Raw genomic sequence first — 141,482 nt, 5'->3', positions numbered from 1 at the left:
GAATGTGGGAGCAGGGATGGAGGTAACAACGAGGTCCTTTCCTATTTATAAGTGAGAGAGTTTTGGTACCTATTCCGTAATGGATGCCAGTGTTACTGCTACAATTAATGGCGTCCTTGGCGTTTTGAATTTTGAAGTACTTTTTCCAAATATCATGATTGTTTCAACACCCTTAGAAGTCGTGCATATTTAAGGTAATGTTTCCTAAGGATAAAAAAAGAGAAGGTGACCCTTGGGCTTCTACACTCAAAACTAGGTAGGATTCTACAAGTAGTACTCTATTCAGTTGAAGGTTTTTGAACCCGAGTGGGAGATTATTCTCGACTAGGAAGAATATTGTCTGGTCAATGACTATTACCGATTAAGTGAGTTCTTGTGCGGTCAGATCCCCGACTATCTATAATCCAGGTGCTCTCTTGTGAGAAGAGTTGGGGGCTAGCTGATGATTTAATAATTAATAATTAAGGATTAGAAATAAGATATATCATAAAGATTGATTTTCACTGTACACGTGTCCTTAATCTGATACCATAGCTTTCATAACCATCATGAGGTAAATAAGGCATGTGTCGATATTCCAGGTAATTCATTAGGTTTTACACAAAAACCATCACCAAGTTAAGAACATACCCTCTATATATTTGAAAGTAATACAATTCAGGAATGTTACACTTAGAAATTCTGAGTACAGTACATCTCCTTGATAAGACTATATAAGGAGGAGAGGGGGTAGTACGTCTAGAAGAAAAAGAGGAAGGACGAAAAAAGAAACCGAACAAGCAATACAAAGCAAGTCTAATCGGATAGGAGCAGACATAATTCATTGAGATCCACAACAAGTTCATTAACTGATTAGATTCATCCAATAATAGTTTCAGGATTTAGAACACAAAAGAACTCACCGAGATCCTTAGTGTTGGGAAACGCCTCAGCTCTGAGATATTTAGACGATATATTGTGGCATTACTATAGTGATCCTAGTGTGTTAGTTACCATTTCTCATGTAAAGGAATAGAAAGCCTAAAATACCCTCCTACGTATATGATTGTAACATAATATCTTAGAGGCAGGCTGGTAATTTCTCATGCCTCTTCTCTTTATAAAATAAGCCCTCAAGGGGTAGGCAGGGGGATCTCTCTCTGGACCGAAACTACAAACTCTCTTCTTCCTCTCCCTTTGGTTCTCAATTCATCCCTAAGCTTGAGTCTCCTCGTTGGAAGAGGCGCTCGCCGCATTCTGTCTAGGGCACGTTTTCATGCCCCCAATAGATGGCATCATCCGTGGGGACCTGAGCAAGAAGTCATGAGAAAGGAGATGAGGATAGAGAGAGTAGCAGGAGTAAAAGTTCCCATCCAAGCTGGTTACCAACCACTGTGCGGCATGATGTGCAGGCCAGCTAACTATCACATCCGAACCACAACCCACACTAGTGGAATCGCCGGTGCGAAACTTGATGCCCGCAACCACTACTATTGGCACACGGCGCGTCGGCTCATTGTCTGCCATGGGCTCCATGACGCCAATGACCCCTGTGTCACTACCATGCTCCCTGGGCAGAGCGGCTTCCATCGTCACCACCAAGGGGAGTCAGGCGCCATTGCATGATGTTGACAGCACCAGTCGTCATCCAGCAGATTGCACACGCGCGTTCTTGGACACCCCCGCAGGTACGCATGGACCCATAAGTCTTCCACAAACCCGATGTCACTGGTGTCTCCAGGGACCCTTCCTCATGCTCACGAGGGCCACAGAGGGCTCCGCACCGAGAGTGTGGCATCTTTTTCTTACTTGGTAAGTCCGCACATAGTTTGTTCATACGTAACTCAGTAGCTGAGTACTATGTCATGTGATAGCAGTAACTTTTTTACTATAGATAGTGCTTCACATTCATTGCTAATAGTGCCGCTCTGCGGCTAGCTAATAGCATGCCATGTGCCTGCAATGCTCGCATTCATTGCTAAACTGCGACGTGTGCAGACTTTACTGCTTTCTGTTGTAGGAGTCGTGTGCGGCTAGGACTGTAGTGAACGCCATGTTATTGTGTCTAGAGAGGCAACATGTGGTAGCGATTAAAATATCTCACATTGGCAGCCTGGTAGCCACTCCTGCTAAAAAGATGGTACACTTAAGTCATTCTAAGGCATGCGAGCTTGGGACATGGTCAAAAGTACTGCCACATTTATTAGGTGTTGTCCAATCATCTCTATCTCCTATCAGCTAGCTGACCTCTAGTTGTACCAAAAGCATGCTAGTTGACCTCTAGTTGTACCAAAAACAAGCTAGCTATCCTCTAACTTGTACCAAAAGCAGCACGATCATAGCCTCCGAACGGGGCTTCAAAGGGCCTCTGAACAACACCGTGCTTCTGCAGGCCATCGCATCGAGGATGTCTCGGTGGCCACAACCTCTGAACGGGCTTCGAACAGGGCTCCAAAGGGCCTTTGAACAGTTTCGTGCCTCCGAAGGCCGTCGCGTCGAGGCTATCTCCGTGGGCCACATCCTTCGAATGGGGTTCCAAAGGGCCTCTGAACGGGCTCCAAATGGCATTCGAACAGGCTCCAAAACACCTTCAAATGGGCTCTGAACTGATCTACGAACATGGCTTTGAAGGGCCTCCGAAGGGCGCCTCCAAATAGGGCTACAGAGGCCACCAGAAGCCCCCTCTATCCATCTTCGGGCCCCCTCCGCTGAGAATCCTGGTCCGTCGCGAAGACTCCCTCAGCCTCGCATCCATCTTTGAGCTGGCTCCGCTGTGAGGCCTACTCCGATGCAAAGCCCTACAATGACTGATCCAGGTACTTCAACCCGTTACTATTAAATGGCACAAAAATTTACGTGGGTGGTGAGAATCAAACCCGCCCCCACCCGACTACTAGTGCTATCTCGCTATGGCTAGCCACGAGAGATGCTATCTGATTGTGCTTGGGAATGACAGTGCCAGCGTAAGTACGCATCCGAGCACTTCGCCTGGTAGCCACATATGGCACTCGCATCCCACGTGACCCATAACATCAGAAACCACTTCTCCACTTGAGCCATGCATGCATGCATCAAATTTTTTATTTCAAAAATTCTTTATTCTTTAGCACACAATCATGTGTGCTCATAGAATAAAAACTCCACACCATAGTCGTGACGCAATTCTCCGCACCATGTGCTCATAGAATAATGTTACGTAATGAAGCGCTAGGCATACACGTGCACCAGGTGCTTGTTCCCTTCCAAGCCAATGGCTTCGCACACAGTCCTTGCATGTCCAGCATGCACTAGGAACTTAGGTCCATGCAGCCATGGGTCTGATTGCTTCCTGCACTCTCGCATTAAGCAATCTTGCTTTTCACCAGTTACTTGCGATTAAATAGAGGTAGTGGGATTACGTGGCTCCGTGCCTTGGCAAAAGCCCACGACGATGGCATAAAGAAGTCCATCACAGTAGCACTAGCTCCACACCTCCTAGGCTATAGGTCTCGGTCGCGCGATGCACTAACTAGATGGCCCCATGCCTCGGCAAAAGCCCATGATGATGGCATAAATAATCCTATCACAGTGGCACTAGCTTCGCACCTCGTAGGCTATAGGCCTCGGTCACGCGACACACTAACTAGACGGTCCTGTTCCCTTGCAAAAGCCCACGATGATGGCATAAATAAGCCCACCACAGTGGCATTAGTTCTGCACCTCATATGCTATAGGCCTCGGTCACGCGACACACTATCTCAACGAACCTAGGCCTCGGTGCGAAAGATATAAGCCCACCACAGTGGCACTTGCTCTGCACCTCAAAGGTCGTACGGCTCCGTTGCATAGAGTGCAAATTCCTTTGCACCATGAAGGCTATAGGCTTTGATCAGGTTGAGTCACAGCTCCAAGGACCGTAGGCCTCGGACCAAGAATCTCATAGTAAAATCACTAGGGTGATGTGTCATCGCTCCAGTCGCACCTAATGGTCCCTACAGTCATGCCCCCCGCCCACTCGCAACCTTAAGACGCGAGGGGGTTGGGGGGAAAATGCTCCGCGCAATACAAACGATGCATAAGATGCGAGACAAGGAGTCAAAATGCTTGGTCGATCCCGCACAAGTAGTAGGATTTCGATAAACTCCATCAAAACACATTATTTTCAAAGCAATTACAAGACCAGTACAAGAACCAAGATCCAGATAAACTTAGAAAGGATCTGGGGGTATGCTGAATCCGAAGCCTCGTCGTGCCTCCCGCTAAGGGGATCGCGGATTGCGTCCCTCAACCTCGTCATCAACTCCTCCTCCAGCCTCCGATGCTGGGCTCTGGACGGCCCTGCCTCTGTCGATCCTCGCCGTGGCTAAACGCTAAGGGGTACCAGACTGCCTCCCTCGGCATCGCCATCGCCATCTACTTTGCCTCTAGGCCCCGCCATGGGGCTCCAAACAGCCCTGCCTCTGTTGAGCCTCGCCTTTGGCCCTCGCCGCAGCGCTCTAGATGACCCTTCCTCCGTCGAGCACCACCACGGCTACATGATGAGGGGATCACGGATTGCCTCCCTCGGCCTTGCCATTTACTCCATCTCTGACCTTCGCCGTTGCGCTCTGGACGGCGTCTCCCTCGTCGAGCTCTGTCATGACTACATGGTGAGAGGGTCGCAGACTGCCTCCCTTGGCCTCGTTGTTGACTCCATCTCCGGCCATCACCGCGGTGCTCCGGATAGCGTCGCCCACGTCGAGCTCCGCCGCAGCTACATGGTGAGGGGATTACGGACTGCACCCCTCAGCCTTGCCATCGACTCCTCCTCTAGTCTATGTCGCTGAGCTCCGGATGGCCCTGCCTCTGTCGAGACTTGCCGTGGATAACCATCAAGGGGTAGCGGTCCGTGTCGCTCGGCCTCGCCGTTGACTTCATCTCCGGCCATCGCCGCGGCACTTCGGACGGCCTCGCCCCCATCAAGCACCATCACGGCAACATGCTGAAGGGTAGCAGACTGTCTCCCTTGCTCTCATCATTGACTTCGCCTCCGGCCATCACCACGACGCTCTGGATGGCCTTGCCCCCATCGAGCACCGATGCGGATACATGCTGAGGGGATCGCAAATTGCCTCCCTTGGCCTCGCTATTGGCCTCGCCTTTGGACCTAGCCGTAGCGCTCCGGATGGCCCTGCCTCTATCGAGCACTATCGTGGCTACATGCTGAGGGGGCCACGCACTGTCACCCTCGGTCACTCCATCGACTTCAACTCTAGCCATCGTCGTGGCACTTCGGATGGCCCTGCCTCCATTGAGCACTGCCCCGGCTACCCGTTGAGGGGGTCGCAGACATACTCCCTCACCCCACCATCTACTTCACCTCTTGTCATCACTGCGGCACTTCAGATAGCGATGCCTCCGTCGAGCACCACCCCTGCTACCCGTTGAGGGGGTCGTAGACTGCCTCCCTTGGCCTCACCGTCGACCTCACCTCCGGCCCTCTCCGCAACGCTCCGGATGGCCCTGCCTCCGTGGAGCACCACCGTGGCTACATATTGAGAGGGTCGCAGACTGCCTCCCTCACCCTCGCTATCAGCCTCGCCTCCGGCCCTTGCCGCAGTGCTTCGAACGACCATGTCTCTGTCGAGCACTGTCATGGCTACATGCTGAGGCACTAGCAGACTACCTCCCTCGGTCACGCCGTCGATTTCACCTGTGGCCATCGCTTCAGCACTCCGGATAGCCCTACCTCTGTCTAGCACTGCCCTGGCTACCTACTGAGGGGGTCACAGACTGCCTCCCTCGGTCTCACCGTCGATTTCACCTCTGTCATCCTTGCGACGCTCTGGACAGCCCTTCCACCATCGAGCATCACCCCAGCTACCTACTGAGGGGGTCGTATACTACCTCCCTCGGCCTCACCGTCAACCTCGACTCAGGCCCTCGCCGTGGCGCTCCAGACAGCCCTGCCTCTATGGATCACTACTATGACTACATGCTGAGGGGGTCACGGACTACCTCCCTCGGCCTCATTGTTGAATCCATCTCTGACCATTGCTGCGTCGCTTCGGATGGCCTCGCCCCCATTGACCTCTATCGTGGCTACATGGTGAGGGGTCACGGACTGCCTCCCTTGGCCTCGCCTCGAATTTGCCTCCGACCCTTGCTGTGGCACTCTAGACGGCCCTGCCTCCATCGAGGACTATCGCGGCTACATGCTGGAAGGGGTCACATACTGCCTCCCTCGGTCACACCATCGACTTCACCTCCAGCCACAACTGCGGCACTCTAGACGGCCCTGCCTCCGCCGAGGACCGTCCTGGCTACCCGCAGAGGGGGGTCACGGACTGCCTCCCTCAACTCCGCCGTCAACTTCGCCTCCGGCTCTTGCCACGGGACTCTGGACCACATAGTCTTCGTCGAGCCTCGCTACCCCTCAACTCTGTTGTCAGCTTCGGTAATCGCCGCAGGGCTCCGGACGGCCCCACCTCCATCGAGCCTCACTACCCATCAACTCCGTCGTCGACTCCGCCTCCGGTAATCGATGCGGGGCTCCGGACGGCCCCACCTTCGTCGAGCCTCGCTACGGCAACCCGTTGAGGGGGTCACGAACAGCCTCCCTCAGTCACATCGTTGACCTCGCCTCTGTCAACCATTGTGGGGTTCCGGACCACGCTATCTCCACCAAGCCTCGTCGCTGCAACTAGTGGCCAACGCTGAGATGTTCTACAAGGGAAGTTGTTCAAGATATCCTTACTTTGAGGCAGGGCTAGAGTAGGTTCCCTATAAATCCGCATGCCCCTACGGACCTCGGAGCCAGCGAATGAGGGGGTGTTGTTGGGGAAACGCTCCAGCCTTGAGATATTTAGATGATGTATTGTGGCATTACTATAGTGATCCTAGTGTCTCAGTTACCACATCTCATGTAAAAGGGTGAAAGATCTAAAATACCCTCCTACGCACATGATTGTAACATAATATCTTAAAGATATGCTGCTAATTTCTTCGGCTCCTTCTCTCTACAAAATAAGCCCTCAAAGGGCAGGCAGGGGGATCTCTCTCTGGACCGAAACCACAAACTCTCTTCTTCCTCTCCTTTTGGTTCTCAATCCATCCCTAACATTGAGCCTACTCGTTGGAAGAGGCTTTCGCCGCATTCTGTCTGGGGCACATTTTCGTGCCCCAACACTTAGGTCTAGATCTAGACACACATCTATTGTAAAAGTCTTTTTTTAAGATTAGCTAAGGCAGAACATGGTGTAGGACTATTATCCTAAGTGAGGATTAAATATGTATAAAATTTTGTATCTTGCTCTTCGATACACATAATTAATGACCAAATATTCATAATTAAATAAGTATTTGCAAAATAAACTTTATCTATCTAGGACACAATGATATAGTAAAATACAATCCAATAGCAAAATATAGTTGAGAATGGCTCATCTCAATTGTCGACACAATACAAGCTTTGTTCCAGATCCAATTACGATAAGGATATCCTATCATTCTTTTTGAACGTAACATCCCGAATTCCCGCAATAACTAGCCAGCATAAAGATAATAATACTAGTAACTAAAGCAACAAGTTACAGAGCAAACATTGACACAATTCCACGATCAGGAGAGCAACACAAGTCTAGGTAAATGGATACATAGATTATGGATAGATTGTCGATCAGATCACATGTCGCAGGATCATGCATAGAAATCAACCATGCACGTCCATGAAGTTGTCCCCGACCACGGACTGATGCGACTCGATGGTCGGCGGCTTGGGAAGCCCGCGGCGCTCAGGGGCGGCCGTGCGGGACTGCGAGACATCGAAGGACCTGTCGGTGGAGCTCAGGGCGCTGCTCGCTGGCGAGGTGGGCATGGGCTCGTCGGGCTCGGGCACGACGTAGGTGCCCAGCATGGAGGGCAGGATCTGGAAGGCAGCGCCGTAGGTTGCACCGGCGGCAGGATCTGTCTGGTAGAAAAACTGTGAGAACTGTGCGGGTCCGCGCAGGTAGGGGTACACCGGAAGTTGAGGAGCGTGTGCGCTATGGAAGTGGGGCGCCTGAGGCTGTGGCACAGCAGCTGCCGGCGCAGGTGCCCAGTGGAAGGTGGCCGCCGGCGCCATCGGCTGCTGGAAACCGAGCGGCGCAGGCTCGAGAGCGCGCCTCACCTGCGCGATGTGCGTGAACACCGCGGTGGCCATGACGTCGTCCTCCTCCTCCCCCTTCGCCCGCAGCGCCGAGGGCTCGGGGAAGTTGGGCTTGGCCTTGGTCCCCTGCACTTCTCTCGCGACGGCGTCGTACGCGTGCGCTGCCTCCTCGGCGGTCGGGTACGACCCGAGCCATACCCGCCTGCTGTTCTCCGCGGGGATCCGGATCTCCGCCACGAACTTACCGTTGCGCTGCCTCACGCCGCGGTACTTACGTACCGGCCGCAGGGCCTCCGCCGCCGCCTCCCGCTCGGCCCTCGCCGCCACCGCCGCCTGCCTCGCCAAGTCCACAACGCCCCTTTCCATCCTAGAAATCCTCGCCGCCTACACAGGTGTGCTGCCTCTCGGTGTCTGCGCCCTGCCTGCCTGTCGTGCCGCTGCGAAGGCTTCGCGTGCGATTTAAAGGCAGCGTTCGCGTGTCCCGAAGCCAGCCAGCACAGCCAACCGCGCTGCCCGCCCGCGCCTCGGCTGCGTCGTCGCCCCACGCCACTCCACCGTCGCTCGCCGCTTTTGCTCCGTGCGTTACTGGGAGCGTTCGCTGTGGACTGTGGTGGTTGCGGTGCGTAGGGAGTTGACGAGGGGTGCAGTGAAGCGGTGCATGCATGCGCAGGGCGTCGTCTGTGTCGAGCGTGCCGCGCGCGGTGGGCTGCTGCACGGCCTTGGCCACATCCGCGTAAGTTGAAGCTACCGATGATGTCCTCTCTCAAAAAGGAAAAAAAAAAGCTACGTGATGATGCTATGACGTGGTAGAGATAGAGGGCTGCGTCGGTTCTCGACCGGTGGGAAGAAGGGAATGCGATTGTCTGGTGCATGCCCTCAACAACCACCCCCAAGGTGAATTCTCCTGAAAAAAAGAAGTAAACAATGCTGAATAACATGTGTGCACAAAACATGGTAAAGGTTGATGAAAGGTTAATAAAGGGAATGTGCATCAGGTGAGAGATGTTTGCGAGTGCTAGGGTTAGGAGAAGAGAAGAATGCAAGTACAAGATTTTAGTACATACTGCAACTGACGTACGATGACCATCCAGGTCGAGTAATGAGTATGACATCACTGATTTATGTTCGTATACGGCCTCAACTCCCTATATATATCCCCTACCGGCTCCAAATAGTTCTATCGACGCCTCATGCCTCATCTATCTGTTGCCTCATTCGGCGCAACCCTAGCCTAAAATCGACCAAACCTCTCTTGCCCTCCACCATTATCCGGGCTAATCCATCGCCTTGTTGATCTTGCGTCAAAATTCTATTCATCGTCTCTGTTGGTTTGAAATAGCTGGCAATATCATCTCTTGGTGTGGATCTCGAATACCTCTAATTCAGTGAAACCGCTTAATAGTAACAGCAAGGAGGTTGACGAAGAGGTTATATACCTGGTGATCAACATTGACAAGCATCAGACCATCTTTACATCTAGTAAGAGTGCTTTTCCATCCCTTTTTCGGATTTACTTATATCAGAGAGGAGGAATTTCTAAAGCTAGATTTTGATTATTGATTGATTGTTGTTTCTATCCACCAAATAAAATCTTGTAATCATGCCCCAGCTTTTTCCTATATAGATATGGATTTGCTTGCTTTTCTCTCGTTTGCTAGAACGGCACACAAACCCTGTTTGGATTGGACAAAAAATGTTGAAAAGGTTGTGCCTTCTAGGACAAAGGAACTACCTTTTCCGTTCCTCAGGAAAGGGCCGGGTTCACCATCTCCATTTTTCACAGAAAAGCAAACATCTAAAGGAAATAATCCCTGGCTCCGTCTCTCTCCCTCTCCAATACAGATTTCTCACATTTCTTCCCCTCCTGCCAAAGAAATAAAAACTAGTAACAGCCGCCTAATAAATGTCTGCTAGAATAATGAACACAAGACAGCTAGTAACTTGAAGTACAAGAGAATTAATAAATAATGGTGTGGAAGATTGCCTTTCTATTGAGGGTATGCCCATGATTTCAGTTTTCATATAGCAAGGAAGGGAAGGGGATCGACGATTACACAACAACTCAAATTTTCTTTTGGCTCCATAGTAATTTGCAAAGATTATAATTTTCTTATGATCCAAACAATTCATGCTTTCTATTGGGCTGTCTATGGGCCACTCAGGCATTTTAGGCCCATCTAGCAACCAATTTTTGGAACCTTAGGTGTTCTGATTGAGTAGCCCAGATCTTCTCCACCAACATAATACACTAAGACTATCTCCAAGGATTTTCCTTCGGGGTCCAGATTCTCTTCATGACGGAATTTTCATTCCCTTCAGCGCTCTAACAGTTTCCCTTCACGGTTCCTGTCACGAAGAGATTTCCAAGGTCATTCCCTTCAGGACGGGATTCTCTCTCCTTTCTCTTCACGATTCCTCTCGAAAGGAAACTGTTGGATATGAGAGAAAATAAAGGGAATGAGAACGGGAAAGAGAATCAGAAAAGGAATGAAATGAAGGAAATATGGTTGGAGATGGTCTAACGTTGTTTCCCTACTTCTGATCCGCCACCCCTCCAATGCCGGCAAGCCCAAGGCCCTGCCCCCGCCCCCACCCTTGTTGGCTCCTTTTTAAACTCTGGATTTCATTCTTTGGTGATTGTAAGGTGATATGTCGTTTTGTGTCTTATGAAATCCCTTTCTATGGAAATAGGAACCTATTGCGCTGCTCTACATCTGTAATAACTTATTCAGAGTCCAAGGGCATCAGGCCAGCATGCCAAAAAATAAGAGTAAAGCTGCTGCTCACTGCCAAAAAAATGAGTGAAGTTGTGTTAGTCACTACCAAAAAAGGGTTAAAGCATAGCCGGTGGAGTAAGTAACCTACATTCACACACTACACATTGTGGAATGAGCAGTAAATATATCTATTAAGTATACATATATCTTCTAAGCTTATTAGTGTGTTTTGCTGTAAAATGATCCCATACTACTAGAATTCATGGCTCCTGTGCCTCACATGATAAGGGATCGGACCATGTGGATTTTGCACAAGAAAAAGAAATTGCATTCCATCATGTCAGTTTGATAGAATTTTAATACGGGCAGTAAGCTAGAAAATATGCTATATGTCTTTTTGAAATGTCTAGTGTGAGAACGGAAAATTGCTCATTTCAACGGCTATGCTTTAAACTTTGTTACACAATACTCTAATGCTTTGCCACTGAGCAACAACTTTACTCTTATCTTTTTTATGTTGGCCTAATGTCCTTGGACACATAATGCATTCGCGGGGGAGTGGAAAGCTATAGTTGTTTATTCATACAAATTGATCCCTCATAAGATCTAATGTTAAAACAGGCCTTTAGAACCATCCAAAATTAAATTACATATGCCGAAATAGAATTTGAACCACCACATTGTCTTATTCTTTGTTTAAAAAGGTGCCCCAGGATATATAACCATGGGAAAAAGGGTCACAAATAGAGAGAGTCATCACATCACAATAATTTGGAAATAGTAATTCCGATATTAAATAGTATACAACACTATATCTGCCAACCAATTCTACTTCTTCAGTTATTTAAAAACTAGCCATTATAGGACCACCTTGTAATTACACCATAGTTTAGGAACCCAAAATTAGAACTCGTTCCTTTTCTAACTAGTTATAGCTTCAACCTTGACCTTTCTTTGCTCACTTGGTTGCTCTCTTTTTTCATTCATTTTTACATGGGGCATTTTCTCTCATTTAAATGCATAGATCATTTTGTGGGGTTATGTGGGGAGATGGTGTGGGCTAGGCAATACTCTAGACATGAACCAAATGTGTCATGCAGTCAAACACATTGGCCCACCTGTCTGCCCGCCACATGGCTGGTGGTGACTTAGCCAATGCATCCATCACTCCATTTGTTGAATGCATTGCAAACCTAATAGGCATTGGTGCACTGCATAGCTAGGTCACTCATTCACTCAACCAGCGATGTGTTGGCTAGGGCCTTCCATGTATGATGCGCTGGTGTTGCAACTGCTTACGAGCGTTAAATCGGGACGTGTTGTGCTCAGCTGCGCTATGACTCAGTGACTTGCCCATGGAAAAGTTTGTGGGTTTTAATGAATGGTTGTGAACTTTTATGTGATTATCTTGTGAGATCTTGTGATCCATGAATTAGGACTCCTTAAAAAGATGTGTCCATGTGTGCAAGCCTCCACTAGTTTGTAAGTTACAATCCTCCTAAATAGAAAGTTTGTGATGATGAACATCCGGTACACGAAATATAACACCATCAACATGAAAATGTGAAATGTTCCCTACCCACCCACTTCTATGAACTTCCATATGGATTGTCCTAATGGAGCACATGTGTAGAGTTATCCACAATACACAACAAAGTTGTTTATTGCTCATTCGTAGAAGAATGATTGCATGCACCCATGCCTCGACTAATTTGTATTCTCATTGGAAAGCGGATTTGAACATGCTATCAGATGATAATCCTGATAGTACCAGTGTCTATTGAACATATGTTGGAGTTAGGAGTGGATGAGGTTGCTAGATGAGCAATATGCAACTTCCTTGTGGGTTGCAAATAAGTCTACACATTTGCGCTCCATTTGTCCCCTGTTGGGCCCATTTGGAAGTTTGTAGACGTGGGTAGGGATTAGGTAACGTGTTATGTTTCATACTTTCATGTTGATGGTAGTCTATTAGGTGAATTGGGTGTTTAATTGTTTAATCATCACAAACTCTCGGTTTAGGAATCTTTACAAGTTAAAGCTAGGGTGCTTGCATGCATGAATCTATCTTAAAGGAGATATAATTGCACTTACTCATTGTTTAGGGATTTCACAAACCAACCACCAAAAAGTTCATGACCCTTCTTTATCCCAAGTTCCCTATAAACTCCATGTTCCATAATATCAAATGGAAAGGCCCTAGACAACATGTTATTGGTTGAGCGAGTGCACCATGCACCAACGTCCACATGTTGGCTAAGTCACCATCCATGTGGCAACTTCTTAATGATGGGTGGAATAATGTGACCGCATGTTGGCTAGACGTGTTTGGTTCATGCTGAGAGTTAGGCATGTCCCACACTCTCTCCCCATGGAACCCCACAAAAGGATTACTTGTCTCTAAATGAGAAAAAATGATCCATGCAAAACCAGTCAAGTAAAGTGAGTGAGAAAAAATAGAATACATAAGTAAGGAACAAGAGATCAAAGTTGGAGCTACAGTTGGGCAGAGAAGAAAACAATTTAGTTTTGGGTGCCTGGACTATGGTGTAATTGCAAGTTGGTCCTGCAAAGTCTAGTCTCCAAATAATCGAAGAACTATAATAGGTTGGTAGGCAAGTACGGTGTGTATGCTATTTAATGCTAGAATTTCCTATTTCCAAATTATTGCGGTGTGGTGACTCTTCCATCCTTGACCATTTGTACCAGGCTGAATACATGGAGAGACAATTCAATGGAATTCCTTTTTTGTTTTTCTTTAGATTAGTGAATCTTTTTTGAAAGGTTAAAAGGGGTGGAGTAAACCTGTTCTTATTTTCTTCGAAACTAGTGCCCTCTTCCTCTGCGTGTAGAAAAGGAAGAAATAAATCAATCAAATTACGAGAAGCTTCATAAAGCGCTTCTTTAGGGGTTAAACTTCCATTCGTCCATATTTCTAGAAAAAGTATCTCGTGTTTTTCATTTCCATTCCCACAAGAAAAAATACTATAATTCACATTTCGAACAGGCATGGATATAGCATCTATAGGATAACTTCCATCTTGAGAGTTCTTTCTGAGTTCCGTATGATATTCGCGATCTCTCTTGATCTGTAACTCAATACAGAAATCAATGGGCTCTCTCAAGTTAGCTATAGGTTGTGTCGTATCAACGATTTCTACGGAACGAGAAACTAACAATCCTGTTATAGAGAAAAAAGTAGCTATCATTCCTTTTTCTGACGAATCACGTAATCCCTTAAGTTCACGAACTAATAGGGTTATCAAATGAATCGTAATCACAATTGAAATGGTTGAGAAAGAGATATGAGTTAGTATATGTTCTAAAGTTGCGAATAGCATAAGGAGAAGGTCCCATTACAAAATTGGAAATTTCGAATTGAATCCATTTTCTAATCTATTGTATTCTTTTTCGGCCTCTCCATGTAGTCTTAGAGAGCTCACCCAACTTTCCAAAAAAAGAAATCAATTAGTTCCACACCATTTCTAAAAATAGAAATCATCCCATTTTCCCACTTGTGGCACTATATAATTCCATCCCACATGTTAAAACAAACACCAAGCAGCAAAAGTGTATCACCAAGTAGGAAAGTTACACAGTTTGGTAGCAAAGTTACATTGCCAAGCAGCAAAATTACATTCTGATGTGCATACTCACATACAAAGTTATACATAGTGTTTCCGAACGTGTTACATGCAATTGAAAGCAGTAAAAAAAAGTTACTTGTAGTTGCTTAGAAGTTGTATCTACACATCAACTAGTCACATAGTCATGTCCTATTGACTAAATAGAGAGGTCTCTCCATTTAGATTTTCCATTTGTATCATGGTTATATATTATTCCAATACCCTAGGTATCTTTTCTAAACAAGGATACGATAATGTCATCATTCAAACTCTATTCCAGCCTATGTAGTTTAATTTTGGATGGCTCTAGAGGTTTGTTGTAATATTAGGTCTTATGATGGTCTTTTTATATAAAAAAAAATAGATGACTATTGCATTCCATTTATGCCAATGCATTCCGACTTTGAGGCCATTAGGCCAACATAAAAGGACGAGAGTAAAGTTGTTGCTTGTTGACTAAATAAAAGGATAGAGTTGTTACTTACTGTGTAACGAAGTTTACAGCATAATTATAGAAATAATAATTTCATATTTGCACACTAGACACTTTGGAAAGGATATAAATACCCAAGATTATGGGAAATTGCAGATAGCCCAATAAGTCACTTCGAGTTTAAAATACCTAATTACTACCCACAAATCTAATCTTGGTGCAAAATCCCTCCTCAGGGTTCTTACTTGATGCCTTGTCAACATGTTTGTTATAATGTGAACTTGAATGTTCCATGTAGGCTGATAGCATGTAGAGGAGGGTGATAGAGGGTTTAACTACGTATTAGAGCCCACCAAACTTTTTGTTTGATCTAATTTAAGGAGAAAATTATTATGATGCAATTGATTAAGTGGGCTTTATGCATAGTTAAACCCATCATCGCCCTCTCCTCACGCTAGCAGCACATGTAAAGCACTTGAGAGCACATCACCGCAAATATACTAGGCATCAATTAAGAAATGTGAGATAGGATTTCACAACGGGGTTAGACTTGTAGGGTGATAAATGCATACATTTTACTTATAGGGGGTATGTGCACTTGAAGTGACATGTAGGGTGGTATTTGCAATTTTCTCAAAGCTATATTGTTTCTTATACTCTCTTTTTAGAGAACGTATTAGGATTTGAAAAGGTCAAACTTCATAAGTTTCGATAAAGATTAGTTAAATGATGTACACATTTAATAAACAAAGTTGTACCAATAGATTTGTGTTACACGTACTTTTATTATGATATCGATTTTGTAACAATTAATAATATATTGTAAGAGATATTAATTGTTAAAATATATTTTAATAGACTTTATCAAATCACTCTATCAAAAGAAACAAAGGAAGTATTTAAAAAATTGTAAGATCATATCTGAGTCAACCTTTTGGGTAAGACAAATAAAATGTTTGCATTCACCAAAAAAATGAGGCCCAAACCACGGCAACTGGCGTCGCGCAAGCGGGTATTTTGCTAACCGACCGGTGGCATGTGGGTGCCCACCGCAAATGAGGGCTTTCCATGCATAGAAGTGGGTGGGGATGAGAGCAACATTGGAGGGGAGGGGACCCAGGCTCTAGAAAAAAATTCTATGTAGCGGTGTTGCAGATGCCCCCTCCTGTAGCATTGCCTAGATGGTCATCACCTATTCCCAACATGGATCTCGAAGCGGTGTACGAGATTCACTCAATGCTAATTATACATGTCAAGTAATGAGCATGCAGGGTAATTATCTATTTGGACTAAATCCACCGCTTTGAGATCCACGTTAGGAACATGTGACGACTATCCAGATGATGTTGCAGGAGGAAGCGTTTGCAGCACCGCTACATAGAATTTTTTTTCCCCAGGCTATGGCACACGTCGTGTGTTCTACTCATGAAGGCATAGACATCAGTTAGTAAATTACGATGCCCTTCTTTGTTGATCTGCATATTTGTTGTTGGAGACATGCTTACTCTTTTTTTCATGAAAGTAGGATCATCCCCTACTGGTTATATATTAATATTAAGAACAAAAAGGTACAAAGAGAACAAAAACCAAAAAAAGACCTATACATGTTATTCTAATATGTAAGCCATTAAGACATTAAATCAGCTCTGGAGACCTTTGCCCTATGGATAACCATGGCAAATTCCTTTTTGAAGAGAGTCCAAACTGCTTCAGTTGAAAGATCTAAATTGTTGAAGATCCAATCATTTCTAATGCACATGATAATGACAATTTCCATTGCAAAAGGAACCCCAAACTTTTTCCTGAAACACCGGAGGGATTGAATGACTTGATGATTACTGCCAATCTGAAGTCCCAACCGAACCGAACAATTCTTTGCGAAGTTACAAAGAACGAAGAGATGCAATCTACTTTCTTCAATTTGAAGAATACAGAGATCTCATGTGTAAGAGGGTAGCTGCAAATTTTTCCTATGAAGGATTTCTCTTGTGTTCAATCTATCCTTGAAAAGAAGGCAAAGAAAGACCTTATGCTTTATCTGACAATAGCTTCTCCAGTTCCATTTGTAGATGGGATGCACTTGACAGTGACTGTAGTGAAAATAGGCCTATTAGGCTATGATTGTAATGTTGATGATTAATGACAATATAGTCATTGGAACTAATATGTTTGTTAAGAATATATGTTAGTAGGTCCCATGGATGTCCTCACCGGATAGTCCGGTAATCTGCATAGGATAACACCGGAGCATTTCTTGCAGAGAAGATTGCAAGTGCAGAAGACTGAAGATCAACCCACCGAAAGGTTTGGTGCTTGGTTTATGCACACCGGAGTATAGAACTGGAGCATTTCTTGTAGAGGCGCCTGCAAGTGCTAAAGAATGAAGATCAAATCACCGCATAGTCCAGTGATCACAGGTATTGTTGCACCAGAGCATTTTCAAAAGAAGAGAAGGTTTAACTTACCGGATGATCCAATGTGAATAGAATGAACACCGGATGATCCAATGTGAATAGAATGAACACCGGATGAATGCAACAGAACATTTTACACAGAGAGGTTGCAAAGGCTCAGATGGCTAAAGATAACTCACCAGAAGGTTCGGTGATGGATTTAAAAGCACATTGGAGTGTCCAGTATTCACAGAGACTTTGAGTGGAAGTCCAACGGCTAGTTTCTGATGTTGTACTAACCGGACTATATGGTGTTAGTACTAATGTTCTCACCGGATTATCTGGTATTAACAGCTTTTCTGAGCCATTAGGAAAAAGATAGTTGATAGGTTTAAGGCTATAAATACCCCTCCACTTAGTTATTTGAAGGTGTGGCATGCTGTTAGAGTCTAGAAGAAGCTCATACACACTTGAGAAGATATTCAAGCCACCAAAGTGCTTAAAGTGATTATCCAAGGCAACTAAGCACAAGATTAGAGAGTGTTTAGTACTTATAGGCCTAGAGTGAGTTATAGCTAGGTGTTGCAGCTTGAAGAAGGGACCAATGAGTGGTCCTAGCTTGTATTGAGTGACATGTCGGCGCCTTGGAGTCTTGGTGACTCGCCAGCATCTTGGGCCTTGGTGGCTCAAGCTTGTTGACCCTCTGACTTAGTATGGAGTAGTGACAAGACACGTGTACAGGGACGCGGAGACCTTTGTCTTGGTGGCTCAAGCTCCGAAGTGATCATGACGGCAAGTGATTGGAAGAGAGGCTAATGGTGAGACCTTGCCTTTGTGGCTTGGTGGCTCATCGTGTTTGAGACCTTGTCTTGGTGACTTGGTAGCCCAAGAGCAGTGACCAGAAGAGTCATGCCGACTGAAAGCATATTCTTTGTGGAGCTCCAACGTGGACTATGGGTGGCTCGTGTGCCACCGATACCATGAGATAAAAATTTCTTGTGTCGAGTTTGTCTCTCTACCTTATTTACATTTCCATATTTACATACTTGCAATTCACCTTGCTAGAATATGTTGCAATCCTCTTAAACGGTAGAGTAGACACACTAGATAAACTTAGAGCATATTTAGATAGAAATTGAGATATGTTTATCTTGTGAAGTTTTGGGGGCCAATTTGGTTTAGGTTTTGAAGTGTCCTAATTCACCCCCCCCCACTCTTAGGACGGCACCGCTCCTCACAGTGACCAATCAAAACTTTATATACCTTGCTAGCTGAAAACATAGAGTTTCCCCAAATATATGTCCATATGTCATCATTTAAACCAACAGAAGAATCATCAATGTGCTGTTGAAAAACCTGAAATTGCTCAAAAGCCTCAGTAGAAAGAGGCAAATTAAAAGCATGATAAAGATTATCCATGTGAGAAGCATCTTGAAGAGTTAGTCTTTTATTTTATTTTTGTATAAAAGAGTACAATTTAGGGAAGGAATGTTGAAGAATGGAACCTGTCTAAAGATCATCCCATAGGAGGATGGTGCTGCCATTCCCCACATGAGCAGTTGCTATTTCTTTATAAATGTCAACCAACTTAACTGTAAATTTCCACCAAAAGGAGCCTTTTTTGACATCTGCAAGCAGAGTACCCGAAGGATAATAGTTTTTCCAAATCAAGTGAATCCAAGACAGGTCCTTCTTGTTGTAGAACTTGAAAAGATTCTTAAGGAGAAGAGCTTCGTTATGAGTTCTTAGATTGATTACCCCAAGCCCACCTTCCTGCTTAGGTTTACAAACTATTTTCCAAGCAGCTAGAGGTGGCTTCTTTGCATTTATATAAGATCCTCTCCATAGGCAATGTCTTCGGTATTTATCAATTTGTTTGATGACAGAAGCTGGAATTTTGAGAGTGCACATGAAAAAAGTTGGGAGGGAGGAAATGACATAATTTACCATTCCCGTCTACCTGCCATGGAAAGAAAAACATATGTTCTAACAAGCTTCCTCTCTACCCTTCTAATTAAAGGCAAATACTGCTCAAACTTTGGTTTAGAGAGGCCTAAAGGTAGTCTCAGGTAAGTGAAAGGGGGAGAGCCTTTCTAACAGTTAAAAGTTTTTTTTAAAGAAGTTCCATCTTTTCATCTGAAACATTGATGAGCGCCATAACATACTTGTTGTAATTGACTCTAAGACCAGTTGAAACAGCAAAAGTATTGAGTAAAGCTTTGAGGACAAAGAGTTGTCTTAGGCAAGCTGGTAGAACAAGTAAGGTGTCATCAGCATATTACACCACAGGAAAATCTTGATTAACACCATCTTGGATAGGGAGGTGAAGGAGCCTCAAGTCTTTGGCTTTGTTAATGATACTTTGAAGGAGGTCAGCAACTAGTCAAAAAAGTAAGGGTGAAAGGGGATCTTCTTGCCTGACCGCCCCCCCTCTACGGTGAAAGTATTTTTCAGGTACAAGATATCCAAAATAACTTGGTGTTCAATCATATCAAAAGATTTTTCAAAGTCAAGCTTCAGAAGAACAATCACTTTTCTGCATTTGAGACAGAGGTGCGGATATTCAAAGGACCAAGCAAGACGGTCTTGAACTAACCTTATTTTGATAAAACCATACTAATTTTGATGAACAAGTTTAAGGATTACCTGCTAAATTTGTTAGCCAAGATTTTTGTTATCATCTTGATTGTGGAGTTTAGCAAAGAAATGAACCTAAAGTCACCAGCATGAGTGGGGCTGTCTTTTTTAGGAACAAGAGTGATATAAGATCCATTAATATTCTGGGTATTGATGATGCCATTATAGAAAGAGTTGCAAAGAGAATAGAAATCTGGAACAATAAAATACCAGCATTTTTTCAAAAAATCCCCATTGAAGCCATTTGGGCCAAGAGATTTATTAGAGGTGAGATTAGCCACAATATCGTCAATTTCCTCCTTTGTGAAGGTTTGCTCAATCCAATCTAAATTAGCATTTGGGGTAATAAGGCTAGCCAGAACAAAGTGCATATGTTTGTATTCAGAAGTCCCCAATCTTTCTTGGTAGACCTCCCAAAGAAACTTTGTTTTTTCTTCATAGGAAGTGCAGCTTACACCTATTGCATCCATCAAATAGGAAATGGGATTTCTTCTGTACTAAATGGTAGCATTGGCATGAAAAAATTTAGTTCACTCATCTCTAAATTTAACCCACTTTATAGTCCCTCTCTAGTTCCAATAATTGTTTTGCTGAGTCAGAAGGTGAATGAAGTGTTGCTGCAAAATCTCCCTGAAATTCCATTCATAAATAATGAAATCTTTGAATTCCTCAAAAATGTCCAGCAGAAGGATAACATTTTAGTGTTTGATATTGTGCTAGCCAAACCGGAAAGATTTTTTGCCAATGCCATAACACCCTTCTCGGGTTTTTAAACTTTGCCACAATGACATTGGCATTATCAGTTAGATGAGTGGGAATTGACCGGCCATGGTAAACAATTTGCATGAATTCATCATGCTCTATCCAATAATTCCCAAACCTAAAGATCATAGCTTTAAGAATGTCAGTATTAATGCTAACCAAGCAAGGCAAATGATCAAAAGCTTCTCTTGACAGATGAGTGACCATCGTACCTGGATACCTGGAGGTTCAAGAATTGGAAGTGAAAAAATAGTCCAACCTTACAAGAAGAAGGGCTTATTGATTATTGGACCAAGTGAAAGATTGACCTTTCAAAGGAAGCTCAACAAGTCTAAGGTGATTGATGGCATTGTTAAAGTTGATCATATCACCCACATTACCTCCTGGCCTATTCCTATCAGCCGGTGATCGAGAAAAGTTGAAATCCCCGAGTATCAGCCAATCTTCATCCTCTAATATTTCAACATTTCTAAACCAGTCAAGGAAGAGCACCTTTCCTTTAGTCATACAGGGACCTTAAATGTTTGTGAGAGTCCAATGAGACCCAGAGTGAACCAAGGTAAAATCCATCGGGAGAGAAAAATTATTGTTGAAAGACAAATGACCTAGGAAGTGAGAATTTTTCCAAATTGTGATCAGACCACCAAAAGCACCATTAGATGGCCGATATTCAAAGCAATCAAACACATTCGGGTAAAAGTTTCTAATATAGGCAAGATCAAAATTATGTCTTTTAGTTTCCTGAAGACAGATGTCATCACAACTGGTCTCACATATTTTGCTCATGACTGCATTCCACTTTCCCTCCGAATTGATACCCCTAACGTTCCAACAAAGGACTTTCTAGTCTCTTATGCTATTTCTGGGATTATGATTCATTATGAGACAGGTTGGGGAGATTGATCTACCCTCTTGGATAACAAGGGGTTAAAAAATATTGTGAGGAAGTGCTAAAATTAAAACCACCATCAGCATAGGTATTACTTGAAAAGGGAGATTGGGAAGAGGACGATTGATTATAATTGGTAGAGATCAACACATATATAACAGAAGCTTTATCCACCATCCAATAAGAATTACAAAAGATCCAAAAGTTCCCATCCATAAGATGTCAAAAAGAAAGCAAACTAAAACTATAGCTTCACTTCTTAGAATTTTAGCTCTGGACCTTTTCATCATTCTTCTTAGTCTTATGCTTGTCATCTTCCTGTTTCTTTTTAGAAATTGTAGCCTTCATGGCTCCTCTTGGAGGAGAAGACTTTGAAGCTCCTGATGAGGAGGGTCTACCTACTTCCACCGGTTTAGCTGTCAGCTTTTTCTTGAGGAGGTTGGCATATATAAGATTTTAAGGGGGCAACTTCGCAGAAGGTCTCACCCAGGCTTCTGATGACTCTTGGTGAGAGGTTTGGCGGCTTGACAAAGTAGGCCAAGCAGTTCTTGTCATGACATGCCTCCCTTTTGAAACCTTCATTTTGGGTTTTGATTCTATTGCTTCGCCTGACTTTTGTTTCAACAAGAGGAGTGCAGTGACTAGTAGAATTTCGCTTTCATTTTGAGTGCCCTAAACTGCATGATCTTCATTGAAGTCCTTGCTTGAAAGAGGAGGGCTAACAGGGTCATCAGACTTACCTTTACTGACCTGTTCACAACAAGATAATTCCTCAATATGGAGATAAGAATTTGAGATCATTAGTTGGACAGAATTATTAGGATTAGAGAACTGATTGAATGAATGCCAAGCATATGAGGAAAGGAGATTTCTTGCCTATTCAAAGTACATTAGTGAGGATAGGACAACAACGAGGAAAGAGGCCTAGCCCAAAGGAATACTTACAGATGGGGATGTTGACCCCATGGGGGGAAATAGGCTGCCTCAGGAGGAATTATTTCCAAGACACATCATTGGAGTCTAAGCAGAGCTGACACTGTTATGAAAAGTTTCAAAAACTAGATCTGTTGTTAGTCCTCCCTCATGCTGCATTACTCCCACATGGAGGTTAAGGTTTACTTTGTCCTTTAATTGATGCTGGTTCTACTGTTCAAGCACTTCAGGAATGTGTTCAACCACTATGAGCTCATTGAGTTAAATATCCTCTGGGAGAAAGGCAATTGGGTCTTGCTGGACTTGTGGAGCTTGGTTTTGAACCTCAAGAGCTAGACCAATATATGAATTAAGGTCTGGGATATCCAAGAAATTGTTCACTAATTCACCTGAAGAGACTGAAGCAGCTGATGCTAAGGATAGGGAGAGGCTCAGCCCACCTTCTTCATCGTTCCCCCCTTGAACAGCCTGCATATCTTGCACAATAGGGGCAAGAAAATCTCCTTGGTTTTCTACAGGTAAGTCCTGCATGTTTATGTCGTGGTGGTTGTTATGGCCACCTTCAGGTTGGAAAGCAATCTACGCAAGGTGCTCAGGGGCTAAATTCAGGTCCCACTGAAGGCCTATCTAAGGCACAAGATCTTGATCATTGTGAGCAGGCCCTTGCCAACCATGAGCTTGGTGTTGGTGATCATAATCATTATCTGGAGGTACATCTTCATCCTGACACAGAGCACCAAGAAGATTCTGCTGGATGATCTCGCACTACACAGTTTAGGAATAGCTTTGAAAGCCATCCCCTTCTGTGATAATAATGAATTTAGGAACATCCTGCGGCTTAGTGACTCTAACTTTGATTATGACACGGTCTAGGCATGTGTCCACGCGTTCCCAAACAAGAAGCCTCCCAAATGACTTGATCGCTCCCACAATGTGTTATGTTGCCCAGTAGTCAAGAGGTCGAAAATCCAATGAGCATCAACCAACATTCTCTGTTGAAGTTAATAGCCCTATTATTTGGACCTCAGTGTGACGAACAAAATTGAAGCTAAGTCCCCTAATGACATGTGGACTATGATGCACCAGGGCATCCCTCTCCAGAACGCTAGCTTACTCTTGCCGCCGCAGTTGGTGAACTCCAGCTTGCTGATGTCTTCGATGTGATAAAACCAGCTCCCGGTTTGAGACAATGCATGTTTTTTATCTTTGCTTTCTCTAGCTGTTGTACATGCATTAGTGCAATTAAGTACTTTTCTTGTGCAGAGAGCATCACTAAAAACTTCAATCACAGGTTACTCTACAACTCATATACAACAGTAGTTTATGTGGATTAGCAATATTGAAGATCTAAATAATGCATACCCTTAAAGTAACTATCATTCTATTACTCGCATGGCTTATTGCACTATTTTTTTTAGGCTGGGAAATTTTCCTTTTTATCATTGGGTTTGAACCTTGTTTCCCTTTTTGCCACTAAGATATGAGCCCAAATCCTACTTACTCCCCAGTGGCATGAAGGAAATGAGTTCTAGAACTAGTTAGAACCTCACTTCTTTAAAATGTTAGTCTTCTAAATTCATTGCTTCCTTGCAGAAATTGTTAGAATTATTGGGATGGGTCCATGTAATAATTTCTAATAAATCTTAAAGGTCTATACTGTGAAGAGGTGACCCATATTAAGGCTCATCCACTATTAGTATCATATTGCTAATGAAGGTAGAGGTGGGGCGATTTCTCCCTATATATATGCAAGGACATTCACCTCATTAGGTACACGTACAACATAGACTGCTAATTGAGAGTAGCTTAAAAATTGGGAACTATCTCATTACGTGAGTCTATATAAGAATTAGGGTTTTACCTCTTTCTCTCTCGATTGTGCTACCGTTGTAGTCTATTCCATCCCGATATCGACGTGCACCGACAAATGGAGAGCAGGTCTCCAAAACCCTTGCTCTTGAGATCTTGCACCGAGAGAGGGCGAATAAGGTTTTTAGAAAGCGCTCCACGCGACTGCTCAAGTTCTTCACCACGATTCATCTTCCTAGTCACTTGGGCGCTGCCCATTGTCATCGTTAACAAATTCGACGCGTCATCAGCAGAATCGATCATACCGTCAACACAGTACAACCAGCATCTTCAGCAACCTCCAACCTCCACAACGCAGGACCAGTACGTAAAAATCATGTTACTCATACTTTATTTTCTGCTATTTTTAATTTTGAGTATAGTAGATCTAGTCATATGTTGTGCTTTTGTACACATATCTAGATTATGCCCTGATAATATGATCATATTAGTTTATTAGTTTATGCTTATGAATTATTTATGGATTAATTAAACCTAAATGTATCTTATTTTCCAATAATCCAAAAACCTTATTGTAGGCACTTAGGTTTATCAGTGGCTGGTTTTGTCGATGTACTGAGGTCAGACAAGTTTTCTGGTGTGCACTTTAAGAGATGGCAAGTCAATATCACTCTATGGCTGATGGCTATGAATATCTACCTGGAGGGTTATAGTGATTCAAATTGAATATCTGATGCTGATGAGATTTACATCGTAAGTGGATATGTATTCACTCTAGGTGGTGTTGCTGTGTCATTGAAGTCTTACAAACATACCATCTTGACGAGGTCAACTATGGAAGCAGAACTCGCTGCATTAGACATAGCCACTGTTGAGACAAAATGATTGCGTGAGTTGTTGATGGACTTACCTGTGGTTGAGAAACTGGTACCAGCTATCCTTATGAACTATGATAATCAGACGGTTATTATCAAAGTAAACAGTTCTAAGGATAATGCTATGAACTATGATAATCAGACGGTTATTATCAAAGTAAACAGTTCTAAGGATAATGACAAGTCCTCAAGCCACGTAAAGAGACGATTGAAGTCTGTCAGAAAATTGAGAAACTCCAGAGTGATAACCTTGGATTATATCCAAACAGCTAAGAACCTGGCAGATCCCTTTACAAAGGGACTATCACGGAGTGTGATAGATAATGCATCGAAAGAGATTGGTATGAGACTCATGTGAGTTATACTATAGTGGTAACCCAACCTATGTGATCGAAGAACCCGTGAATTATGATCTAGGAAGAACAAGTTATTGGTCTAACTGGAGGAGAGTACCTTTGTTGTTTGACTTACTCGAGTGAAAATGCAATACTTGCAGAGATCTATAAAGCAGGTTGACTATTGTCTTAATGTGTTATGTTGGCTTTAAGTAGCAAAGATGTTGACCTACAGTGCATTCTTGAAAGAACACATATATGAGTCTGATTGTTGGTCACAGTCTATAAGATTTAGGCGATCTCTAGTAAACTCATGAAGAGACCATGGAGTATGACTTATATGCTCCACCCACGGGGTAGACTACTGGTAGCCAATATCAGTTTTGACTTTAAGTGAAACTTGTTTGCACAAAACTTGTAATTTAATATATAGTCCATTGTTCAAGTTGTGAATGAGTGTAGCTTGATATTCTAGGTGGATATTCAACTTAACAGTCTCCATTGAAACACTGGTATATCAAACAACAGAGGAAACTGGTAATTCTCTATGGGACTTTAAGATCTGATGAGGAATTGTTAGAATTATTAGGACCGACCCATGTAATAATTCCTAATAAATCTCAAAGGCCTATATTATGGAGATGTGACCTATGTTGAGGCTTATCCTCTATTAGTATTATGTTGCTAATAGAGGTAGAGGTGAGGGTTTTCTCTCCATATATGTAAGAGCCCCATCTCATTAGGTACATGTACAAAATAAACTGATAATTGAGAATAGTCCTAAAATTAGGAACTCTCTCATTACATGAGTCTATATAAGAATTAGGATTTTGCCTATTTCTCTCTCGATTGTGCTGCCGTTGTAGTCTATTCTATCTCGGCGTTAGCGTGCATCGGCGAATGGAAGAGCAGGTCTCTAAAACTCTCGCTCTTGAGATCTTGCATCAGGAAAGGGCGAATAAGTTTTTTGAAAGCGTTTCGCGCGACTGCTCAAGTTCTTCACCACGACTCGTCTTACTAGTTGCTTAGAAGTTGCCCACTATCATCGTCAATAAATTCGGGGTATCATCAGCAGGATGGATTGTACCGTCAACACAATGCAACCAGCATCTTCAGCAACCTCCACGACGCAAGACCAGTACGTAAAAACCATGTTACTTGTATTTTATTTTCTATGATTCTTAATTTTAAGTATAGTAGATCTAGTCATATATTGTGCTTTTATATATATATCTAGATTATGCTTTGGTAGTATAATCATATTAGTTTATCAGTTTCTACTTATGAATTATTTATAAATTAAATTAAACTTAAATATGTCTTATTTTCTAAGGAAAAAAAGGCTGTAGAATCTTCTTGATTGTTATATCAATCTATCTTTCCTCATATTTATAATGCAGATAATTCATAGGGACAACATTGCTGTATGTGACCATACCATGCACTGTCACACCAGACCGGATTTGAAATAATTTGCATATTGTTCCTAAAATTTAGAGCCCAGCCCTGCCCGATACACAGTAGCTTCGTGTCGCTCAGGCCCACAGTTTCTTTTCCCTTTTTTCCTTTGTCTGAGCTGTTCCGGTTCATAGTGAACCAAGCGAGAAAAATCCTATTACTCCATCAGTGATGTTCTCATCAGAATTCGGAAAGAGCAGAGGAGGAAGTAGTATCTGAATTTGGCGCTACAGCCGCCACAATTGCCAGGAAGATCCAGGTGTCCAGTTGTCTTTCTGAACTCTGAACTGCCGACCAGAACTTTTGCTGGACAGCTTCATGAACGAAGAATCGTCAGTGTTTTCTTCCCTGATTTCTTGCGGCTGCCGCTGAGCTGGAAGCGGTCACTGTTGCCATCAAGCTTGATGGGACCTGAGATTTTTTTTTAAGCCACTTGAGATATTTGACGGTCTGATATTATGGAGAGGCTTTTGCTTGCCATCTGATGTACCGACGACTTATTAACATGAGGGGATTGCTTACTGATAATCGCCTTCCTCTATAAGGGTATTCCTTTTCATAAATTCTGATGACATCAAAGAAATTGATTTTCTATATTCTTTTTTTTTGCGAGGAATTTTTCTATATTCAGAAAAACCGAAAAAATAGAAGTGCCCCCAGTCCATTTCTTTTCTCCAGTTAGAAACAGCAGCTGGACCCCTTTCAGGTTTACCTATTCGTTTCCTCCTTTTTGTGCCACCAAGAGCTGCCTACAATTCTGGCTCAAACTGAGCCAGATGTCCACATGTGGCTCTCCCTCTTTGCCCCCAGAGAGAGCTATGCGTGGTATCTGGCAGCCCAAAGGGACAGGGAAAGGGTTTTGAATAGTGCTCTGAATTGGCCTCATATTTTTCTTCCCCCAATAGTGCTCCAGCTAACTAGTTTAACCAAGCTGATTCGATTAATAGTATCGCAATTAGTGATGGAGTCCCAGTCCCTTGCCCTTGACAACAGTTCTGGCCACTCTTCCCTTGAAAGAAAAGGGCCGTTCTGACAGTTTCTTGATGCAGTTCCAGTGGGGAAAATGAAGTGGCGTCAACTTCTGATACCGATAGAAAAAAGGTCGTCTAATAAGCAAGGAAAACATTACCGATAATGTCACCGGTAAACACAATTTATCTGAAATATTAGATATAAATGATAAAATACAAATAAATTTAAATAGAATTCAAATAAAATTTAAATAAAATATCGATAAATATGATCTTTTTCTTACAGGGCCACGGTACACCCGATAAATCGAGTTTATCATCGATAATGTTTTCGGTGCTGATAAGTACACTACCAATAAACTATATCGGGCCATGTACGTGTCTGATAAGAGAAGCAAAGAGGGATAAAAAACACCTGATCTGACCTGACCTGACCTGGCTCCCATGTTTTCATCAGTCAATGGAACTGGAATGGAACAACACGACACGACACGACACAGAAGCAAAACGGAAGCAAAGAACATGCTTTTCCCTTTTCTTTACTTGGGGACCATGTGTGACTGAGCACCGGTTCCTTGCCCCTTCCTGAACCGTCGGCTTCGGAGCTCGGACTTGAGAACCTGAGGCGTCAGGGCACCGACCGATTGGATTGGTCAACACCTAAAGAATCGGGCACGCCGCTGCCTGGATCGATCGGCCGCGAGCCCGCGACGCGTCGCGCCGGGTCCAGAACCTTGTACTGCGACCGGTTTCTGATGAGTGCCGGGATAAACCGAGTAGGATCTGCGCCGTCAGTTGTGTGAATCGAAGAAACGGGAGCGGGTTTCCGAGCGCGAGGGGAGCCTGGCTGGATGGCACGATGGCTCATCGTGATTTTTGCTGGTGGTCACGGGGGCTGCCCGTGTTCGCCGCCGCACCGTCAGCCGGGGTGGTTTTGTTCTCCTTGTTGCGAATGATTGGTTCATGTGACTAGAAGCTATCGCCGCTTGAGCTATTTCCTCCCAAAAAAAAAAAAAGAATTGCATACGTAGGTTGCAGAGGAGATCGCGCCATGAATCAAATGGTCTACCAGTTTCTCCTTTTCTTTTTTTTTTCTCTGAACGAGTAACATTGACCCCTGTCCACCCATTCAAAATATTCTTCATGCGTCTTTTTTTGCAAAAAAAATCAGCGATAGTTGTGAGCTGTCATGGCCGTCTTCAACCTCCCACCCCGCTCATCATGTGCCCATCCTGCCTTGCTCACCGCACTCCTGCTCCCGGCTGTCTCTGCCGATATTCCCGCCATTGGATCCATGCCTGTCACTCTCACCACGCTAACCTGATCGATTCACGCACCCACCCCACTAGCCATCCATCGCTGCCCTGCCCCCTCCGCCTAGCTAACCTACCTTCCTAGGACTTCCTCTAAAATTGACGACAAAGAATCTTTCCCTCCGAATTAAACCCTCACTAAGAATCTCGCTGGCGCCCGTATTCACAGGCACTTGAAATCTCATTTGAGATTCAAACGTCTAAAATGTAAGAAGTGTATCAAAGTATTCTTGATGTTCCTGAAAACAAGAGGAGGTCCATAATTGCACCAAGTTATCATACTCCCCCTGCCGAGTCCTGATCCGAGTATAACCTATCATTTCGCTCCTTGGTGTGCCCGCATGGCCAAAAGCTCTTCGAATGGTCGAAACACAACTCGGCCAGGCCCACGCCGAATGGTTCAAGAACACGTCACCGCAGGAGGGGGAAAATCAGCTTGGTTCCAGCAGTAGCCTGCAAAAAATCCCGCGCTGCGCTGGCGACGGCCGACGGGCGCTGTCCTTTTCCGCAGCTGGACCGGCGAACCAGACGGAGGCCCTTTTGCCACGGCAACGTCTGAGCGGCGACACGCCGGGGGAGACTGAAACGCGTGTGATAAGAGAAGCAAAGAGGGGTGCCGTCCGCCCTGTCCGGGATGCCGTCGATCCGCCCGGCCCGGCCCGGCGTGGCGCGTCACGACGAGCGAGACCCTTACGTCGCCGCGCGTCTTCAACACTTGGCTACAATAATTCCTACATAGCGTGTGCCAGCGTTAGCAATTTGGCAGATGCCCGGAGACGCATGCCGGGTCTGAAAACGGCTGCTGCCTCTGCCCCAGGTTATCTTGACAATAGGGGCCGAAGCTCCGTTAGCTCACCGAGTGCACTGGTGCAGTAGAAAAAAATAAAATATCAAATATTAGCCATTCAAGTTCACATCATGTGCACCATCTGGATCTAAATATTTTGCAACATCTATATCTAAATATGTTAAATTGTGCACTCAGATTTGAAAGCAACCAAAACGGCTGCTACCTCTTGTGCCGGTCTATGCATGTGCAAGATCACAAGATAATATATAATATGAAAAAAACGTATAACTTATTAAGATTATTTATTTTCGTTGAGATTCTTACTTAGATGAGAAAATTATAAGATAGATAATAAAATTAATAAATAGATGAGTATTAAATGATAGAATACACAACCGAAATATGTTATACATGCAAAATTGCATTTTCCGACAGCACACAAACCCAGGGCCAAACGCACGCAACCCCATTCCCAGCCGGCCCACCTTTATATAACCCCCCCGGTCTCTCTCCCTCTCGGATTCCGCTTGGACAACGCCACCACCACCCGAGTCGCGCCACGCCACGCCACGCCGCGCGCCCCCAAGCAAGGGAGAGCACAGAGGAGGAGGACGCGCGCTCGCGCGAAGCGAAGAGTGATCGATCGGTTGGTTCATCTTATGGGGCGGCGGTCGAGCGCGTCCGCCGCAGAGCAGCTGCTGCCGGCGGCGCTGAAGCGCGGGGGCCGCGCGGCAGCGGTGCTGGAGCGGTGCGCGTCGCGGACGGACGACGAGCTGCAGTGGTTCCGCTCCTGCCTGCGGTGGGTGTGCATGGACCACTCCGGCCCGGGCCAGGCCGCGCTGTCGTGGCTGCTCTTCCTCGTCCTCGCCGTGATCGTCCCTGCCGCGGCCCACTTCCTCCTCGTCTTCCGCGACACGCGCCGGCCCTTCTCGGTGGTCGTGCAGCTCTCGCTCTCGGCCGCCTCGGCGGCCGGGTTCCTCTGCCTCTCCTCCTCCTTCCGCCGCATCGGGCTCCGCCGCCTGCTCTACCTCGACAAGCTCCGCACCAAGAGCGACCGCGTCAGGCTCAACTACACGGCCCGCCTCGCCTTCTCCTTCCGCCTCCTCGCCTCCCTCGTCGCGCCCTGCTTCGCCGCCGAGGCCGCCTACAAGGTCTGGTGGTACGCCACCTCCGCCGACAGCGTCCCCTTCTTCGCCAACGACGTCCTCAGCGACGTGCTCGCCTGCTCCCTCGAGATGGCCTCCTGGATGTACCGCACCGCCATCTACCTCCTCACCTGCGTCCTCTTCCGCCTCATCTGCCACCTCCAGAGCCTCAGGCTCGAGGACTTCGCTGGCTCGCTGCTCGTCGAGGTCGAGGAGGGGCGGACCGGGGTCGAGCGCGTGCTCAGGGAGCACCTCGACATCCGCAAGCAGCTCAAGGTCATAAGCCACCGCTTCCGCAAGTTCATCGTCGCGGCCCTGCTCATCGCCACCGCCAGCCAGTTCGCCTCCGTGCTCCTCACCACCCGCCGCGACTCCGTCGACGACCTCCTCAACACCGGAGAGCTCGCGGTGAGTTTTACGACTGCTTAATTGCTCGAATTCTTGGTCAATTCTTGATGTTCTTTGTCCAATCAAGCACAATTAGACCAGGCAAACCCTGATCAGGAGAAAACTTTACGCAGCATCTCCCTTTTCTTAATTTAGACGATACCAATGATTGCTGGTGTGTTACGTTTAATTAAGCGCAATTGGGACAATATAGAATCATTGAGCTGACTGATGGGTTGCCTACGTGAGGGGTTCTTTGAATTGGGCCTAAGCAAATCGAGACATGTGGTTTGAACGCTGAATTGGGCAGGAGGATCGGTATACCTTGGTTGATGGAGAGACTGCTGTAAAGCAGAGGAAGTTCTCAGTGATTGTGTTGAGTGAGACCTAGCTAGTTAGGTAATGATAGTGTGGTGTTAGAAACAGCAAAGCTGAGGTGTGATGTGATATACTAGGCTGGATATCTATTTGGTGCTGGATCTTAATTCTGAAAAGATGTCGTCTTGCACACCTATTCCTTCATTTCTGGAGGCGAACTGGCAAACCACTCTGCGAAGGAACAAATAAGGACAATGATAGTAGGGCCTAATTGACATCACAAGCAAAATAGGAAGGGAACTGGAACCGTGCATTCGAAGTTCGTTTAGTTTCAGATCTTGCAATGGCATATGCTCTAACAGCTACTCATGCTTTTTTTAGCGAACAAGGACGAGATTGTGCCTATTTCATTGATAGAGAAGATAATCAGCTACTCAGGCTGAGCTACCAGACTACCGATGACCATAACTTAGAAGCTCCTGTTGTAATTTGACTTCAGCTATTTTGCATTACTGTACTGTACTTTGGTGCCACCAATAGGTCGTCATTTAGACTTTAGAGAGGAATGTCAATTTATCTCAAAAGAAAGATGTGTGTTATTACATAGCTTAAAGACTACTTAGAGGCATTTTCAATATGCCATAGTCAAAGAGTGGGATTCCTGGTACTCGCATGCTTGCACATTCAACAACAATTTCAAATATGGAAGTCAGAGTGTGCTTGCTCCTGGTACTCACACGCATGCTTGCGTATTTCAACAACAATTTCAAATCCTGATTCGAAGTTCCCTTTTTTTGAAGAAAAAAGAAGAACATTTCAAAGTTCTAGCACTATCTCTTTCTTTGTCTCGAATGGAGAGATTCTGATGTATATTCACATTCTTTTCAGCTATGTTCACTCGTGCTCATGTCCGGGCTCATCATAATCCTGAGCAGCGCCGCCAAGATTACTCACCAGGCGCAGGCGCTCACCGGCCACACCACCAAGTGGCACGCCTGCTGCACCATCGAGCCCGTCCCGGACGAGGAAGCGGAGCCGGGGTCCATCCACAACTCCATGATCGAACAAGACCCCGCGAGCGACAGCGGCGCCGAGTCCAGCGAGGAAACCGGGGACGAGGACCTGCTGGAGAACACCAAGATCATGCTGCCGAACGCGCACGTCATCTCCTTCCAAAAGAGGCAGGCACTAGGTAATGAACCTGCCATTAGCTCTCCTTCACGAGCCTCCCTGAGCTACTCTTGGCATCCCCGAGACTAATCGTTGGCGGTTTTGGGTTCATTTGCAGTGACCTACCTGGAGAACAACAGAGCCGGGATCACCGTGTTCGGGTTCACGCTGGACCGGTCGTACCTGCACACCATATTCATGCTCGAGTGGACGCTGTTCCTGTGGCTGCTCGGAAAGACGATCGGCTTCTCGTGAAGGAACACGACGACGGTGGAAGAAGGTGCAACGTCCAGATGGCCGTTCTTCGAAGTTGAAACGTGTTTTGGTTGCCCGTTTTGGGGATGTGATATGTGCATTTTTGATCATGTGGAAGGGGATCGGAGGCCTTTTTCGTGTGCGGGCGGCTGGCACGGGACACGGGCGTGCTGTTGAGCGTGTATGTATGCTAGCGATGATCTGTGTGACGTGTGTAAATTGCGAGTTGATTGCCCGTCGCCCTGCCTTGTAAATGTGTTTTTGTAGAGGGCCGCGAGGAGGACGAGTTTGCAGCTGCTTTAGGGCCTATTTGTTTGGGCTAAGCTTTTCGGAAAAGCTGCTCTAGTTTTTGACCTTGGAGATACTGTTTTTCAGAAGTTGTTTATGTAAATGTTGTGATTGTTTGACAAGCCTATTTTTGAATGGTGTGGCTGATGGTTTATTGAGCTGAATGAAGTGTATATTGTTTATAATACCTTTGAATGTTTTGATGTATATTTTATCCTGTAAAATATTTTTACTGACTGATTTCATTTTTCCCACATATAATTGACATTTCAGTTCTTCGTGTATCTGTAACTACTGCATTTAGATCTTATACAAAGCTGATTAACCCTAATTATACTAAAAAATGTAAATTATCAAAGGGTTCCATCATTCAAAGAAATATACTTGTGTCCAAAATTATACTGGCTGTAAAATTGCTACATCATGCAATAATGGTCACATGACACATATTATTGTTCAGTCTCTAGCAATAGTTCATGCGTCAAATGGTAGATTTGCTAATCAGAAAGAACATGAATCAGATCTGCTACATGAATATGATCTGGACGGCATTTTTCAAGGCTCGGAAGTGGAACCCCGTCACCGCAGGGCCTTGATAGAGATAACAATAACGACGAACACCAAGAGACAGCAAAAACTGAAAAATTAGGGAGACTTCTGCAGAAGTTCTTCAAGAGAAACGAGGTGCTGCATTCCTTTCTGAAATGAGTACTCCTATCTCGTAGATATGTCCATCGGATAGATATTTCACACGTTTGCTTGCCTCTGATCCCCCAAATCCAAGGCCACAAAAAGGCCCTTAGTCTGCAGTTTGCATTGTGCGTGCAGCTTGGTATTACAGGTTTATAATCTCATGTGTTGTAAGCCAACAACACGTTGTAGAGCAAATTTTACGATGTAAAGATTCTTGGGGGGTTTTTTTTATAAATTTTTCTTCTGGCGAGTTGTGATCCTTGGGAGTCATGAAATGAATTACAGATTTGTTAGTCTCATCTTTTTTTTCTTTTAGAAATGAAGCACACAAGCACCCGACTTGTAAATTGAGTATAGTAGATGAACCAAATACCGCCATCAAATTCTTTATTTTTATCACGGGAGACTCAGTTTTGCAACAATGTCACTGTTTGTGCATGTTCCTACTGACTTTTTTTGTTCACGTCCATGACCCCACAGAAAAGCCTAGCCCAATATTATCAAACTGTAAGCTCAAATAAAATTATCGAACTGCAAAGCCCCACTATCTGGGCCTTCTGGGAAAAAACCTGTTCGGTTTTTTTATTTATATGTTTTTCTGATCTGCAAATATATATATATCACCCGTTGTATGAGCAATAAGAACCTATCGGGTGTCATATCCACGTGACATCTCGCTATTACTATTAGTCTACCTTTAAAAAACTATCTGAATGGGTAACAGGTTCTTATCACTCATTCAACATGTGACATTCGTATAGATTTGTAAACCTTCAAAACGGACACATATTTCACAAATTCCGGAATTAAGAAATATATAAATAAAAAAATTCGGCGTAAAGCCTCTTCTCCTACTCCGCACAAGCCATTTCGTACGCCACGGGCCCACGGCCCAGACCGAGAAGGCCGAAATAAAGAGGGCCTCTATTACGAGGTTACCCTCTAGTAGCCCAACTCGCGGCCCACCCTCCCCGCCATTACGCAAAATAAAAAGGGCAGAAAAAAAGGGAGCAAAAAGGAAAAGGAAAGGGCAGACGGCCAAACCCCAAATCCCGGCCCCAGCCGCCAGCCTCACGAGGCCGCCGCAGACGAGATGGCCACCGGAGACGCCGGCCACGCGCCGCCGGCCGCGGCTGCGCGGTCGATGGTGGAGTCCTTCTGCGCCGTGACCTCCGCGACCCCCGAGGAGGCCGCCTTCTTCCTCGAGAGCCACAACTGGGCCCTCGAGTCCGCCGTCCACTCCTTCTACGACTCCGCGGACGGCGATGGCGATGCCGGCGCGGCCGATCCGGCTCCCCCGCCACCGCCCCCAGCCGCTGGAGACGACGCGGAATCTGAGGACGAGGACTACGTGGGCGGCGGCGACGTGGACCGTGATGACGAGGACTACATCGGGGATGATGACGAGGACGAGGACGAGGACGCCGCCCTCGCTGCTGCGGCTGCCGCTGCGACGGCGGAGGAGAGGAGGACGCCCGCGAAGAGGCAGAAGAGGAGCCACGACGCGCGGGGTGGGAGCGGCAGCGGCAGCGGCAGGAGGGCGGGTGGTGAGAGTGGGCGCCGGAATGTGAGGACGCTCTCCGATCTCGGTGGCGGCAAGAGAGGCGCGGGGTCCGACGAGGACTCAGAGGAGGACGAGGAGTGGGCGCCGCCTCCCGAGTACTACACCGGCGGCGAGAAGAGGTGATCTCTCATCTCTAATTGTATGCCAAGGCTTTGGGATAGTTGACTCATGTCGAACTAGATCATAGAGGCACTCGTTTCTAGAGTTTTGGGTTGTCTTACTTAGTTTGTGCTTCTGCTATATTCTGTGATCTAGATTTGCATGCTGAAGTAGGTTTGAATGGGCATTGGACTGCTGGCCAGATGATTCTGTCATCAAATGTGTTTGAAATGCTGGAGCCTTTCGTGTCACTGACTACTACCAATTTTGCTGAATTTTAATTGGGATCACGCTTTGTTCCACTCATGTTGTTTTGGTGTTTAAGATTGGGTGATGCTAGAGTCAGACATAGTTCTTCTAGATCGCCTGATTTGTTGTTCGGCATTAATAGAATTAGGCATCAACCATAAATTGCCAATACATGTAACCATGTTTTGTCCTTGCATAGGTTAAGAGTTTATGTTCTTATGGTAAGGTGCTAGGGGTTATGCTTGGCACTGGACTGTAGGGTCGGGTGTTGATTGTGAAGTTTAATCATGAGAAAAGAGGTCTATAAATTGAGTATCTAGCCTGTATGCTAAAAATATGTCATGTTTTGAAGTTGTATAGCCCATGCTATGCAGCAAGCAGAAGGCATTGGTTCACCCTAGCTAACAAAATGCGAGGATCAATTTATTTGGTAAGGTTCTTAAAACATTTGGGAAATTTGATAGGAACCCAATTTAGATAGCATAATAGCGATTTCATTATTCATAGCTCTAGCCTGTAGCTCTGAAATAATTAAAATGCCGTTCTTATTATGGAATTGCTATATAGTCTTGACATTTTATGTGGATGAATAATACTTCCCCTCTTTTATATTTTGTTGCATGACCAAAAAAAATTCTTGGATATCTGATGTATTTTTTTCTGAAATCAGAATAAGTTCGTCCTAGGCTCTGTTTAGCATTTGGGTGGATTATGATAATCTTGTTTGGTGCAACTGTTTTTTTTTTGTTATTTAGTGTTTGGCTATCTGCTTTTCTTTTAATCTAGGTTGCAAATGTAGATATTAATGCGTGTCAATCTACACAGCACATTGTAAGGACCAACAGTTGTATAATACTTCCTCTATTTCGCAATGTTTGTTCATAGCCTCGGGAGTATCTGTCTCAAATTGTTTGTCAATTGCGGTAACCAAGGATGTTTTATGGTCCATTTTCCTGCTATACCCTTAAGTAAAACTCATTGAGCTGTTGTTTCTAAAGAAGCTTAAATGCACGATGTGCTTTGGGGGACTCCATGCATGCAGCAGATGGCCTGTTGAACTACCTCATGCATGGATACATGTAGCCAACCAGCGAGGCTACTCGATGCCAACCAGCTGAGTTCTCTCCTTTGGTTGTTCATCACCGACGTCACCGCTCGGCAAGCCAACGTCCTCATTTGGCAAGTTTGCCGCCTTCGTTGTCACTTTCCTCTGCCAAAATCACTTTGCCATCACAGTTCCAAATGAAGGTACAAATTGCATTAACAAGGAAATGATTTAGCATTGATTAAGCAAAATAAAGATGAAGGACTACAAGTGCTTACCTCCAGCAGCAGACTCATTCTCTGCTTCATTTGCCACGGGTGGGTCTTCATTGAGGTCAATGTTGCTTGTGATGGGAGGGTCTTGGTCGATTTCAATCTCGCTTGCCATGGGTGGGTCTTTGTTGAGGTCAATCTCAACTGTTGTCATGGGTGGGTCTTCGTTGAGATCCATCTCAGTATCTCACGATAAGGCTAGCTAGCTGGTGGCCTGCTTTTATAAACTTGATTTGGAGGAAAACAAAAAATTAAATTTGGTCAAATGTTTGGCTCTAAAAAATTGTCTTTCAAATTTTGTCTCCAAAAACAAGGGTGCATGCATGCATTTACTCCGACGCTGGAGCTTCTGAGGATATAAGTGTTGGGATTGTGCGGTGAGTTATTTGCTCTCATCCTTGCATTGATTAGAGGTAGCATGGTCATCTCAGTGCATTTTTTCACTCGATTTCAGTATTCCTTGTTATGTACGCAATGGTGGGTGTGGACAAACATTGCAAAACGGAGGGAGTATAAGTTATGTAAACTTCATTTAATTTCCTAAACAAACTATAGGATTTTTCACAAACTGCTTTTCTACAACAGCTTAAAAATAATCACACCACAGCCACAGGGAAGCAACCGCAAACTGACTCCTAGCATGATATATTCATGAAATTCTGGTAGTAAGGATAGTATGTAGTTAAGAATGATATAGTACTTTGGATGTTAAGAATGCTTGCCTTCAATTTTCTAAAAGTGCTAGGTGTTCGTGTTAGATGGGTGGCAGGGTGTCACCTGTCTCCTAATAGCTGATTATGTGGGCTAGGGCATGTCAGGGATCCCGGCTGGGGCCTAGTTCCTAGGTGTGCCTCTTAAATGGCTTGTTGAATCCATGGTCAGAGCCAGACCTCTGGAAACTTTGATGACTACTAGAAACTGATGATTGCAGGTCAAATTGGCGAACCCCAATAATTGGTAAACTTGTTGGTTACTGATTTATTTTAAGTGTTACTGGTGTGTTATCAGGTTCAAACTAGTTTGTATCTTTTGGTTGAACTTGGTTAACTATAACCTTAATTTGACTCTTTTCTTCATCATGATAGTAAGGCGAATGAACTAGAGATCACCTGAGTTTTGAGTTATGATGGTTTCTTGGTGGCTTTGTAATCATCCAATTTATGCATTTGAGTCCTGGAAATTGGCTGATTCCTGACTTATTACTGCGTCTGCAAGTAACCTTAAACTGCATGCTTACTTGGTGCATGCCTCTGCTGAACAGGAAGTTGGAATAGTAGTAGCTCTGTTGCGTAGTCGTAGTTTGTATGGGAGTAGCTTTCATCCCGTAACATGTAATGGAATTTGGCTCACCTCCATATGGGAGGGAGGGAGGGTGCTGTAGCCTAATAATACATGGAGCAGGGAGTTCTATCATCATCAGCTAGCTACTAGTATATCTGATGTTTTGTACTTTTTACCATAGGCCAGCTTGTGAATAAGTATCACTGGTAGCATCTTGACTAGACAAGTGAAATCGTAAAATGATAAGAGAGCATACTGCTATTATTAGTAGATGGTGGCAGTAACTCTGGCTAGCATGAGAAAAAAAGGCTCATACTAGAAATATAGAATTTTGACCTGTCCGATGATGTCCATAAGTCATATCTTTCAGTCTCTGTGTTCCAAGTTTGGTGATATATCAAAATTTTAAATCTACTCTAAGGCTGGGTCTCATGCGGCAGTGCTATTAACTTCCTTCCATTTTTCAGTGTTTACAAACATGGCGTGTGTTCTAGCCCAAAACTACAGGAAAATCGAGGCATGAACCATGCAGGAAATGGTGGAACAAGCAGTTAAATGCATATTATTGTCTTTTGCAAGAGTAATTTGTCTTTACATCAAGGACACGATTGAAGTTGGCATGACCTTGTCTTAGCTTGCCACTTCTGCCTTTTGTAGATGTAAGACTTCTAGTTTCATTACGTGCTGACTTTCGAGCCATGGTTCTTTTACTCCCTCCACCAGTAAATGTATATGTCATCATGAGATCCATGCATTCGAATTGTTAAAACTCCGACTATTAATATATGCAAATGTATACAAATTAGTTTCACTAATATGCTATGCAACCTTTATATACTTGTTTTCATTTATTTGCTATGTTAAACTTTTTTGTTTAACTTGTTTCATACTTCATTTCCAATGTTTAGCGGAATGGTTGTTAGAGATCAACCAAAACGTAAAAACAAGGCGGATGAGATATTCAAGCAAGCTAAGAGGAAGGGAGCTAAGCAAGGCCCATTTGAGGCTCGCCAGCGATCTTCTAGTTCAAGGAACTTTACTGGGACTGGCAGACTTCTGTCTGGTGGAACTGCACAGCCTGATGCACCACAGCCACCAGAAGACATTGTTCACAACATCTACTTCTGGAGCAATGGTTTCACAGTAAATGATGGTCCACTCAGAAGTTTTGACGATCCAGCAAATGCATCCTTTTTAGAGGTAAACAATTCTGTTTTGTGTAACCCTTGTGTATCACATCTCTTCTGGCTCTATTTTTGCTATGCTTGATTTTATGTTAGATACCACCTTTTTCATTAATTTTATGTATATCTTATGTTAACCTTTTTTTGTTTCCAGTCCAGAATGGTACCTTTTGGTGGGTGGGGGGATACATAGCCCAGCATTTGTGCTTACAATGTGTTAGCATTAATTGTAATAGATTTCTGAGCGAGGAGAATCATGAGAGCACAGGGAAAGAATATTCTGTTTTTTAACTTGGAACAAGTATTATTACTTCTCTGGTGGTTTCCATCATAATGTCTCACAGCTGTCTTATTTTTGGACGGGTCCCTAATTAATTTAATGTACGGCAAGAGATGTTTGGTAGGTAAGGTGGAAGTTCCACTAGTCAGTAGCCTCAGATTTCCCCACTAGGGAGCATATTGTTTCCGTTTGAGAAATCTGTTTCTTAATGAAGTCCTGTTTCACATTTGAATCTGATAACATAATCAGGGAAGGAAAATCACTCAACCTAATTTCAAAATGGAATTAAAACTTTGGCTTGTATTTATAAACCAGCCAAGTTCACGCAAAAGCTTTAAGCTGTCTGAGGAAAGGTTGATAGTATCCTTCAACTATTATAACATATCTTGGTAATATTTTCGTTTAGTTTTATCTTGTATACTTGTTTCCTTGCTTGGTGCCTTGGTCTTTTGTTATTCTCAGCACTTTTCATGCGCGATTGTGATTAGTTTGTTGCACTGCGTGTTTGTTTTTTTATTTCATCATATAGTTGTGCTATGTATTCTCCTGTTGAATAGAATGTAAATAATTAATCATCCTTTCTTTTTATTAGAGCATCAAGAATTCTGAATGCCCTACTGAACTTAAGCCAGCTGATGGGAAATCCAAGGTGAATGTGAATCTTGTTCGGAAGGAAGAAGAATGCCCCGTAAGTATCGCTAGCCTAAACTGTTCCACTGCTTCAATTGTTCGTCAAGTGCTTGACCTTACAACAAACAATATCCATCGCTGCCTTGATAACAGGAGCCAGTCAAGTGTGCTGCTCCATTTCAAGGGGAACGAAGAACTCTTGGGACACCTTCTGATAATACTACTAATGCTGCTGCTTCCAGTATGGTAGCTGCCCCTAGGACAATCACAGTGGATGATTCTTTGCCATCAACCTCTCTCCAAATCAGGTTTGCAGATGGCAGTCGCTTGGTTGCGCGTTTCAACACAAGCCACACAATCGATGATGTGCGGACGTTCATTGATGCAACGAGGCCAGAAGCCAGTGACTACACACTGCAGGCCGGGTTCCCCCCTAAGCCGCTCGACGATGTGAACAAGACTATCGAGGAAGCTGGCTTGGCCAACTCGGTGATCATCCAGAAAGTGTAGCCTAGCAGAACAGGTGTTGACCCTCTTCATCAAATACACTACCCATCTGAAGCTAGCACCTTCCTTACTTTTCTCTTCCCTCAATTTATTTTCTGAATTTCACTTCCAACCTTCTATGGCTTGTTCCCTAGCCACTTCAGGTATTGAGAGTGTCAAACAGTGAGATTTGGGTAATTCATCTATAGTGTATACTTACTTTGGCTTGCATGTCTCCTTCAGTCGACATCACGTTTGGTGGGTTAAAGTGTCCTTTTGTTCTTATCGAACTCCCTGGTTGGTAGAATGTCGGCATTTGGGAACAATGTTGGTTGCACCAAGATGGTCATTTATTCATGCTTGCATGTCCGGACGATCGCAATTTGCAAAAAAAACGACGTGCGTTCCGGTCCACTTTGCAAGTATATTATCATGGTGGGTTGATTTTAGCTCAAGTCTCAATCTTGTTGGTCTCTGGTCTTTTCCAATGCTACATGCCCGTCCCTGTGTTTCACAATGTTGTCTGTTGAAGTATCCAAATCATATACCACTATACCATGACTGTCTTTAGTGGCTAGTGGATACCATTGTATTTCAGTGCATGGTTGGTATCAGCTGCATCGACGGAAAGTACGAGGGCATGAACTGCGTTTCCGTTCTAGTTGCCATCCGGATTCAATGATGAGAACCTGGCATCCAGTTGCATCATAGTCGCCATCACGGTTCCGTTCCTGCTTCCTTTTCTTGCCTTCCTCTCATACTCAAGTGCAGTTGTTGCAACGTGGTTTCATGAGCATCAATGGGATTGAGACTGAGAGTGTTCACAACAAATCGATAGCCGAGCAGGTAGGTGAGCTGCCCCAGTCCAGTGCCAGGGTCCAGAAAACCCAATGATTCGGTTCCCATCACAGCGGTCAGCCAGGCATCCCACCCGGAATTCTGGATCACGGATTCACGCCTGCACCGTGGTCCACGCCCGTAAAACTCCATCAGCGCCGTGAGCAATGCTGTACGTGACGAGGGTCACGAACACCGGGCATGACACCCCGGGGCTCGCCGACAAAACAGACGCGCGAGTTCAGCTGTCAAACCGGCAGCTGGGGATGCTGGTGAATCTCCCAGGCTGGTTTGGTTTTGGCTACCGGACAGTAGGACAAATCGGAAGCTCGCTATGCTTGGCTTGTGCTGCGTTTTGTTTTGGGCGTGCCTTTGGAAGCTCACCTGCCTCTGGTAGGGAGGGTTATGGATCGATTCGCAGGTATCGGTGGATTTTTTCTAATTTACTGCAACCAATTAGCTAGTCATTTTAGTTAAATTAAATTGACTCGTTAGTTGATTAAGTTAAATTAGAGTGAATCCACTGATTTATTCTAATTTACTGTAACCAACTAACTAGTTATTTTAAGTAAATTAAATTGATTTGTTAGTTGATTAAGTCGAACTGAAGTGAATCACATATCCCACCACAAGTTTTTTTATTTTTATTCTAAGGGACCGCACGGGCCCTACCTGTCACGGGGTGCGTCCCTTCCTTAAGCAGTGAACTCGATTAGTGGCGAGATCAGAATCCCCTCGACACATGACATGTCTGGCAACTAATCCGATCCTTTGCCGAGAACAGTTATCGGTTCGCTCAGACGCCGTGGAATTGGATCTTGGGCTGGAGGGACCCTGCTTGCTTGACTAATGGTCCTCTGATGTTTCACCGAACTTTTTAGTAATAATCAATCGTGCAGACACCCGTCATCCGGAGTAACCACTTTTTAGTTGTTTAGAGCTCACGATCGTCCTCTGCATTGCATCGTCCACATTATTTTTTAAGACGTCCTCTCCAACTCTTCATTCCCTCCCGCATTTAGATCAACCCAAACCCAGAGAGAGAGAGAGAGAGAGGTTATGGGGGAGAGGAATTAATCTTTGCCGACACCACACTGCATCCCCTGCCTGAAGCAAGCATGGCATCCAGCACTTCTTTCAAGCCCGCGGGCATATTAGCTGTCCCGGACGGGTAGAGTCACAGAGGGGAGAGAGAGAGGGGGGGGGGGGGGGGGAGAGGATTGGCCAATGGCCATGGTGGTCGCCATGGTCGCGTGATGTCATAGAGTAGAGAACAAGAAACCAAGATAGCCCAGTGAAGGCCGCAGCTGGAACCTTTAAGTGATTTTTTTTTCTAGGAGAGTGAGAGAAGGGACGGAAGTCAGGGGTGGACACGTGAGAGTGGGAGAGGTCAAGAATGGCGGCACTGGCCATCGCTCTGGCCGGCGTCCTCCTCGCGCTTGCGGCGGTGGCGGAAGCCGACACCGACGCCGCCGATGGTAATGCTTTTTGGGGGCGCCGTTCCCCAGCTCCTGTTCTTGGTTTCTTGGAACTGCATTCATCAGTGTGATTTCACTACCTGAATACCTGGTGTTTGCTGCTCTTGGTTTATTGGAATGCATTCGTCAGTGTGATTTACCTGACGTTTGTTGCTCTTGGTTCCTTGGAGATGTGTGATCGATGCTGTGGTTCTTGCAGTTGCGGCCTTGGGGAATCTCTACACCTCCTGGAACAGCCCGCCGCAGCTCACCGGATGGTCGGCCGACGGCGGCGACCCCTGCGGGGCCGCGTGGAAGGGCGTCTCCTGCTCGGGCTCCGTTGTCACCTCAATGTAAAGATACTCTCATGAAGTCACAACAATTTTTGCGATGAAAACGACATGATATTTTGCCACATTGTGCTCTGATGCCACGCATGCTTATGGGAATATCGGTGTTTCGTCTTTCTTTTCCCCCCACTGCATTTCGCTTCCACGAAAATTTTAGGATTGTGGTGCCTTGCAATGGGCACAGGAAGCGGCTGATGATCCAAACTTCGGGTTATTTTCTCATGCTTGTGGAAAAGTTGTTGTTAGCATTTACATCCACTGCTGTTGTTGTTCTGCTTTTCTTTTCTTTTTTTTTTAAAAAAGGTTGTTATTGCTGCTGTCATGAGCCAAATATATTTGTAAGACCAATCACCATATTGTATTGGTTCATGGGATATTATCGATAAGATGTACTGCTTTTTCATGCTTCCTGTGGAGAGAGTTATAGATTATGTAATTCTTCTCTGGTAAAATAGTGAATGTTGTTTGGCATAACTTTGTAACTGAAATGCATAGCTTGTGAACCAAAACTACACTTAAAAAAATCTTCATATATGTCAATATGTGTTCTTTTCCTATACAAAGGTGGTTTGAGATTAGAAATTTCCTTTAGAATGTATGTGGTCCTTAATTCTGTAACTTTATCTATTTTTTTCATTTTTCTACCGTGAATTACCTCAATTGGAGATGCTCAACACTGAATTATTCCCCCCCCCCCCCACACACACACATTTTGCAGCAAGGTTTCTGGTATGGGGCTGAATGGTACTCTTGGTTACCAGTTGTCAAGTCTACAGGCATTGAAAACAATGTATGAGCTAACTCTTTAGAGTACATTTCCTCATTATTTGGTGTCATGTTCATAATTTATATCTTTCATTTTTCAACTTGCAGGGACTTAAGTAACAACAACTTGCATGATTCAATTCCTTACCAGTTGCCAGCAAACCTTAGCTATCTGTAATGTCACCCAACCTGTACATCTTGATTCCTGATAACTGGTTCGTGAAATTTGATTCAAAGTGAATACAGGAATTTGGCGAGAAATAACTTCTCTAGTAATCTGCCGTACTTTATATCCAACATGGTTTCACTTGACTACCTGTAAGTTGCTGCCCATTGCAAAGATGTAGTTCATTCTGCGGTGATTTTTTTTAGTTGACACAATCTAACTGCAAATAACCTCTGCATGCAGCAATCTCAGCCACAACTCACTATTTCAGGAAATTGGTGAACTATTTGGAAACCTCAATTCACTTTCAGAACTGTAAGGCCCACTTAACCCTTGTTTTTTTTTTTGTATGCAAGCTTGACTTGCATCTTGTGTGGCTGATATTGTTAGTCGTGCGCATACTGTTTTAGTATTGAATAATGAATATCTTCTTCAGTCACAAATAAGTGTCATTTCAGGCACAAACACAATCTTCAAAATATAGCTCTGACCACCGATTAAAATTGCAATATATTTGTAAATCTGATAAAATTATAATACTAAGAGATTTTTTTCAAGATAAAACTGTTATGAATAGCACTTGTATTCATCATAGGGGCTCTAGGCTCAAATATATACATGTACAGGTGGGAGCAAATATGCAGAAAACCCCTTATACAATGGGGAAAATACAAATACACATATACATCTAACACCCCCCCCCCCCCACAAACTCAGGGTGGATCAAGAACACTGAGTTTGGAGAGATAAAATCTGTGCTGAGCTCTCGTCTGTGCCTTCGTGAAGAAATCTGCCAACTGAAGCTCCGAAGGCACATACCGAAGAGCAATCACATCATCCTGTACCTGTGCTCGTGTATAAGAAGCATCAACACCAATATGCTTAGTAAGCTCATGCTTCACCGGATCACGAGCAATACTGATAGCACCTATACTGTCAGACAAAAGAGGAGTCGGTGTAGTAACAGAAACACCAAAATCCTCAAGCAACCACCGTAGCCAAGTAACCTCTGCTGTCACAAGAGCCATAGCTCGCAACTCAGCCTCTGCACTCGAACGAGAAACGGCTGTCTGCTTCTTAGTCTTCCAAGCAATGAGGGAACCACTAAGAAAAACACAATAGGTAGAAAGAGAACGACGATCAGAGGAATCACTAGCCCAAGTGGCATCTGAATAGGCCTGAAGGTGTAAAGAGCTGGAGCGCGGAAAGAACAGACGATGAGAGATAGTCCCACGAAGATAATGCAGAACCCGAAGAAGATGACTATAGTGGAGCTGAGTGGGAGCTGAAACAAACTGACTGAGGATATGTACAGAGTACGAAATGTCAGGACGAGTAACACCAAGATACACAAGACTCCCTACAATGTGACGATAGCGTGTGGGATCAGAAAGAGGTTCACCATCGGTGGCACGAAGATGAACATTTAGCTCCATTGGAGTCTCAATAGTACGCTGGTCAGTGAGAGAAGCACGATCAAGGAGTTCCTGAATGTACTTTTCTTGGGACAGATAGAAGCCCTCAGGCGTGGAAGAAACCTCAATTCCAAGGAAGTAACGAAGAGGACCTAGATCAGACATGAGAAACTGCTCACTGAGGCGTGCCTTCACAAAGGCAATGTACTGAGAATCATCTCCAGTAATGATCATATCATCAACATAAAGAAGGAGAAGTGTCCGACCACGAGACGAAGTGTGGACAAAAAGTGCCGGATCATGAGCACTGGCAGAAAAACCAGCAGCACTAACGACAGAAGCAAAGCGCTGAAACCAAGCACGAGGAGCTTGCTTAAGCCCATAAAGAGAGCGACGAAGGCGACAAACCATACCCTCAGGGACGGAATATCCAGGCGGAGGCTGCATATACACCTCCTCACGCAGCTCACCATTAAGGAAGGCATTCTTGACATCAAGCTGAGAGATGGACCACGCACGAACAGAGGCCACGGCAAGAAGAGTGCGAACAGTGGTCATGTGAGCCACAGGAGCAAAGGTCTCATCATAGTCACGACCATGCTCCTGCTGAAAACCACGCGCCACAAGGCGAGCCTTGTAACGCTCAAGAGAACCATCAGATCGGGTCTTAACCTTGTAAACCCACTTGCACGTGATAGGACGAACATGTGCAGGAAGGGAAACAAGATCCCACGTGCCAGTGCGCTCAAGAGCAGCAATCTCCTCTGCCATCGCATGCTGCCATTCCTGATGATGAATAGCATCGCGGTAAGAGGTCGGCTCGGAAAGAACAGTGCCAGCAACAAAACGGTCTGGAGGTCGAATCGATCGACGATCACGAAGGGCATAGTGGTGAGACTCAGAAGAAGAATCCTCTGCAGAAGATGACTTACCAGAAGAAGACACATCAGACAAAGATGCATTAGGAGAAGATGGCACATCAGAGGAAGGCATAGCAGAGGATGGATCTGCAACACATCGGTCACGTGTGTAGAACTGTGTCACAGGCGGCTTATGATCATAGATGGTACCAACTGGAGCCTGAGAAGAAGGCTCCAAAGACGACACCACAGAAGGGTCAGAAAAAGAGGGCACCAAGCGTGAGGACGGAGCAGTGACAATAGGAGTATCAGGAAAAGTCAGGAAAGAAAGTGGCTCAACTACAGATGCATGAGAAGCATCTGAAGAAGGACGATGATAGAAAGGACGAGACTCATCAAAGGTAACATCCCGAGAGATCCTAATCCGACGTCCAATAGGATCCCAACAACGATACCCCTTATGTTCAGCACTATATCCCAGAAAAACACACTCAACAGACTAAGCGGTCAGCTTGGTGCGCTCTCGAGGTGCAAGGAGCACATAGCACACACAGCCAAAAAGACGAAGGCTGGAGTAGTCAGGCGTCTTCCCACAAAGACGCTCATATGGAATCCCACCATGAAGAGCTGATGAAGGCTGGATGTTAGTCAAATAAGTGGCAGTAGAGACAGTATCAGCCCAAAAATGAGGTGGAACAGAAGAGGCAATCATAAGAGCACGAGCAGTCTCAAGAAGATGACGATGCTTGCGCTCAGCAACACCGTTCTGAGCATGAGCACCAGGACAAGAGAATTGGGTAAGAGTGCCCTGCTCCGAAAGAAATTGGTGAAGGGCTCCAGAAAGGTACTCCCCAGCAGAGTCAGCACGAAAAATCTTAATGGCAGTGTCAAACTGAGTACGAACCATGGTGGCAAATGTCTTATAGATCGATAAAGCCTCACTACGATGTGTCATGAAATAAACCCATGTGTGGCGAGAAAAATCATCTATAAAAAGTATATAGTACCGATGGCCCCCTTTCGAAACGAAGGGAGCCGGACCCCATACATCAGAATGAACAAGATCAAAAGGACACTTCGACACTGACTCACTAGAATGATAGGGAAGCTGAATCTGCTTACCTAGCCTACATCCCTGACACTGATCCAACGATACATCACCAGAGACGGATCCCAAAAGACCACGACGAACTAATGTAAACAGACGCGAACCACAAAGATGGCCCAAACGATGATGCCACTGAGCAAAGGACGATGAAGATGAAACAGCAGAAGCAGAGCCCACGAGACTGGCAGAGGCAGCGGAAGGAAGACGAAGCCAGTCAAGCTCCCAAAGGCGCTGAGAATCACGTCGACGAGGGCCAGTACCAACCAGGAGACCCGTGCTGCGATCCTGAACACAACAAGAGTCAGAGTCGAGAATGACACGACAACCATGATCAGTGAGCTGGCCAGCTGAGATAAGCTGCATGGTCAGTTTGGGAACATAAGAAACAGCAGGGACATGAAAAGAGTCAGACAAAAGAGTGCCTCGTCCTGCAACAGAAAGGGGTGATACATCTGCGGTATGAACAGTGATAGGGATAGATGGAGTACTAATGGAAGAAAGATTGGTACGATCATGAGTCATATGAAAAGATGCACCAGAATCAAGAATCCATGGAAAAGTACCTGGAGCGGAAGTGGAAAGTGGTCCCTCAGTGGAAGACTGAGAAGCAGCAGCAGCAGGAGTTGACGGTGCAGAGGCCGGAGTAACAAAACCAGCAACTCCAGGAGGTGCAGAGGTAGCAAGGCGACGAAGCAACATGAGGATCTCCTGTGTCTCAGAACCAGTAGAACCCCTCTGAGAACCTCCAGTACCAGGACTACTAGCACTACTGCCACCCTGTGAAGTACGACCACCACGACGACTCTGAGCCTTCTTCTTCCTGTAACAATAATCCTCCACATGTCCAGCCTTATCACAATACTTGCAATGAAGACCGCCACTCCCTCCAGCCCTAGAAGAGGGCGCCACTGAAGAAGGCGCCGTAGGCGGAGGAGTAGGCAAACGAACAGCCAAGGCAGAAGGAGACTGTAGCAGGCCTGCAGTACGAAGACGCGTCTCTTCATTACGAATAGCAGCAAGAGCATCCATCAGAGACACACAAGGCTGACGAGCAAGCAGCTGAGCACGAAGTGGCTCAAACTCAGCACGAAGACGGGTCAAGAAGTCATATGTGCGCCGTACCAACAAAGCATTCTTCTGACCCCTGCAGGACTCACAAGTGGCAATTGACAACTGAGGACTAAGAGAATCAAGCTGACGCCACATAGCAGACATCTGTGCATAGAACTCCTCAACTGTGGCATCACCCTGCTGTAACAGCTGCTCCTTGCGTAAAGCATCAATATACAATGACTGACCAGATGGCTCATAAAGATCACGAAGAGAAGTCCACATCTGATGTGAAAAATCAAAGTAAACAATGTCTGCAGCAAGACGCTCTTCCATACTGGCAACAAGAATAGAGGCAGCACGAGCATCCTCATCCAACCAAGTCCTGTATGCAACAAAATCTGTATCATAAGCTGACAGATTATCATCATAAGAGGCAAGCAGCCGCGCCTTATCATCCTCTGAAGCATTCTCGGGAATCACTGGCTGAATAGGGCATACAGGCTTGGGTGGACATGGCAGATCACCAGTAAGAAAATCCCAAAGACGAAGACCCTTCATGTGCCACGTCATCCGTGGCACCCAGTCACGATAATTAGTGCCATTGAAAAGCACCGGACATCGCGGAACCTGGAGACCACCTGACGAAGGAGCTGAGGACGACATCCTGAAGCAAAACACCTGTCGACGGCAAGAGCGCAAATGAAAAGCGGCGGGCGACGGCAACAATTTTTTTTTTTATACTAACTTTCCAGAGCCAAGCAGGATGAGCTGGCGAAGACTGTAGCAGCAGAGAGCTACGTACAGTCAAAACAGGAGAGGGGTAGGTCCTTTTTTTTTTTTTTTTTTTTTTTTGCTCACGGTGCTTCCCTTTTCTGGATGCTCACGGCTCTGTTGAACAGAGCAAAGCAGAGGCACGGAGAGAGGCACCGAGAGAGAGAGCGGAGTAGAGACACGGCGCGGTCCCGACGGCAGGGGAGGCGGGTCTCCGGCGCGATCCCGACGGCGGTGGAGGTGGCTTCCGGCGCCGGCAAGACCCTGGCGGCGGACCCCGAAGTCCGACGGAGCCCGACGCGGTGGGTCCTAACGGGGGCGAGGCAAGGTCGGCGGCGGGGCGAGGTCCAGCAGCGGCGAATCCGGCGGCGGCGAGACTGTGGAGTCTGGCGGCGCGAATGCGGTAGCGGCGGGACTGGGCGAGGCGAGGTCGGCAGCGGGACAGTTGAGTCCGGTGGCGGCGGTACGGACAGCAACTCGAATCCGGCGGCGGCGGGACGCCAAGATCCAGCAGCGTCGCGAATCCGGCGGCGGCGCAAATTCGGTGGCAGCAGGACGGACTTCGACGGCGACGGCTCGGCGAGCGGATCCGGCGGAACAGTAAGAGATCCCGCTGTTCAGAATGAAGAACAGACGGCGATGGTGGTGGGCACGCAAGTGCAACGTGCGGTGGAAAAAAAAACGGCCAGGGAGAGAGAGATTAAACCCTAACCCTAGTTTTTGGCTCTAATACCATGTTATGAATAGCACTTGTATTCATCATAGGGGCTCTAGGCCCAAATATATACATGTACAGGTGGGGGCAAATATGCAGAAAACTCCTTATACAATGGGGAAAATACAAATACACATATACATTTAACAAAAACTACCAATATCATTTTCATATGGGCAATCTTAAAATCATAGAGACATTCTTGGTCAAAATTAAAATAGTTAGACTGCATGGATTCTAGGGCGACAATTATTTTGACTGGAGGAAGTATCCATTTACAATATTCGGAGCTTTCAGATACTATCTGACTCTTTCCCCTGGTTTCATGACTTCATCTTATGCTATTTAAAATCCTTACAGAGATATATCTTTCAACAACCTGACGGGGAATCTTCCGATTTCTATGAGCTCTCTGTCAAAACTTTCTAGCCTGTAAGTATTCAGATCTTCCCACCTTTGAATTTCAGTTTCATGGTTCTCATAATTCTCTTCTAACCCGCTATGTAGTTATATGCAAAATAATCAACTATCAGGCACAGTTAATGTCCTCAGCAACCTAAGTCTTGCTACACTGTAAGTGACTTCCACCAATCAATATGGCTGCTATCTATCTAATAACTTATTATGTATTGTTATATACCTTTGAACAGAAATATTGCAAACAACAATTTCAGCGGCATGATACCACAAGAATTCAGCTCCATTTCGAATTTGATGTATGCACCAACATGCTTTACTTCTTTTTTTCTATGGAAACCATTTGTACATGCTGATGGATTAGTGCAATTGCAAACGTAGAGTTGGCGGAAACTCATTTGTCAATATGCCTGCCTCCCCACCACCAACTCTCATGCCACCTCTGGAGAATCCACGTGATCAGCCAAACTATCCTCAGGGGCCTATAAGTGCTCCTATTGATCTAGACGACAAGAAGCAAGGTCTGCAAACAGGTTCACTTATAGGGATAGCTGTTTGCTCAATAGCTGCTGCCTCATGTGTACTTTTCGTGCTGGTATTCTGCCTTCACAATACCCGAAAAAGAAATGATAATGGGAGCAGTGAACCAAAAGATATTATAGGTTCTCTTGCAGTAAACATAGAGAGAGGTATGCTCCTATTTATTTTTTGCATTGTAGTGTTCTGTTATCATACCAGCATTTTTGTCATTTAGTGATTCATAAATTCATCAGATAAGAATAATGAGATTACTCTCTTACCATTAGTTAATGAATAGGAAGTATAACAGAATCTACTTCTAAAACCCGGAGAATCTAGCAATTTGCTGAGGTAAAGTGGAACAGGAACTTGTGATTTTGCTTTCATCACGATTTTACTCCTTAGTGTTTCTCCATTGCAGCATCTAATCAGGAAATCCATAACAACAACCATGGGAATGCTGTTCTAGCAACTTCAGTTCTCCAACCTACTGGAAAAATGACTCCGGAGAGAGTACATGGTACAAATGTTTCTATTGCAAAAAAGACAAAGGTTCCTGTGACAGCAACTTCATATACTGTTGCTGCTCTCCAAGTTGCTACGAATAGCTTTTGTCAAGACTCTCTCCTAGGCGAGGGTTCACTTGGCCGTGTTTACAAGGCTGATTTTCCCGATGGGAAGGTAATAGCATATTTCGAAATTTGAATTAACTGAAACTTGTGAGCTGTGTCATTTGTAACAATCCTTTGTTGATACAATCATGATATGCCATGACTTGATCAGGTCTAGTTTCCATATTTGGCTGTTTGGACTTTGGATCATTTTATCTTTTCTTTTTGCGAGGATCATTTAACCATTTTCTGCGTTATTCAAATACAAAACTTGTGCGCATAGCATTGCTTACATAGCCAGCCCCTTTTTTGTACGTTATATTATTTATTTATTTTGTTTCATCATGACTCTAAAACTAAATTGTGCCTGTGATAACAGGTACTTGCTGTGAAGAAGATAGACAGCGCTGCACTTTCCTTGTATGAAGAAGATAACTTTCTCGAGGTTGCCTCAAACATCTCACGACTCAGACACCCGAACATTGTGCTGCTTACAGGCTATTGTGTTGAACATGGGCAAAGGCTTCTTGTATATGAGTACATCGGAAATGGAACACTGCATGATATATTGCACTATTGTGATGAAGCAAGCAAGAAACTTACATGGACGACCCGTGTGAAGATTGCACTAGGCACTGCTCGGGCTTTAGAGTATGTCACTCGATCAGTCTAATATTGTCATTCCATAGAAGATTATGCTATTCTGGTATTATTTATACTACCATGTAATGTCTACCTTTCTAATTCTCTAGGTACCTGCATGAGGTGTGCCTGCCTCCTCTTGTACATAGAAATTTCAAGTCATCAAATATTCTTCTTGATGAAGAGTACAGTCCACATCTGTCTGACTGTGGGCTTGCTGCCCTGTCACCAAATCCTGAGAGAGAGGTAAGTAATGTAGCGGCATATTGGTCAATGCTAATTGTTTCAGAAGCATTGTCTTTAGCCTTTTCTAGTTGCTACTTGGGCTAAGAAGGTATTATTATGTTATGCCAGGTTTCATCTGAGGTGGTTGGCTCTTTTGGATATAGTGCCCCCGAGTTTGCCATGTCAGGAACATATACTGTAAAGAGTGATGTGTACAGTTTTGGAGTAGTGATGTTAGAGCTATTGACAGGCCGTAAGCCATTAGATAGGTACAGTACTCATCATTTCTGGCCTGCTAAATTGTATTGATGTAGTTTTTAAATCAAGATGGAAATTCATTTTTTTTGTTTGGTCGCAATTTTGTATAACTGTGTTTTACAGCTCCAGAGAGAGGTCAGAACAGTCTCTTGTCAGATGGGCTACTCCGCAGCTTCACGATATTGATTTACTTGCCAAGATGGTCGATCCAGCGATGGATGGGTTGTACCCTGCAAAATCGCTCTCCCGGTTCGCTGACATAATTGCAATCTGTGTCCAGGTACATTCTTCTTGCTGCATATTGGCATCTCTCATTTGTCAAAACCTTGTTCTTGCATCCAAGTATGATATGAACATCATAGTTAGCAACCACCCACTCCACTAATCCCAGTCAGTCTTTAAATAGGTTTTGGTTGCCATATGAACTAAATTACTCCCTTCAGAGGTGGACTAAGATCATCATGTTGTGTCTGTGCCTTTTGTGGTCAATGTTTGCAGCCGGAACCGGAGTTCCGTCCACCTATGTCCGAAGTTGTCCAGCAGCTCGTGCGCCTGATGCAGAGGGCTAGCATAATAAGGCGACACTCAGATGATCTGGGATTCTCGTACAGGGTCCCCGAGCGCGAAGGAGGAGCCGGCGACATCTTCTGAGACCAAAGTTCCTTTCAGCTATACTACAAGTGATGCACAGTTTGAACGGAAGAAAAGCCTTATTACCACAGGATCCCCAGCAGTTGGATCAGGCCACCTTTGAGTGCTGAATTGTTCAGTTTCATCCTGTCTTCTTCTCCCTCTGGTGTTTTTTCAGCTGGCTCAGTTTTATCTTATCTTGAACCGTAGCGGGACTTGTGAGTTGTGAATGCCATCTACATCGTTGTTGTCATCGATTGATAAATATATAGGGAAAAGAAATGGTCTGCGGCCTTCGACTGCTGGTGCTGAGCACCTCGGTGCAGACAGCGACCTGTGCCTGCTCGTCAGCGAGGCAAGTTTCTCTGGGAAGCGAACGCCTGAACTGAAAGGCATGCCAATTCTGCGGCCGGAGGCCACGTTCAGTTGAGTGGTAACGTCAAAGGTGCGGTAGGGATTCGTCGCTGTTGATGGCTTTGGGGTCCTTTCCCTGCGGTTTCATTGGGTTTTACGTTTCCAATACTGTTTTTCCTTTGAACAGGAGTGTTTTCTGCAATTCTGCTACTGTGGCACCGGCATACTTCGTTTCCTTTTTCCAAGTCCTGGAATTGGAAACTGCTAAGCCAAGACACATAATGATACTCATCCTTCGATTATAAATACATATCATTGTAGATAAAACATGATCTTTAATTTATAGTTTTAATAATTATTTTTTATTAAAATATTTTTATAAAATGTATGAAATTTATAATATTATAAAAATATTTTTTAAGATAAATCTGCCCATATGATTTTTAAAATTTTAAACTAAATATTTTAAAGTTATTATTAATTAAAATTTTAAAAGTCTGATCGAATATTTTTCAAAACATATGTATTTATGATCAAGCAAGTAACTGAGATTAGACATGCAACTTTATGATTGATTAGACTGCCACATAATGGCATACTGTAACTGAGATGGTCTCGTCAGGCGTCCAGTCAGAAGAAAGCCAAGCTTGCACTCACACGTAAAGCCGAAAGCCTATGCACAGGGCCCAGGCTTTGACATTGCGGCTGGCTGCATGGGATTCTGGGTGGGGCGCGCACGGCACCACCGAGAGCCGCACCCAACCGCCCAAAATCCCCCATTCCCACCGTGCGTGTCGCTCAGGGTTCAAAATTTTCGTTAGGTGTTTTTTTACGCTCACGGGTGAAATCATCGAAATTCAGATGAAATTTTGGACAAAACGATCCAAACAAAATTGTCGGCTAAAATTTGACCGAAATAGGCTGCAACAATTTAGCCCGGGTTTGACAGCATATTTTGAAAAAAAAAAGATAAATAATTGTGATATATGTTACCGTCAATCAAATTAAAATTGCAAACAAAGAATACCTACAGTAATAAAGTGAAGAGGATATTGGTCAAGCCTTTGATTGGAGAAATAATTGGCAAAACGTTTCAGTGAAATTTTCAGCACAATACTCTATATTTTATTGCTGATGTAAGTAAGATAGTGGCACGGTCTCAAATCAATGGTCACATGGCAGCAACAGTGTTGGGAGAGTGATACATGTTGACACCCGCTCATTGACTTTGGCATATCAGCCAACTTCAAAGGTAAAATAGTATGACTACGTCAAGGCAGATGTTCTCTCTATGCTCTGCAGAAGTTAGATCGAAGGACATACAACGAAGGACTGAAAGTCTGAGGATGCAAGTGATGATCCCAAAATAAGCATATGGAGAAGAGAATACCGAAGGGCAAAAGCGGAGCAAAGCTCTAGAGATGAAGCCTGGACGCGAGAATAGAAGAACAAAGGGATACGAAGAAACCCAAATGACAAAGGGTATAATGAACCTCTAAGGACGAAGAGGTGTGGCACAAAGACATTCAACAAGAGAACAAATACCTACCCTAAGAAGAACCTAAAGGTTAGCAAGAATCCGACGGGAAGGTGACCAGAGGGAATCCGCTAGTAGCCCTAAAGGAGGATCTGAATGTGAATCTCTTAAGCATGTGTTGAGTCCAGTTAGGATAGAGCTCTGCAAATATATATCGATAGTAATACTTTGAAATATTTTAGGATATTTCTTCATGTTAAAAGGAACTTTTTTTTATATAAAAGATATAAATGTAATAATGATTGAGATGGTTGAAGTATAACTATAAAAACCCTTATCTGACCATGGTAATAACAAGAATGAATAATTATTCACTCGCTATTACGAGTCTACTTTACTGTGTTACGATCAGCTTCCCAACGAACAGTCTGTGGCTCAGATTTCAGCGGCAGCAAAACCATGCAAATATAGTCTTGGGCCTTGGTATAGTTACAGCAGCATTTCCTACGCAATGTATAGCACTGTGAACCTATTGATTACACATACAGAAACATACAATATTCTGGAAACGTAGCACCCAATTGGCCAATTGTACCTCGCAAAGCTAAGAACCTGTGGCCATTCAGCTAAGAACATGTGATCGAAATGGGCCAATCTTCTGGAAACGATGCAGACTGCGCACAATCAGACAGTCACGCGCAGGGCTAATTCAGCTGCTGCTAGCTTGGGGAACCCTGAGTTTCTGTCACTCAAACTGGTAATATCAAATTTTAGTCGGCGTCTTGTGCTCTTCTGAACATCCGAGAGATAAAGACGGCCCCCCTTCTCACAAGATTCCGGTCCTAAAACTACAATTGCTAGCAGAGTGTTGCAAGAAAATTACAAGAATTTGCGTTGTCGCTGTACATTCAGAAAAGAGAGACCAAGTTGCCCAAGAGGCCACGACATCGAAGGAGGAGGTGTTCTCTAGACAACTGACTCACCTCTTCTACCGCAAGACGAGGACGCTGGCGAGGTCTTCACAATCGGCGGATGCGGGGTCGGTGGGCGTGGGGTCACGGACGAGGACAGTGGCACGATGGCCCTCAGGGGCGCTGGCAATGCCGCCGCTGCTCGGGTAGTCGGGTTGGATGAGGGAGGCAGGAGGACGCAGAGCTCAGCCGCTCGGTTGAGGCAAGAGGATAAGGTGAAGGAAAAAATAATTTAGGGAGTTAGATTTAGAATAATTTGGAATAGGTTTAGGTTGCTCCATCAATTAGGACCCAGCACATTCAAACTGCACCAAATTCTTTTTTTTTTACCGAAATGGGAAAATTTCAGTCTAAATTGAAATTAGCAAAATTCATAAAATTTCATCGATTATTTTCCCTGATGTTGCTCATGGGTCACTCCTCTCTCCACAATGCTTCCCTAGTGCGTACCTTTTCCTTTCTGTTTTTTTTTATATTAAAATTCTCTGACTTCACAATAAATAAAGTCACCGTGACTTTAAAACGGGTGGGATACCCGAAATAAATTTTGCAAAATAGTTGATACAACGTCCTCATAAACAGCAACCCGTCGTAGTGATCCATTAAAACAGTAATCTTACCGCTGTGTAACCAGTATTTATCTGTAAATTACTGTAGCACATCTCACGTCTCACTATTCCTCCCCTGACTTTAGGAGTGTGAAGTAAGAGGATCCGGATCTTCCCACCCTGCCCACGCGGTCACGCCCGCAAAATCCGCTGGCCCGTGCGCGCCCACCTGATGCCTCGCGTTTGGTTCGAACCGTCCCGCACCACACGCGTCGTCGCGCACACAGGCACACGCCGACTCCGCCTCGCTGGCCGACTCCGCCTCGCCCGCTCCGGTCGCTCGTAGCGGAAAACCGCACCGCGACCGCGAGCCGAGCGCCGGTGCGGCGTCCTCCAGTAGCCAAGCCACGCGGACGCGGCCTTGGCTGGCTTCTCCTCGCGATAAAACGGATGCTCGCTGCTGAGCCGGATGGCCGCCCACTCGCTCTCCTCGCTCCCCATCACGCGCTCGCCGCTCGCACGCCGCGGTCTCCCGGACTCCCCGGCGTCCCGAGGCCTCTGCTCCTCGCGCACGCGGCCCCTCGGCCTCCGTGGCCGCTCCCGCCGCGCGCTCCTCGGAGCAGGAGGTGCGTTCTCGGCCCAGCACTGGCGCGCCCGCCCGTGCTCGTCTGGTTGCTGTGTGTTTCCTAGAGTAAGCCAAGCCAGTCCAAAGGCATCAGGTAGTGTTCTGCTGATCACACCCAACGCGATGCTGCCGCGATCGATCCGTAGTCTGGTTCTCTCTGAGAATAGTTTCTTCTTATGCTCGTCTTGTCCAAGCGCTTAAACCGTGATCTGTAATCGGAAAAATCCCATTTTTTCTCAACTCCCGTAGGACTACAAAAAGTGGAATGACTGTATGGTACGCATGGATAGACGTGGTCCGTGCCATTCCCATATTCTGGGATACCGAAATGTGGATCTAGGAGAAGAGGGAACAAAAATGGTTGGTTGGAGGAAAAAAGGTAACCATGATGGTCTTGATGGATAGTGAAAGAGACGGGATGGGGACAATTTAGCGGCTGTAGCCTTCCGTTCCTACCCATCCTCATCTAGTCACCTCTATCACACCCCTTCAATCTTGATTATGACTATTAATTTGGCCATTTGGGCATGGTACAGGCTTTGCAGCCGAAATTTTTTAGATTGTTCACACCACGTACCTTTTGCACCCGTGGTTATAATATAAATTCGTACCTTTGCACAATTGAATTCCGTGGGTTTATTTTGTAGGCGGAAGGAGAAGACAGAGAGGTGGACCTTTGCACAATTGAATTCAGTGGGTTTATTTTGTAGGCGGAGGGAGAAGACAGAGAGGTGGATTGGGCTGCAGAGCCATGTCAAGTTCCACGAATTCAACAGTGGCCACGGAGCTGGCAGTGGCTGAGAGGAGTGGGAATGTTGAGCCTCTACCTTTTGTCAATGATAAACATGGAGGTATCATTGTTGAGATGACGACTCCGATGGATCCTGAAGTGTTTTCAGCTTCCTTGAAAGCATCGTTGGCGAAATGGAGGGAGCAGGTAATCTCCTCAACCATGGGTATACCTTTGAGTTATTAGAAATTTACTATGTTAGCATATATGCTGTCATGCTGTGATGACATGTTAAAAATGCCATCAGCCTCTAAGTTGAAAATGCATGTGTGAAATAAATACCCCAACATTTAAAACATGAACTGTGCACAATCTATTGCAAAGATATATGGTGGCACCTATGTATAGTAGGATCAGTTAGTTAATATGTTTGGTACCATGCATAACTGCTATTCCAAAGATTAAGTACACTGTATATTTTCTATGAGGATGGATGAGCCATCCATTATAGCCAAGGCATGTGACATAGATATGTGGGGATTACTGGATGTGCACATTATTATCAAATTTAGTTATTCATGGGTAACTCAAGAGGGAGAGATGTGGTTACAATGCATAGCCTGCACCTACTTGTCATTGAAATTTAATTTTCTTTTAGCGCTTTACATTGGTTATCCCCATGGTTGTAATTTTGTATTTTGTATTTTGTACTGCCCTCATTGTAGGGAATAAGAGGTGTCTGGATAAAATTGCCCATCACGCTTTCCAACCTTATTCCACCAGCAGTAGAGGTAACTAAACTCACCTGTTCCATATTTATGGTAGTAGAGCTTGCTTCTTGAGCTAGCATTCTTGATTTAACTTGTATATTCCGAAGTGAAGTACTTTAGTACAATATTTGAATCACCTTAATTCAATTATTTTTGTTTTGATAGTAATTGGTACGCTCACAATTTGATAACTCTTTTTTGACATGATCTTCTATCCTTTGAAGAGAAATAGTTGGAGAGAATCATACTGTGTAATATGCTAAAACAGTATGGAGGGATTCATTTGGATTTGATCTCTGAAATGCTTTTACTTCATTTTGTATGTAGGAAGGATTCTGGTACCATCATGCAGAGGAAACTTACTTAATGCTTGCATACTGGCTTCCAAACACAACACATACGTTACCAGTAAATGCAACCCATCGTGTGGGGGTTGGAGCTTTTGTAATGAATGACAAAAGAGAGGTACCAAATGAATGTGAAAGCACTATTTGAAGGATTTAGCTTGCCATTGTTCTGTTGCCTCCTTTTCCGAATTCTAAAAACCATTGTTAAGAACTTAGCTATGGGTATGACAACATGACATTCTGTTAGGCAGTATCCTTCTTAGCAAGCTTTTAAAACGTGATTTTCGTGGCTTCACGGCAGGGCCCTAGAAAAGCTACAGAAGCTATCGCGGGAGCTATCCTTTGTCGCATTTTAGTATAAACAAATAAAAAATTAAACTTTTACATAATATAGTACATGTTTGAATTTTTTAAGACATAGTACATAAGAAGGTGCCAAATATAATATAATGTAATGTAATAATACTATAAGTCATAATATTCTTAATATAAGTGCTTAATCATAAAGAAATGAGTGTTGAAGTATTGGAAAAAGAGCAAGATATATTGTGTTGCTAGGCTTTCTTATAGCTCAAGCTTATAAAAAATGTGTTTAGGTCTTCTAGAGAAGTTGGATTTCAAAATTAGCTTGTTGTGGATACATATGTTGGATAGCGGAGCTATATCTAGCTACAAGGTATGGAAAATAGCGCAGCTATTTAGGGCTATAGCGTTTATAGCTCATATAGCGGAAGATTGGCCCAGCGCTTCGCGTTTGAGGTCCAAAACAGCTATCGTGCAGCTATAGCTAGCTATTTAGAACCTTGCTTCTTAGATATTTATCTTCTTTATCCCTCAAATTCTTACTTGCAGGTCTTGGCTGTCCAAGAAAAGAGCGGTGTACTTCGAGGCCTAGGTGTATGGAAATTTCCAACTGGAGTAGTTGAGCCAGTAAGAAATTCGGCTCTGAACATGTAGAGATGTTATTCATAGTTCTTTCTTTACCAACTTGTCTCGTTATAATTCACAAGATATTGGTACATACAGGGGGAAGATATAAACATTGGAGCCGTAAGAGAAGTAAAAGAAGAGACAGGGGTATGTATTAGTGTATACAGAAGTCCGAGTTGTGTTCAATAAACTTATCTGATAAAATACTGCTATGGTTGCTCATACACCTTTTATTTTTCCTTTCTGGATCATATCTCAGATTGATGCAGAATTTGTTGAAGTGCTGGCCTTCAGGTAACGACTGGACTTCTCCTAGTTCTTTCCTTCATTTATCTCGAAGATCCAAAGTATAATACCGACTTACTAGGTCTTATGTCACACTTAGCTTTATTATCCCATTTGCCCAATGTACCGACAACACTCCAAAAATGAGAAGTCCTGTATAACATACTATGTGCGGATATTTTTATCTTCTATGGCTGAGCTGCCTGTCTCGTAATGTTGAATATTTTGGTAAAACCTGCAATCGTTTTTGGGACCTTCTGGTGATGAAGTCCATAACTAATGTTACGAGACTTGTGAACCAAAAAAAAAAGAAAGAAAATGAAGTATGAAACATCATGTGAACAGAAAATGGGCAAATGGATATTAGTTATTGAAAGTGAGTTCTGTAATAATCTCCATCAAATTCTGTCCAATTATGAGTTTGGATTGGCCCTCACCTTTGATGGTGTTTCAAGTAGTATGGTTTTTACTCACATGGCATTGTTTTACATTTCCATTCAATATGCAGTTTTACCTGATTCTGGTTTTCCTTCCTTTTCATTCTCTTGTTGCAATATGTCTCATCTGGGTATCTCACTATTATTTTCAGGCAGAGCCACAAAGCTTTTTTTGATAAATCGGATCTGTTTTTTGTATGCCTGTTACGACCACTTTCATTTGATATTACTAAGCAAGACTCAGAAATTGAGGCGTGCCAGGTACTTGGAACCAAAATTTGAGCATCGAGTTGTTAATGTTTATTTGCAAATAAAAGCCCACCTTTTCAAATGTTTGCTTCATTTCATTGAACGGTATTTCTGGAAATGTTTTGTTGACACTTCACTTCTCAAATGCAGTGGATGCCAATAGAGGAATTTGCTGCACAACCGTTTGTCCAGAAACATGAGCTCGTGAAGTACATTCTTGAGGTCAGTTTGGCCAAGGTCGACAAAGAATATGCTGGATTCTCACCAATCCTCATAAAATCAGCATTCACGGACAGACAATCCTTCTTTTACTTGAACCGGAGGGACCTGGACAAAGCCTCAGGATCCAGTAATATGTAATACACAACAAGATTGTTGAAATCTCACTTGATATTGGAATGGGGCTGAAGCTTCATACTGGATTATGTTGTTCACCAATTGGTAGCTTGGGCACCTGATTTTGACCGTATGTTGTCTCCCACACGTCTATGATTCAAAGGATACACAGCTGTGCAAAAGTACAGAGAAATTGTTGTACTTATGAATTTGTATTGGTAGGCTTACAAATAATGCAAACATCGTTGAACTAGACCAGAGATTTTTGTTTGATCTGGCTTCTGCTGTTAATCGTTATGTGAGTCCGAGCCAGTGGGAAAGTTTCATTGATCCTGTAACAGTGTACATCGAATGCACGCTTCAAAGGGAATGTTTGAACATGGGAATTTCATGGGAATTTTTCATGGAATAATTCATTTTCCAAATGAACCGAGAAAAGAATTCGCGTTTAGAGTCCATGTATCAGTATCATTAAGTGTTGAAAAAGGTTAGATATGAAACCAGCGGGAATCTAATTGAATGGGTACGATTGATATGGATGCGTACAGATTACAGTGTTGAACCCAGAATATCTACTATATAAAATATAAGTTGTTCTCGTGCTACTTTTTCTTCTACTCTTCTTTCATCTAATAAAAACTCATAAAATACAAGTATTTTACTCGTTTTTACCATCCATCTTCATTATCTAGTCTCTCTATCTCGTTGCTAGCTATGTATATGAAATATATTTTACTAATTAAAAAATTATAAGAAAAATTAGCGGATAATCTCTTTTTTTATATCATCTAAAATCAAACTACGATATCACTCCTAACGTATTCATTCGGCGACACTTCCACAACACATCTATATCTTCGTACCTTAAGTTTGTGCTTAACATTACATCGTTCAATATTTATATTTTTGTTACAATGCACGAACACTTAGCTAGTTTATTTGAATTTGAGAATTACACAGCATTCTTACTGAATTTACACCATTTATTTGAAAATTCCTACTGAATTTACACTATTTCATTTGAAATTCCTGCGGTCCTGCCCTTTGCCCATTGTCTCATTGGCCTCGTTCTCGACTACACTGCCCATCTTGCGCGCAGTCGTCTTCCCCGGTTGCGGTGGACAGACACAAGGGTCCCGTACTTCCCGGCGAGAGGGTTGGGCCCCACCGGCTTTATAACAGGCGAAGGCCACATCGCCGGCGCGGTCGCGGACGACTCATCCGACGCGACCGAACGTCACGGGGGGAACACCGGCACCGACCTCCCCCCGCCGCGCGCACCACCTGTTCGACGCAATGCCCCGCTAGACCGCGGCACCTGACGCCATGTCCTTCCTTGCGTCCGGTCGCGGCCGCCTCCTCCGGGAGCTCTCTAGGCGCCGCCCGCCGCGTCACGGGCAAGGTACGCCAATGCCACCCCTCCCTCTCTCCCTCATCCCAACTCCACCCCGGTGTTCAAAACGCCGACGAGTGCTAACGCTGCTGTGTTCTCGTTGTTCCCGAAACCAGGAGGTCGCGCTGCGTGCTTCCGCCGGTACGTGGCGCACCACCTCTCGCTCGATGGAGTTGACGACGCGGCGGAGAAAGCCGTGGAACCTCCGCCGGCGCTGGCGCCACCGGTGTCTCTGGCGAAGAGCCTTGCTTCCCTCGCCGAGGAGTCGGCCGCGGCCGCCCAGAGGCAGAGGAAGCCCTTGTCGCGCATGGAGCGGAAGCGGTTGGCCGAGCTCCGCATCAAGAAGAGGGTCAAGGCGCAGTACCTGAACGGCAAGTTCTACGACCTCATGGGCAAGGTGGTGGCGAACGCTGACACGTTGGAGGATGCCTATGACATTGTCCGGCTTAACTCAAACGTTGATTTAGCGTCTGCAAAAGATGATGTCTGCTTTGTCACGCTGGCGGAGCAGCTCAGGAGCAGTGCGTTTGATGTTGGAGTGAATACTTTCTCGGTGGTGGCGAAGAGGCAAGGAAGAGGAGGGCGGCTTGTTCTTCCAAGGCTGAACTTGAAAGTTGTTCAGGAAGCGGTAAGGGTGGTGCTTGAGGTTGTGTACAGACCTCAATTCTCAAAGATATCACATGGTTGTCGGAGTGGGCGAGGGTATCACTCAGCTCTCAGGTTCATAGCCAATGAAATTGGGGTTCCGGATTGGTGCTTTACTGTCTCCATGCACAAAGAGGTTGATAGCAATGTAACCTCTAAGCTTATTTCACTAATAAAGGAGAAGATTGAGGACACCCAGTTGGTTGCATTCATGCAAGATATGTTTGATGCCAAGGTGATCAATTTGGTATTTGGTGAGTACCCCAAGGGCCATGGGCTTCCGCAAGAAGGAGTACTTGCACCAATCCTGATGAACTTATATCTTGACAGTTTCGACCATGAGGTGTTTAGGATTTGCTTGAAACATGAAGGCCTTGGTTCAGAGGCAACAAAAGTTTCAGAACCCCATGGGTCAAATTTGCGTCGCTGGTTTCGGAGTCAACTGAAGGGCAGGGATGAAAATATTGAAGATCAGAAAGATTGTCAGACAAAGATAAGGCTATACGCTTGTAGATATATGGATGAGATTTTTGTTGCAGTTGCTGGATCTAGAAATGCTGCAGAAGTTATAAAATCTGAAATTGTTGCTTACTTGAGAAAATCACTTTATCTGGATATCGATGATAGATTGTATCTTATGCCAGTCAGAAGGAACTCCCGGGGCTTACAGTTTGCTGGAATCGTGGTCAGAGTAGAAACAAAGGAAAATGCTAAACTGAAAGCTGTGCATAAGCTGAAGGAGAAGATTGGTTTGTTTGCTTCTCAAAAGCAAGAGATATGGGACGCTATGAATCTTAGAGTAGGAAAGAAGTGGTTGGCCTATGGTTTGAGAAGGGTAAAAGAGAGTGAGATCAAGTCACTTGGTCTTAGCACCCCTTTGCTGGATCACGTTGCACAATTTAGGAAAGAGGGAATGAAGACAGATCATTGGTTCAAAACTTTACTAAAGGTATGGATGCAGGATGTCAATGCCAAAAATGAGCTTAATGAGGATGTTCTCCTTTCAAAATACATTGCTGAACCAGCACTTCCTCAAGATCTGAGAGATGCATTCTACAACTTTCAGAAGCAAGCTAAAGATTACATCTCATCAGAAACTGCTGCTACAGAAGCATTGCTGTCCAATTTAAAGAACAAGGAATCAATTAGTGCCTGCACTGATGGCGATGTCATTAAAATTCATGCACCTCTTCGCTATATCCAGAAGTGCCTTCATCGCTATGGTCTAATCAATCTCGAAGGTTTCCCAAGACATGTTTCAGCCCTTGTCTTGCAAGATGACGACTTAATAGTAAGTTGGTTTGCAGGAATAATTAATCGTTGGATGAGATGGTTCTCTGAGGTTGATAATTTTAAAGAACTTCAGCTTATGTTGGTTGAATGTGTCAGGAAATCTTGCATCCGGACATTATCGGCGAAGTACCGAATGTATGAAAAATTGACAGAAAAGCGGTTTGAACTTGATGATCATGGCATTCCAAGGGTTGAGGATTTTGAGGCAATAATTAAACCTTTAGAATCTACTTATTCTTTGGCTTCCACTGATGAAGCTTTGATGTATGGCATTTCTTGTAGTGGTTTATTTGTGCTAACACTGTCAAGAGTTAGAGTCCCTGCCAGACAATTCAAATGCTTTGTCATTGGCTGCCAATCTGCATCACCAAGTATGTATGTGCTTCATGTGAAGGAGAAACAGCGTTTTCCTGGATGGAGAACGGGTTTCGCATCATCAATTCATGGGAGTTTGGATGGTAGACGAATTGGATTGTGCACCCAGCATGTTAAAGACCTATATCTGGGACACATCTCCCTTCAATCAGTTGATTTTGATTCCCTGGTTAGATGACTCGACTCGAAGATTGTCCCTGTGATTTTCTAATAGTTTGAATATGAAGGCTTTCTACAGACTCATATGATAGTAGGTTCAATGCTTGTAAATGCATACATGGTTACAGGTAAACATAGCATGCATTTGTGAGAGACAACTAAGTGGTATGCCTGTGGACTACTCCAAAATTGAAAGTGAGCCTACATTTTGAAGTGGCTCCTTTTCGGTGAGTGGTTCAGACTTCATAGTACATCAGTTTTAGTTGGCAGCTCTTCAATGTTATAAAAAGTGCTAGGTGGGCCATGGGGTGGCACCTAGTGCCTAATCACTGCCTTGGTAGGCTAGACGGCGATTAGGTGCTAGGCATCTAGGTAGGCTAGGCAGCTGCTGAACTTTGATCTAATCATAGTGGTTCTAAAATTTATTGCATGAAAGCACATTACCAGGAAGAATTGATGGCATTAACACAACTTTCTGTCAAAGAAAAAAGGAACGCTTCTAATGCATTTATCGGTAGTGGAACATAACTTTGCTTTGTGCACTTTTGGTGCCTTCTGGTCTTTATCATGGTACATTGCATATCAAGCTTTTGCCACTGTATTCATTATATAGGTAGCTGTCGTATTTGTAGATTCAATCATCAATATGGCTGCATTGTTCCGGTTGTCTGTGTTTAGTGCATCTTGAGACTGCATTGTTCTTGTTCTCCAGTTTTTTCCAAATGATGACGCAAGCCAATCAGTGCTTTTTAATGAATGTGCTGGTACAAGCTGTGTGTTGGAACTATATAATTATGTCATTTGGTTGAACAAAATGTGTATCAGTAAATGGTTACCATCTATTTCATGATATCACATCATTAAGAAACCAAGCAACTTATGGGCCATAAATAATGATGAAACAATTGAACCCATGCCATTCTTTTTGAAAAGTTTCTGTCTCTCGGGCATATACATATACGAGTGATAATATCTGCTGAAAATCAAGTTCATTTGACAGACTATTGCATTGCAAGCCCTGCTGGTTGACTTGGTGGTTGTATGTTGAGTTTGTTACTCATATACAATGGCAGTTGTTGCATGATAAGTTCCTAACTGGATCAGGCAGCAAACTGTGTAATGATGGATGTGCTAAAAACAGAACTCAAGGAAAAAGGGGGCTGGTCTGATCCTTCAAAAACTTTTGATGTAGAAAAGAGCACAATGCACTCAGATTCACAAGAGGCGGTTGCAAACACATGTTGCATTTTCCATCAGTGATAGACTTCGGCAAAGGTAGCTTTCTTCGATCCGAATCATTGTTTTCATCTTGCATACTTCTCTATTTAGCCTATCATCTAAACCATGAGCCAGATTTAGTTACTTTGTATAAATACATGTCACTTGTGATCTCTTCATAAAATATTACTTTGTGGGCCTGACTATGCCATTTTATCTCTGAAGTCTGTGTTTCAAGAGTTTGATAGCTTCATATGAGTATACGACAAACTGAGAGTATTTGTAGCACCATGGGTTAACATGAACAGGGGTGGTTAAAATTCCTTATGACACATTACAAAGCGAAACAGCAGTGGGTCATACTGGCTCGCCACTATAGCATTGACTTTGGTCACAAAACTAGGATTTGACATAAGTGCCTTGTCCTTAGTTATGAACAGGTCTCCTCTTACGGGGAGAGCCATGGTAATCCTTGTTAAGATATTTCAGAACTTCATCACTGGCCTCTAACATTTTCTCCTTCCAATCCTCATGAATTTTATATAAGGTGCTGCGAACGATTGAATTCCTCAGTGCATGTTTGGAGCCTGCATTTGAATCCCCGGAAGAATGTTTGGATGGCAATGTTCTGATATGTCGAGGATTTGGAATGTTCAGTGCTAGCTCTGATGTGCTTCCTTCTAGTTTTACTCTGTTCATGGATGGTCCTGCCTGCATCCTGGAGCTACTAATATCCTGAGAGATTTTGCTAGGAAATTAGTAGTGGCCTATAAACCACTAATTAAGAGAACACAGGGAAAATAAAAGATAGATAAATGGTCATTGGTCATGATGACTTTCTGGGACAGATTATCTATATTTGGAAAGGGGAGTTCCTAGAAAATATTGGTCTAGTATAGAGTAGTGTGCACGTGTGTGACCATGCTCTGGAATTTCAAAGGTTAGAGTATGTTGTAGTACCTCAAAATGTCTTTCCCACTTTTTTATTTGACAATGTTGGGTAGAGTTTTCACCTACCTAACATGTACATGTGCATGTCCATATATCGCTGGTAAGACCACTTCGATAGCAGCAAATGTAGAAGTATGAAGTTGCAGTTCTTAATTTTATGTAACTACTATATAATATAAATTTATGCCAGCTTTTGACCAAGAGAAAACATGTATATGGAAGGGGCGTGGGAAGGAGGAAGAGATCACCTTTAGGTTTGAAGGCGCACGTGAGTTAATTGAATAATTCTTAATTTCTCCTGCATTAAGAATGTAACAATATTCAAACTGGACAGAAAATGTTAATGTAGTGATTCATTAATTTCCTTAGGATTTTCTTCTTTTTCTTTGTTTAGAAATGTTTTCGTTTCGTCAAGCTTGTAACAGCTAGAAAACTTGAAAGTTACAAGTATATGTTGAATAAAATGGTGCATAAATGCTGAACTTTTTCCAAAAGAAGCATAACACTAGTATCATGATGTAGGAAAAAGACAACAAATTATTGTTGTTTCACAACTAAACACATGTATCTAACAAGAAGGAAAGCCACATTTGACAAATAGGATGGCAAACCAAAAGAGAAAGTAAAGGAAAACAAGGTGGTTATAGTTACTTAGATATACCCTATCTACTTCTAGTTGTTCTTGGGAGGGTGTTTCCGGGGTCGACCATAATCAACAGTGAAGGGTATGTGGCCATCAAAGTAAACCGTTGGAGGAGGTTTTCTACTTCTAAAATAACAGTTCACACTCACATCCTTCCGTCCTCCATACCCACATTTTCCAACAGAATGTTTTGCACCTGAGCTTGTTTTGCCTCCAGAATTCCTTGTGTCCTGCTCCATGACTGCATCTCCAAAAGCCAGCTTTCGTCCTGTCAATATATTGCTTCTGATTTCCTCATCTGTTGTGGTTTTGTCAACACTAAGTTCCTACATTTGACGTGTCGGGAGTTACTGTAGTTACGGATGAGTCCTGGATACTGAATTTTATAAACATAGATACAAGTTTTTACAGTGCTTCCAGCTCTTACCAGCTTGAACTCTACTCCTCTCTTACTGCCAGTTACCATCATCAATTCTGAAAACAGATAGTAGGTATATCAGTTTACCAAACATGCATATTTACACCAAAAAGACCATGAGCTTGAATAGAAAGCCTTGGCTCTAGTATGCAAACACAAAAGGAGAAGTGCTGATATCTACCTCTATGTGCAATGGTGACGAAGGGTCCAATGGTGGCCGAGAGGATGGCCAGCCCAAGCAAGAAGCTTATACAGTTTAACAGCTGCATAACTAACTGTCTGGCCGTGCTTTTAGGTATGTCTGTCATGTAACTAACAGAAAGGGAAGGAGAAAGCAGAACAAAGATAGGGTAGATTTATATAGTGCTGCATAGACATGGGCACTCCATTGGTCAAAGTAGAATTGCAATATCTCCTGTTCATAGAATGCTGCTATGTGATAATCTGGGGACTCACCATTTTCTTATTGGCTTGAGTATATTCATGTGCCTGGAAGTACTCAAAGTTTGTCCATCGCCATTTGCCAGGCAGTAGTTTCCAAGGATCTCATGAATTGTATAGAAGATTTTGAGTGCCTTGGGCCTTCTGCCGCGGTGCTGCCAGTGCATGCAGTGAGGAATAAGAGGCAAAGCTTAGTGGCCAACCAGAAAGGTTTCCGGTGACCAAGGCCTGAGCCTAGAGTTTCACTTCCTGTTGATCTAAAGTAATGCTCTCGGTGCCCCCTCATGTATCTTAAACCATATTGATTCATCAGACTCCTAGGTGATAACCTAAAAATAACTGGTGGTGGAGGTGAATCAGATGCCCTCAGCATGCAAGGGCACGCCTTGTGTTGGACCGCTGCTGTCAGTTGCATTGAATTGGGGAGAACTTGGGAGAGGGAACACATTGAGAACCCATTTTCAGTGGGTTGAATTTGGTCCGGTTTTTTGCAGTGTACACGATCATCAAGCATGGACTAACTTGATTTTTTTTTGAAAAGGGAGTTTTATTAACTCTCATCGTTACATCAAGCTGATACAACTGCACAAGAGTTTACCCTTTGTCTCTGCATAACAAAGATGCATACAGTTGCATGGACTAACTTGATGGTTCCTCTTTTCAGGTGTTGGTCATTGCAAATGGCTTGGAAAAGCATGAGCAGGATGCCAGCTTGAGCTTTGGTTCTGCTGCTGGAGCGCATGGGCTGGGGACACAGGTTCTAGGCCTCTCTGCCCCTGGTGTGAAGATTCATACCGTGACTGGAATGTAATGTACTCTAGTCGTACCAGCTGCGTGTCCATGTCTTGGCACTGCAGTTTGTGTGTTTCACGCATCTAAAGTGAAATGATTTGGAGCACTTCATTATTGTTCATTTTGTCTATTTACCGAGATCAAGCGAAATTGATTCTTCGAATGTGGAGATTTGCTCGTCATGTATTTGTGATAGTCATTGGGGTGATGTGTGATGAAGTCTTTTCGTAGACACAATGAAGAAACTCTAATTTTAGGCCTTTCACTAAGATACATAACTGTGGCTGATTTGAACTTTCTGTTAATAGAAGTTCGTGAATGATTCCTAGGGTGGACAGAGATTTACAGCGCAGCCTTGTGTTGGATTCGTGTGCTGCTTCTGCAGAAAGAAGAGTTGTTATATTACCATGGGGGCCATCCTAATCCTATGAGTGTTGTACGTGCATGTTGGTTGTTACTGAATTGATCAGATGCGCCCAAAGTGATGGCAGTTTGGCACGTCCAGATGTGCTATTTTCTGGGTGTAACTGAATGAAGGAAACGTGACAGTTTGATGCCTATGGGCTATGGCATTTCTTGCAGCAGCACACGACTCACCCTACATACTGTTCGATCGGTCACTCTTCTGGCAGTTGCAGTAGCTCCGGTCTGAGCCCATCAGGGGCGAAACTTAGCCGAAATGACTCTGGTACTATTTCACTATATATATTTTACAAGATATAAAAATTTATATGATTGATATAAGCAAATTACTAATAAAATTTTTGTAAACCTCGGTGCAGTAAACCACTCAAACTACATGCAGACTCACTCCTCCATGGAAATGTGAGTGACGCTACAGTACTTTGCAATGAATTACTATGGCACGGGCACTGCACACAACACAGATACTGTAGCAATAAATCTCGGTCAAAAGGATAAAGTCATGAATACAGTAGCACCGCACATGCAGAGCCGAAGGAAACGGAGAGAGCCAGAGAGGGATGGGGCCTCGGGCTCCGGGGAGAGAGAGAGATGATTGGGGAGCACGAGGGCGTGCGGTCCGATTCCTTTCCTGCCCCTTCTCGCGCGCTCCGATCCTGGCGTCGTCGACAGTTTTTCCTCCTCGCGGCAGAGGCAGCGCAAATCGAGGGTTGTACGTGTTAGGTTTCAAGTTTTTGTTGACACAGCAGTAATCGAGTAGAGTATCTTTTACGTACAACTCCGGCTCCATACTAGTCTACAATGGCAAACGATCAGTTGAAATGAAAGTCTAACTGAACGGAGTTTGTCTTTTTCGCTGAGTGGAACTAATAGAGTTCCATACCTGAGCTGAGCTCCATATCAAAAAGAAGAAGAAGAAGGCAACGCCTGAGCTAACTGCAGTCCAAGCACCGATCGGCCCAGTTCTTTTCAGCCGGTAGACCTCGACCCAAACCTGGCTGATGGGCCGATGACCATTATTGAGCTTGACCTTTTTTATTTGTTTATTTTTTAATCCGAAATTTGTAAATATATAAGTTCATTTTGAAATTTTATAACCTTATACTTATATCATCCGTTGAAAGAGCAAAATGTTTTAAAAAATTAAAAATACAGCATTCCAATGCTTTCAAAATTAAAAATACCATCAAAAACTGAAAAAATTATAGCATAGAGGATGCTATCATTTAACTTTCAAAGGGTGACAGTAATATCAAATTGCAAAATTTCAACACGTATGCATTTGCAATTTTTGGATTTAAAAGATATAAAATAAAAAATTCATTGAGCTTTAAGGGTATGTTTGATTTGAACTTAATCTTGCTACATCTACACTTAGTCACGCTATATAATTTTAGCACTGTTTGGTTGACTGTCGCAGTTGTAACAAGCCACGCTTTGTTAGTGACCTGATCCACGCATCATATGCTCAGTTTTTTTATTAACTTTATCGCCACATATGTTAGCCATACTTTTTATGTCAAACTATATTTAGCTAAGATTAATCGTGGTACCATTAAGTATGAACCAAGATACCCTTATTCTTTAAAGCCTAGCACAACCATCCCACTGCACACGCCACTTGGCGTGGCTAGCCCCTCGCTAGCATAGGACTCCGCATGTGCCGTGGCCATCCTATGACACGGGCGGCCATATGGCCCGTGTCAGTGGGACTGAGATCGTTTCACTTCACTCTATAGTAAGCTGCTGGATCTAATAAGGATGGATAGGATCGAATGCTATAGTAACTTTATATGTTGCTGCAGTAGCCGTGTGAAGTCAAAGGATTTGGATCTGTGTTGATGTCCCCCGTGATCCAACGCTCCCCTTTGCCGTCGTGCGCCCACGCCGTTTCGTCGGCTCCGCCCCCAAACTGCCCGCGCCACCGCTTGCACGCGGAGAGGACAGGCGCTTCCTGTCGAGCCGAATCCACGGCGGCTGCCGCCAAGAACGTTCCCAGATCGCGTAGCAAGTTGCTCGCGAGTCGCAAGGATGAGAGCCGCTGCGTTCAGGAGAAGCCGCTCAAGCTTGCTCGTACAAACGAAGCTGATGTTTGCTGAGACGGCTAAGTGAGCGGCCAAGATCTGTTGATGGTAGATTACAAAGCCCTACTCGGTTAATTCCAATGTAGAAGAGGAAATTCCTTTCAAGATTCAGATGCATAATCCCTGTTGGAGCCTCCAGTACTGCTGAGTTTGCTACAAGCGCATAGCAGACATCAAACAGTGAATACAGTGAACGGGTGGAGAGTGAAAAAGGTAATCTTTACATTGAAGGTGTTTCTCCATTCACGCCCAACTTCGAAGTCAAAACTCCAGTTTCATGTCCAAGTGTTTCAATGCAGCCTGTTTACCGCGGCGTCACACAGTGAAAGAAAGGGAAACCCACATTTCAAGAAAATGTAATTGGCCAGAGAGGGGAAAACAAAATTCCCAATTTAGTTCGAGAAACATCTATGAAGTTTGGGAAGGTTTGGGAACCAGAGATCATTTCCTTTCAAGAAACGATTCTGGGAAAACAACACAAACACTCAATCAGATAAATACACCTTTTCCACGTCCACACTAAACCCCCCAATTGAATGAACTATAAAAATGGAACACACATATACAGATGGCCAACAGACACCTTCTGTTATTTTCAGCTCCCAGAAGCCGCAGTGAAACAGTCAATATTGCACAATTTGACAGACCTCATCATGCCTCCAAAGCTGCCACATTGATGAATTGCATGTCAGAGGAAATAAAACGGGATATCTCCGTAAAAGAAACCAACATGGAAACGCAAAACGGAATGTATAAAAGCATATATACAAACCGGTCAATGCTTTTCCGTGACCTGTCAGGTTGATCCACACTGGCCCGTGGTTTGTCACGTTGATCTATGCTTTTCCTGCTTTTATCTCTCCTATCTATGCTGCCTCTAGGTTTCTCCCGTAGATCCGTGCTTTGCCTCTGATCAATGCTTGACCTTGGTTTGTCCCTGATATCAGTGCTTCTCTTTGAGCTCTCTGCACTCTCAGATCCTGTTTCACTAGGATCTGATGGACTTGAGCTCTCTGGAGATTCATCTTTCACTGGTGGTGATTTCTCTATGGCTGCAACAAACTTTTTTAGGTGCTTAATGTATTCCGGATAGAGTTCCAAATTACAGTGGTTTCCCCCTTTGACCCACAGAGGCTCGTACTTCAGTTTAGAGAGTTCCCACAGTGCCCTCCCATGAGAACAGTCAACAACCTCATCATCTGTACCCTGCGTGTGAGATAATTTTAGTGCCTCGAAGAGGTAAGGTAATCATTATGTAGCTAATCAACAGTCATCTTCTTCCAAAACAATGTACTCACAAATCTGTGATGAAAAATTATGAATGACCAGGAAATACTTGTGTCCCTTGTGTATGGCACTCTTAACCAGAATTTTATATGTAGGACTTTGCGATCATCTCAAAATAAGATTACAGGCAAAAGGCACCTTATGGACTGTGAAACACCATATCCGACTCAGATACGGTTCGAATACATATCCGGGTATCTGGAAAAAAACAATTCGTAGAATATCGGAAACCTCAGAGATACTTCATGGATACCTCGTGGATACGACCCGGCTCAGCAGGAGTCCTCAAGGCCCACTCAAATCCCTAATCATCTGCTCGCCTCCCTCTTAAGAGAGAGCCACTCGCTAGCCGCCTCTCGGCTCTCGCATCTCACCAGGCGCTGCCAGCACGCGGGCCCTTTCATTGTCGCCAGAAGCCGCTCCGCCCGCCCGCGCGACCGCACTTCCAGTCGGCACCGGCAGACACCCCGTGCCTCTTGCTGGAAGCTACTCCACTCGTGCGGGCGCTCCTCCATCCAGCACTGGCAGACGCCCGCCCCTTCACTCCCTCTAGCCGGCAGTCGCCCTCTAGATCCGGTGAGTAGCCCACTCTTTGCTCTCCTTCTCTGCCCTCCAGCCGGCTCTCGCAGAGTAACTTATTTATGTTTTTTTATAAAAAAAATAGTAAACGTATCTGCATATCCCTTTTTTTTGGAAAAATGGCATATCCCTATATCCGTATCGGTGCTGCATAGCTTATGGGCTCTGTAAGCTAAAAACAGTATCCTAGTACAACACTATGTACTCACTCTGTCAACAGTGTAATAAGGTATGATGGTACAGAATTCCTAATATGAAAACCACTTGACTGACACCAAATATAAGAGTTAGCATGTAACCCGTGTAGTGACTTTTAATGATATACAAACTCGCATAAACATTCTCCACTGAGGTACATACAATACTGTGCAGCGTAATACAACTTTAACAACATCAGTGCAAATCACAAATTTGCAAATTGGAACGCATTTTGAAAATAATACAGTAGAAAAAAATAATCAAATTTAAAGGCTTGATTCCTAGTTCCCTACCCACAAGACAAAAGCTCATAACAATACAAACACACATAAATGTGCGCACATGGAGTAAAACAATACTATAATGATTTGCTGTCAGCAGAATACTCACATGGATTACTAACACGGGACATTTGACCAGAGGAACTTTGTCAATGTTCTGCAGATATATTAGTAGAGATTAGATCAAGTATATGATCAAATCAACAGAAATAAAGAAAAGTAATCACCTTATATATGTCAAACCAGTATGTATGTTTAACAGGATACATCACTCTTAAACCAGATAAAATTGGGCTATGCAGAACAACTGCTCTCAAATGAGGTAAACGGGATGCTAAATCCAAAGTAGGGCCACTGCCAACTGATTGACCATATAGAATGATGTTTTCTTCAGAGGCTCCATAAGTTTCTACAAGACACCTATAAGCAGCCTCTATATCAGCATAAGTGTTCTGCTCACTTGGCTGTACAATCAAATAGAATTAAACCAATCAGTCATGTCATACGAGGAGAGCTGAACTCATAAAAAAGCATGAAGGAATGGGGAAAAGGGAAAATACTTTCCTAGAAAAAGGTGAGTTACCTTCCCAGATGATTGCCCATACCCAGAGTAATCGTATCTGTAGAACAAATGTACAAGTTACTATGCATGAAGTCAAATAGGAATTAGTATAACATAACTTCGTGACACTAAAAGTATCATGACTGGTGAGGCATCAAATGAAAAGTGCATACATCAAAGAACAAAAGAAAGGTTAAAACGGTTCCCTAAAAAAAAGAAAGGTTAAAAAAAGCTATCGATATATTGTATAATAATCAATTGCACCATTGTGTCAAGGCAACATTCCAATAGACCGACCAGTTGAAAAATTCAAACAACATATCAAATTGTAGCTATGTCCCTACCAAAAAGAAATGGTAAAATAGGATGGAGATAAAAGTGTTGATATTACTCAATAAGAAAGAAAAAAATGACTAACCAGAAAAGTTAGGTGGGTGCAAAGAACAGGCCAAATACTGCACACCACAAGATTTGTAATTGGTTATAAATGTTAGATCCACTGTACAACTCAATGATTCTAACCAACTGACAGACCATCCCAGCCCATCAACTAAACAAAGTCAGCAAATCAGAACGCCTAATTCCCTCAGCAAAAATCTGGTCCAGTCCAATGGCTCTATGGAACAGAAGCTATGAACAAAAGTTCCTTTCATCTATTCTCTCTCTCTGTTTTTTTTTTTTTGGTAGAACACTTCATCTATTCATTACTACATCAAAATTCAAAGCAACATTGAAACTTGGATTTAGAGAAGCCAATAGACAACAGCTGTAATTAAAGTATGCCCAAATCTTCATTTAAGATTGCAAAGCTCCAACTCGGAATATAAAACTTCCAAATGGAGAAATTAGACTTTCACCTGGCAATTTTGATAATTGTCAACAGTGGTAGGTGACGATTGTGTGCCATTGGAGTTGATGTGACATGGTTGAGGGCAGTTCCTAAATAGGCTTCTGAGAAACAGGAAAAAGAAAGAACAGTGAAAGTTGAATACTGAACTGTCAGCAGCAGGGCATCACAGCACACGCACAGGTCAGCTAGGGAGTGCATAGCTTAGGCAGGGGTGGACCCAACCCAAAAATTGAGCGGGGCATACCAGTGACTAGGCCTTTGTAACTTCACGAAAAAGGCCTAAGTCCACTGAAGTCCATTGAAAAACAAGAATTTGAGCGGGCCATGTGCCCTCACTGGGCCTCTCCTGGGTCCGCCCTGAGCTTAGGAATGTCATAGGAGGGTAATGGCGAACGAGTGTGGTTGATAGTGTGCAAATGAGGAATCACCTTTGAGCGTGGAGTGTGTCTCTACACCCATGTGCACAGCTTCCAGTAGCTCTGATAAGTGAATCGATGGTCGATCAAGCGCAATGAGCACCAATGGAATAGTGAGGTCATTCAAATTTTAACCAAAGATGATAACCAGCATGGGTCCTGCTACAGCTAATGCATTGGTTCCATAGAATCAAGTGAACTATTTAACACCCAATCACAAGATTCACAACCAAAGGCTCCAATATTGAGTACTGACAATAAAGCAGATTTGCCCCTCAATTAATAGTACAGCACATCAACATCCAAACTTCACAATCAGCTTTATTATTCACTAGGAAATAATTATCAACTTCAATCAAATCCACCCACTATTCACAAGAACAGCCTAACTTTTTGAACCACACATCCAGATAAGCTGCAGCCTCGGACATTCTCACTGGTATAACAACACATGAATATCTCCACCCTTCACTCCGTGAGACAAAAATGCCAACCAAGTACATATAGTAACAGTATCTATCACTACTTTCCACAAACACAAACCAACTGCAAGCATGACCTTGAGCATTAAGAAATTACTTAAATTCGAGGACACAATTTCTAACAAATTGACATAATGGATTTGTACTATTGGAAAAAAATCTAAGTAAGCTACAAGCAGAGACAGAGTCGAACATTGAAAAATCAATTGCAAGATCCCAAACGTACCCGAACAATCACAAGAAAGCAGGCGACTTCTAAACTAAAACAAACGAGACTTCCAATGCCGGCAATAACGACCTAAAATGCGAGCTTAAAGATGGAGTGATCCTTTATACCAAATCAAGCAACCTGATGGCATCACAGTTAATAATAAGTTATTAATAACAGACAGGATCTCGACGCAATCCTGTGCAAGCAGCAACGCGCAGCGAGTCGTGTGCGTACCCCATGAGGCTGACGTTGAGGTGCGAGCTGAGCTCGACGAAGAGCTCGTACATCTGGCCCAGGTCGGCAGCGTTGCCGTGGGAGTAGAGCAGCGTGAGACGCGCCCCGGGCTGGCGCACGTACATGGCCACCACCTCAGTGCCGCGCTTCGTCCGCAGCCGCCGCGCCTCCACGCGTCCCCGCCGCGGCACCCCGCTGAGCTCCACCACCGCCGAGTCCGTCGCCGCGGCCGCGGGCGAGGGAGGTGGCTCCACCCCGTACGACGGCGGGGACGGCGGGAAGAACGCGAAGCGCGCCGCCACCGTCGACGCGACGGCGCCCATGGCCGCCGCCCGCGCGGAAGGCGAGCGCGAGGAGGCTAGATTTTGGGGAGGCGGTGGTGGGGTGCGGGAGCCGGTGGCGGCGGGACCCGAGGTGGAGGGAGGGAGCGGAGATGCGCGTGGCGTGGCGTGGCGAGGCGAGCTCGGTTTTGTAACGGAGGCTTTCGCGGAAGCTCGGGGGAAGGGGGAAAACGGAAACGGAGGGGGCGGGTGGTTTGTTAATGCAACTGAGGTGGGCCCCCGTTTAGTTTAGTTGCTAGCGATCGTAATTTGAGGAGGGGTCGAGTTTCCAAACTGAAATTTGCGCGAAGTCAGGGCAAATTTGGAGGCATTTTCAGCGAAAAGGGTGGAAAAGCTTTGGCGTGGCCTTAATAAAGATACGGACACGTGTCTAGAGGCGGAGATGGGGTCTGGCCGCTATGCTCTCTATATATACTGTATTGCTATTCTATATCTATCCGTAGCGTATGTGTAGCATACGTACAGACACAAAATAGTAACTCATGAGTTGCAATTCGTCGTATACTGTATTGTAACTATAGATAGAGTAGTTACAACCATTAGTTGTAACCACAGATAGAGCGGTTACAACTATATACATGTTGTAACTAGACTGTCTACCATGTTGTAAGTGTAATGTTCATCATAATGTAACTGTTTTTAGTTGCATGATGTAATTAATTTAATTTAATTTTTTCATGTTGCAACTGTATTGCTTGACTATGTTGCAACTATAGTGTTCAATATGCTGTAACTAAAGAGTTCACCATGTTGTAACTAAAGTATCTACCACCACCAGAGAATACTCTAGTTCACCATATTGTAACTGCGATGTTCACCATGTTATAACTATATGGACGTAACTCCTTTATGATTCTAAAACTTCATCAAAATATAGTCTTGATGGATCTTATTTTGTTAAGCACATTTATGAATCAGATCTGTAGTTCTAGAGATATTGCATTTTAATTATTCGAATCAACAAAAGATTTTCCGCATGCAACGATCTGGCGGGTGAATGATAGGTGAAGGGCACAAGCTGGTTGGCTGGCTCATGTTGTTTGGTGCATGTTGGAGGCCTAGTTATAACTCAGAGTTGTAACTGGTTTATGTAACAAATTGTAACTCATAATTCTTCGAATTGTAACTAGCGATTGTGGGATGTGCACAACACGAATAGTAGCTACGCATAGGCGTAGAATAGTCTCACCGTATATATATATATACACTCTTTTATCATTATGAATATACTTATATACTCATTCTAAGATACTCCAATGTGAATTACATGAAAAAATTGAAAAAAAATTCATCAAATTTAATAGATTTTGATAATACCTTCATATTTATACATAAAATGTAATATACTTAAAAAAAAAATATGCAACACATCTAAAAAAGTATACATAGTACTTGGATAATCTTATATACTCATACATAACGTTATAGAATACTATCATATATCTAGATCAACCAGGTTCCTAATCTCAAGTTCGACCGATCTTCGACTGCACCTCCACATGGGTTCCATCATGGCGCCCACGTCCGATTGCAGTGATGTCGTCCTCGCATTGACCAAGCACGAACCTGCGTTCCCCATCCCAGCTCCCGACCGTTGGCACCAGACATGACTTCCCTCACCCGACTGCTCCTGCCTACCCGACTCGTTCGTGCCTCTCGCGAGCTCCCACCTCCTTGATCCCAATTGCACCGCCTCCTCTGCGCCGTGGGTGCCGAAGCATGCTTGCACTCGACGAGAGAAGAGAAACTGAACTTTGGAATCAAATTGCTCAGTGAAGGGAATCCCATTTTACGGGTTGGGTGGCTGGAATTTAGACAAAAGCCGTATAAGCAGTGGCGGAGTATAGTGGTGTAGCGAGAGGCTAGGAGAGGATGCATGGGGCCACGAACATGAAGGGATACCAACATGCATGGATTCCTTAACTCTGATTACTGAAACAAAATTTGTTGTTACATGGAATTACTAAATAAAGTAGTATTCAGGGAACCAATTTAGCATGAATCGAGACATGAACCATGGAAATATGGACTATTAACATTAAAATGGATAATTATCAACAAACAATTCTATCGAACAAGGATTAGCTAATGAAACATAGGACAACTACTAAATCCAAGTCATAAAAAAGGACTAATCACCAGCATAGAGTTACTAAATGAGGACTACGGACACAAAAATTGTTATGAGATGGATTAATGAGGACTAAGTCAATTTTTGCTATGGCTTGGGGATCAATGAAGCATGAGCAGGATGAATTTGCTATGAGTTAGAACATGGTTAAACAAAACTAGTTACAACATTGTAAAAACTCATAATATAATATATAAACAATACAGTTACAACATACTAAAAACTCCATGTAACATTCTCTAAAAAAAATAAAAAAATATATGTGTATCGATAACTACTAAGCAGAAGTAATAGATGACTTAAAATGTCCTAAGGATATTTTTGAATGGCTTGCAATGCCTTTAGGCTTAAAAAATACGACTGCATCGTTTCAGAGGAAAATGTAAAATATTTTTAATAAAAACCAAGATTTTATATTAGTCTATATAGATGATTTGTTAATATTTTGAAAAACTTATAAAGAACATATTGCACACCTTGAAGTATTTTTTTTAAAAGTAGAACAATCGGATTGATATTATTAAAAAAAATATAGATTTGCTTTAGGAAGATACAAACTAAAAACTATAAATAATAGTGATATAGAAAATTTGACAATAATATATGCAATAAACTCTTTCCGGTTGTATTTAGGATTCAAATAATTTACAGTTATGACAGACTGTGAAGATATATGTAGATATTATAATCAAATCAATAGTTAAAAGAGTTTTATTAGAAGATGAGTTTTGTTCGAAGACATTATTACTGAAAATGACTATAAAGTTATTTTTGAATATATAAAAGAAAAGGATAATAAGTTGCCTAACCTATTTTCTGTTCATCAATTTTGCAGGTACGAAGAGATTAGTGAATTTAGCGGGATTGAATTATTCAGTTTTGGAGCTAAAATTAGCTCAGAATATTGTCACCAAATTCATATAACTTTAAGCCAAAGGATTATATAGTCATAGATGAAGTATAAGAATGCATACTAGATAATTTATAGTTCCATGTAACAATAAATGAGAAGAAAATATATATATGCTATCAATATTAAATAGGTTACTAAATATTTTCACATGATAAATGAACAACTGACTACATTAGAGAATCCAATGGTAATAGACAGAAGCATACATACATACATACATACATACATACATACACACACATATATATATACACACACATACATATATATATATATATATATATATATATATATTGTATTTGATGACATGCATGCATATATATATATGTGTGTGTCATTTGAAAAAATAATTGCTCAAAAGACAGGTGCAAAATTGGCAGGAGGAATGCCATAGAAAAATATACAAATATCGATGAAGAATTAAATCAAGTCTGAAAACTTTTAGAGTAAAGTATTACATAGAACTAGCTGCTAAAGATTATATTCAAAAATTCAAAAGAGCAAAGATAAAAAAAATCCAACAGAAGTATCTTGTATTATATAGAACCGGCTGCTAAAGATTATATTCAGAAATTCAGAAGAGCAAAGAATAGAAAAATTCCAACAGAAGTATCTTGTATAACTATATAAAGGAAGAAGAGTCTTTAAAAATACCTACATATAAAGAATGCTTAATAAAAGATGTGAATCTTTTAGATGGATCATATGTAGACTGAAAAGTTAGAAAAAAATTGAATCAATATCATCACAATGGAAAATACAAATGAAGGAAGATACTCTAAAAGAATTAAGAAAAGAGATGGTTGATAAGTTTGAAGAAATAAAAATACATATGATGAAAAATTAAAAATTCCATTCTCTGACAAAGATATAATGGATATTGCCGGATAGACAAACTCCAAAATAGAGAATATATTTTAAAAGACTATAATAAGATCGAATCTTAAAAAGATGGGCTATATAAAAAGACATATCGGTTGAAAGATAAAAACTAAATGAATATTATCCTTCAAATATACGAATATATTGATAAGGTGCTATTAATAATTTGAACGGGAAAGACCCATATGGAAGAAAACATATCTGATGACACACATGTTTGTCATAAACAAGGAAAGACACCAATGATTAAAAAAAAGAGATTTCATCCAGATAAAGATGTCTATTATTGGAGACATGTATGCAGATGAATATAACCAGTAAAAGTAATAGGTAAAAACAGACAGCTTCACGTTCCATCGACAGACGAATATATTTCAGACTATGAGATTCCAAACTATTACCTAAGTATCTGACCAACTCTTACTTAAATTTGATCAAGTACTTTGTTAATAGCTTAGAATCTCATAGCCTAAAATATATTCGTCTACCGACAGAATACGAAACCGTCTGTTTTTACCTATCACTTCTGCTGATTGTCTTCATTTGCATGCATATCTCCAACAATAGATATCTTTATCTGTATGAAATCTTTTTTTTAATTATTGGTGTATTTCCCTATTTATGACGGATATATGCCTTCTTCTATATAAATCTTTCACGCCTAAATTATTAATAGCACCTTATAAATACCTTCGTACCTTTTAAGGACAATATTTACAACAGCTTTCATCTTTCAACTGATGTCTCTTTATATAGACTCTTTTTAAGATTCAACCTTATTATAGTCTTTTAAAATATATTCTTTATTTTGAAGTTTTTCTATGTACAACAATATCCATTATCTTTTTGTCTGATAATAGAATTTCGTATTTTTCATCAAACGCTTTTTTCATTTCTTCAAACTTATCAATCTCTCTTTTCTTAATTCTTTTAGAATTTCTTCTTTCTTTTGGATCTTCCATTTGTACAAAACGTCAGGCAACTTCAAGCATCCGATTCTTTCAAGTGACTGAATCCTCAAGTGCTGCCCAAAAATCACATTTCTTCACTGCATACCAGTAAACCATCTTCTCCACAGCATCTGAGTTTTGCAATTCGAAGCCATGCTTCCTCCATCAATGACAACTCTCCTTTTAAGTCTGAACTATGAAGTTCAGGCCACCTTCCTCTTACAGAAGATGTTCATCACGTCACTGTATCATGGTTATAGACAGGATCTTGTCACGCTTGGTTGCAATTCCATAAGGATCCCTGCAAAAATCGAGTTAAGTTAATTATGTGGTACATAAAATGCGTTGGCGAGTAGGCAATAAACACCAAAGAGAAACATTTAGTTACCTAAGTATGACCATGGCAGTAAACTGGAACGCGTCCAAAATGCTTGGTATAAGAATGGCAGCAAGATAAATTACTGTGAGGAGAGAGAGAATGATGATGGCAAATCTCTTATTGTCATGAGAAATGTGCCTCGACGTGAGGAAGAGCAATCCATCCAAGTTGAGCCTAAGGGCAAAGAAGAGAATGGGAAAGACAAGCATGCCATGGGCAGTGTAGCTCACTCGAACAATATTATCAAAGACAGAGCTGAACGGAATGCCAACGTTTGAATCAAAGTTGGCAAGCACATCATCCAGTGTTCCCTCACCAAAGAGGAGATATGCAAAGAAACTTGTGGCAATGTAAACACTAGAGCACAGGACCAGTGATGTTCGCACAATCAGTTTAATTTGTGTTCTATCTTCAAGTTCATTGTCAATGCTGTGGTGTGGAATCAAGAACACATGCATTTAGAATCCAAATAATTGAACAGTCAGAAGACTATCAGTGCAATGAGAGTGCATACCATTATAGTGGCAGATGTAGGCAGTAACAAGAACAGGGACAGCTGTAAAGAGCTTCCAGATGGAATTAAGACCTTCTAATTCTGGAAAAAGTTTGGGCATCGCTACAGTTCCACTGAAGAGTTTGATGATGGCAATCCCAGCAGTAATGACAACAAAAACCACAGCCAGAGCAACTGATAGGGCAGATGTGTATCTCAATGCATCTGCAGGAAATGACAAGATTTATAATAATTTCATGTGGCTAATAATAGCAAAAAATGGTTAATGATATTATATTTCTCAACATGCCAACATGAGCACATAACCAAACGCTTAAAGCTCACCAATGGAGCAAACACCAAAAGTGCTGTCACAAGAAGGACAATGGCACGAGAATTCCACAAATGAGCTCCAAACCAGCCCTCCAATATACCACGATGATGAACACCGACTGATGTTGTGCCAGATAAGACATCACCTATCAAAAGTTTAAGAACCAATGTCAATTGTAGTTAACGCCATAAAAAGTTGTTAATTTTAAGGCACATGATGCTACGCGAAGGGGAGAATTTTCTTCTCTTTTTTCCGATGGGAGGTAAACTATTGTCAGGAAGGACATGACTGAGTTGCTTGAATCAGCCAGAAAGCAATTACTAAAGAAACCCAAATATAATAGCTAAGAAGTGAACTTAAAAGCATGTTATACCAAAAATTTGAAGGAAACTTTGACACTATTAAGGGCTCCAAAGATATGACCCTAAAGAGTTCTGTCATTGGCTCACTGAGATACGACTACAAAGGATACCTGGAGAACTAGATTTTTCATACCTAGTCAATTTCAGTTTCACATCTCAAAATGCTCAAAAGTAACATCAGAAGTAGGGCCACAAGTGCTGAGTTTAGAAGGAATACCAATGATAATCATGTAAACAATCAGCACACCGATGTTGTTTACGACGACAGAGGCCTGCAGTGCAATCCTCCCCCACTGACTGTATGCCTCACCCATCAGCCACCCATATGATGTAATCTTGCCCTGGTGGCAGCACCTGACAAGCATGCCAATAGATGCCTCTGTGAGCAATGCCACGATGATGATCATCAGAATCCCAGGGATAATTCCCAGCATCTTGATACTTACTGGCAAGGCCATGATTCCAGCCCCAACGATAGTGGTCGACAGATTGAAAACCGCCCCAGAGAACGAAGCTCCGTTGAACTCATGAAACCCATCCACCTCTTCCACCTTGACTGGAAGAAGTGGCGTGGTCTCGTCTCATATTTCCTTATGGGCTGATTGCTGGTTCCCATTTGACGATCCATTTCCGATATCCATTTTTATCTTTCACTCTCCTGGATAGGAAAACTTTTCAGTTAGCAATTCAGCACAATAGATTACTGATTGGAATAACTAATTACACTTTGTGTTTTTCACTAGAGTATTTCCTATGATGAAATCTATCTTGCTTTGAACTATGATACCCTCTATTTTGATTTCCATTTCTTATGCTGTTTACCTAGAATGATCTCCTCGTATAAATGTGCAGTGCCTTGAATCAGTGCAAATATGGATCCACTGAAAGAACAAACAATTCTGATAACAAGTCTTCCATTAAGGATGGAATTAAGGTACGTGATTCACTTCCTGGAATTCGATATCAAGTTAAATCTCACATATCGGCAAATGGAAGAGCACATGGAATTAGATATCAAGTTAAAATCTCACGGGGAAGTAGGCCAGCCAAAGCACGCCCCAAAATCAAACCTTTCCAACACAATTCACATCAACAGACAACTTTGAGACAATCCACCATTGCAACTAGCACATACACCCAGCAATTAGCCTAAACTCACTGCGCAGCAGCAGAACCCAGCGACTACAAACTGAAACAAGAACTACTTTCGTATACTAAAATTCACATCAAATAAGTCCAGTACCATCACCAAACCCCACCAAGAAATGAACTCTCCAATAATCCAATACAATCGAAGCAAGAATCATCGGTTCCTCACCAAGAATTCAAGCGAAAGGAGTGGAGAAGAGAGACAATAACGCACCTTGCCACGATTCAGCTTTCTCAAACCCCTCCCGGATCTAAAACGAAACAGTGAACTGAACCAGAGCCAAGCAAAAGCAGGCAAGAACTTGTGGTATCCCTCAACTCCGGCCCCCCGTCGCTTTATAGCCAGGAAACGAAGAGCTGCATCGAGGCAATGCAATCAAACAAAACAAGACAGTGGATCCTCAAATCCTCTCGGTGTCACGAGCTACAGTTCGTCCCCTGCCCACTGTGATCCTAGCAGCTCTGTTTCTTTTCTCCTCTAGGGGCCGTCTCGCACTTCGTTCTTGAGTACGGACGCCATAGTTGCATCTGTTTACGTTAATGATCCAGGAAGACGTATTATTAAGTATACGTAAGCGCTGTAGAAAGACGTAATACCTAGCCACCTCGAAGGCGGAAACGTTGCACCGCGTCCGCGTGACGACGTGAGGAGTGACGAGACCCAACAGCAACTCGAGACGGGGACGCCACGCAGCCACGCCTCACACGGCGACGGCCGCACGACCACCCAACACGCCGCCGCCTCCCATGGCGGACATCGGCGACGAGCTCTTCCTCGACGTCGGCGACGACGGCTTCGGCGAGCTCTCCTATGTCTCCTTCTCCGAGTCCCTCGAGGATGATCTCGCCTGCCCACGCCACCTCCTCTCCCCGGGCTTCGACCCCGGAACCCTAACCCCCACCCCGGGCTCCCCCTTCTCCTTCGACTCCGACCCCGACCTCCGCCCGCTCTCGCCCTCGGGGCCGTCCCCGCCCTTCTGGGACTGCCTCGAGGACGACCTCGCGGACCACGGCTTCGAGTGGGAGGAGATCTTCGGCGGCGAGGGTAGTGGTGGTGGTGGAGGGGGAGGGGGAGGACGAGGGGTAGGAGGCGATGGCGTTGTGTTCGGATTCCTCGACGAGCGGGAGATGCTGGGTGTGATGGAGAGTATCGGCAGTGGGGACGACGAGTCGATCTTCTCCGATGAGCCGCCGTTCGACTTCGGCGATGGCAACGCGGAGTTCGAAGGTATCTTTCAGAGCGTGGGGTGGGAGCTGCTCCCGGTGCCGCTGGACGAGGACGACTTCGAGGTGCTCCCGGGGCACCTCGCGGACGCGGCGGCGGGTGGCGCCCCGCCTGCGGCGCGCACGGCGGTGGAGTTGCTCCAGGTGGTGGCTGTCGGAGGGGAGGAGGCGGCTCAGGGGTGCGCCGTGTGCAAGGACGGGATCGCGCAGGGGGAGCTCGCCACACGGCTGCCGTGCGGACATTTCTACCACGGAGCGTGCATTGGGCCGTGGCTCGCCATCCGGAATTCGTGCCCAGTGTGCCGCTATGAGCTTCCCACTGACGACCCTGAGTACGAGCGGCGAAGGGCGAGGCGCCGCTCTGCTGGTGGCTCAACAGCACAGTTGGGTACCCCGATGCAAATATGAGCTAGGGCTGCTTGGTGGTATGTGTTGGATGCAATTCCATGGAAGTGAGAAACCTCACTCGTTGAATTTGTGTTAGGATATTTTTATGCCACTAGAATCATACTTCTACGATCTAGAAAATTTTCAGGATTTAACTGTTGTGCTTGAGAGTTGAATGGTGAATGGTAAGAACAATTGTCATAACATTTGTACATATGCCGTGTTGCTTCAATAATATAGCAAACTCTATCTCATTGTTTGTCACAGAATTGTTACTTGCATGTTTGTGCTACTGGGCTAACGCTTTGCCTACTCCACTAGTGACACCCATCATAATTTCAGAATCAACATTGTAGATGTTAGTTTTCTGTGCTTGAAGTATCTATTTAGTCATGCCTGCTGGCTTCAACTAAAACTGTAGTGCATATAAGTTATATTAAAGATTTGCATAGGCTGCTATTTATATTTGTATGTAGTTATTGCCTTGCGAACTTATCTGCCCCACTCTAAGTAGTACACTTCTGCAATCAGTACACAATCCCAGTTGATATACTGAAATTCAGTTTACCCAAAAAAATAAGCTGAAAACCAATTTAGAAGTGCTTTGGAAGACAACTAGGCAAGTGCAGCATGGCATTACTGTGTAGCAGTAGATGATTGTTCTGAAATTTAAAATGGTACTTGCAAAATGGTCCACTTGATTTTCGACCATCATTGACTATGTTCTGTAACTAGCATGTCATGCAATGTCCTTTGCACAATGGATACCTGTTGTGGCTACCGGCTAGATCAACCTGCAGGAACTTGCTGGAAGACCGAGATGAAATTCTCTAATATGCTTCAGGAAGAAGAAAAAATGATAAGGAGGCATAACATTGATGTTATATTTAAATTTACTCAGTGCTTACTACTGAGTATCGGCACTGATATGAATTAGTGCTCTCAAAAAACCTTAGTGGCCAGCTAGCAGCATTTTTACAGAAACACTACTCTTGTGATGTTGATATGGACGTTAGCCTGCTGACTATTTTCGATAGTTTTTTGCTTTTGGATCTCCTTTATGTGTGCCCTCTTCTAGAGTACTAGTTTATAAACGTCTATGCTGTTGAATAATGGTCATTTTCAAGCTTTCCACTTGTTCGTTTCCAAGTTTGCACTGATCGTGGAGCTTTTTGTTCTCGTTCGAGTTCCGCTTGCGGTATATCTGAAGGGTTTGCTTATTTTGCTGATGATATTGCTCAAATGCCTGTGAGTGATAGTATCTTTCAGCACCGCTGATGAGATTGCAATATGACGTCTGCGTGATATGGATCAAGTATGTGGTGCATGTTTCATGCCTCAAGACGGATATGGTATTCTACTCTTAAAGAACTACTGCAAATTTTGCATGCTTTGGTCAGAGACTGTAATGAGTTGCAAGTGGCAAGTGCATGTTGGTGTTTTTCATTGTGTTTCGAGGTTTGAACATTTACCCTGTTTTATGGTTCAGGCTACAGAATGAACCATGGTTACACACTTGCACTGAAATTCTGACTCTATGATGTATATTTTTTCCACTTCCTTGGGTGAGTAGCCATAGCGTTGGCTCCGCCGCTGCGGCGGCGGTACCGAAGCAGCAGCAGCCAGTGGTGATCAGGTGAAGTCTCTTGCTATTCGTGTCTTGACAGAAGAGGAAGTTCTGAAGCCTCCAAGGAGTGTTGATCTGGGTACGTTGCTCCAGAGCAGTGATCGGATTGAACTGGCCTCAACGTTCCTATATTTTTGTAATAACTATAGCTGATAGCTTTATATCCGTTTTTTTCACCAATGTTTTACTGTAGCAATTTTAATCTTAGCCTTTTTTTTCTACAAAAGGTTTATAAATAACTGAAACTTTTTTATCATTAGATTCATCGTGAAATATACTTTATTAGTATTAGATATCTTTAAGAACGAAATGAGGTAGTATATAAATATACTCTGCAGTATCGGCTGTTGCAGCACACAGAGGCCTGATTGTTTCGGCGTATGTTCCTCGTGGTGGTTGACAGCCAGTGTTTTTCTTTGGACTGGCGAGAATATGCTGCATCTCTACTGTATCTATTGACTTGGGCCATCTGTCCTTTTCCATGGCATGAGTCCTGTTGCCTGCACAGCCGTGCAGAGACACAGGAATGCAGATGGATAGACAGTCGACTCTGGAACTCCTCTGAGGCTCTGGCCGCTGGTGACGTTAGTAGGCAGGCTACATAGTCCAGAGTCCTCTCAAGGACAAAACGGATGACAAGAAACCCATGGATGACCAATCTCGACCTTATGAGCGACCATGTATCTGACAAAAAGCACGGAGAGTGCTCAGAGATTCAGAGTGAGCAATCTCCTTGGAGCTCGACGATTACTACACACGATAGCTAGCTATGCACAGAGCAAGCAATGATCCTCTCTGCTCCTAGCACACACGAAACATACGTCGTCTGGTCGAACACTTGCTTGTCTAGTCCATCGGCGTTCCCGCTTCTTCATCGCCGGCGTCCTTCGCCGACGCAGCCGTGACCGCGGCCTCCGCCTCGGCGGCGGCGAGCCTCTCCCGCAGGCGGCGGGCCTCCTCCATGAGCTGCACCTTCTCCCGCGCCGCCCGCGCGCGCGCGGCGGCCACGCGGTTCAGCTCCACGGCCAGCCGCGCGTTCGCGGCGCGGAGCTCCGCGGCGCGCGACGACAGGTTGTCCAGCTGCCTCCGCCGCCGCGCCCGCGCCCGCCGCGCCGACTCCCGGTTCGACGCCAGCCGCCTCTCCTTCCGCTCGTCGCGTCCCCCGCCCCCGGCCTGCTCTCCCACACTCGTGCCGGCGCCGTGGCAGCCGCCGTAGGTGCACCACGGACCATTGCCATCAGCCGTGCTGCCCGAGTAGGAACCATGGACGAGCGGGCCATGCTGCAGCAAGAAACAGCTCGCCAAGTCTGCTGCACCGAGCGAGCGGCCTGCAAAGGCTGCCATGTCTCGCTGCATGATTGGAACTTGGAAGCTGTTGCAAGCTTTCAAAACTTGCAATGAGGAGGAGATGATTGAGAAGAGTTTGGCTGTATTTAAAAGAGTGACCCGATCATATGTATCTATATTTATACTTTTATAAAATAAATAAATTATAATAAATTTAAACAATCTTCACTATACATCTTACATAATCAAATGAACCGTAATCAAAGTTAGTCCTCCGTCTTTTCCTCTCTCAATTTTTTGTAAATTTCTAATCAATTTAGAAACCTGCAATTAATAAGCGCTATCAGTATTTAAAAATATTAATACACTTTTATTTTTTTCCATATATAAGGGTGCATCATCAACGTTTTGTTTTTCAATTATTATTTTTCTATAAATTTTTTTATCTTTATCATAATATTATTAATTTTACGTGTATGAAATATATACGTGGTTGCTAATTGGATGGAAAGACAAGGCTAAGATTGAGATGAGTTCCTTTAAACTGCAAAAGGAGAGCCCCTACAATTACAGGCATTGTTCTGCGAGCGAACCTGCCATTTGCAGCTTATTGCGTCTACATGCAAGATTGTCCTGTCGATTTTTGGGATGTGTCACTGTCCTCTGCTTGTAATTGTTAAGTACGTACATGATCAAAGGGAGATAGGCTTTTTCAAAAATATTCTTCTCGTGTGGAAAATTCTGCCAACAAGTCACTTCCCTTCCTTTTTTAGGGGAAATTAGATCTAGGGATGCAGCTGAGTCGACTCAAAACCCACCTCACTAAATGTCATACTTAACAGATACTTAGCTCATTTGTACCCATGGTTTATATAAAAAAAACTAAGATGTGTTAATTGGTCGGCCTAACTTGACTCACTTGCCCAGGGGAGCGCTTGGAAAATGTTTTTTCTTATGGAGCTTGGAGTATGGACTCGAAAGATTTTGCCTTCTTTCCTGGGTGAGCTAGCCCTCATGTTACAGATTTGACTCACAAAGCCAGAGTGTTTGTGCTACTATGTACTTTGGATCAGTGTTATTCTTGACATCTGTGTTTAGATTTTTTTTTTCAAATCAGTCATCTCGAATTTGAGTCAGATTCCGACACTAGTATTAGATTCTGAGTTGTATTTCATGTGTCTAATTTTTTTAACCAAATCGAACACCCAAATCGAAACAGATTCCGACATCTGTATCCGTATCCAGATAACACTGCTTTGACAGACTTTTCATTATGGCAAAGCGATATGTCAAGATATGATAGCAATATGATTATGTATGGTGACTCGTAGAGATGGCCAAATGGGTGGCCTGGTCCGTCACGGCACGGGCCTATTGAGGCACGGTCGGTTAGTTAAACTGGTCGTGCCGTGCTGGCCCACGTGCCGCGACTTCAGCCCAGTCACGGTCCATTTAAGATCGGGCCGTGCCGTGCCGACCCGCGGTACGGTAGGTTTGATACTTTTTTTTGCCCGTCAGTCCGTGAAAAATTGAAAAAAATCACAAAACTTGCTTTCACTCGGAATCGAACAACCGACCTTGTACTTTGGAGTCAAACACACTATCATTGCACCACATATCCTATATGATATTAGATCTAAACAAATTATATAAAATACTAAAAAATATGAACAGATAAACGGCCCGTACGGTGCTGCGGCTCCGGCCCAGGCACGACCCAAGTTGTCGTGCCGTGCCGACCCGGCCCGTTAGCCATCGTACCGTGCCGTGTCTAAACCGTGCCAATAATATCGTACCTCGAGCCGATCCATATTGCACGACTCATTTAAACATCTTTAGTAACTTAAACAAAGAAATACTTCATAACCAAGAGACCAAATGTCAGTAGCAACCCAACTGTTTGGCACCCTTGGGTGCATGCATGTTGCATATGCTCGTGAGGTTTCTGTACTGTTTGGTCAATCCCTTATGCCTTATATAGAGACCTTTATAATGTGATTTGATATATTTTGTTCAGGTTCACAAATAGTTAGTTTTACCTACAGACACAGCATATCTCTAAATTCCCTGACAGATCATCAGATTGACAAATGATGGTTCCAACACTGCATGATCCGAACAGTATGACAGCTTTTTTTTGATTGTTTTAGCTGAAGTTAGGCTATATATATCTATATCTATACTCTATAAAATAAATGAATTATAACTTATTACACGATCAAACGGTTAATCATCAAAGTTGCCCCCCGCCCGTTTTCTCCTCTCTCAATTATTTAGAAACTTTCAATCAATTTAGAAATATGTAATTAATAGGCACTATCAGCATTAAAAAGTATTAATACACCATTATTTCCTTCCATCTATATGGATACATCCTCATTTTTATTTTTTAATTATTTTTTCTGTGAAAATTTTTAGCCCCTGTCATAATATTATTGTTTTCATATGTGTAAAACATATGCACAGTTGCTAATGTTTAACTTGATTGCAGACATCATTCTATATTTCTATGTATATGATTGCAAACATCATTCTATATTTCTATGTATATGTTTTTTTAACGGACAATCTATGCATATACTATATTTTCTTTAGGTTTATAGGTCTCCTAGGCTTAGTTTTCGTATCCCAAGTTTTTATTTGCTTACCTACCAACGCCATTAGTGGCAATAATTGTTCCAGTGTGGTGTATGGTTACTTCTAAGAGCCTAAGACAACTGGAACTGTCTAAAGCAGAACATATCGAATTGTGGAATGACAGAGAAGTTTAGGATAGTTTTTTTAAATAAAGTTTAGGATAGTTGTTAATATCTAAACCAGAGCTTACTAATCAGACGGCAATAATTGTTTATGGTGAGTGTTGCTGACCATAATCTTTTGAGACACCAACCTTTGTCTGCCTATTTTCTCAACGACCACCATACGCCAAACTTAGCTTTAGCACTTTGCAGGCCACCATGTGTAACTTGTTCTTATTGCTATGTTATCTAGAAATGCTTGTTGCTAATCATCAGATATTCAGGAATAGTAGCATTTGCTGATGTCTAAGACATTCAGTTCTACACATCAATCATTTATTTGGACATGAGAATGTGCAGCTGGTTTACCATGCTCTTGCTGAAAGAAAAACATAACTTCCTGCTATCCTTATTATTTAAGCTTCTTGCCTTGGTTTCAGCTGGAATTGCACGCGCGGCTAATCAAAAACAGTTTCCAGTGACGCAACTGGCTGATTTCTTCCATCTACTTGAGAAACCTTTCAATATAAAAACGGAGAAGATATGGATGCGATTAGCAGGCTAGATCCCTTTTGTCATCCACAATTGTTAGTGGCTTCAACTTTCAGTACACCCTTGTTTTCTTGTGACGCCTGCAAGATCAAAAGAATGTTGGGAAACGTCATCTCATCCAGCTAGCAAAGCAATCGCGTGGTGAAATTAAGGCTCTATTTGGCACAACTTCTAGACTGATTTTTTCACACAAAAAAGCTCTTCGACTCTCGAACAACCCGCTTATCCACCACTTCTATGGACAATGCTTCTCCAGTTTGAGTAGAATAACCCGCAAAAGCGAAAAGCAGCCCGGGCAGAGCTTCTCCACCCAGTTGTGGCTTTTGCGGAGGCCTGAATTCGAAGTGCCCCCGTAGTTTGGATGTAATTACCTGCAATTGCCACTGATATAATCCTTCGGTCGTCACCCTCCCCATCCATTCGCCCACACCCATGTGCACTCGCATGTCTCCCACCTCCGAAGCGACTGTGGCGGCTCTTGTGGATCTACGGCGAGCTCAGTGACTACGGTGTCTCCTACATATCTACAATGAGCTGTGGATCTACAGTAGCTCCTGTGGATCTTAGTAGCCCCTTTTCCTGGTTTGCCACATTCTACACCACCTCCCTCCATGCCACCACGGAGCATGCCTCGATCTAGATCCAGACATTCCGCCGCAACCGCATATCTCCTCCTTCCTAGGTTCTCCCTTGTCCTTGTTGGAATTTGAGGGATTTTTCCTTTAAAATTCAAATTTGAATTTGAAAAAAAATCCAAAAAAAAGGAAAAGGAAAAAAATGATGAGCTCTTCAACCAGTGGGCCACTTCAAGGCCTATATGGCTGAGCAGCCCACTAAACAAAGGAGGGGCTCGGTACTTTTCTGCTCTTGATGGCTCGGGTCAGAGAGTGGGACGGCGGCATAGATCGCTGGGACTCCACCCTAACTGGAGGGTGAGGGCGTGATGGTGGCGGCCTCTCCTTGGCTGGTTCGGCTAGATATAAGTGCCCTCCTCCCTTCTCCTCGCTACCAAGATCTGATTTCCCATCTATTTTCTCCACCTCCTCATCTCCACAGGCAATTGGGATCATAGCTCGACTGGGTGCTTGGATTAGCCGATGAGGTGGTGCTTGTGATGGTGTTGGCTAACCTCCTCGATGGTGTTACCCCAGCGCACGACTGCCTCACTTTTGCGTCTTCCTGTTGCTTCCTTGCTGGCAGCCTGTCGGTGCTCTTTGACACGCCTTGCATGCGCGTTCCTCTGCAGCTTTCCTTTAGTAGCTCGTCGGTGATCTCTTCATGGTCCTGTGTTGCGGTGGGCACTCGGCTACGCCTGGTGCGGCCTTCTGCTTGTGAACTGGTAGTTGTGTTCCTAGTGCTTGTGCTCACGCCTTCGTGCATGACTTTACAGGTGGTGGTGCGCGTGCACATCGTGTTCTCGTCCTTCGTAGTGAGCGCTACTCTTGGACTTCGGTCTCTAGGCAATTGCGGTGTGATGTGCTCACGTCGAGTGCGTGTTTTCTAATGGCAGTGCTCTGTGCGTGTGCGTGTGCGCGTAGCACTATGGTGGCTTGGCTCCTTCAGGCGTGGTGTTCTAATGTTTGGCGACATCCGCCTTGGCCCGGTGTTGGACTCCTGCTCTATTACGGCCTTGTTATGTGCTCCGGTTGCTAACTACAGTGAGCACAGTAGCATTGTATCTCCAAGAACAAACATCCCGTGACCTTAGCGTAAAGGGGATGTCTCTATTTTTTGGGATAGCACCTTAAGTGTGTCTTACCATTTGCATCTACTTCATCTACAATGGAAAGTAAGCCAGTTCCCATTGCCTTTATTTTAAGCGTGCAATTTTGCTATATTGTGTGTTGATATTAGGAGGAATTGCATGCTCTATTGATGAGTTTTTGTAGTCGATGATGGAAACAGGCTAAGTGAGATTAGTGTGACACTATATATCAAATTCTAGATTGTAGCTGTAATAATATCTTTTGTGCTCTTGCTTTACTAGTTGCCATTGTGAGCAATTGATCATGTTATATTCTGTTTAGCTATATAGGTTTTGATATCTTAATTGCTTGATAGGTTAATTGCTTAGTAGACAAGACATTATGATAGGTTAATTGCTTAGTAGACAAGACATTAAACTAATTGATCACAATCTAGAACTTGTTTTGAGACTGTCTCGTTGATCGATGATCTTAGTGTAGCGTTGGATGGCCGTTAAATCGGTAACCCGCACTGAGAGCCCATTATTTATCGTAACAATTGATGATATGTTTCATGTATTATTCTGCCATATTATGTTAATTGCTCTATTTGACATGCTAGTGAATATGAGTAGCAGTATCTATTATTTACATTTGATAAATTGCTCATGTTCAAGTATGTTACTTTATATCATGGCAGTTTAGCTATGTTTATTTTGTTTAAATTTGGAATTAATTTAATCGGACAGTTGCTAAAACATACTTTGAAATAACAGTCCTCACCAACTCCCCCTGATAGGGCCACCCTAGCTTGCTTGGACGTCATGTTCTACCAAATCTATGCGTTGCTACAAGTCCTCAAATGAAAATATTACCTTTTGTTTTTGCTGTGGATCTAGTCGTTGTAAGGGTTTGAGCAATAAATTGGATATTTTTTGTTACGGAGTCCCTGATCTGTTGGTCCAAGGAGCTGCTTTCTAGTGCGAATTTTGCTCTAATTTCTAATTTTTTGGTTCATTTTGAGTTGTCGGTTTGTTGATGTGTGCAGGGGGTGACTGCCCTTTTTGGAAGTGGCAGGACGAGTATGAAGAATATCTTAGCAAGGAAGGAATTGCCAGTGTGGACTCCAGTTCGGTTGTTGATGCGGTTATTGAGCTCCTGGAGGCTACATCTGATTTGAAGCAAGAAATGGAGGCTGTTAAGAAGGAGACTGATGAAATCTGTAAATGCATATAATACTAGACTGTTTTCATCTAAATCATATAATACCATAATGTTTTCATCATTAAATGCAAAAAATGTGAAAACAACGGTATTTACATTAATCCATAAACAAACAAGTCATCATACTATTCGTATTTTCACATGTTTAGTCAAATTATACACATGTTTAGTGTACAAAAGATGAATCAATATATTCATATTTTCATGGATTTTTTAATACGATATTGATTTTGTAGCAACTGATAATATATTATAAGATGAATTAATAGTCAAAGTATAGTTACAAAGACCTTTTCAAATCCTAATACATTATATAGAAAGAAACAGAGGGAGTACTTCTCTGAAGGAGAGATCATTCCTATCTTTCAAGATGTGCTCCACACAGTTACAAGGTTACAAAACAATAATTATGGTCCAAATTGAACCAGCAAAAGTAGTCAAGCGTAACATTATTGGTCTTACTTGAGATGAGGTTGTCTTACTCAACTTAAGCTATCATTTTATGCTAGTGAGCTTTATTGATGCTAACCCTATGTTACCAAGCTTACTCGAGCTGCTCTTTGCATATGTCACTCAAACCCTAGGTGATGAACCTTATACCGAGCTAACCTTATGTTACCAAGCTTACTCGAATCGATCTCAAACTTTCATTGCCACACACAGGCTCATCTCAGATGGCTCGAAAAACCTCATCTCAGATGATTTCTGAGCTATCATTGTTGTATCATCAGTGAAAATGGCCGACTATCTCCAATTGTTAAGTAGTCATATATGACAAATGTCGGTGATACTTGGTTCCCAAGCCTAAAAAATGCAACAAAGTAAAATGTGCCCAAAAAAGTAAAAATAAAAATAGATGATAGCTAGGTCACTCAAACATCTCCCTACTCACATCCTATTTTTTTATCATCATTTTCGCCAATGCCTCGACCGGGATTCAAACTCAAGACCTCATGCATGTGAACCTATACATCTTAACAACTGAGCTAGCTTGCATTTCATGCTAGGGCTTCAGGATATATTCATTTTAACTTGTTATTATTACATTGACTTAGAGAAAAAAATTTAAACACAAGAACGGATTTAAATCATACATTCACTTAGAAATTTAAACTGAACACCTAACCAAACAAATAAAATAGAAAATTAACACAAGATTAACTTTAAATGAATCGATTGAATTTAAGTGCATGAGACAAGTTGGTGCACGTTTCCATAGGAAGTGCATTAAAACACTAAGATTAAATTAAATGCAAAATTGAATTTAAAAATAAGATAATTAATTTAAGAACTGACCTTTTCATTATACACACAAAAAAATCAGTACATGATTATTACATTTTAACTTTCACCACTACACTATCCTAGCTTTCTTTGTCGTCACCGTCGGCGCAGTTGCTAACCGATCTTTTCATGAATTTACACAAAAGAAAGATTAGTTAATACAAAAGATCCAGATTTAGACAAAATCCCCCAATCTGGATCGTAAAAGGCTGCTAATCCAAATTGCTAAATTTGAATGATTCATGCATGTGTCACCTACACTAACTAATCCTAAAACAGCCTATGCCTCTTGATTTGCCTACCATCGAGGGCGGCAGAGTGGCTAATGACAAAGAAGGGGCCAGAGGCACCACTGCCATCAGAGTAAGAGCCATCATTGCCCCCATCGCTATCGTCGCTGCCATCATTGACCTTGCAATCGTCGATGTCACCCTCCTCTTTTCCCTTTGCCTTTCCAGGGTCACCCTCACCTTCGGCCTTGCCCTCCACACCAGCATCGTCGTCATCACCAGCCTCCTCCACTTTCTCCTGTTTGTTGGTGTCCATCTCCTCCTCCTTCAAGTCCGGCGGTGACGAAGAGCCCTCCCACCAGAGGTCCTCGAGGTCATCACCATCAGTCTTCTCCTCTTCAAAGAAGAAGTCGGAGAAGGCCTCCTTAGAGCAGACCTCCATGGCCACCTATTCCTCCTCCACCTCTGACTCCAAGGAGGGCCAAGAAATTGGTGACCACGATGGGCTTGCGTGCAGAGGAAAGAGCAAAGCGGGCACTAGCAGCGGCAGAGGAGGAGCAACCATGGGAGTGGTGACGGAGCTCATGGAGGCCAGATTGGGAGGAAAGAGGAGGAATACAGGTTGATTTGGGGCATTTAGGGGGAGGAGAGATGAGCTAGTCGACCGACCGGTGGGAGTTAAAAGGAGCTAGCGCAGGAGATGAAGCATGGCATATATTTCTGATGAGTGGTTGGCAGAAATCGTGCAGGACAAGCGTGACCCTCAATATTCCACATGGTTTTAGAATGGAACCGTCCGTGATATTATTCTGGATAGCTTCACACTAGAGTCATGTGAGATACTTTTGTTGGGACTTAAATCACAACACAATGAACTAGTATTTTGCGGTATCATTCCCGCTCATGACCTTGTTAGGGTCTTATATATACATGGGGGGGGAGGGGTAAATCCCCCTTTTACCCTTGGTGGCATACAGAAATTTCAACTTGTTCCCTTATATATGATTGGGTTGTGTCATGTCTCAAAACGCTAATTACGTGATTAAACATTCATAATTATCGTGACATGATGTTTATACATATTCGTTTGATAAATTGGGTTTAAAACGCGTTTCAAAAGTTATGTGTTTTGAACCTTCAGGTATGTCCCCCACATACGCGTGAGTATTTGAGAGTTAAAATGGCTTAGAAGCTAATCAGGAGAGACCCCATAGATATGAGAAAAGAAAAGGAATAAGAAAAAAGGAAAATGTATGAGACTTTCAGTACCAAACCACTCCTGTGGTCTAACCGGGGCTCCCTGCTGCCTGACCGTCAGTGCATAGAGGCTCCCTTAAGTGGTCGATCATCTCTCTCCCTCACTCTCTCTTCTCCCATTGCCTCTCTCACTCGCTTGCCTTGCCAAAACCCTAGAGAGAGGGTGTGATTCATTCATAGTATTTGACAACCAGAGATCGAAGGTGGGAACTCCCCCGAGTTTCCCGGAGGACTTACCAGAGTTTCTTCCCCCTTTCCTCCCTACCGGAAGGGTTTCCTCGCCATTTCTTCCTTTGTGAGCCTAATCACCCTTCGGGAGTCCAATCAGTGGATCGAGGCCTCCCCGGAGGATTTTGATCCAATACAAAGTTCCATTATGCCAAGGTAAACATCCCCCTACCATTTTCTCGTTGATTCCTAGCTCTAGCTGGCCACCATTTTGATTTGGACCGGAGAACCCTAGGAAAGCTAGGTCTAAATCTCATTTTGGGGGTTTTACGTGTTCGGACCATGCATGTCGTCCGAACGACCACGTAAAACATTCTCCTAGTATTATGGAGTACTTTGGTGCCCTTCGTCCCCGGAATCCTCGCCGGTGACCCTGCAAAAGTGCTACCGACAAGTTCTGGTGGTCTAACCACCGACATACCATCGGTCTGACTGCCAGGTGCCAAAATCTTCTGCAGGCCGATAGTTTGACCTTCACTTCCACTTCGGTCTGACCATCATCCATTCAAGGCTATATGTACTTAAGTTACTTTATTTGGGGTTTCAAACTTTGAAACCCTAATCTTTTAGTGGTCTTCTGCAAATATTTTTGAAACACGACGCTCTATTAATATTCAAACATGCATCATATGAATATTTTTCCATCATTGATTATTTATGCAATGCATTCTTGATTCTTTTAGAGAGCATTACACCGACGGTCCAAGGGAATGAAGGCGTCGCCAATTTACCAGAGTTCTGTGAGTGTTACGCTGGGAGTACCAAGTAACCGTCAGAGTAGCAAGGAAAGCATCTAAACATATTACACCCTTTGTTTCAAATTGAATGGAGTCTAAATTGATAAGTTGTCACTTATGTATATTTGCATGTTTAGCGATGTCGATGTCGGGTTTATATGGGTAGAACCTATATTGATTTGTTTTACCTCTACCTTGAGTTGTTAATGATCCATATCCTTGTAGTCATGATAACATTGTTGGTGTCTAACTTATGAGTTATTCAAAATGTTCAGCAATGCTTAGGTCCTCGGTAGAAGACGAGCAATGGTTCAACCGCAGTTGCTTACATGTCTCCCTAGATTGCAAACCTTGACATAGACATAGAACCGATCACTTTTATTGAGACATAGATTTTGGGGGTTTCATATGTATTGTAACTGATTGTTTTTAATTCCGTATCTTTATCGGTTATATCTTGCTAGAACTTTTAGAATCGCCAGTTCACCCTCTCTAGTCAGTCTCCTTGATCCTACAAGTGGTATCAGAGTCTAGTCTCTCTTTTTAGTGGACTTAACCATCCCGAGAGAAAAAGGATGACAACTAGTTGTATAGGACACCCCGGTGAGACATCTTTATTTGATAGCACAAATTATACTCATTGGAGAACACACATAATTTCTTATTTTATAACCATTAGTCCAAAAATATGGTGGATCATAGATGTAGTTTTTTCTCATGCTTTGGATAACCATCCTCTAAAAGGGCAAGAGAAATGCCTACATCTTGATGCTATAGCTATTAATGCTTTATTTAGTACTTTGAGTGTAAATGTGTTCTATAAGATATGCAATTTAAAGAATGCTCATGACATGTGGACCAAATTACAAGAAAAACATGATGGATCCAATATGACAAATGATGATTGCATTGATGAGTTGATGATTATGGATAATTGTTCTATCTCAAACTCTCATGATGAGGAGCATTATTTCTTCTTCAAGTGGCTATGTTGATGAATCTACAACTCTATCTATATCATAATATTGCTTTATGGCAAAAGGTAACGAGAAGGTAAAAAGTGTTGATGATGATGGTCGTGAATATTCTTATGATGGTCTTGTAGAGATGTTAGAAGGCATGAACGAATATATTAGCAAAAAGAAATCTAAAATAAAATATTTAAAGAAAAATACTTCTTTGAAAGACTTATGTAAGGAGCTAAAGCGGTCTCATGATGAGCTTAAGGAATCTCATGAGAAGCAAAAATTCTCTCATGAGATTCTTAGTGTAACTCATGAGAAGCTCAAAAAAGCTTATGATTCTCTTGTACCAATGTATCCAAAAATATCAAAGTGGACATAGGCATTATATGTGATTTAATTAATGACATGCCATGTGTATCAATTTATGCATTGCATCTAAGGGTGACATGTCCACTTCTTATGATGAATTACTAGATATACCTAGTAGCTCAAATTTGGATGCTAGTTCTTCCCATATGCTTGTTGATACTAACCTTGTAGAGGAGAACAAAGAGATAAAAGATAAGATCAAGAAAATAAAGAAGAAACTAGAAGGATGCTACAACTCGAAGACCGCTCTTTATGATATCTTGAATTATCAAAGAACCATATATGATAAGAGTTGACTTGGTTTCCACGCCAAGAAAAATGAGAACAACTGAACAAGGTACAATAGAAGGCATCAAAAGAAATATCAAGATACAAAGAAAATGAGCAAGGAAGAAGAGCAAAGTTCCAGTCACATTTTGTGCTTCAATTGCAAGAAAATGAGACACTTTGCCTCAAGTTGTCCTAGCAAGATTGATGAGAAGACAAAGACATCAAAGTGGCAAACTGGCATGAAGCAAGACAATATGACTAGAAGCAAAAATATGACTTGTTATAATTACCGAGAAAAATGGCATATTGGTAAGAATTGTCCAAATGGTAACACTCCAAAGACTATTCTTTTCAATAATCATTATTTGCTTAGGAAGGCTAGAAATGGTATCATGATTACTAAGGTTGTTAGTTCACATAAACTTCATGCAAATGTCATCTGGGTGTCTAAATCTCTTATGACTAACATTCAAGGATCCAACAAGGTTTGGATACCACAAGGTGCTTGAATTATTTAATAGGTAATTGAAGAAGCATTGAATACTTGATTCATTTATGAAGAAGTAATTTCACACCTTATGCCAAAATAGAGTCAAGTATAAGGACGGACTTTCTACATTATGAACCAATATCATCTCGGTAACAAGTATTTACATTGAAGTACATTAAAGTATAAGGACAGACTTTCTGGCCATGAGTAGGTTACATTGTTTAGTTGTGCATAATATTATTGTTTGTTGCTTTCTTATGAATCATGCTATGTTTTATCTTTTGGACATATTTGTTTTGATTCAAAACACTCAAATGTTTTGCTAGTTGAATCTCTTAATTTCATTCAATATTCGTTACTCAATTATATGATCTTGATCTTACATGCATATAGCGACTAGGATCCATGAGTGTCAATATCTTCCATTGGACACCTTCAACAACATTTGCAATGGAATTTCTTTATCTAATTGTGTTGTCAAACCTTGCATATCATCGAGTATCAAATTGTCTAGTGATATCTCTATTTCCATTAAACTCATGAGACTAACCTTTTGAGGGAAATAGAAACCTATGGAAGGCAAAGCTTAGGTGGAGAAGCCACAAATGAATTCAAGAAAAAAGCTCCACCTAGGAGAAGATCAAGGTGACAAATAACAAAAGAAGAGACCTCAAGTCAAGTCAAGAACATATATGACAAGGGGAAAATCAAATAGTTATCAAGGCGAGAAGCCTCAAGTGAAGAACCTTGGTGGTAAAATATGTTATACATGCCGCAAGAATTGACATTTATCTTCATCATGTTCCCAATGCGAAAAGGAAGATATTGGAGACTTGGCTAATTGTTTAAAGATTTATCATATTGCCAAAAGTGTCAAGTCATATGGAAAACATTAACCATCTATCCTATGTCGTTCTATGGGTAATATTCTATCACAATGTTTTCAAAGAGATAAGTGTTCTCGAAATTCATATTTCCATCTTTGCGATAGATACATAGTCCAGTAGGATTTCTGAAACTTTTCACATATTGGAACTTTTGATTGAAAAAATTGAAGTATCTGATGGTCCAAGAAACAATTGAAGATTCCTAGCCCTTTGCATGTGTAGGTTTTGTATCTATTCATGAATAAGCGTTTATATCTTCTGCTTATCTAGCATCACATCATGATTTATATGCTATTCATTCTCATGATCATGTCAAGTTGATGCAAAGTTTTGAATTGAGGCACTCCATCTATGGGTATTTTTTTATTTGAGTTGTTAATGGAGTTGTCAAAAATCATCTCATTAGAATTGCTTTCAAAATCAAAATCTTAACTCAAATTCTCTCAAAGATTTCTAGAATTTCTACTTCTAGCGGTCTGATAGCCATGATACCGGTCTCACCGTCAGAGTTATATAGAGAGATTTTTGAGTCCTCTGCTTCCAGTGGTCTGACAGCCAGAGCCTCATTTGATATTACTTGTCTTTATTTGAATTTCGTTTGGCTCTTTCGAGAAATTAATGGATTATCACATCATTAGGAAGTATTACACTTTGTGCATATTACTTACTCGTGAATTATGAATAATTGAGGAATACCACTTAAAATTGATATTATTGCTTATTTAGTATCTATATTGTATGTCAAACTCGTTTAAGACTCAATGTCTCAAAATATCCATTAATTAATCACATTTATTTTTAATTGAAATTTGAGATCTTCATTGTGTTTATGCTTCTCTTTCAATCTCAAGATTTTAATTGGAATCATTTTCTCATTCGGATCAAATAAACTAATAGCCTTATAAAAATTTACTTATGCTAGCTAATCTTCACATGAAGAATGGTTCCTAATTCTAAACTTTCATCACATACTTCTTTGAATGAAAATTGATCTATGTTATCTCGCAGTTACCATTTTGAGATATCTCAACATACCATTGTATTTACTTACAATTGGTAATTATAAAAGTGGATTTGTTAATCATCTTCCTTTCAACCTTGTGCTTCTAATGATTGATTTCTTTTGTGAAATTTATTTATAGAAGCTAAGGTTAAGATATATCATCGCGTGTATCATTTTTCAATATACTAGGTTGAGATAAGCTTTTGAGTATGAATGCAATTCTTTCATTTTTATTATATACTCATTTTTATTTTTTAGTTTATTTGTTAAACTTTGTGAATGATCATTTATTGATCTTGTGTCTTAGATGTATTTTGGACAAGCTTTCATGATTTATATGCCATTTTGTCCAAATTATGTCTTTATTAGATCTTGGAAGTGATGAGCATGCCTGCTTAATTTAATTGTTAATATCTATAGCATATTTTGGCTTTCTTTGATCTAATATATAGAGTAAGTCTCTCTCAAAAGCTCTTAATGGCTAAAAGGTGCATATTGACTTCAATTGATATCTAATTCATATTTATATGCACCGTTTATGATAGAATTTACTCTATGTATTGAGGTTTTTGCTAACCTTTATGGACCTAATGAGTTTAGAGATCAAATTATACTTGAATGAGTTTTAGGTATAATAGAGATGCAATGAATGCTTGACTCATTCATTGACAAGAAGGATCGTGTCAAAGTAAAACCAAGCAAGGATGAGCAAAAATCTACTACAACAATCCAATGCTTTTATGTAACTTGTTCTTAACTCATGCATTAAATGTCGAAGATTGAACCTTGTGTAGGTTGCATATAGAATCAAAGTAACTTGCAAAAATTTATTTTTATTGCAAGTGCCTAAATTTTTTTTATTGTAAATATGAGCAATTTGAAGTATCATATTTTTATGGGAAGTCTATAATCATATTTATGATTCATCCAATCTCAAATGTGCAAAATAATTCATATAAAATACTTTAGTTGCAATTATATAAAATATTGATGAAGATTGCAAAATTTATACTTTTATTGAAGTTCATTGGCTTTGGTTAGAAACATCTCAACTTTTGCTTTTTAAGTTGGGTTATGTTGAACTCTTTCATCTTGGTTCGTTTTGAATGGTTCTATTGAACACTTAGGCCTATGAAAATGTTGGTATCTTGTGATAATTGAAATTTTCTTTTAAAGTCAACAACTTTTCCATGTTTAAACTTGAGCCTAATCTATTGCACTTGTGTTTTTGATATTGATTTTGGACTCATGCTTGACTTGCTTTCAATTGAATTTCTTTCAATTAGTATCTCTTTCAATTGCTATGCCTTGAATTTTCAATTGGCATCTCTTTAAACCCCTTGAGTCTATTGAATAGTGTGATCTCCTTAAATTATTCATAATTAGATAAGTGCATTTGATTTCACTCAATCTATGAGAAATGCACACTTTTTGGGGAGCTCATACTATAAGTGATAGTGCATTAGCCTTTGATGATTCCTTTGTGGGACATAGCTAATGAGCTTTGGAAGAATTTCTTTTTGGGCAAGTTATCTCTATAGTTCTCCAAAATTCTTATATTTTGGTATTGATGTCAACCGGGGGAGAATTTTTAGATGTTATATTTGCAAGAGGGTTTTTCTTTGCATTGCATATTCACTTTTGATATATACATTGTCATGTTTGCTTCATATGTATAAATAAAACTCCGTCTAAAATTTAGGATAGACAATATATGCAATGATATTCCATATTCATTCACATATGCACAGATTATGGAGGAGTTTGCTATATATATATTCTACTAATATCAAAACCCTAGTGGTGTTTGATGCTAGTAAAGTGAGTTTTGGTAATCTCAAACAACTTAGTGGTGTTTGATGCTACCAAAACATGATCTTAATATATATTATATCTTCGGATTAGATGTACACTAAGAACTTCATCTTTCAAATATAACCATCAAAAGATATTATCATCAATTACCAAAATAGAGGAGATTGAAGGTGCATCTAGCTCCTATGTGTGGTTTTGGTAATTAATGACAATACCTATGAACTAACAATTGTGTTGAGAATTGTTAGTAGGTTACTTCTATAGGTGATGCATGGAGGAGTGAGCATTGATTCATTGAGGAATGTCATGTAATCAAGAGAAATACATCAAGATGAATGAGCTCTAAGTAATACCCAGGTAAGTTATGATAATACCTATGGACTAACAATTATATTGAGAATTGTTTGTACGGTATTTCACATGAGATGCATAAATAATAAAGCATGAATTCATTGAGGAATGTCATGAGATCAAAAGATATGCATTGAGGTCATTGAGCTCTAAGTGGTGCTCATGTGAAGAAGAATAAGCTATAGAGGAAGAGACCTCGGAGTTTGAGGATGGTCTTAAGAATATTGACAATAAGCATAAAGATCAAAGTTACTTTTGGAGATCAAGTAACTGAAGGTATGGAATTGTCAATTGAGTTTTATGGACTAACCCATGTGCTATTTGCTTAAGAGTAAGTTGGGGTTAGGTTCCATATGAAGACAAATATTGAATTGAGATATTCAATGTGCCGAGTTAGAAGAGAGAGATTGAGACAAGCTTATTGAACAACTTGTGTGCTTGATACTTGCGGTCCATGCCTTGGTAGTGAACCAGATGAAGATGATGTGAAAAGACAAATCTTCCATGCTTAGTGTATGGAAGTAATCAAGTGAACTTCATCGAGCTTGATCAAGAGATGATCAAGATGGAAAACGAGGATGAACATTATCATCAAGCTCAAGTGAAGAGTTGATGACAAGCCTAGAAGAAGCACCGGTACCCGTATGATGTGTTCATCAAGTCTGGTGGGATGGCTAGCTCAAGGCAAAGGTATAAAATGTAGGGTATTTTCTTTTTCCGATCAATGGTGATTAGAGAAGAGAAATGACCGAATTGATAGGGTAAATACCGTACTATTAAGAGGGGTCTTGATGATTGCTTGAGTTTTACCGTGTGTTGATAAGTTCAATCTTACATGTGCATACTCTCTTTGTTAGGATGCTATAGTTTACAAATAGGTTTTGCAAATAGCTCAAGTTCATGTTCCTACTCTGTATGGCATGCCACTAAGTTTGCAAAGGTGTTTTACAAGTTGTCATAGTGAATACTTTAACCTTTGGTCGTATGGAACTTTTAGGTTGTAAATTTGTTTTGCAAAAGATTAACGTTCATATAGTTTTCATTGTGGTGGATGTTTAGACTATGTTTTAGGTTAATACAATGTGTTTGAGATCAAGAAATCAGTTGGGATGTGTAGCCCTCTGAATAAGCTTTTTGTAGAGTTCAAGATCACCTAAATCGGACATCGGGTTCAAAAGTAATCATCGTTTCTCTGAGTGTCGGTAGTGCTATTCTAGGAGTGATGGTCCAACTGCCAAGAATTCCAGTCTGCCACCAGGTTGGCGGTCTGATTGCCAAGATGGGCGGTCTGACTCCTGGAACTAACAGAGAACTCTCATCTCTATTAATCGGGTGGCGGTCCGAATGCCAAGGAGGCTGGTCTGACCGCTGGAGCTTGCAGAGAATCTCCATTTTTCTGGAGAGGATGACGGTCCAACCGCCAAGGTGGTAGTCTGACCGTTGGAAAGGTGAAAAGGTTGTAATAGCTAGTTTTAGATTCGATGGTCCAGTGGCGATCCGACCGCCATGTGAACTACAGTCTGAACGCTAGATGCACAGAGAAGTCAGACTTTGAACAATTACTATATTTTGGGTTATGGCCTATAAATACCCTGTGTCTAGCGGCTTGGGCTAGTACTCCTACCTCTATTGAGCATACTTGAGCTAAGTGAAGTCCTCCCCGCACATTTGTGCATATGTTGTACATAGAGAAGGTTGTGAGGCACGAATCAAGTGCATTAGCATTAGTGATTGAGCTTTAGACACTTGGTGAGAGTCGAGTTTATCTTGGCTTGTTACTCTTGGTGTTTGCCAACACCAAGACGGTGTGGTGGTGTTGTGATCCAGTGATCTTCTCAAGGAAGCTTGTGAGAAATTTGGGTGTGATTATGAGAGGCTTTATGCACGTCTTGTCGAAGTGGTAAAATGCAACTCTAGTGGAATCAAGGTAGTGAGTGGTCCATTGGATTAATCCAGCTCAAGATCAAGTTGCTCATGGTGAGACTCTTCTCATAGTGAGAATTGCATACTTGATAGAGGAGCAGTTAAAGGCTTGAACCCACCTCAAAGTGGATTAGGAGAGACCGGCAAGTCTCTGAGACCACAGTAAAAAATCGGGTGTCTCCTTTGTGGTTTTCCTACTTAAGCTTATTTACTTTAAGCAATTTACATTTCTAGAATTATAATTACTTACATGTCACCCTATGTTGCAAATCTTGACATAGACATAAAATTGATCACTTTCATTAAGATAGATTTTTAGGGTTTCATGTGCGTTATAACCGATTGTTTTTAATTCTGTATCTTTATCAATTATATCTTGCTAGAAGTTTTAGAACCATCTATTCATCCCCCGTATAGTCGGCCTACTTGATCCTACAATATTTCGTACGACGATAGTACAAAAAATGAATATGTTAGCAATAATGTATGAACATCTGTCATACGATGGTAGCTATGGTCGTCTACCCATGTGGCGACTACATGGGGTGTCCAGTAAGGCGACGGTACTGGAAGTGAATACGTTGGCAACAACGTATGAAATGTTTCTTATGCGACGAGATGCACAAGTACCTTTCGCACGGGGAAGAAAAAGGTAGCGCAAAGGTGATGATTGATAGTTATTGTATATATAAATGTCTGTGATCTTGATGTTTGTTATGGAGAGACGCGCTCGAGAGAGAAACATGTAGATAGGAATTGAGCATACCTTTATTGTCACTTATTCATGCATTTTTCCAAATATACGATGTTATGGGATCCAATCAAGTGATATCCAGCTAATGCTATCATGCCATGCTAGAATTTGACCTTTCCCTCTTTCATCATGTCGCCACAGCAGGATGAGAACCCACCAATATCTCAGAGATCTTCCCGAGGGTTTTAATGAGAACAACCCTCCACCGCCTCCACAGCCGAGTATGACGGATGTCCTAGTGCAAATAGAACAAAACCGTAAAGCTCAGACGGCGCTCCTCGAACCTCTCGTGCACAATATGGCCCCTCATGGAGGAGGTGGGGCTGGATACTGTGATGACTTCACCGACTTTCTCCAGACTCAGCCATCCACCTTCATGCAGGTGGAAGATCCTCTCGATGCTGACCACTAGCTCCGAACCATCGAGCAGAAGCTCACACATCTCCAGTGTGAGGACCATGAGAAGGCTCTTTTCACTACCCATCAACTTCAGGGCGTTGCTGGCACGTGGTGGACCAACTACCTCACCATGCATGTCGCCAGCCACCAGGTGTCTTAGGCGGAGTTCCACTAGGCTTTCCATGATTATCATATTCCCAAGGGGATTATGGAGATCAAGAGGCGAGAGTTTCTAGACCTCAAGCAGGGAGACAAGTCAGTTATGGAGTATGTGCAAGTGTTCAACCACTTGGCACAATATGCACTGGATGTGGTCAACACCGACGAGCAAAAGAAATATTTTTTTGTGAATAGCCTCTCCACCAAGATGCAATACCACTTGTCTGCTCATGAGTTCATTGACTTCAACAAGTTGGTGAGCACCTCCCTCACTATCGAGTTCAAGCTAAAGAACCACCAGGAGGAGAAGAAGGGCAAGAGGGTTCTGTCACCTTCCATGGGTCGGAGCTCTCAACATACACGGATGGAGAGTCAACCTCCTCCATCTCACATGTCGGCTTCGACTACTCCACGTCCAATTTGGATAGTGCGGCGTCCATCTTTCTTTGCTCCGCAAGGACAGCCTCCAAGACCCGCTAGTTCTCAAAGAAGTGTGATAGGTGGCCCTGGCGACCCGTGTTACAATTGTGGGCGCGTCGAGCACTTTGCGCCAGAATGTCCTTTCTCGAAACCCAGAGTTGTGGTGTCCGCCCCAAGGCCACCACTAGTTGCGCCCTCCTCTCATCAAGTCTCAAAGGCTGCGTAAATCCTCAAGCGCGGTTGAGTCAACTAAACCACCACTAAGGAAGCTCACAAGGGTGTCAACATGTTGATGGGTACGTTACTTGTGAAGTCTAATTCCATCATCATTCTTGTAGTCATTCTTTTTTTTTTCTGGGGCTTCTCACTCTTTCATAATGAGGAGTTATACTCAGTGTCACGAGCTGAAAGTTAATGCTGCCACTACACCTCATCTCATAGAAGCACACGGAGCCAGTATGCTTATTAATCAATATGTGTCCAAAACATCGATTGTTATCAACGAGATATCCCTCTTTGCAAATTTATTGGTAATTGACTCCAAAGGAATAGACTTCATATTAGGGATAAATTGGCTCACCAAGAATAAGGCTATCATTGATTGTGCTCAGCGGACCATCACCCTTAATGGTCTGTCTGACACCCAAATTCATTTGAAGCTTAAGAACATTGATCCTTGTCTTTATGCGCTGAAGATTGTCAACATCACGGATCTCCTGAACATTCCTGTTGTGTGTGAGTTTTCTAATGTCTTTCCAGAAGAACTGCCAGTAATACCACCCGACCGAGCAGTGGAATTCTCTATTAATCTTTTGCCCGACATGGCCCCGATTTCGAAGAGGTCTTATAAAATGCCTCCAAATGAGTTAGTGGAGTTGAATAAGTAGATTCAAGAGTTGCTCTTAAAGGGTTTCGTTCATCCAAGCTCCTCACCCTGGGGATGCTCGGCCCTCTTTGTGAAGAAAAATGACCAAGCTCTTCGGATGCGTGTTGATTACCGTCCGTTGGATGAGGTCATCATCAAGAACAAGTATCTAATCCTCAAATTGATATTCTGTTCAATCAATTGATTGGTGCCCAAGTATTTTCCAAGATTGACTTGAGATTGGGCTATCACCAAATAAAGGTCCGACCGGAGGATATTCTAAAGACGGCTTTCTCTACCTATTACGGGCTTTATAAGTTCATCGTCATGTCCTCCGGCCTTACCAATGCACTGTCGTTCTTCGTGTACTTGATGAACACAGCCTTTATGAAGGAACTTGATAGATTTGTCATGGTTTTCATCGATGATATCCTCATATACTCCAAGATTGAAGAATAACAATCTGAGCATATCTGTGTTATTCTTGGCTGACTTCGAGATCACAAACTAAATGCCAAGTTCAGCAAGTGTGAGTTCTGGCTTAAGGAGGTCGCTTTTCTGGGGCATGTTTTATCCGAGAGTGGTGTTGTCATTGATCTGAGCAAGGTGCAAGAAGTTCTCAATTGGGTTCAACCCAAGAATGTCACTGACATCCGGAGTTTTCTCAGACTCGCGGATTATTAGCTTTGGTTCATCAAGAACTTCTCTAAGATTGCCAAGCTAATGACTGAGCTATTGAAGCATGGAAGTGTATTCAAGTGGTCGAATGAATGTGAGTCAGCTTTCCAAAGTTTAAAGAAACTGCTCACGATCGCTCCTGTTCTTGCTGAACATAAAGTGGACAAGGGCTTTGATATCTATTGCGATGCTTCCTACATAGGCCTTGGATGTGTCCTCATGCAAGAAAACTGAGTTGTGGCATACGCTTCGCGCCAGTTGAAGCGCTATGAGGAGAACTACCCAACTCATGATTTAGAGCTTGCGAAATATGTGTCATATCTATATAGATTACAAAAATCTCAAATATATTTTCACTCAAGCTAATCTGAAAATGAGACAGAGAAAATGGCTCGAGTTAATCAAAGACTATGAGCTAGAAGTTCATTATCATCCCGGTAAGGCGAATGTTGTTGCCGATGCACCGAGTCAAAAGGCTCAATGCAATTGTCTTATGGTCAAGACTAAAAATGCCACACTTTATGATGAATTCTGAAGGCTTGGACTTAAAATGATCCCAGAGGGATTTTTTGCAAACTTAGAGATCAAATCCACCCTCCTGGATGAAACTAAGGAAGCTCAAAGGGATGATCAGGGCATGGCCCGAATCTGAGAGAAAATGAAGGAAGGCGAGACCACGTGTTTTCCTAAAGATGATCAAGATGTTTTATGGTTTGGGAAGAGCCTAGTGGTTCTAAATGTTGATACACTGAGAAAGAAAATCCTAGATGAAGCTCATGATTCGTTGTTGCCCATTCATCTGGGAAGTACCAAGATATACCAGGACCTCAAACCCAGATTTTGGTGGACTCGCATGAAGCAAGAAATTGCTCGATATGTTGCGGAGTGTGATGTCTGCCGAAGAATGAAGGTCGAGCATCTTAATCCGGTCGGTACGCTCCAACCTTTGCCTATTCCCTCCTGAAAGTGGGAGGAGATCGGAATGGACTTGATTAACGGATTGCTGAAGACCTCTCATGGATATGACTCAATTTGGGTCATTATGGACCGTTTGACAAAGTCCACTTATTTCTTTCCTATCAAGACCACATATTCGGTCAAGTAATATGCGGAGTTGTACCTTACTCGGATTGTTTGCCTTCATTGAATTCCGAAGAAGATCATCTCCAATCGAGGCACTCAGTTTACCTCACATTTCTGGAGGAGCCTTCATGAAGCTATGAAAATCGAGCTCTTCCATAGTACCGCTTACCATCCTCAGACGATGGTCAAACCGAAAGGGTGAATCAAATCTTAGAAGATATGTTGTGGGCTTCTGTTCTCACCTATGGGAAGAAGTGGGAGATTTGCTTGTTATTTTTGGAGTTCTCCTACAACAATAGCTACCAGTAGAGTATTGAAATATCGTCGTTTGAAGCTCTGTATGGCCGTAGATTCCGAAGGTCGTTGAATTGGTCTGAATCCTGCGAAAGGACTTTTTTAGGCTCGGATTTGGTCAAAGAGGTAGAAGAGCATGTTCTGACTATTCGAAAGTGTCTCCTTACAGCTTAATCCCTACAAAAGAGGCTATGAGGACCGCCGACGATAAGAACTTGTGTTTGATATTGGGGACTTTGTATATCTCAAGGTATCGCCTCTCAAAGGGATTCGATGTTTTCAAGTCCGAGAAAAATTAGCGCCTTGTTATGTAGGGCATTTCCAAATCATTGCTCAGCGTGGAGAGGTGACTCATCAATTGGACCTACCTCCGTCCCTATTCGCTATCCACAATGTGTATCATATCTCGCAGTTGAAGAAATGCATTAGAATTCCAACCGAAGTCATTGAAGTTGCAAATCAATAATTGCAACCGGATCTCTCATATTACGAGCGACCAATTAGACATCTTCGATGAAGCGGAACGCAAGGCTCGATGGCACTCTATTAAATTCATCAAAGTCCAATGGAGCAACCACACCAAGGATGAAGCGACTTGCGAGCGTGAGGATAAAATCCGCTCCGAGTATCCCAAACTTTTTGAGAACTTGTAAATGTCGTTGTAATTTTGCATAGTTGGAGAGTCTCACATGTCTATAGTCATCACCATGTTGAATGAGAATATTGTTCTCATAGGATTGCACTAAGAAACCCTTTGAACCAGGAGAACATACTCCTGGTAGTCTGATCACTGCCCATCTGTTAGTCTGATCGCCAGAGGCATTTAGAGCCCAAAACTCTCTATATAGATTTTGGTCTAACCATCGTTTCCGCGGTCTAACCGAGCCGTGACCTGACCGAGCCTAGAGCCAGCTCATGTGAAGGCCCAATGACTATCATTTTGTTCTATCGATGATTTTAAACAAAATTCTTTTCCAATTGTGGGAGATTCCCTTCCACTTCATCACCATCACATTTTCCCTTAGTTTGCCGAATCTCGGGTCGAGATTCTTTTTAGGGGGGGGGGGAGATTTGTCACGTCCCAAAAAGCTAATCACATGATTAAGTATTCATAATTATCATGACTTGATGTCTATACATATTCATTTGATAAATTAGGTTTAAAACACGTTTCAAAAGTTATGCATTTTGAACCTTCATGTATTTCCCACACATAAGCGTGAGTATTTGAGAGTCAAAATGGCTTAGAAGCTAATTAGGAGAGACCCCATAGATGAAAAGGAAAAGAATAAGAAAAAAGAAAAGGTATGAGACTTTCAGTACCAAACTGTTCCTGCAATCTAACCGGGGGTCCCCGCAACCCGACCGCCGGCGCATAGAGGCTCCCTTAAATAGTCGATTTCCTCTCTCCCTTACTCTCTCTTCTCCCATTGCCTCTCTCACTCTCTTGCCTTGCCAAAACCCTCGAGAGAGGGTGTGATCTGTTCATCGCGTTTGAAGGCTGGAGATCGAAGGCGGGAACTCTCTTGAGTTCCAAGAGGACTTCCTTGAGCTTCTTCCCCCTTTCTTCCCCGCCAGAAGGGTTTACTCGCCATTTCTTCCTTCACGGGCCCAATCACCCTCCGGAGTCCAATCAGTGGATCAAGGATTCCCCAGAGGATTCCGATCCAATACGAAGTTCCTCTATGCCGAGGTAAACATCCCCCTACTGTTTTGTCATTGATTCTTAGCTCTAGCCGGTCAACGTTTTGATTTGGACCAGAAAACCCTAGGAAAACTAGGTCTAGATCTCATTATGGGGGTTTTATGTGTTCGAACCATGCATATCATCCAAATGACCATGTAAAACGTTCCCCTAGTCTTGTAGAGTTCTTTGGTGCCCTTAGTCGCCGGAGTCCTCGCCGGTGACCCTGCAAAAGTGTTGCTGGCAGGTTCTGGCAGTTTGACAACTAACATACCGTCAGTTTGACTGTCGACATTCCGTCAGTCTGATCGCCAGGCCCAAAACCTTCTGCAGGCCAGTGGTCTGACCGCCATTTCCACTTCGGTCTGAACGCCATCCATTCAAGGCTATGTGTACTTAAGTTACCTTGTCTGGGGTTTCAAACTTTAAAACCCTAATCTTTTGGCTGTCTTTTGCAAATGTTTTCGAAACATGGCGCTCTATTAATATTCAAGCATGCATCATATGCATATTTTCCATCGTTGATTATTTATGCAATGCATTCTTGATCCGTTTAGAGAGCATTACACCGACGGTCCAAGCGAGAGAAGGAGTCACCAATCTACCGGAGTTCTGTGAGTGTTACGCTGGAAGTATCAAGCAACCGTCAGAGCAGCAAGGAAAGCATCTAAGTATATTGTATTATTTGGTTTGAATTGAATGGAGTCTAAATTGATAAGTTGTCGTTGATGTATGTTTGCATATTTAGCGATGTCGATATCGGGTTTATATGGGTACAACCTATATTGATTTACATTACCTCTACCTTGAGTTATTGATGATCCATATCCTTGTAGCCTTGATAACATTGTTGGTGTCTAACTTATGAGTTATTCAAAATGCTCAGCAATGCTTAGGTCCTCGGTAGAAGACGAGCAATGGTTCAATTATTGTTTGTGAGTTTATGGCTTACTTTTGTTGACAAACACAATGACAATAATGTGTGTTGTATGAGATGTGAGATTGATGCAAGATGTGGGCAGTGCTAGGAGTATCTTTTGCACCGGAGGAGCTCCTCGGTGTAGTTTAGGAGAAGAACCTGGATACCATAAAGCGCTTGCATTGTTTAAACATTGTCCGTTATTATAGTTGGCTCTAGCACTTTCTATACTAACTACATACTAATCTAATGGTAAGATAAGTTGAATACCTCTATAGTTGTGATCATTTGAGCTTGCATATTGATGGTGTGAGCGGGCGAGCTTGTAGAGACACTTATGGTTACTCTGGGAGTCAAACTAAGTGGGCTTCGCACCGAGCGATGCCTGATTCAAATGGTTGGGGCTAATTGGGAAAGGTTGACATGAGTATCCTTGGCTGGACCTGTGTGGTCACTCAAGCCATATAGTCATCGAGTCGTGTGAGTAAAGTTGTATCCCCTGCAGGGTGTAAGAACAATTTAAATTGCCGTGCTCTTGGTCATGAACATGCTTCTGTCCATTTGCAACAGTCGTAGAATTACGAATGTAGGATGTGTGGTATGGTTGGATGAGATGGATTTGAGATGGTTCGATTTATAGTTATGTTCATGAGATGGTTCCATTTACATTTATATGCAAGTCGATGGTTACAAAGTAGAAAGGTATATGTGGTTAAGTATAGGTACTCACACATAGGTGTTTAGGTTGCTTACGCATGTGAATTTACTTAACCTTGTGGCCTACTCCTTGCTAATGACTTAATACATAATCCTTATAGTTGGGTTATTATATGTACCAATTATAGATTAAGTCTTGCTAGTACCTTCGTACTCACGTTACTCTTTCAGGTTCTACCAGTGAGTAGGAGCTCATATTTGGCTACTTTACATCTGCCAATGTAGGTGGCGGGAATAAGTAGTGCAAACTACTCGTGTGGCGAGACTTTTAGATGGAGTCTAAGGGTATATGGATTCACCTAGCTTTTATTGGTTCATAGATGTAAATCTTCTGTTGTGTAGTTTCTAGTTTTGGCTAAGAGGTGAGCTTTTCTTTAATCTTCCTAACTTACTTTTGATGTAAATTGTTGCAAATGGTTAAAAGCTTAAAATGTGTGATATAATCTGAATTGATTGTTGTTTCTTAAGTTTTGTTGTGATGTCTATGTTGGAAAGACATGTGCTCTGATCTTGGCACACAACATGTACCGGGACTATCGAGATGATATTCTATTTAATCATCGTGACCGTAATTAAACAAATAATCATTTTAATAATTAATTAAAATACTATTTAATCAGATCCTCACAGACTACATCTTCATATGGGTATATTCCTGAGCTATTAGGTCATTCCCACAACAACTATGTCATCTCTGATGGCTCCAGTCATATGACTTTTCTCATATGGCATGCAATTGGAACTGTGTAAGATAATTTATTTCACATAATTTAAAAAACGATAAGAGACAAGACGTCCCATATGATTTTTTTATGTGGTAGTGTTTTGACCGAGCGGAGCTCCAAAATCAAACCCAACCTAAACTCACTTCAACTCGGCTCAAGCTTGTAGTGAGCTCGAGCCATGCCTACTAAACCTGAGCTCGAGTCTTTCATAGCGAAGTCTTTTAAGGCATCTCTCAGTATTTGTTTTTCTTTAGTTCTCCTAGCTTCTTTTCGATGTAAATTGTTGCAAATGGTTAATAGCTTAAAACGTATAATATAATCTAAATTGGTCGCTCTTTCTTAAGTTTTGTTTGTCTATGTTGAAAAGACGTGTGTTTTGATCTTAGACACAAAATATATGCTGGGATTACCGGGATGATATTCTATTTAATTATCGTGACCGTTATTAAGCAAATAATCATCCTAATAATTAATTAAAATACTATTTAATCATTTCCTCACAGGCTGACTCTTTACATGAGTATATTCCTGAGCTATTGGGTCATTTCCCCGACAACTGTGTCATCTCTTATGGCTCCAGCCATATGACTTTTCTCATACGACCTACAATTGGAACTGTGGAAGATAATTTATTTCACATAATTCGAAGAAAACCATAAGAGATAAGATGTCTCATATGACTTTTTTTGGTAGTGTGACCGAGCAAGCTCCAAAGTTAAACCCAACCTAAACTCACTTCAACTTGGCTCTAGCTTGCTAGAGCCATGCCTACTAAATCTGAGTTCGAGTCTTTCATAGCGAAGTCTTTTAAGGCTCTTTCAATGCTGATTTTTAGACATTAATTAAATATACAACTAAGTAAAAAGTTGATGTAGTAAGTAATTTAAAAAATGAGAGAGTAAACTTATTTCTTATATAACAAACTAGCCCTTCGAACAATCATAAACGAATGTGAGATAATTAATTGACTTAAAAGATTTTAAGAAACTAGCAGCACACGTACAAACAATTTTTTACTCTCTTCTCCTAGACATCATCTAAAAAAATCATTAGCATATCAAAAGGCTCTTTCATCCATTTTCTACACACGACACCTGTGAATGCATAGACATGCGCTAATTTGGTTTCGTGTGGGACAAGGACGGCATGGGTGCACGCCCCCCAACGATGTCCTACCGCTGCCGACCCTGCAAGGAGAAGGGAATGGAAGCTTGTGCATGGCCTGCGTCTGATTTGAGGTCTGACTTTGGACCGGAACCAATTGATTAGCCACTCACCATGCGCCTCCCGATGCAAAGGTCTCTTCTCCCTTGCGAACCCCAGTGCCATTTACTTCCGTTTCTCGGGTCTCCCTTGCTCGTGTCTCCCGTGCTCATCCCTCCACTTGGTCAACCACATTTAGTTTTTCGCCTCGGTATGTGCGTGCAGGCCTCGTTACCGGGTCGTGTTCTCGCGAGATACTCGGTGCAAGCAAAAGTCAACATGAGCAATGGGCATGCACCGGGTAAATGGGCTGGCTATCGGATGGATCGTTTCCATCGCCGAGGTTCATGTCGTGTCGTTTGTCTATAACAGTTATTCATATGGCAAATGTTCGTCGATGTAAAACGACGTCTGGTCCCTAGTTGTTTACCTGTTTATGTTACTCTTTCAGTTTAAAATAAATACTCCATCCAATTACAAATGTAGATCGTTTTAGATTTATGTATAAAAATTAAGAAAGTAGATCGAATGATCTTGTTATCCTTTATTTATTCTATATTAGAAAAGATAAGTCATTCAATTGTGAAAGTGGTAGCATTTATTAAACAAAGGTAAGACAGAAATAAAAGAGAAAAAATATATAGAAGTTCGAGAATGACTTATATTTAGAGAATAGTTGAGGAGGTTAAAACGACTTACATTTGTAAACAGAGGGAGTATTGTTTAAGTTATGTGTAGTTAATTGTTTTAAATTTTTACTATAAATTAATTCTATGTATTAAGTTTGAATATTTGAAAATAACACGAAAAGATTTATCTTGAAAAGTATTTTCATAATAATATATGTTTGTTATGTTTTATTAATATATTACAATAAAAGTAATAATTAAAGTTGTATTTTAAAAACTGTGTCGATGTCTAAAACTACACTTATTTTAAATTGGAAAGAGCAGTACTTCATGGTAAACTGTAGCTTGGACAGGTTATGGGGGCTGTATCAGATCACAGATTTTAGCACCCTGAGGTAGGTATGCAAATTTAAATTTTTTAATCATTAGTTCAATCTAAAATAAAAAATAAATTAACGACTTACTCCCACCTAATTAAATTAAAAAATTAAATAGTAACCTAAAACTACCTATTGATAACCTATTTACATCCTTACCCTGAGATAAGGCATAAGTACACATTTTTTGTTTTACTACTACCATCTCATCGGAGTAGGCGCATGCACATTGCGTATGTAAAACGGTACTTACTCACTCTGTTTCAAAATAGATGATATTTTAGAGTTAGACATAAGTATTAAGGTAAAAAATAAAATGATCATCTTATCCTCTTTTAATACTATTTATTGTATGAGAAATGAGATTTGTATTGAGGTAAATAACTTGAACTGAAGTTACATCAAAATCGTAAAGCACCATATATTTTGAATACTGTCGAAGAGAGTAAAAAATCATCTATTTTGATCCGGCTGGAGTATTTTCCTAAAAAAAACCCGTCGTGTCCCTCTCTCTGAAATCTCCATTGCTTCTATATATATTATGTTCGTCCTGCTTATGTTGGCCACGGCAGCAGAGCAATAACTGAGAGAAGAGGCTAAGGGAGGAAGGAGATCAGGTAAGAGCAACCGGCAGCAGTTCTTTCTTTGGCAGACACAACGATGCATGCGAGAAGAACGGCCATGGCACTGGTGTGTCTTCTGTGCCTGCCTCTGCTGTTGGTCCAGGGCGTCGTTCATTCCAGGAAGCTCTTATGGACGGTGCAGGAGAAGCAAAGCCATGGTGGCCTTGGCAGCCATGGGACAGGCACAACCACCAACCCGGTGAGCATCTCTCTGAATCTTCCTAGCTAGCTGCTCTGCTTCACATGTTTTGATTCACATGTTTGACCGGTTGATGAGAAGCTAGCAATCTTGCTAGTGAACGCAACTTTAATGAGTATGTATTCTTGCTTGCATTGCAACTATTCATACGCATTGTATGCATTGATAAGTGAGAACGTTACATATATGTGCTGCAGTATTCTTTAGTTATTTTGAAACAATTCATAAAAAATTTAAAAAAAATCTTTGGAAACAGAGAGCTGCCTTGAGGAGTACTAATTAAAAAGTAAATAGTAATGCATCGTTAAGTTGGTGTGCTAGCTATTGTTATTTATTTTTTGCTTGTGTTGAGAGCTTGGAGGGCAATAGCATGGAAGCCGCCTCTGATCATATGCATGGCACCCAGAAGGCCAGAACAGTAGCACCATTCTTATTTTTTTAAAAAAAAGAGAAAATATCGGTTTATATTGAAAGCCAATGAACAGATTTACAACACATCAGAAGGAAAAAAACGAAAACAAAAAACAATAGCTAAAGATACTAGCAGATCAGGATGCACACCAATCAGAGTGATAGAGTAACAAATAACAGTAACACCATTCTTGATGAGCCGATAGCAATCTACATGCTCATCTACATCTGCATACACAACCATCTGATCAAACTTGGTCCAAGCTTAGCCAGGTTACCTCCACATTTTGACATCCGATCAGATGACAGGATTAGTACCAATTGTAATATATCTTAGTGCTAAATAAAGACGCTTCTCGGTTACTAATGCACCTCACGGTGCAGAGGCTGGGATCTTGAACATTACATTATCTAAAAATAATAATAGTAATATTTATGCATCCATGCTAGCTAAGTACTCCTATATAACTACGTATGCAGAGTTAGGAAAATGATCAGTGTGTGCTGAATAATCTGCAGGAACCATGCAGTGGCAGGGGAGGGAGCACAGGCAGTGCAAATCAGGACCAGGTGCAGTGTGACACATCGAAATGGGCAGAAATCCACACAGATTACATCTACACCCAAGATGTCAAACACCCATAAATTGTTCCAGCACCTAGCAGCTCATTATATGTTTAGTTCCGGCGCGTTCTTAATTTCTTCCTTCAGTTTCGTTTGGGAGCGTTCACTGTTTAGTATACGGCAGTGTTACCTAAGATGCGGACACATATGTCGGAATCCAACTCGAATTTGAGTGACCAATTCGGTAAAAAAGTTTGGATACAGACATCCTGGTAACACTGGTGTACGGGTGTATAATTAGTCAGTAACTAGGAGTATGCATGTTAATGGAATAGTTCTAGTATTTCGGTAAGATTTTGGTCCTTATGCTACCTTGCACTGAATATATATGTCCTTGTAATTTAACCAGCATCCTCCCATTCTAAAAACTCATTGTAATTTTCCGAGAATATTCGGTAAGTATTTTGTTTCTTATTTCGGGAAACGGTGCTGAAAATTTACTCTGAAAGTATGCAGTTTAGTTGCTGTTAATTGTTTATTTTTCCAATAGAGGAAGGTTTTTTTTTACAGATATCCATCCTAGAATTGCGGTCCTTTCAGCTGCTCCAGTGTGTTCGAGAATGACCAGACGGCTCACACCGAACTCTGTTACGGCTCACACTGAACCTGTGAATGTGATTCCTCTCATGTCAATGTGATTAGTGTCATTGTGGCGATATTTTTATTCCCATTAGGAGTAGCAGCTTGTGACATATTGTCATGATATAGTGTTAATATCTCGTCCTATATATCTGCTAGGCCAGGGAGAACACTTCTTCTTGGAGCAGCAAAAGATAAGTATATAACCTGGCTGCGTTGATGGATCAACTGAAGTTAAAAAAAAATTACTTTTTTTTTCGAAAGGACGATTTTTTTTTTAACGAAGAAAAGAATTACTTTAATTTATAAAGGAAAACGGTCAAAAAATCTCACAGTTGTACGGTTAAATAGAACCGGTAAAAATCTCACAGTTGTACGGTTAAATAGAACCGGTAGACACTCCAGAACGACAATACGATCTCGAAGCAAAATAACGTCTACACCAAAAACACAAACCCGACAACAGACAACTCTAACCTAACTCATCTGAGGTGCTAACCAAAATAATAAATGTCTCTCACACCTCAGTTGGTGGAGACCACTAAGAATAAAAAGGGAGAGAAAGCGTTGCGGTTTTGATACATGCACGATCATTTCACCTGACCTTGACGCAACAGCAAAACCGGGAAGCCGCCGCGTTCTCGGTGGCAATGCTGACGAGGGAACAGCCGATCGAGTAGCTCGCGTCGACGCAGTCCCGCACGCACGAGCGCCGGTCCGCCCGCTGCCGAACGGATGGTGGAATCGGCGGCCGTTCAGAGCTCCGGGTAACGTGCATGTATCGAGAAGACATCATGCAGAGCCGGTCCTATTGTTTGGAAGGCCCTGGGGCGAACTCACACTCTTGAGCAGATGTCATCGATGGCTTTTCTTTGCTCTGAAACCGACGGGCCGGAAGAGAAGAGAAGAGAAGCTTAGCTTTGGCAGCACAAACAGAGCCACCAACTCAGTGCTCCTCTTCCATTTGGATTAAAATTTGATCCTGTTAAAGAACGAACAAAAGCGAAAGAAGGCTGGTGATGACGCATCACATACTCATCATTCTCACCCTTTCCTTTCCCCTCGATCCACTGCTAGAATGTAGCATAGCACTGCCATTGGCTCATCGGAATGATCACCAACTGGCGACCATCGTAGTAGGCTGCAGCAGGCACTGTTTGCAACAGAGAGGAGGCTTCAGACCGGGCCGGAATATTCGTGGGGAATATTTGCTTACAAGTTCTAAAACAATCCAGAGGCCACGCATGCATGGACCTACCTATCTAGCTAGTGGTTTAGCTCTTTACTAAGTGGCTTCTTTGAAATTTGGGAAGTTCATGGGAGCGACAATGCTGTGGCAACAGTACTATGTCATTCTAAATTTCTGATCTATGGCGGTACAAGCAGAGGCGGATCAGGGGTTTCGCAGCTAATAGAAGTCCTTCGGAGCCTCCAATAATTTTGTATTATAGATAACGAAGAATAAGAAGAAAAGAAAGCGAAAAAAGAAAAGAAAAAGAAAGAAGAAAATAGAGAGAGGTGAATGAGCCTTCCTACTTAGTTTGTCTGCATTTGACACTGAAAAATACATTAGATGAGTTAAAAAGCTCGGGTGCCATCTACATTCCTTATAAGAAAACCTAAAAATATAGTGTCTCTTGCTGACTCTAGAGACACTAACAAATTAGATCCAATGTTAGAGTATATTTAGGATATCTTTAGATATGTTAGTTTTAGATTGATTGTAATCTCAACATACCTATCTTATCTCTAAGATAGGCTTCTTGCTCTTCAAACTTTGTATTCTATATATTTCACCATCGAGGCTCAATGCAGCACGTTGACCACATTAACCAATTATCATATTCTATCATGGTATCACGAGTTTAGTTTCTGATCCTAGCCTACAAACCCAAACCGCAGTCAGCTTCCGCACTGCACGCCCTAGGGAGATTGATCTCTGTCGGAGGTAGCGTCGTCCGTACCTAGGGTTCGCGTCACCGATCATTGATCGGCCGCCCTAGAGAGTCTTTTTTCAATCTATTAATCGGGTTTTTGTCTCTCGCAGGTCGTTGATCGGTGTTTCTCCTTGGTTTTTTCGATCCAAGACCAGTTTGTGTCGCTCGCCGCCTGTCGATCTCGTGCGTCTCTACTCTGACCTCGGCACGACTACACCGGCTCCTTCACCCGTGCGGCATGGTCGGTTCCTCTACGTCAACTCCAACCTAGCGACATGTCCTAGCGTGCGGTGCACGTCTGGGCGCCCCTCGCACCGCGACTTGGCTGCTTTGTCCACACGGTGTCCATGCCATCGTGCCACTCCACGCGCACGGCCTGGATCCGCACCGCCCATCTCCACACGCTGGACCAACGCCCGTCTCTGTCTCTCGTATGACCATCCGCCTGTCTACACGCCTCCACGTGCCACATATCACGTAGCCCGTCTCCGTACCAACGCTTCCACGCGCTTGGATCCGCCCATTGACACACCTCCACAAGGCCATGGACTCGTCTTCACCTGTGCGGCACGGCTGGGCGTGCGGCGCCCGGCTACCCTGTTCGCATGGCGCTCCACGCCTATTCGTCATCGTTTCCACCACTTGGGATGCCTCCGCCACGACCACCTCGTGCTCCCTTAGTCTGGTCAACCGATCGTGCGAAGCTCCTCCCGTCCGATTGGCCCTCTTCCCAAGAACCGAGGTTGTCGATGCGTCGCCTTTGGGCCATAGTGCTGCCGCCTATGGATGCGCATCTATAGCACCACTGCCATGCGGTTCAGCCAACAAAGGATCTCGTCGTCACCCTACATCGTTGTCCCCACGCACCACGACACTCCAGTTAATCGATGCCGCCTCTCTCATCATGTTGTCGCCTTAGTCATCGGCGCACTTGGTCTTCGTCATGCTGCTCATGTGTTCTTCGTCAGCTTCTTTGAGCACCGCCATCACGCTCTCTCGGACACCGGCGTCACTGCTCTAGGCCTCTGGCTACACCTCCCTCTACCGCCTTCGTCCAGCTCAACCTTGTCGTCAACGTTGCAGTCTCCTCCTCAACTACTTTGTCTACTCCGGCAACCGTGGGTTGCATCAACACTCTCCTCCCCGCCACTTTGCGCACTACAACCATCTCGAAGGCCTTATCTGCTGGTCCATCAAACATTGACGTATGGTTGGGCTTCCTACCTTTGTGCGTCCTGAGAAACTAAGTTGAAATGTGTCTTATTTTATTTGTGATAAGTGATTGACATGTGTGTTATTTTGGTTTGATGATTTTTGAATTGCATGGGCATGTATATGTATTGCAATGATGTTCATGACTAACCAAAGTTGCAGAGAAAATGGAGTTGGCATGTTTATCTCTGGGTCCAGGAAAATTGAACACGCCAGATGATTCGACAATGAAGATTCTATACACGTTGAATGTTCCGGTGCTCTAATGGGACACGCGCCGGAGCATTTCAATTCTAAGGTAAAATTTGAAGTACACACCGGATGATCCGATGATAGAGACTGTGAATGATAGAGTAATTATTGCAGAGAGATTGTAGAATTGGCTCTGGTATACTTGAACTCACCGGATGGTCCGACGATGTTGTGTATGAACGTCGGAGTGATCGCTGGAGTAATTCTTGCAGAGGGAGTGCAAAACTGTCGTACAAAGAATTTGAATGTGTCGGATGTTCCGACAACGGGACGAAGAACACGCCAGAGCATTTTGAGTAGAGAGGTTGCAAAACTTGCCGGTTTGACAAGTTGCACACGCTAGATGATCCAGAGCTCAGGAGGTGTGCAGGCCGGACCATCCGGTGTTCACGATTTCTCTGAGATGTACTTGAACTGAAGGTTTTTTATTATGAACTAATCTATAATAGTATTGGAGAAATTTGTTTGCTTTTCTAATGTTATGCAGATGATGGATGCAACTTGATGGGCAAAGGCGAGATGATAGGGGACAAACAGGATGCTTGGTGCCGGACGATTGAGGAGGCTAGGACGGAGTCAAAGGTGATCCTAGCTATGTATATGATAGTCAAGCAAAACTTGGAAGGAATGATGAAACGACGTGTTGACAAAGTCAAGCGAAGGGGATATCGGTGCAAGTGACAAGACATCCTAAGGGATCGGGAGTAGGAAAAACTTGCTGGCGGTCAAGATCGTAAGACGAAGTACATGTGTCAACATCAAGATTCTTGCTTGGGGTCAAAGTAAGCAGCGGTAAGTCACGCTTTGAGTTCTAGCCTCAAACCCGTGGAAGGGTGAAGTGAACGTAGCATCATCGTGAAGCTTGCATCGAGGCGAAGCTAAGTCATGAAGACGTCACAACCATCCGATTGATGGAGGAGAAAATAGAGCAAAATACCATCAGTGCTAGGTATGAGTGTACTATAAAAGAGGGATATTTTATGAAGACGCTAACAAACTTAGGGGTCAAGAAATCTAGACCTATAAAAAGAGAGGTAGGGCTATAGGAGAGGGTGAAGCAGCCACTTAAACCCCCTGAGCTATCCATATGAGAATCTTGTGCTAGTGTTTTAGATGAGAGGAAGATGAGTGCTTAGCTTATGTATTAGGTGAGAGGTTTATGAGAAAAAATCTTTGTAATCTGCTTAAAATAGGGCTGATCTTTCGAAGTAATCAAATTTATTTTTCTTCTCATGCTTGTATTCACCTCCTTCTAGTTTCCCTCTAATGGCTCCCTTACAAGTTTACAAGTTTTTCAGTTTTTGGTTGTGATTTTCGTTTTTGTGCTTATGCTGAATTTTTTTACCTTGTTGGGATCATTCTTCTTGTTGCTATAGGCATAAAATTCGTGTACAAATATACATAGTTGAATATTGAATTCTCTTGCCTCTAAATTATTAACTTGGAGGGTTTCTTCCCCAACATCTATTCTTTTTGGATTAAAGTGTTTCTTCCTTCAAGTTATAATCTTTTGTGGCTATGACTAAGAGAATTGATTTCAATGGAACCTAGGGTTCATATATAATCATGAGAGCCATGATTTCATTTATATTCTTAATTGCAACTTGCTTCTTTCCAATTGTTTGCTTCCGCTTGAGTTTTGAGGTGCGTTGGGTGAAACAAAGGAGAAGGCTATCCGATTTGAAAGAATTTGATAAGGTGGCTATTCACCCATCTCTAGTCGTCGTTCTCGGTCCTATATGTCATGTACTAGTAACAACAGTACGTGCCTTCTTCATCGACCTCCCGGGCCTGGCAAACCCGATGCACGCCTTGTCCTCGACAACCTCGACTGCGTCGACTTCTTCATCATTGTATTCTTCCCTCGAGCCTCCCTGTGCCCATCTCCATGGTGCTTGTGGCTTCAAGTGCGACCTCCTCGTCCACGGCAAACCCGACTACGGCTATCTCACGCACACCATTCTCAACCATGGCTACTCCCCTCGCTCTTGGCTACCTCGACTTCGGCACAAAAGACTATCATCTGCATGAGCAACTTGTCAGCTTCTTCAGTCACAGTATCTGCATCGTGTTATTTCGACTGTGGGGGATTTCATTCATCTACCTCAACTTTGGCACAAAGGGCTATCATTTGTATGAGCAACTTATCGGTTTCTTCAGTCACAGCATCTGCATCGTGTTATTTCAACTATGGGGGATTTCATTCATCTTCGTCTCCAGTCTTATCGTCTGTGAAGCTCCTGCTACGATTGTGGAGGATGTTAAAGTATATTTGAGATATCTCTAGATATGTTAGTTTAGAATTAATGTTAATCTCAGGATACCTATCTTATATCTCGAAGAAGCTTCTTGTCCTTCAAGCATTGTATTCTATATATTCCGTCGTCGAGACTCAATACAACATATTAACCATATTAACCCATTCTCATATTCTATCACCCAGGTCTAATCATTGTTCTCCGCGGCCATGACAATGGGGATCGCCGCAAAATCAAGACTCGAGACACGGATGGCGCCATCGACGAGTCATATGCTTCAGGATATTCTGCACGGCCATGGAGAAAAAAGAAATGGAAGGGTTTGATACTGTAGTACGTGCATTGGTGGAGGAAATGATCGATGGCCATGGCTTTTGCCTTTGGTTCCTGACTCGGCCCCCACTCCTGAAAGCTCCTGTAGCTCGTAGACTTCTTCTAGTATAAAGTTATTTCACGCACTAACGATGCGCCGCTTCCACTAGCAATGACAGTGTGCTATGGACCTATGGTGGTACAAGTATATATGCGAGTACAATAATGCACATTATTGGTTCTCCTCAAAAATTTAATTTGTACTAATATCCCACCTTGATTTGAACACTTGTTTCTGCCAAATGGTACAAGAGACACCCCTAAAACGATGGCATAATTGGTTCGGTAATATGCGACAGTGGATAACATATGTACACTCCCGGCTTGATGACGTATGTTCCAATTTCTTTTTAAAAATATTTTTTAGTGAATTAAAATTATTTTTATCATCGTTTGGCTAATTGAATGGATTTTAATTATCGAGAAATATGAAGGAAGTGATTTAGAAACATAATAAACCACTTTTTTCATGTTTCTCTCTCACAGTGTAACAAAAGAGAAATGTTTCTCCTGCTCGGATTCGAATCATTGTCAAATGCACAGTTCTTGCTGCCAAACGCATTTGCACCTACGTGTAACGTGCACAAACTTGTTTGATTTCTAGATGAGGACATGCATGGTGAGTAAGGAGGACGGAAGGAGAGGACAGTCTTTTCCTCTGCGCGCTCGAGGCGCCGCTTCCAGGCTAGCCGCAACAAAGCGCCGCTTTTGGAAAGTAGTGGGCTGGCAGGCCGACTTCTATTATCATATTGGCAGGCAACTGCTATTGGACCTCTCGACTTTCACTTCGTTTATTGGAACCCCTTTTCTTTCCTTCTGGGAAAGAAGGATTTGTTCAACCTGGAAGGGGCAAAAATATAGTACTAGTAGAGTACTACGGATAGGAGAGGTAGAACTCAAGGAAAGTATCGATCTGTCACATTGTAAACTGGCTGACTTATATATGCCAAGGAATATCATGTTGTTCATCAAATCAAAGAAACGATCATTCAAAGCACCTTTGCTAAAAAGGGGCCAAAACGATCTTACTACAGTTCCGGTTGTTGTGTATTGCAATTTTGCGAAACGATGTTTTCTTGAAACGAAAATTGTTGTGTATTGGATTAAATAGCCTTACATTAGCCGAAGAGGCTAGCATGTTAATCACCGGATTAACGCGAGTCTCAAGTGACTGATTTTAGCAAGAAATCATGTGTAGCAAGAACTACTTACAACCGGATTAAGTGGCAGTGTGGTACGTACTTTCTGATCACAAATTGTAGAGGACGTAGGAGTGCAATTAAACAAATCGATGCAGTTGATCGTACAAGTGGGAAAAGTGGCTAGCTTTGTTTGAAATAATCCAATTACGAATTTAAGTTTTTTACTGCGAGAAAAGCGAATTAAAGTTCATGGACACTGGTTTTCTAAAGCAGCGAAACATATATAAATACGCGTTGCATAAATTCTACGCAAAACGTGTCGCCACGCACTGCGCTCTGCTGTCATCATGTCGTTGCCGTCCGGCCCGTGGATTTGTTATTTGTCCACGGCTGCATGGCCTTGCTAGGTGAAATTGTCTTTTATTTTAAGCCTCCTAAATTCCATATGCTTCAAATTTTAGAGGTCTGTTTAGAGCAACTCTAAAAGAGACTACATCAGCAGAGACATGACAAATAAATCGCTATCACTGTGCAGTCGCTATCCACAGCTCCAGCTTTGGCAAATATAGCTACCTGAAGTCCATCGCTATCCCTGGCTGGCTCCTGTGCACTCGATGGGAGGAGAGAAGGCACTAAGGCAGCAAGTTGCCAAGTGTTTCAAAAATCCATTCATTCTCCCATCTTTTATAAATAAAAAAGTGAATTCCTGAAGCTTCTAAAATCACACTGATTTTTGTGCTCGTAGAATAAATAACAGAGAACCCATTTTAACTGGATTGAACTCAAAATCTCCTACAGATATTAAATGAAAATCCTCCAAATTTGGCTGTTTTGTATATTATTTGAATTTTTAGGTCCTCAAGTAAATTTCCAAAAATATGGAAAAATTCACTAATATTCTTCTTATGTGATAGACTAATTTTTAAAATTATTTTCAACCCTAGGTTATATGGTGAAAAAATAAATTCCTTTGTAATACTTCATTTACACGTATTTTTACATTTTATGTGAACAGTACCAAAATTGAGTTCCTTTCTAATATTCTATTTTTTATAAAATATCCGTTGGAATAAAGCTGTCGTAAGAAGCAGCCATTGTGAATAAAATATGGTATATGAGATATAGAGAGTGGAATTTGGCTAGTTTGCTGGAGTGTGCAGAAATATGTAGGGCAAATCTTTTAGGGTAGATAGCCAAAGTTAAATTTGACTAGTCTGCTGAAGTTGCTCTTAGACAACTAAAGAACACTGGTAGGGTTGATTTAGAGGGTTTTTTCATCGTCAAACTTAGAAGATGTCATAGTGAGAGAGGCCAGGCTAATTGAGGACGAGAGGAGGTGGGCGTGGAGGTAGAACAGCGAGGCAAGACGACAAGGGATGACCAGTGGGCCTATACCAGAGAGGGAGAGTTAAGGACGTCGGATTAATGTGGTGACGGGTGGCGTCGGTGGGATGTTTTTTTATATCGCAAAAATTATAAAAATTAAAAAATATCATCGGTATGAGAATAACATATTGGCCTATATCATCCTTACACCGATAGTATTTTTTAATATAAATATTTTGCTATGTTATTTACCTAATTTTATCTTTTTTTCTATAAGTTTGTGGTGCGATTGTTGTTGATGTGTTCTTGTGATTACCATAAGATTGCTTCGACAGTCAGATCATGCTGCTTCCCTCGGGTTATCCTCCGTTGTTGACGTTCGTCGTCATAGCAAGATCAGGCTGCCCTTTTATCAGCACCACTGTGGAAACATTATTCCAATGTACAGTTCTTATATATTGAAATATAACAATATCCCAATCTCTACTTCTACATCTTGCAACTTATTACAACGTCACAGCTCTAGCCTGACAATCTCGATGCTAACATTACTACTACGGCGCTATATACCATCTGTCTTGATACCTGTTCTGTATGCGTACCTTTGTCTTTTCATTCAGCAGCTAATATAATACTCCAGAAGTCCACTGTGCCGTGCATAAGCTTTTCAATCGTGCCTGACATGTTACTGTACTGATCGTTTCCCCCGGAGTCATTTCCTCACGAAATGCAGAAATTAATCCATCATTGCACTTGCGTCTCTGATTTCCTTATCCCAGATCTTTTTTTAAAGAAACACTCACCCACTTGTATCACTACACATGTAGTTATATAATTCTCACATAATAAATGTTTATTAAAAATTAGAGATATAAAACTAGAAAATTTAACAAAATAAATACAGACATCTCGTTATGAGAAATATATACATAACAATAAAAGAAAATATCTCGTTATCGACAATAAAAGAAAATTCCTCCTTGTGACCCACAGTATCCAAACCCATGTTTGATGATACTCGTTATTGATAGTTGTGATGATGTCATATGGTGATCTCGTGGACTTAAAGGAATGGAGCACGTGCGATTATTGGGCGAACGAGGATGATGCAACAGAAAATTGCGTGAAAAAGAAGCCAGATCGATGGGATCCAGTCCAGGAAGGCAGACAAAAAGCCGTAGGCGATTGTTGAAGCTGGAAGCTTGCCGAAACAACGCAAACTTCGTTTCGCAGATTTCGGAGCCGCCGGCTGAAAGAAGCAAATTTTATAAAACTGTATCTATAAAAATTCTCATAACATCTCATTTATATTATTTATCTTATAATCAAATAATTAAACTGAAAAAAAAAGAATCCTATAAAATTTGGAGCGATCGTCGAACTCCAAGCCAAAAAAAAGAAACAAACAAAAGAAAATCTCTCGACAAAATTGACCTCGCGCCTACACGGCTGCGGCGCCCTCAGCCTCGGCACTGCGTGGGCCGGTGGGGGCGAAGGCGAGTGGCTTGACGCTAGCGAAGAAGGACGGCGCGTGGTCGCCGGCCATGATGACGACGACCTTGGGCTCCCTGTCGAGCGGCGCGAGCACCCGCACCGGCCCCGCCAGCTCTCCGCCCGCCCCGCGCCGCGACCGGGATGAGGGCTTGCGGCGCGCGCAGATGAGCACGAGCAGCGCCACCGCGATGAGCCCCATCATGGCGGCGAACCCCAGGAAGAGGTACGGCGTCGGCGTCCTCCACAGGCTCGGCCTCCCGCCGCCCATTAGCTCCACCGCCGCGCCTGCTCCTCCTCTCTCCGGCCTCATCCCTCGGTCTCACTAGCTCGCTTTTCTGTCACTGTGACTTCCTCGGTCCGGTCCGGTCGGTTGCGAATGAGATTGAGGTGGAAGGAGACGGGGAGGGTATATATAGGGGCGGGGAGGGAGCGGGGAGAAGAAGCCGCGCTCGCTTGCTTTGCCGAGCTGCCTCCCCGGGGCCGGGGCCCGGGCAGGTTGCTGCTGCGGCTGGCCTGGGTTTCTCTGTCGTCTCATGCTAGCCAGCTGCTGCGTGCGCACGCAGGGAGGAGAGGGCTGCTGTATATTGGCAAGCCTTGCGGCGTAAGAGAAATTTTCAAAATGCGTGCGCGTACTGGTTGATTTATCGTAACTATTTATTTATATTAAGATTTATATTTAAAAAATAGCGAAATTTTTTTATAAAGTAGATAAACCGGGTGTATGAGCTCAAGCTGTTTTGCATTTCTATACTGGGATGCCTTTTTCGAGACAGGTGGGGACACCAGACCGGAGAGATGTGGTGCTACACCTGACCAGCCCAGTGTGATGTGAAAACTCGAAAATGTACGGAGTACTACTCGTCTGCTCCTAGCAGTGTAGTACAAGTAGTAGTACTCCTGCGGCTGGAATACGAATTCATTTATTTTTGAGACGTGAGAAGCGGATACCCGAAAATGTTGGCAGTGGGCACGTACTGATGAGTTAAATCGTGCATCGGGATTGCGTTCATGGGAAAGTGGGTTCATTGAATCCAGCCATGCGTCCAGCTACGGTAGCTGGGGACGGCTAGAATAAAAAGTAGATAATATTCCTATCGGATAGGATAAAGTAGATAATATATTATTATATTTAATATGAAAGGTATTAAGATCATATTTTTAGTAAATAATATATTGAATATGATACATAATATCATATTCGATACCTCATGTATCAAATACCATCTCTATCGCGCGTTGCACTTGTGAGAAGAAAGAAGCTAGTAAGCTAGAAGGTATTGTGTACCTCTGCTGTGCGCTTACATTAAAGTTAAAAAAATTTATTTAACTCATGATTTTATTTGAAAGTATAAAAATAATTTAAATCTTTTAAACATTTTTATCAATAAATTAGAGCTCACTAGCAAACTGTTTAAATTAGTTTGGTTAAAAACATGAGACAATATTTAACTAAAATTCTTCAAATAAACCAACTTTTATAAACTCTAGTAATTTTTAATGCCACAAATAAATTCTCAAAAATCTAAAAAAAATCATTAATATTATTGTCATGTGATGTACTAATATTATTTTTAATCATTAGTATTCCTGTCATGTGAATACAGATGCGAGCAGAATCAAGCAGTGCCCTGCACACACCATCAACCTTTAAAATATATAATACATGAGCGAAAATTTGCTTTCATGTTCCTTCGCAATTGTATCTTCCGCATTCGGCGAAAGCAATCGAAGCTTGGTTAGTGCCCAGCGCCCGATCTTTGACGAATCGAAGAGGACCTGCCTCTTTCATGCTGATCCGGTCGTTGCGATGCGATGAGGTGAATATATTGGATGTAAGAATGCAAGTGACTATCTAATAGATAGATTTGATCAATACTTACTTTATTTTTTAATTAAATTAGGTAAAAATGAATTTTTAGTTTATTTTTTTAATTTTAAGTTAACCTAATAACCTAAAATATAAAAAACTTGCATCCCTAATCGTTTGGCTCCCCTATGGCTGCGAATCATGCGCTGAGGTCAAAATCAACAGGCTTCGTGCCATCTTGGCACATATATTTTTGACGTGATAAATGTGGGTACGTGGCTCATTGCTCTATCAGGAACAGCTCTATCGGTGATGGTGGCCTCGGTTGGTGGTGTGGCAGGGTTCACAAATTCAAACGATATCGATGAATATCGACCTATTTGAGCATAGTCGTATTACGAAAACCAACACTTATAGGTTGAATTTGAATTTGAATTTGAATTTAAAAAATCAAAAAATATGACTTCGGACTGAATTCTCACCCAATTCTTCGAATTTTGATCGATATTCGCAATATTCGAAGAATGCACTGTGGACGTATTTCGATGCTCAAACGCATTTGTGAACCCATGCAGAGGCAGGCATTGATCAATGGTGTCCAGCCGCTTAAGGGGATTAGGTGAAAGAGACCCAGTGCAAATCAATCGCGTGCGCGAGAGCAATGGGGCACCTGAATTTGTTCATTCTGTCAGTCGGTCGGTCGGCCGGCCGCGGCCTTCGTGTTGCACATTGCGATCCGACCAGGGATCCCAGATATGAGTGCGATCGTGCAGCGAGCACTTCTCCTAAAATGTGTTTCTTTTCGGTTGCTTAGCAAGCAGCAGTACTACCGATTACTCCCTCCGACTCCGAATTTGTTGACTTTTGAGGCTTGGACCATTTGGATGGGAATTCTTGATGTTTTGGCCTTTGTGTGGTCACTTTGGATTATTTTACCCCTGCATGCATGCAAATCACATTAAGTTGGCGCATCGTCTCCAGCGGTGCCGCAACGCGAGCTCTCGAGGCACGCCTTTAAACTACGAGTGCCCGCACCCGTTTCAACCGGCACCGGCGCCGTCGAGCGGCCTCTCGCTACTCGCCTCTGCTCACCGCTCACCCTTGCCCTTGCTCCCCAGCGCTGCTTGCTCCCCGACGCCATGGAGCAAAAGCTACTTGCGGTGGAGGCCAAGAAGCTGTGTGATGCGTCACACAGGAGGGCGACGTGACCGCCGGCATCGTGGATCAGGTTGCGCAGGAGGACGACGTGACGATCGGCGTCACCAAGCAGCTCGCGTAGCAGGATGAGATGACCGGCTGAAGGGATCGGTGACGTCCTAAGAGGGGGTGAATTAGGACACTTAGAACTATTTCGGCTCCAAAAATAATATAAGATAAACCTATATCAAATTCTATCTAGATGCGCTCTAGGTTTATCTAGTATGTCTATCCTACCGATCAAAGCGCTTGCAACCTATCTAAGAAGGTAAATTACAAGAATGTAAATGCGAAAATGTAAATAAAGTAGAAAGAGCAAACTCGCCATAAGAATTTTTTCCGTGGTATCGATTACATGAATACCACCCCTAGTCCATATTCGAGCTCCACAAAGGATATGCTCCCAGTCGGTATCCGGTCACGACTCTTGAGCCACCAAGTCAAAAAGGCAATGCCTCCATCCGGACGAGCCACCAAGCCACCAAGATAAGGTCTCACAACTAGCCTCTCTTCTGGTTCCTTGCCGCTGTGATCACTTCGGAGCTTGAGCCACCAAGCCAAGGGTCTTCGTGTCCCCACACAATCACCTTGCCGCCCCTCCACACCAAGTCGGAGGGTCAACAAGCTTACCAGTGAGTCACCAAGATTCTAAGGTGTTGGTGTACCAATTGGTACAATATTGGATCATTCATTGATCCACTCTCTAGGCAGCAATCACCTAGCAACACTCTCTCTAAGCCTATAAGCATTAATCACTCACTAATCTTGTGCTTAATTGCCTTGAATAATCACTCTAAGAACTTTGGTGGCTTGGATACCTTCTCAGGTGTACATGAATTTCTCTAGACTACAGCAAGACGCCACACTTTCAAATGATGGAATGGAGGAGTATTTATAGCCTCAAACCCGTGCACTAGCCGTTAACCCAACGACTCAAAAAAGTTGTTAACACTGGATGATCCGGTAAGAACACTAGTACTAACACCGGATCATCCGGTGAGTACACTCTCACAAACTAGCCATTGAAACCTCACTCATGCCTCTGTGAACACCGGACACACCGGTGTATACTTCATCTTCATCACCGGACTATCCGTGAGTTATCCCGAGTCATTCGAGCCTTTTCCTTCTTCTCGATGTAAATTGCTATGATGTAAACATCCAGTGTACATCACTTTATGACTGGACTATCCAGTGAGTTGACTTCAACCAACCGAGCAAATGCAACACTCTCTGAAAATAATGCTCTGGTGTGCACAACTTTCATTACCGGACCATCCGTTACGTTGAACTTCGTTTTGCCTCTTTACACTGTTTATTGTCCAGTGTGTGCAATACATTTATCACTGGACCATGCGGTGCTTTGATCTTCAACTTCAATGGCCATAATTTTCTCTGGACAAAATGCTCGGGTATGTACCTTCTCTGATCATCAGACCTTCTGGCGAAGTCTTCAAGCCTCTATCCCCTTTGCCAAATATGCTCCAGCAAGTTTAACACCCAGAACACCGGACCATCTGGTGTAACATTTCTAACAATTTTGGCCACGTGTCACCCAATAATTCATTTGGTGATTTCATCAACTTATACATCGGAGCATCCGGTGAACTTATCCTCTTTCTGTCTTACTAAGCAATCAAAGCTCCAGTGAGTTCAACACCCAGAGCATTGGACCATCCGGTGAGGTAAATCTTCTTGTGACTTCTCCAATTCAATCCTAACTTTGTCCCGGTTGTGGTGGCTTCTTCATGTATTGCAACCATGAGATCTACTAATATATATTCTTGATAAACATATTAGTCCCATTGACTATGTTGTTATTAATCATCAAAATCATAATCATGGCCTAATAGGATCATTTTCGCTACACCAGCGGTGTCGTGGAGCACCTCACGCAGGAGGTCGACACCGCCAGCGCCATGGAGCAGCTCGCGTAGGAGTGCGATCGCTGCGGCCAGTCCACGACATTAAGGACCTTGCGGAGTACCGGCGCGCAAGCAGGAGGCCATGCTCTCGCTGTGGTCTTGATCAAGGACCTTGAGGAGTAACGACACACAAGTAGGAGGCCATGCTCTACCAGAAACATCAACCGGAATACCTTGATCAGGGGAGTTTTTACCTTGCTGCCATACATGCTAAATAGTGCGATGACAAACTCCGAATAGTTCGGCAACTTCTTTGGTAACATGCCTCTTTAGTTTCCCATTTGTGCTTCTTACCAATAAAGCTTGGTATATTTGTCTTCTTTATTCATTTGGAGTATCTTTCCTATTGAAAAATAGTGCAAAACCATTAGTAGTGGCAAGAATGCACAACAGAATACAAAAACAAGATTCATATCATCTTCTACCTTGGACTACATTATCATTAGCAGTAGCTAGCACGGGTGGTTGCATGTTCATTTCGATCCCACCTTGGGCAACATTGTCATCTTCTACAGGTTCCAAGTTCACGTCAAATTCAATATGAGATGCTTCAAAGTTCATATCAAATCCAACGTGGGGTGCTTCCAAGCTCAAATCAAAACCACCTAGAAAAGCATTAACATTGTCATGGGCCAAAAACATGGTTGCACAGAAAAAAAAAACGAAAACGAACAAGCATTTCTCAAACAAAGTACTATAAAATTCGTGGTTGCACAAACAAGCTTTATCAAGAACATGGTTGCACGGCCAATAACAAGGAGTATAGTGCACTTACCAATGCAATGATCTATCAGCGGCTCTATCTTGATATGTTTAACTGGTTGAGTTTGTTTGCATCAAGTGCTAGCTAATCGGGGTTTAAATAGAGGGAGTAGGCAGGGAGTTTCAGCAGCTAACCAAGGCAGCATCAAGCGCCAAATTTTTTGTTACCGGCAGCAAAACACGCAGCACTGACCAAAATATTTACTACCAGTGCACTAGAAAAAAACCGGGTATGCAACCCGATCACAGCGCGCGCACAAATAAAAAAAGTCAAAAACCAACGCTCTGCATGCCAACGCTCGCGCGAAGAAAAAAATGCAACCAAACCAACACGTGTGCGAAAAGTGGGGTGACAGGAGTCGAACCTAGCACCTAAAGCTTCGGGACTGGCGGCCGTAACCACGCAGGCTAAGAGGGAGTACTAATTAGGTACCACGCGACTATATTTAATATGAGTAAAACAGGGAATATGTATTCTAATTAACCACTGTTTGGTATGTGAGATACTGTCCAAAACGTCAACAAATTCGGAACCGGAGAGAGTACTGTGATTATAACTAACCCAAAACTGTATTTTGAGCAAATAATTAACATCCTGACATAGAATTCACCACTATTCGTCCGATCATTTGGGCGTCCATACGAGAGTTCCGGCCGGCGTTTGCACCGGCCACGGTCGACAGCATATTCTTAGTTTCCGCAGAAAGTTTCTCATTTGTTGTCGTGGGTGCCAAGCCTCTCACACTTTCACTTCCCTAAGCCGACATGAGGTAAAATATTGAACTAGATTTTCTAGATTATTGAACCTGTTTTCTCAAAATGTTGAAATAGGTTTGCAAAATATTGAGTCTAGTTTTTTTAAAATGTTAAATGGACAAAATCATCCATATAAATATGTAACTAGCTAAGTGCCAATGTGTTGCTACAAATACATAAATATTTGATAGGATAACATCCAGCACAAACTTAAGGTATAGAGATATAGATATGGTATTAGAGTGTTGCCAAACAAATACATAGAAAGTGATTCTTTAGTTTGATTCTAGATAGGATGCGAAAAAGAAGGAAGATATTATCTGATAATTTTTCTCATAATTTTTTCATTTATTTTTATTAGTAAACGGGTCCTATGTCCATAACTGGTAATGAGGTGGAGATGTTGGAGGACGAGGATGGATGTCAAAAGTGGGTAAATTATTTAAATTTTAGGAGTTTTTGTTAAATAGAAGAGAAAAATAAGAAAAGAGATATATGAGAACCAACTCGTGAATTAAGCACTACGATTAGATGAAAAGAAAATAAAAAGGAAATGTATTTGCTCTCTCAGGCCGCATCCGCTTGGTGTTGGGCTGCACCCAGTCCGCACGTTAGGCCATCTGGTGCAGCGTTCTATGGGCCGAGCGTTCTTGGGCCTTGCTTAGCTGGGCTGTCGGGCTGATCGATGCCAAAGCGCACGTGTCTATCGGTCCCGTCCGAGGCACGTGCGCACACGTGCATCGGTTAAAAAACCAAGATTCAAAAAATCATCAGTTATCGATCGGTCACCGCGGTTATCGACCTTATCGAGCCGCATCTATTTTATAAATTGTTTGGTTTTTAAATTTGAATAAAAAATTCAAATCAGATTTGAAGAAATAAAAAACTCTATAAAGACAGACAATTCTAAGACTATCTATGAAACAAATTTTCAAAAAAAATCATTTCTATCATGAAATATGTGCTTAAACATTGATAATTTAAAAAAAGACTATAAAAAGATCGAAACGAGCTGAATGCACAGTACAAATGGTTTATTTCGACCCAACTCAATGGATAATGCCAGGAGCTCATCTCGTCGTGTCGTTCCACAGCTCACTTTCACCTCAAGATGTTCCACAGCAAGAACTGAAGCTCTATCACGCGGTCGGCTAGATACACCACGTTGCCACGAAAATCCGATGGAGAGAGCTTAAATATCGAGTGAGAAGGGTCCGTAACCAAGCGAGAAGGAGCGGTAACTGTTCGCATTTGCCGAGCTGAGCGGAGTGCCTGACGCTGAGCGATTTTTGATGCGATTATTCGATCAGTAACCGACTTAACCCGATCGATTTTTTGCCTAATTCGTTCGATATGCTGCTTAGGAGGGCGACAGTTCGGTTTGTCGTCAATTCGATTGAGCTGACTGATTTATTGCTTGTATGTCTTTCTCAGATTTGTTGATCAAGATAAGGTGTTAATATTGAGTGAGGTGCTCCTGAGATACAACGTTGTTAAGTAAGAATACGATTCGTTGTATCCTAAAGATAGGGATACCTTTGAAAAATACATTGCAATTGTCGATCGTAGAATGTATGATCTAACGAATGGACATGCGTGAATGCGGGTGATACACTCTTACCACTTGCATTCTTATAGTACTAATGCTTATGGTACTAATGTTTTGATTATCAACTTGCAGCGGCCGCATTGAATCCCCGCACGCACTACTCATATGGCATGAGTCTAAACTTGTTTGAAGATCTCCGCGAGGTATTCTAAAGGATGAACGATGTTAGTACTGCTGCGGAAGCACTTAATGAGGTTGAAATATATCGGACAAAGTCTCGATCATTCGCTAGTCAGCTCACGTCACAGGTGACATGTGACGACAGGACTCCACCTAGTACGAATTGCATTGACATATTTAATAGTTATATCACTTTATCTACTTTTCTAAATGTTATATCACTTTACCTACTTGCAGCACAATGGTGATCTATGTTCGGTTCGTCTACACCGTCATTAAAGATTCTTGCCTGACGTCTAGTGTCTCAGTGCACTTCATCTAGTATGTGTGAGAGAAACTGGAGTACATTTGCATTCATCCACACGAAATTTCGCAACAGGTAAGCTATAAGAAGCTTTATAAGTTGGTATATGTAACCTATAACATGAGAATACAAAATAATTTGGATGCAGACATCAGGGCGACTGTTGATGATGAGCCATTTCAGCAGTTTATGGAGCTCACATTGAACGAGGAGAACAATCTGCTCTGGAACTAGATAGAAATCGATAGATCAAATGCTACTCCAGAGCTTGATGAGGAGGACACATACAGTGATATACCCCTACCTACTCACCTGATGACAGACACAATGAACCCACATGATTTGCAACGACAGACTGGGGAATATACACTAGCACAATGGGTTGCTAAAGTGATAGGTGGCACATACGGGAAAGAGGAAGAAATAAATTGTGCATCCAAATAAAGAGCAAAAAGATTAAGGGTAGGGGTAAAAGACAAGTGACAAACGATGAGAGCACAGATAGTATCTCAAAGAGCCAAACTTACCAAGAGTCTAATGACAGTAGCTCAAAGACAGATAGCGATGACGGTTAGGGAGCCGGTGCTCCTCCACGCCCATCCTCTGTCGTTGCTCCTGTGCAATTGACTGGTGAGAGTTAGTTTTCGCATGCCACACAAGACTAGTATCACGATGCCCCATCCTTAAAAAGACATGTCATACAGGGTGGCTATGATGAACCATAAGATAGTGAGAGCTATTCCAGCAACTATGGCATGAATTGTAGTTCTGGATCGTATCCATACCACTATCATGTCCTCGATGCTCAGTCAAAGTCTCATATTCAGTTGGTCTATGAGTGACAAGATATTGAGTTTTATGTCATATTTTAAGGACAATGATCAACCACTTCTGCATGAACGGGTAAACTTAAGCAGAGTTTAAGAGAAAGTTGCTATCTACACGATAGATAATGCTCATGTCATCAAGGAGTATAATACAACCGAATTTAATCGCGTCTTGTTAGAAGCTAGTGGTACTGAAGGTGATAATAATTT

At 42.8% G+C, this 141,482-nt stretch overlaps 12 protein-coding genes across 21 annotated transcripts; 7 read left to right on the top strand and 5 right to left on the bottom strand.

Annotated features, from left to right (window-relative positions):
• The first annotated feature begins 30,530 nt into the window (after positions 1-30,530).
• On the top strand, positions 30,531-33,772 carry LOC133927074 (uncharacterized). The gene is made up of 3 exons (XM_062373344.1): positions 30,531-31,577; positions 32,763-33,066; positions 33,163-33,772. Exons 1-3 carry the CDS (start codon positions 30,684-30,686, stop codon positions 33,297-33,299), a joined length of 1,335 nt encoding a protein of 444 aa, XP_062229328.1. The 5' UTR covers positions 30,531-30,683; the 3' UTR covers positions 33,300-33,772.
• A 1,516-nt stretch (positions 33,773-35,288) lies between these two features.
• On the top strand, positions 35,289-41,638 carry LOC133927073 (plant UBX domain-containing protein 4-like). The gene is made up of 4 exons (XM_062373343.1): positions 35,289-35,963; positions 39,699-39,990; positions 40,847-40,942; positions 41,038-41,638. The coding sequence occupies exons 1-4, from the start codon at positions 35,374-35,376 to the stop codon at positions 41,392-41,394; spliced, it is 1,335 nt and encodes a 444-aa protein (XP_062229327.1). The 5' UTR covers positions 35,289-35,373; the 3' UTR covers positions 41,395-41,638.
• Positions 41,639-43,114: 1,476 nt separating this feature from the next.
• On the top strand, positions 43,115-54,451 carry LOC133927072 (protein STRUBBELIG-RECEPTOR FAMILY 8-like). Its single transcript, XM_062373342.1, has 16 exons — positions 43,115-43,685; positions 43,885-44,017; positions 44,733-44,804; positions 44,888-44,953; positions 45,026-45,097; positions 45,189-45,260; positions 51,228-51,299; positions 51,375-51,440; positions 51,518-51,583; positions 51,666-51,973; positions 52,225-52,484; positions 52,794-53,065; positions 53,167-53,302; positions 53,411-53,550; positions 53,663-53,819; positions 54,038-54,451. The coding sequence occupies exons 1-16, from the start codon at positions 43,604-43,606 to the stop codon at positions 54,188-54,190; spliced, it is 2,127 nt and encodes a 708-aa protein (XP_062229326.1). The 5' UTR covers positions 43,115-43,603; the 3' UTR covers positions 54,191-54,451.
• A 3,353-nt stretch (positions 54,452-57,804) lies between these two features.
• Positions 57,805-62,486, top strand: LOC133927070 (nudix hydrolase 2-like). Its single transcript, XM_062373341.1, has 9 exons — positions 57,805-58,145; positions 58,855-59,081; positions 59,600-59,665; positions 59,972-60,109; positions 60,844-60,921; positions 61,018-61,068; positions 61,181-61,215; positions 61,796-61,904; positions 62,043-62,486. Exons 1-9 carry the CDS (start codon positions 57,989-57,991, stop codon positions 62,250-62,252), a joined length of 1,071 nt encoding a protein of 356 aa, XP_062229325.1. The 5' UTR covers positions 57,805-57,988; the 3' UTR covers positions 62,253-62,486.
• A 448-nt stretch (positions 62,487-62,934) lies between these two features.
• On the top strand, positions 62,935-70,719 carry LOC133927068 (nuclear intron maturase 4, mitochondrial-like). Of its 7 annotated transcripts, XM_062373339.1 has the most exons (6): positions 62,935-63,630; positions 63,738-66,103; positions 66,222-66,320; positions 67,286-67,368; positions 69,851-70,026; positions 70,429-70,719. In XM_062373339.1, exons 1-3 carry the CDS (start codon positions 63,555-63,557, stop codon positions 66,303-66,305), a joined length of 2,526 nt encoding a protein of 841 aa, XP_062229323.1. In that variant the 5' UTR covers positions 62,935-63,554; the 3' UTR covers positions 66,306-66,320; positions 67,286-67,368; positions 69,851-70,026; positions 70,429-70,719. The 7 variants fall into 7 exon arrangements, with proteins under 7 accessions (XP_062229323.1, XP_062229322.1, XP_062229320.1 ...); XM_062373338.1 differs by lacking the exon at positions 69,851-70,026; XM_062373336.1 differs by lacking the exon at positions 69,851-70,026 and having other exon boundaries at positions 67,198-67,368.
• On the bottom strand, positions 67,738-69,672 carry LOC133927069 (uncharacterized). The gene is made up of 5 exons (XM_062373340.1): positions 69,505-69,672; positions 69,333-69,379; positions 69,102-69,231; positions 68,511-68,560; positions 67,738-68,046 (listed from the first exon to the last, which is right to left on the bottom strand). Exons 1-5 carry the CDS (start codon positions 69,629-69,631, stop codon positions 67,738-67,740), a joined length of 663 nt encoding a protein of 220 aa, XP_062229324.1. The 5' UTR covers positions 69,632-69,672.
• A 2,715-nt stretch (positions 70,720-73,434) lies between the features above and the next one.
• On the bottom strand, positions 73,435-78,904 carry LOC133927063 (uncharacterized). 3 transcript variants are annotated; one of them, XM_062373329.1, is made up of 8 exons: positions 78,164-78,287; positions 77,249-77,299; positions 76,828-76,921; positions 75,992-76,028; positions 75,636-75,872; positions 75,518-75,565; positions 73,836-74,269; positions 73,435-73,728 (listed from the first exon to the last, which is right to left on the bottom strand). In XM_062373329.1, the coding sequence occupies exons 2-8, from the start codon at positions 77,277-77,279 to the stop codon at positions 73,659-73,661; spliced, it is 951 nt and encodes a 316-aa protein (XP_062229313.1). In that variant the 5' UTR covers positions 77,280-77,299; positions 78,164-78,287; the 3' UTR covers positions 73,435-73,658. The 3 variants fall into 3 exon arrangements, with proteins under 3 accessions (XP_062229313.1, XP_062229311.1, XP_062229312.1); XM_062373327.1 differs by lacking the exons at positions 76,828-76,921; positions 77,249-77,299 and having other exon boundaries at positions 78,164-78,904; XM_062373328.1 differs by lacking the exon at positions 78,164-78,287 and having other exon boundaries at positions 76,828-78,151.
• Positions 78,905-82,234: 3,330 nt separating this feature from the next.
• Positions 82,235-86,614, bottom strand: LOC133927067 (amino acid transporter AVT6A-like). 2 transcript variants are annotated; one of them, XM_062373332.1, is made up of 8 exons: positions 86,312-86,614; positions 85,771-85,898; positions 85,395-85,606; positions 85,166-85,302; positions 84,580-84,731; positions 84,274-84,478; positions 83,769-83,841; positions 82,235-83,681 (listed from the first exon to the last, which is right to left on the bottom strand). In XM_062373332.1, the coding sequence occupies exons 3-8, from the start codon at positions 85,574-85,576 to the stop codon at positions 83,621-83,623; spliced, it is 810 nt and encodes a 269-aa protein (XP_062229316.1). In that variant the 5' UTR covers positions 85,577-85,606; positions 85,771-85,898; positions 86,312-86,614; the 3' UTR covers positions 82,235-83,620. The 2 variants fall into 2 exon arrangements, with proteins under 2 accessions (XP_062229316.1, XP_062229315.1); XM_062373331.1 differs by lacking the exon at positions 85,771-85,898 and having other exon boundaries at positions 82,236-83,681; positions 86,312-86,613.
• A 105-nt stretch (positions 86,615-86,719) lies between these two features.
• LOC133927066 (E3 ubiquitin-protein ligase RDUF1-like) lies at positions 86,720-87,977 on the top strand. The gene has a single exon (XM_062373330.1). It carries the CDS (start codon positions 86,845-86,847, stop codon positions 87,727-87,729), a length of 885 nt encoding a protein of 294 aa, XP_062229314.1. The 5' UTR covers positions 86,720-86,844; the 3' UTR covers positions 87,730-87,977.
• Positions 87,978-90,181: 2,204 nt separating this feature from the next.
• LOC133927741 (ocs element-binding factor 1-like) lies at positions 90,182-90,679 on the bottom strand. The gene has a single exon (XM_062374151.1). It carries the CDS (start codon positions 90,677-90,679, stop codon positions 90,182-90,184), a length of 498 nt encoding a protein of 165 aa, XP_062230135.1.
• Positions 90,680-120,114: 29,435 nt separating this feature from the next.
• LOC133925965 (phytosulfokines 1-like) lies at positions 120,115-121,596 on the top strand. Its single transcript, XM_062371699.1, has 2 exons — positions 120,115-120,358; positions 121,289-121,596. The coding sequence occupies exons 1-2, from the start codon at positions 120,197-120,199 to the stop codon at positions 121,412-121,414; spliced, it is 288 nt and encodes a 95-aa protein (XP_062227683.1). The 5' UTR covers positions 120,115-120,196; the 3' UTR covers positions 121,415-121,596.
• A 10,125-nt stretch (positions 121,597-131,721) lies between these two features.
• Positions 131,722-132,325, bottom strand: LOC133925964 (protein GLUTAMINE DUMPER 3-like). The gene has a single exon (XM_062371698.1). The coding sequence runs from the start codon at positions 132,273-132,275 to the stop codon at positions 131,913-131,915; it is 363 nt and encodes a 120-aa protein (XP_062227682.1). The 5' UTR covers positions 132,276-132,325; the 3' UTR covers positions 131,722-131,912.
• Between the last annotated feature and the right edge of the window lie 9,157 nt (positions 132,326-141,482).

This window comes from Phragmites australis, chromosome 8 (genome assembly GCF_958298935.1).
Source record: "Phragmites australis chromosome 8, lpPhrAust1.1, whole genome shotgun sequence".
In the NCBI taxonomy this organism is placed as follows: Eukaryota; Viridiplantae; Streptophyta; class Magnoliopsida; order Poales; family Poaceae; genus Phragmites; species Phragmites australis.
The sequence above is the reverse complement of the archived record's forward strand: the minus strand, read 5'-3'. Positions and strand labels throughout refer to the sequence as shown.

What these genes read in the sequence shown, in the direction of transcription:
- LOC133927074 (XM_062373344.1), top strand. Translation starts at nt 30,684, where the DNA reads ATGGGGCGGCGGTCGAGCGCGTCCGCCGCAGAGCAGCTGCTGCCGGCG. An exon ending in TCAACACCGGAGAGCTCGCG is followed by an intron (nt 31,578 to 32,762) that starts GTGAGTTTTACG and finishes CATTCTTTTCAG; the next exon opens with CTATGTTCACTCGTGCTCAT. An exon ending in CCAAAAGAGGCAGGCACTAG is followed by an intron (nt 33,067 to 33,162) that starts GTAATGAACCTG and finishes GTTCATTTGCAG; the next exon opens with TGACCTACCTGGAGAACAAC.
- LOC133927073 (XM_062373343.1), top strand. Translation starts at nt 35,374, where the DNA reads ATGGCCACCGGAGACGCCGGCCACGCGCCGCCGGCCGCGGCTGCGCGG. An exon ending in TACACCGGCGGCGAGAAGAG is followed by an intron (nt 35,964 to 39,698) that starts GTGATCTCTCAT and finishes TCCAATGTTTAG; the next exon opens with CGGAATGGTTGTTAGAGATC. An exon ending in GGAAGGAAGAAGAATGCCCC is followed by an intron (nt 40,943 to 41,037) that starts GTAAGTATCGCT and finishes CCTTGATAACAG; the next exon opens with GAGCCAGTCAAGTGTGCTGC.
- LOC133927072 (XM_062373342.1), top strand. Translation starts at nt 43,604, where the DNA reads ATGGCGGCACTGGCCATCGCTCTGGCCGGCGTCCTCCTCGCGCTTGCG. An exon ending in CTACAGGCATTGAAAACAAT is followed by an intron (nt 44,805 to 44,887) that starts GTATGAGCTAAC and finishes TTCAACTTGCAG; the next exon opens with GGACTTAAGTAACAACAACT. An exon ending in CTGTCAAAACTTTCTAGCCT is followed by an intron (nt 51,300 to 51,374) that starts GTAAGTATTCAG and finishes CCCGCTATGTAG; the next exon opens with TTATATGCAAAATAATCAAC.
- LOC133927070 (XM_062373341.1), top strand. Translation starts at nt 57,989, where the DNA reads ATGGCCGCCCACTCGCTCTCCTCGCTCCCCATCACGCGCTCGCCGCTC. An exon ending in TGGCGAAATGGAGGGAGCAG is followed by an intron (nt 59,082 to 59,599) that starts GTAATCTCCTCA and finishes CCCTCATTGTAG; the next exon opens with GGAATAAGAGGTGTCTGGAT. An exon ending in AAGTAAAAGAAGAGACAGGG is followed by an intron (nt 61,069 to 61,180) that starts GTATGTATTAGT and finishes ATCATATCTCAG; the next exon opens with ATTGATGCAGAATTTGTTGA.
- LOC133927068 (XM_062373338.1), top strand. Translation starts at nt 63,555, where the DNA reads ATGTCCTTCCTTGCGTCCGGTCGCGGCCGCCTCCTCCGGGAGCTCTCT. An exon ending in CCCGCCGCGTCACGGGCAAG is followed by an intron (nt 63,631 to 63,737) that starts GTACGCCAATGC and finishes TCCCGAAACCAG; the next exon opens with GAGGTCGCGCTGCGTGCTTC. An exon ending in CAGTTGATTTTGATTCCCTG is followed by an intron (nt 66,104 to 66,221) that starts GTTAGATGACTC and finishes ACATGGTTACAG; the next exon opens with GTAAACATAGCATGCATTTG.
- LOC133927069 (XM_062373340.1), bottom strand. Translation starts at nt 69,631, where the DNA reads ATGACAGACATACCTAAAAGCACGGCCAGACAGTTAGTTATGCAGCTG. An exon ending in GAGGAGTAGAGTTCAAGCTG is followed by an intron (nt 69,232 to 69,332) that starts GTAAGAGCTGGA and finishes CGTCAAATGTAG; the next exon opens with GAACTTAGTGTTGACAAAAC. An exon ending in TGGAGGCAAAACAAGCTCAG is followed by an intron (nt 68,561 to 69,101) that starts GTGCAAAACATT and finishes TTCTTAATGCAG; the next exon opens with GAGAAATTAAGAATTATTCA.
- LOC133927063 (XM_062373327.1), bottom strand. Translation starts at nt 78,486, where the DNA reads ATGGGCGCCGTCGCGTCGACGGTGGCGGCGCGCTTCGCGTTCTTCCCG. An exon ending in CTCAACGTCAGCCTCATGGG is followed by an intron (nt 76,029 to 78,163) that starts GTACGCACACGA and finishes TTTGTTCTACAG; the next exon opens with ATACGATTACTCTGGGTATG. An exon ending in GTCCCGTGTTAGTAATCCAT is followed by an intron (nt 74,270 to 75,517) that starts GTGAGTATTCTG and finishes TCTCACACGCAG; the next exon opens with GGTACAGATGATGAGGTTGT.
- LOC133927067 (XM_062373332.1), bottom strand. Translation starts at nt 85,576, where the DNA reads ATGGATCGTCAAATGGGAACCAGCAATCAGCCCATAAGGAAATATGAG. An exon ending in CTGGAATCATGGCCTTGCCA is followed by an intron (nt 85,303 to 85,394) that starts GTAAGTATCAAG and finishes CATGCTTGTCAG; the next exon opens with GTGCTGCCACCAGGGCAAGA. An exon ending in ACTGCCATGGTCATACTTAG is followed by an intron (nt 83,682 to 83,768) that starts GTAACTAAATGT and finishes CGATTTTTGCAG; the next exon opens with GGATCCTTATGGAATTGCAA.
- LOC133927066 (XM_062373330.1), top strand. Translation starts at nt 86,845, where the DNA reads ATGGCGGACATCGGCGACGAGCTCTTCCTCGACGTCGGCGACGACGGC.
- LOC133927741 (XM_062374151.1), bottom strand. Translation starts at nt 90,679, where the DNA reads ATGGCAGCCTTTGCAGGCCGCTCGCTCGGTGCAGCAGACTTGGCGAGC.
- LOC133925965 (XM_062371699.1), top strand. Translation starts at nt 120,197, where the DNA reads ATGCATGCGAGAAGAACGGCCATGGCACTGGTGTGTCTTCTGTGCCTG. An exon ending in CAGGCACAACCACCAACCCG is followed by an intron (nt 120,359 to 121,288) that starts GTGAGCATCTCT and finishes AATAATCTGCAG; the next exon opens with GAACCATGCAGTGGCAGGGG.
- LOC133925964 (XM_062371698.1), bottom strand. Translation starts at nt 132,275, where the DNA reads ATGAGGCCGGAGAGAGGAGGAGCAGGCGCGGCGGTGGAGCTAATGGGC.